This window comes from Anastrepha obliqua, chromosome 1 (genome assembly GCF_027943255.1).
Source record: "Anastrepha obliqua isolate idAnaObli1 chromosome 1, idAnaObli1_1.0, whole genome shotgun sequence".
NCBI classification, from domain to species: Eukaryota; Metazoa; Arthropoda; class Insecta; order Diptera; family Tephritidae; genus Anastrepha; species Anastrepha obliqua.
Genome location: NC_072892.1, coordinates 1,740,697 through 1,884,875, shown reverse-complemented (window position 1 = coordinate 1,884,875; position 144,179 = coordinate 1,740,697). Strand labels below are relative to the sequence as shown.

General features: G+C 37.1%; 3 protein-coding genes and 1 pseudogene across 4 annotated transcripts; all 4 read right to left on the bottom strand.

The window, feature by feature from the left end:
* Positions 1 to 5,709: 5,709 nt before the first annotated feature.
* On the bottom strand, positions 5,710 to 40,174 carry LOC129235472 (low-density lipoprotein receptor-related protein 2-like). Its single transcript, XM_054869341.1, has 14 exons — positions 39,987 to 40,174; positions 35,802 to 36,081; positions 34,208 to 34,692; positions 33,839 to 34,133; positions 30,468 to 30,569; positions 30,104 to 30,422; positions 21,810 to 21,903; positions 17,627 to 17,906; positions 16,033 to 16,517; positions 15,658 to 15,958; positions 9,081 to 9,700; positions 8,658 to 9,017; positions 6,130 to 6,280; positions 5,710 to 6,041 (listed from the first exon to the last, which is right to left on the bottom strand). Exons 1-14 carry the CDS (start codon positions 40,045 to 40,047, stop codon positions 5,756 to 5,758), a joined length of 4,119 nt encoding a protein of 1,372 aa, XP_054725316.1. The 5' UTR covers positions 40,048 to 40,174; the 3' UTR covers positions 5,710 to 5,755.
* A 15,370-nt stretch (positions 40,175 to 55,544) lies between these two features.
* On the bottom strand, positions 55,545 to 61,137 carry LOC129244298 (modular serine protease-like). 2 transcript variants are annotated; one of them, XM_054881917.1, is made up of 4 exons: positions 60,935 to 61,137; positions 59,350 to 59,834; positions 58,975 to 59,275; positions 55,545 to 55,612 (listed from the first exon to the last, which is right to left on the bottom strand). In XM_054881917.1, the coding sequence occupies exons 1-4, from the start codon at positions 60,988 to 60,990 to the stop codon at positions 55,609 to 55,611; spliced, it is 846 nt and encodes a 281-aa protein (XP_054737892.1). In that variant the 5' UTR covers positions 60,991 to 61,137; the 3' UTR covers positions 55,545 to 55,608. The 2 variants fall into 2 exon arrangements, with proteins under 2 accessions (XP_054737892.1, XP_054737898.1); XM_054881923.1 differs by lacking the exons at positions 55,545 to 55,612; positions 60,935 to 61,137 and adding an exon at positions 60,018 to 60,039 and having other exon boundaries at positions 58,388 to 59,275.
* A 14,239-nt stretch (positions 61,138 to 75,376) lies between these two features.
* LOC129235436 (modular serine protease-like) lies at positions 75,377 to 89,503 on the bottom strand (annotated as a pseudogene).
* An 8,261-nt stretch (positions 89,504 to 97,764) lies between these two features.
* On the bottom strand, positions 97,765 to 136,235 carry LOC129253036 (modular serine protease-like). Its single transcript, XM_054891263.1, has 7 exons — positions 136,004 to 136,235; positions 107,557 to 107,656; positions 107,009 to 107,493; positions 103,554 to 103,704; positions 101,255 to 101,448; positions 99,870 to 100,002; positions 97,765 to 98,775 (listed from the first exon to the last, which is right to left on the bottom strand). Exons 1-7 carry the CDS (start codon positions 136,071 to 136,073, stop codon positions 98,337 to 98,339), a joined length of 1,572 nt encoding a protein of 523 aa, XP_054747238.1. The 5' UTR covers positions 136,074 to 136,235; the 3' UTR covers positions 97,765 to 98,336.
* Positions 136,236 to 144,179: the final 7,944 nt, after the last annotated feature.

Below are 144,179 nucleotides of genomic sequence, written 5' to 3'. Positions count from 1 at the left end.
TACAATTCTTGTGGTGTTCAGCAGCCTCCGCAACATACTTTTCAATATCTCTTTCAGAAAATTTTTTTTGGTTTTCTCTTCCATTATTAAAATTTTACTTTTTCCTGTTATTACTCGACGTTTGTTGATTTTGTTTTGATTTACGCTTGCCTTTTGTTAATTTCAATGAATTTTCTTTAAATATTGTCCGTAATTCGCAAATTGAAAATGATTTACTTACAAATCAGGTAATTCGCTGTCACAATTTTGCAAGGCAAATTACATAGTTGGGTGGGTAAATAGAAAATGAATTACGCATGATAGAGCGAATTATGAATAAGAGAGCGAATTAAGGATAACAGGATATCATACTAATATCATGCGTATAAAAAATAAATTTTTTTTTAATTTAGTGTTTCGAAACTTAAGTTAATGAAATAATTTTGCAAGGCTATCCAAATTCAATGAAAAGCAATGGTTTTGGTTAAAAAAAGTGCAAATAACTGTATTTCTTGGCAAACTGTATATCTAAAATAACAACTTCACTCTCAGGTATATCCAAAGTAACTTAAGAGCATACGTCGTTCCATTATTTTCCCTATTAGACGGATCCCTGCAACTGCGACAAAAGTTCCCTTGATACACAAATATTTTATCGTATCTTAGCATAATAAATGTATCGATACTAATATTATATGATTTATCATAAGTAGGTAGGGTGAGATCGTGGAAGTATCAGTCCGACACTCCCCAACTAGCGCTAAAGCGATACCATTTTGATACAATTTTAAGACCCCCAACGGCCAGATATCTACAGGTATAGCGAGCCAAAGCTGTTGATGTAGTGGAGAAGATTGATAAGATTTAGGTTGACACACTGTCCTAGGCTGTCGAAGAAAGGAGCATCCAGGAACCTTAATCGTCTAGCTACCAAATCCGGACATTTACAGTGAAAGTGCGCAACAGTCTTCGAAAGGACCCCAGACCTTCTGGAGTGAGAGTTAAATGATAAACCTAGCTTTTCCGCGTCTGTGCCGATCGTCCAATGACCGGAAAACACCGCTACGACACAAATTTAATGACGTAGAGTGCCCACGATTTTCTGCGCCCTGCGTCTATCGTACTGGGGCCGAAGGGACACATGAAGAGTTGAAGCTCCATCTGTTTTTCACTTCTCTGAGGACGCAATTCCCTTTAAAAACAGTCAGGGGGATGCCGATGTCTGGGTAGGAGGCGAAACTTTAAAGTTCTTCAAGAAATTATTTTAATTGGAAAATCAAAAAGTGTACATCCAGCATATGAAATCTAAAGTTGCACATGCAAGTACTTAATGCAAAGGCAAAAAATTTAATTAATTAAAACAAGAAAAATTTTAAAATTAAATAAAAAAGGAAACAAAATTTAATATTGCACTATTTCTATTTCACATAAGTACTGAAGGTGTATAATTATGTATGTATGTATTTACTTGTATATTTGAAGACATGAAGACACGAATGAAAAAGCTACGGAAAACATTATTAGTTAATAATAAATAATGAACAAATATGAGATGAACAATATTTGAAAAAAAATATTTTAAAAAAATATTTCAAAAAAATTAAGAAAAACTTAGATACTAAAACAAGACGCTTCTTAAAGCAACAACTATTGCAACAATTGTAATTGTCAATAAGTGTTTATAAATTAATTTAAATGTAATTGTAATTGTACGTGTAATTATTGAAATAGAGTTACTTAAATGAATGTCCTAAATTAAAATATGAAAATTAAAGAAAATTGTAAAAAATTAAACACACAACTGATTTTACTAATTCTTATTTGCCTATTTTTTGTTGCTTTTTTACTATTTCCTTACATGAATTAATTTTTTTTTGCTGCAGCAAATACTCAATAACACATGGGCCGAAGAGTCCCAGGCCTAACACATAAATGGCATTGGGTTTATTGCATTCAACTCTTTTTCACTTAGTACTAACCTAAAAAGAGCTGATGTTAAAATGTCATGATATTCAATTCATTCTCCTTCTTCAGGTCCTTAATCCCTCGGGGACATAGGACATCAACCACACCTGCGCACCACCTCTTGCGATTTTTGGCAATGTACTTCAACTGATCCCAGCTCTTTCTAATGCTTCGGGCTTCCCTTTCAACTGTCCGCCTCCAATTTGTCCTTGGTCTGCCAGGCTTGCGACCAAGATTCGTGAGAGGGTTCCACTCCAATGCCTTTCGTGCAATAGATGCATCGTTTTTGCGTAGATGTGCCCAATCCATCTCCATTTTTGGCGTTTTATGAGCATTTCGACCGGCTTCATTTGCGCATTTTTCAGTAGATCTGAGTTCGAAATTTTTTGTATGCCAAAAAATGCGGAATGCGGAAAAATGCTCGAGCCGCGATTTATAAAAACCTGAAGGCTCGTAGAGATGGATTTGGTCACTTCCCGTGCATAGCAAGCATAAAGTATAACCGATACCACTTTGGATTTGAAAATTATAGTTTTTTGTGAACGCTGACGTTGATATTGCGCCACACAGAAGACTGCAAACCAAAAGGGCTCTAGCTTTACCAATTCGAGATTTGACATCTTCAATCGCACCACCAAAAGCTGCTACCTCGCTTCCAAGATATGCAAAGCACTTAACACATTCCACTGCTGCATCGGAAATATTTACATTTGCTGTTGCTTTGCTAGTCAAACTTAAAATGTTTGTCGTACGGCAATTAATTTTTAAGCCGACAGTTATAGCATTTTGCTCAGTGACTCAGCCATACCATTTTGTGCGCTAGGAAGCATACGTCGTCAGCATAATGGAGATGTAAAAGATAACTAAATATGTCCCATCTCAGTCCGCAGTTTCGATGGGGTAGCTGGGCAGCTTCCAAGACATCACCAATAACAAGCAACAAAAAACGCCAAAGGTGATAGGATACACCCTTGGCGAACACCGCTTTGCACGTATATCAATGGGGTCAGACAGTGTCCCTTTATGTAGCACGCGTCAGAAGCATTTTCGTATGTAGCCCGTATTTAAGATATACAGGCATGTTCTGAAAATCGCGCGATTTCAATTCGGATCCGAAATGGCAATTCGTACGATTTTGTTTTGGGTGTTCTGTAATTCGTCCGATTTCATTTAAATTCGAATTTAAGTTCGAAACAGCCGAAACAGCGAAAGGTAGTGAAGATAATAAATGTTTGTTGCGCACTACATAACATATGTAGGAGTAATCAAATAGATGACATTGAAACAGAAAGCGTATTAGAAAACAATCCAATTGATGAGGAAATTGCTGAAAATGAGGAAAACAGTAGTTTATATAGTGTTGGCAGAAATATAAGAGACTCTATTGCTAGAAATTTAATATTATGAAACATAAAATATATTTATATTAAAAGTAAATATATACATAACAGTTTAATAAGATTCTTTTATATTTATTTTTTAGTCCCTATCTCAAGCATTTTAATTTTAATTTTAACTGTTTCATGTTGCAACTGCTCCATTTTGAGGTAATGTCTTTGCTTTTGCTCTATATTTTGAGTCTTCAAGCGATTTTGCTCCGCCAGCAATTCATTTTGTTTCTCAACAGCACGACAAAGTCGTCGAATCTCTTCCCTTTCATCTTCCTGCGATTTTGCAATCTTGTGTTGGTTTTCGCAAATGTTATCTAAAGTGGTGGATATTTTCTCCATACAAGTAGATTGCGTTGCCATACACGCCTGAAGGCTGTCCTGCGTTGACACTCGTGGCCTTTTTGCAGCTCTCGGGGTAGCCACCGCTTCCCTACTTGTTTGGGAATCTTCCTCAGATTCGATAGCGCTATTATTTTCTTCTGTCCCAAAGCTTCTAGAATGGTTTATGCCCTCAACGGCTGCAAAAATTCCACAAGTTCTTGCAACACATTCTTCGTTGCTCGTCAGTACATGCTTATTAAAGGGTCCACCTCCTGTTGCCCTCGATTCTAGATTGTTGTGGGCAACTTTTTTCCGAATGCACCCCTTCCAGTCAGACCATATCTTGAAAAAAGGCAACTCAAAAATATTTATTTTAATATTTGACTAAGTATTTACTTTTTTCCATCCATTAACATCTTTTTGGGGCGGCACTTCTGCATTTAGCAGCGTCGTTAGCTCTTTCCACTTTTCCTCAACAGCAACTCTGTCGCCCTTCGAAAAATTCTTCGCCAAATCTGGATGGGATTCCATAAACTCGACTAAAATTAGCTCTTGCTTGGAGTTCTTGTGTTTTCCCCTAAAAGTTTTTGAATAAGTTTTAAATATTTTAAATAAACACTTTCATTTACATAAATATATGCAGTTATTTTGAGTAAATACTCACATTTTGATCAATTTATTTCAACAAACAGTTTACAAGAATGCCACAAACCGCTAACGTTAAAGTTGCCGAAAATTTAACTGGAAAATTTTAACGATTTCGATTTCCAGAACAGGGTGACAAATCGATTTGCTGATGTTCGCAAAAAAAACGAAAACGGAACGATTTACAGGACATGTCAAACGATTTGAAAACGGAAAATGCGAAAATATTGCCCAGAACATGCCTGATAATTTTATCGGGTACATTTCTTCGTGCTAAAGCCGCCCAAAATCAAGTCCCACTTAACGCTGTCAAAAGCTTTCTTTAAATCTATAAATAGCACATGCATGTCTGTATTATATTCCGCACTCTGGTCGATGATAATTCGTACCGTATCAATGTGATCAGTACACGAGGAACCCGGTCGAAAGCGCGCCTGTTCTGCACATACGGAATCGTATAAAGCCTTTTTACTCGTTCAAGAAGGATCACTCCTGGTATGATTTTTGCCACGCCAACTGTCGCAGATTTGCAGATGGCGTTTTTTTTTTGGAATCTTAACGATTGTGCCCTCCTCCTCCGGGAAGTGTTCATTATTCTAATCAGCTTGAATAAGAGGGCAAAAAAGTGAGGCAGATTATGCGGGCTGGCATTTAATTCATTAGTTCAATTCATTCGTTCGTGAGTTTTTGTGCTAAGAGTGACACTACTTTTGTCAAAACAATGGATCAAAAAGAATTTCGTATATTAATTTTCCACTACGTCTTGGTGGAAAAGTGAATGGATCCATGGAAGCAATGTTCAAGTCCTCTGTCAGCTCTCTGACGGTTATTTTGCAGTTATTTTTCATTTCACTTTATTGATGTTTTCAGTTTTCGTGGCCTGCAGCTACGTTCGTCATTTTCGATGCACTCATAAGCTCTCCTAAATCGTTCATGTTACTCGGTAACAGCTCTTTTCTTTAGAGTATCATTACCAAAACAGTTTCCCAACATTTCTAAGGTTTTCGCGCCATCGAATCCATTTTTAACGCAAAATTTAATACAAACTCGTTGCTGCAAATTCAAATCTATTAAAATTGTAAAAAATCGTAAAACACGTGCCCCGTGCAGGTTTATTCAATCCGCCGTAACTTTTAAATTTTCGTAGTAGTTTTAATCACAGATGTGGCAACCTAACAAAACTCAAATCAATTGAGTTATTTCCATGAAATTTGGTAGCAAATTAGTTTTTCTCGAAGGTAGTTTGGTATTAAAATGGGTGAAATGAATTAATAGCTACGCTCACCTGACATATATATTTAATAAAAAAAAAAACACACGATATCTCGTTTATAAATAAAGCTAAATTACTCAAATTTGGTGCTAAGTAATAAAATGATGAGATCCAGATTCATTTCGCTCCAATATCCATTTTATTAAAAAATGTGTATATGTACATCTGCACATTTTTTTAACTATAATAGATATTTATAACTTAGAATATGCATTTCGAGCCACTGCTTATATTTATCCATAAAGATCAGTTCGCTTTGGCCGACAACAGCGAAACAGCCGTTCGATGAGAAAGCGACTCCCTTCTTGTTAGCCAGTATTTCAGCAGAGTCTTCCATTCCATTTTCTCTATTCAAACAAGACCTCGAGAACTCCATACAAATCGGTGTAGCTATGTTTGGAGCAAAGTAATCGACAAGCACAACAATCGCTGGTGGATCTAAGTCGTCAGTAGTGAAGTCATCAGCTCTACGAAGGACAGAAAGTATCCCATTTTCCGTTTAAAAATCAAATATGGAAATCTATATATTTATGTATGCATATCAGAATCGCTTACATTATAATTTGAGAGATGTTATGGCTATAGGAGAGTTGCTCATATTGATTGAAACTGTCAATTTGTGTGGTCGCTGGTAGGATGCGATACATAATGGGATCGTTTGCTGCCGCTATATAGGATAAGTCAATGTAACTAAAGCACAGAGCAGCTAAAAGTAACAAAAACAAAACAATATTTACTTCCTTTGTGAGGCGATGTAAAATGAGCAGAAAATTGCGTCAAAGGACTTTATGTAGGGAAAAGCAGCTTTTTTATAACTAAATAAGCCCGAAAATAAAAATAAATTTGTAAAAAAAAATCAAAAACGTGAGTAACAAATATTCGTGATTATACAAAAAAAAAGGATTTAAGTCTATTCGCCTCAGAGTTTATCTAAAATGTTTTAAAAACTTTAACGCGTTGTCCCTATTGAAGTACAGCAACTCCGTGTAAGTAAATCAATTACATTTTTTGAGGATTCAAGAGTACATAAAATCGACATAAAATGCTCGTGACTACGCCTTTTCACATATATGAATACAAGGTCTTTCAAGTTCGAGCTTAGTTTTTAGCGGTGTTTGGTTAATTGCATTCACTTTTGACAACTCTTTAGTGACAAATCTTAATGTTTTCGAACATATTTTTCAATGTGGTTGCCACCTATCTAAAAAATTAAAAATATTTAAAAACGATACACAGTTGATAATTGTGTGTATATACAATATATATATTATATATTATATGTATATTATATAATATATTGTATATAACTGGCGCGTACACCCTTTTTGGGTCTTTGGCCGAGCTCCTCTTCCTATTTGTGGCGTGCGTCTTGATGTTGGGAATGGGGGGGCCTACAGTTTCAAGCCGACTCCGAACGCAGATATTTTTATATGAGGTGCTTTTCTATGGCAGAAATACCCTCGGAGGCTTGCCATTGCCTGACAAGGCGCTACCGCTATTAGAACATTTTTTTTCTTCATTTTGATGTTTCACCGAGATTCTAACCTACATACGTTCTCTCTGAATTCCGAATGGTAGTCTCGCACCAACCCATTCGGCCACGGCGGCCACCGGTAGCTACAAAAATATATACACAATTATTAACTGCGATATTTGTATCAAATGAAAGCTGTTTGAAAAAATTTTAATTCAGCCTTATTTTGGTACAGCGTTGCCACCAATATAAAAATAGTTAAAAAATTATGATATTGTATTATATTTTCAGGCGGAGATGAAATGAAACGAGCTTAGGAATATCTTAATTTGGCAAAGTTTTGTAATAGGGTTGCGACTTTTGAATAATGATTTCTTCTCTTCGTTAAAAAAAAAAACATTTGCAAAAATTGTTACCTTTCTCTAAAACAAATGTAGAAATTCATTTAAAAGTAAAATATAATTTTATGATGCGTACAAGATGTGTATATGCCTTTTCCTTGCCTGCGATTGACTGAGATGTCTCAACCTTCTCCGTTCTATAGCACCTTCAAGAAGAGGGGTTTGGTCGCAGACACGACAAGAATCAGAGGACCATATCACGATCATGTGCAGATGACTGCGCAGTCTGCAATTGCTGTGAGAATGCCCGTGAGCATTCTCAGTTTATCCTTAGGCGGAGTTGTGAGTTTTCTAAACGTCTTTTTGTTGTACTCCCCTCTGTAATTATATCGCCTGGCGTAGTCCCATAGTTTGGTGCCAGCTAACCTCCTTTAGCCTTAGCTCTTCAATCCTACAAGGAGAAGCTTGCGGGTGTGTTGTGCCATAGCAAGGAAGGACGCGGATGCTATTAATAACGAGACCGCCAGTTAAACCTCTGTCCTGGGATCCTAGTTATCTGGATGCGATTGTGCAATCCTAACAGACTCAGCTTCTCATTGCACTCAAGGACCTGTGAGTACTTAATGTCACAGGATGACGGAGTGCTGCCTAACAGTCGCTCGGAATGGAAATCGCTCGTTCCGTCAACTCCTGTCTAAGACAGATGGAATACAGCTCCGCTTGAAAGATGCTTGGCTCTAGGACCATATTTTCCAGCGGAAAGATATCACTGTACACGGTAGCAAAAGAGGAGCGAGAATCAATCAGATTTAAGATTCTGAGCATTTTTGGGCTATTACAACTGAAATCGCAACCGAAAGATAGCTTGAGCTTTTATCACAGCAACTTGATAATTGACACTGAAGTTTCCACAATATCCCAAAAATTTAGCAAATCTGTCAATTTTGCAGACTATAGCGACTAGGCAACTGCAAGGCGCATTCTTGAACATTGCTCTAGACCGATGCACAAATGCAAAAGAATATTAGTTGATGGCCATCTAATAATGGGCGGCATTATAAATTCCAAGGACTAACGTTTCATACCAAAGTTCTTAAAGTAGAGTTAAGAGATATTACTTAAATCTCGGAGGGAGACCTAAAGAAGTGAAGGTTACTGGGTTGTAACCCCAGCGTGTTATTAATAATAAGCCAGACTAAGGTACAGCAAGGCGTGACCGGTACAACTAGTAGGATAATCTCAAGTAGATATTAAAGTTTCTTACTTACACGTCAACACAAGTTTCGGCGAAATTATGGTGCCTTTGCATTCCAGTTTGAAAATTGGATTCAACGCTTCCTTCTCATTTTTACTTAATTTAAAAATATTTACCAACATCTCATTTTTCTCGTTAAATAGGTTGGACGCTGGTAACGTACATTTCGCCTGACACTTAAATCTCGGAGCATCCCATTCTCCCTCCACACCGCAATGAAGGTCCACTCGTTGCATGATTGCCTCATACCCTTGACCGCATTGTACAACTGCCTTAGTGCCTGGCTTGCTGTGCACTCCACAATCAGTCGCTTTGTCGTTATATGTGCATGTACTGGTAGTGGAAATTCCACTCCATTGCGGAGGACACCGTTCTATAAAGGATAGTAAATGAAATTATGACCAAGTGATATAATTTTTTCCTATTACCCACTCACTTTCGCATTTCGGTACAATTGAAGACCACTCACCGAGCGGCATGCATAAAAGTTCAGCTTCCCCCTCAACCAATTGCCAGGTTTCCTCGCAACTAAAAGTGACAATTTTGCCGATATCAACTTGGCTGCCTACTTTCAGAGTTGCATTCTGCTCTGCAAGAACGGCACGTAGGGCCACACGATCAACAGGTATTGTACACCGTCGGTATGCCACACCCATATGAATTGGTTGTGATGGCAGACTCTCGGCGATAATGTCTTTCATTGCCTTAATAAGTCGGTCTTCTTGGGTTGCTTCGATTTTATCAATGTTCGCTTCATAACTGTCATCGAAATTGATTTCCTCTTCATGCTTCGCCCTTTCGGCTTTAACGTACTCACACAATTCGCGCATTTCATCCGAACCATCGACACAGTCCACTTGCCCATCACAATGTGCGCTGCCGGGCACACAGGCGCCATAAGCGCAAGCGAACTCTGTGTTAAGACACTTGACGTGAGCGCACATTTTTACCGTCTCATCGGAGCGATCACTGCAATCTGGTACGCCATTGCATATAGATGACTGTGGGATGCATTCACCCGAAAGGCACGCGATGAATACTTCGTCTTCATCATCTCTATATAATTGGAGTCAGGAGAATCATATACGTAGAGACAAATATTAGAGCTATAGAGTAAAATATGTTGCAATAAGTAAAATTATGAAGTATTAATGGAAGCAAACGAAGAAGTATGAATTCAGATGACGAAGAGGTGGTAGACGGAAACACATAAGTAAAGGACTTAGAGGAGATGTGAGTAGGTAAAACATAAAAGGAGGTAAAAGATGAAAGTCGGGGATTGAAACCAAGAGTAGAGACGATATGGAATAGCGAAATTGCCTTAAACCAGGTTAACTAAGTGCCAAGAACTAACTTAGACTGCACAGGCAATTAAGTAAAGTGCATATGACTGAACGCTGGCATCACAGGGTACAGCGGACCCGGATAGTGCTAATATTTGACGGCAATGGAGCGATGATAATGATATATTTCAGCAGTTATGCAATCCTTATTTTATTCAAGAGGAGCTTGTTTAGGATTCCATTTGTGGAAAAAACATTAAGACGGACACCACAAATCGGAGGAGGAGCTCGGCCAAACACCAAATAAAAGGTGAAAGTGCAAATTCTATTATATAAGTTAAGGTATCCCTTCTGACCGATCAACCTTTTACTTGCTTTTGTATGCTGGGTTAAGTCAACGCATCAGATTGGATGTTGGGTTGGGCGGTAGAAGTTCCAATGCGCCTAGCAACACCAATAGTTGAATGCAAGTGCAATATCACAAATTGCCCATACCGTTGCCTATCGTTCATAGTGCCAGCAGTTATGAAGATCATCACACAATAATCGTGATACACACGCACGAAGCGTCCGATACCTTTGCAAGAATAGCATAGGTCAGTTGAAGGTGAGAATAACAAAAACCAGTTGTGGGTGCTGGCATTGTTGTTGGGACATGCACGCTAAAGATTGCAAAGGCAACAGCAATTGCGGGCAATGGGAGTTGGATGGTCAGCGATCAATTAGTACAAAAGTGGACGTATGAAAGGCGAGTCACATCATTGTAAATTTAACATTACAATTCACATATGTAACTTGAGTCGTGCTCGAATATTAAATAAAATATATTTAAATACCGAATTCGAGTTCAACTAATTTATATAAGTCCAGTAGTTTATTTATGCAGCAGATGGTGCTTGTTTTTGAACTTTGAGCTCGTAAGTCGAACAAATGGCAAATGGTAGATAGTAGTGGGTTAGTTCCTCAATATTACTTCATATAAAACCATTTGCCAATCGGAGGCCACATAAAACTTCACAGTCATGTGCATTAAGAGTGGACTCACATTAAGGTAAGACGACTAACGCCGGATATGCGTAGAAAATGAGACGTGGATAAAGAACGAAACTTAAGCCAAAAGCCAACACAATTATGTAAGAGTAAGTGATAGAAAATAAAAAAAAAATGAGACTAGTAATAAAGTTGAACTGAAAATATGGATAACAGCGGCTGTAGCATAGACTATAGCTGACCGGATAGATAGATAACCAGATGGGGTAGAATTTTTTTATTGAAATGTTACAGGAAATTTATAAATATTCCCGAAGATAGCTGACATTTGTTGGCCACCCGTTAAAATTTCTGGAACGACATCATGACATTTAAATCTCCAGCATTGCTCATCTGGGTTGGCAAGTCGTTGACCCTCAGGGTTGTTTTTCAAGCCTTTTGGTTTGAGCTGCACAACTTCAGATACCGGCGTAATCTTGAGCCCACGCTGTAAGACAGTTTTCTTAACACATCCCAAGGTGCGCTGACTGCGCTTTTTGAAATATGTTTTGAAACCGTTGAATTTTTCCAATATGTGTTTGTTTAGCACAGGCTTAAATACTTGGTTATAAAAGTTTGTTTTGAATAGAAGTAGGTAAACTTCTTCCAAAAGGACAATTACATTTTTTTTTAATTCAGCATATTTTATTTTAATGCGCTCTTTCCAGCAGCGTTTTGCATCAAGTGTCATTCCGAAATACTTGCAGTGGGGAATTCGCGGGCCTGATATGTTTATAAGATGATATTGAATTTTTTGTTGGTAAATTTTTCATGAATTTGTTTAGTTATATACGCTACTTCATAGTCCATTCAATGAATTTGTTAACGTCATGCTGGAGTTTACGAGTGGACTGAGTCTCATCATCACCGATTGCTAAAATGCACGTATCGTCCGCGATGGTAGCCGCTATTTTATTTTTAGAGACCAAAAATCAGATGTGAAAAGCACATGCGGTATAGTTCCAAGGGTACTTCTTTGTGGAACCGCGGCATTTATTGGCTTCAATCTTCAATAAATGCCATCGCACTTTATTTTGAAGTATCTATTGTTTAGAAATATCCGAAAATTCTTTTGGAAGCTTATGGAGTAGTCTGTCATGCCATTACCTTATCGAAGGCCTGAGCATCAATCGGGATATGGAAGAGCATACTTTCTGTTTTGGGTTGCTTCTTCTTTTACGCTTGTGATTCTATGCACTTGCTCAATCGTTGAATGTTTTGATCGAAATCCGAACTGGTTATTAGGAATACGCCGTTTGCTTTAAATAAAAGGCTGCAATCGTTGCAGAATGATGACACTTCGTAAGGACTTTTGCCAGGTTTTCCTATCATTATGACTTCTGAAGCTTTCTAGTATGCTAATTAAAGTTTCTTGCGGAATGTTTTTAAGGTTTCTGCAGTGATAAGACGAAGCCAGGAGTTTCTTCTGGATTTAAGGAGACTTATTTCATGCTTAATCTCTGACAGTGAAGCAAAAGGAAACTGATTTTCAACGGAATGTGTGGTAGTTAGCAATGGTTGATGATTTGATTCACAAGGCTTACAGGTTTTTTCCAAATGATCAGCAAAAACTTTCGCCTTTTCAATGTTATTTTTGGCCCAGAATTCCTTGGGTTTTTTAATATGAGGCCTGGTGTTGGCGTGATGGAGTATGGTTTGACCATGTCGATCATTTTTGGCACATGGACCGTGGCAAACACATATAAAGATCAGACTTGACTCTCGGCTTTGGTGTATCTCCTGGAGCCACCCACTCCTTTCTTTGCTTCATATTGAAGTACGAGTATAGGCACCACTTCTCATCTCCCGTGGCGATTCGAAACAAAAAGCGCTGTTTGTTTCGTTGAGCTCGTAAGGCACCCAGGCTCCCAAATTTTCAGAAAATCCCATTGAATGAAGATTGAAAATCGTTTTATGATCGCAGTTCATTTTGTCCTCTAATTCACGACTGGTTTGACGACCCTTCTGCTTCAAAAGTGGTTTAGACGTTCTTCATCGAATTCACAAGGTCTTCCGTTGCAGGACGTGTCAACGAGTCAAAGTCGCCATTTTTGAACTTCGAAAACCATTTCCGTACTGTGGACTCGCCTATCACGCCTTCTCCATACACGTCGCAAATGTCCAGGACTGCTTCAGCAGCCTTTTCACCTCGATGAAAAACAACGAAGAGCAGCTGTCAAAAATGTTGATTTTTGGCTGGATTTTGGATTCCCTTTCTAAGCCTCCAAACTAATAAGAAATTAAAAAACTCAAAAATACAATCAACACAATTTTGTAGAGCAGAAAGATTTCTATCGAAAGAATACTTACCCTTTGTCAGGCAGCAAACAAATCGTTGTAAAATAAAGGAAAATATGAAAACGCTATGAACTTTTGTAATAAATGAAATTAAGTACAAACAAAACAAATTAGATATTTTAGACAGATTCAAAACTAGTTTCGTACCAATTTAGAGCTGTAACTTTGGCTGTTTTATAAATCTGTTTTTTACACAATCTATGTGATTGCTTGAAAAATTTGCGTACAAAATAAAATAGTATAAAATTTTTAGCCCTCCGTTGGACACCCAGTTAGGCACCTGGGTCTGGCCGTTTTTCGTCCTGTTCGAGGATCCTTTTTAAAAGGTTATATCCATAAATCGATAGGAAATCAAATTTTAGGAAGCTGCCTGGATGCTCAAGTCGTTCGCTATAATAGAATATGTTAAATTCATGTCCAAAGTCGAAAAGCCAGCTAGACCCGGGTGCCTGACGGAGGATTAAAAAAGTTCGCGATAAGCAATAATTTTTCACCAAGTGAAGTCAACTATTTGCCGGAATTAGTGAAATAAAAAAAGAAAGTGTGTGGTAGTTCACGGAACCCGCACGATTGAAGTGAAACTTCTTTTATCAACAAATCAATAATTTAACTATTATTTCAATATAATGCATGCAGAAGTCATGGAAAGCATGGAATGGAATTTTATTAAACAGAATTATTTATTTATTTTAATATAAAAAGAAATGAATTTATTGTACTCAATTACATTTGGTTCTCGGCATTGTCATTATCATTATTGGATTCGTTTTCCAAAAATGAAACAAGGGCTTTATGGTAACTGAAATACGTAAAAAATGATCTACATTCTAATCTATCAAGGTATCGATGAAATACTGCATCAATGGTAGTTCCGCATCTTGTTGTTGGTACTTCACAATCATTAACCATATTTAAATTTAATTTTTCTTTGAGGAAACTTATTAGAGTCTTTGATCGCTCTTCTGCAAAATTGACATTAAAGTCGCCACTTAAAATCATCGGAATTTGATGATCATGTTGTCCTAGCAACTCAGACCCTGCCATAGTATAAGGTAACAATATTTTATGAATAAAATATATTATATCGTCTATTTTCTTATTTACATGAATATAAAGAGAGACAAGTAAAATTACTTGTCCATTTTCAAGTTGGCACTCTGCAGCACATAGTTCTCCAATCGTTCCCAAATTGACGGATACATTCTGTACAGAATGCATGTCGATATCCATATGAGGAGTTAATATCCTTGAAGTGTCAGTGGAGTTGTGATATATCGCGACACCTCCCCCTCGAGAGCCTGGATTTTTATATTTCACGATACAGTTGAAATTAGGAATGCTTTGTTCTTGTTCGTTATCTATCCAAGTTTCACTCAACATTAAAATGTGAGAATTTTTCGTTCTCGTTATTGCAGGCGCATTTGAACATTGTGCTATCGGAGAAACGAAATCTCTATGAGTCGATGTTGATGGCAGTGAATCGTTTGTATGAACTATAGCTTCACACACAACATAATTAGGTCCATGATACTGATGAAATGACCGCCCATCGACTGATCGATTTACGGAGAAATGTTCTTCATCGATATCCTGATGCACAGATGACAAATTATCACTTATCGTACAACCGGAGGATTCACTGTCACGGTGTTCAACAGTAGCTCTTAATTTTTTACGCTCCAAATACTCACGTTGCCGTTCAGCACCTGTTTTCGGTTTCCGTTTTTGATTTGATGCCATATTTAACAGAAATCAATCAACAAAACAAAATATGTTTGTAAGATTTGCTCAAAACTACACACACACTCTATGACGCGTCTCGCGTTACTAATGGCGACCGCATTACATTCACGACAACACGCCACGCCAGTCTTTTAACAGATGGCGCTGGCGTAGCGTCATATGTCGATGAAACGCTATGGTTTTACTCCTCACAGCGTTTCATCCTTCGAGGCAAAAGAAGTTTCACTTCAATAAATTTATGTTAGAATGCAAAACACAGACCGAATGCCGAATGTATTCAATACAATTTTTGCGCCCAAAACTGACGTTCCCACTACAGTCGGTTCTACGTTGGCAGACTGACAACACTCCCCTTGCATGTGTGAGTAATATTTATGCTACTAACACAACAACAACAGCAGACAGCAAACATCTGATTCTTAAGCTAAAACTACGTTTAAAATGGACGGAAAGGCTGTACTACGAGCTGACCTTAGCCTTAGTTGATCGAAAAACAAAGTACAACCGAGCAACGAGGTCCTAGAAGAATTATAGATACTTAGGTTGAAGAAATGTATAATATTAACGTCAGATTATTTGATGTGGGTGGTTGAAGTTGAGAAAGGCAGTTAATAACAAATGTTGTTGCATAACAACAATAAATTACTCTCTATTACTTACACACACCCGCCTTGCAATATGTTATAGAAATCATTTTCATCTTTGGTACAAAGCAGCAGCGTCTCATCCGAACCGTCCGCACAGTGTTGCTTTGTATCGCAAACTGCCCCTATTGAAATGCAAGCACCATATTTGCATTGAAATTCACTTGCGGTGCAATTGCGTCCATAACATTTCGTCGCTGTCTCATCTGAACCATCTGTACAATCCTTAACACCGTTGCAAAGTGCTGCTGTAGCAATACATTCACCGTTATCACAGGATGTGCGATTATGCAGACATTGTTCGGACCTATGCAACGCTGTGGAATCAGCATTCGAAATTTTTCATTTATTATTTTAAGTGCAAAATCAGCTTCCACAGCAAACAACTCACCTACGCATTTGGGCCACTGACGGTACCAATTATTGTCCATACACACCAAATGGTTCGCACCAACCAATTCAAAACCGGCCGAGCACTCGAACTCGACAGTCTCATTTTGCAATATTTTATCAAAATAAAACAAAAGTTTCTTTGTGCCACGAAGCCAGACTTGTAGATGCAAGTTCTCGTAGGGTATAGTGCAAGCAGTAGGCGTGGATGTTCGTTTTTCTTCTTGTGGTTCTTCCTGCGTATCCGTATCTACACTCATTGAGCATAATTCATCGGATCCATCCACACAATCCCAAATTTTATCACAAACTTGTTGGACACTTATGCATGCACCGTAGCCACAGCGGAAAGAGTAGTCGGAGCATATCATACTGGCACAAACGCTTACCGTCTCATCAGATCCATCACTGCAGTCTGGCATGCCATCGCATATGAGCGAGTCATCAATACATTCTTCCGAAGTACATTCAAATTCTTCATACGTGCTGTAGGTAAAATGAAATTAAAGTAAAATAATTTTTTTTCAGTATAAAGGGTGCTTCAAATACATCCTTACGTGTAAAAAGAAATAAAATAAAATGAAAAACGCATTGGCTATAATTATGTTCACAGAGTCACTAGATCACTTTTGTTCTAACGCAGGTAATCTTTTTTCAATATTTTTTTACCTGTATAACTCTTCCACCTACGTATAACTTAGCCCTCTGGTCACACTGGCTTTATCGACTTTGGGCGTGAATATTTCTATTTAGCTATAAGGAGTTGAGTTTCCCGGTAGCTTCCTAAAATTTCATTTTCCGTCGATTTGTGGATATAACTTTTTAACAAGGATCCCCCAACGAGACGGAAGATGGCAGAATGCAAAGAAGAGCCTGTGCAATAACGGTCGGTGCTATTAGACCATTACCAGGAGGCTCTTAATGCGCTGGCGCATGTTATTCCGATAGATCTGCATATGAAGAAGATGGTGTCCATGAGTGCATTTAGGTTAAATGAAGCGAGTCGCTGGATGGTAAAAACTTGTAGTCATGTCAGTCTATTATTGCGATGAACTCAGTTCACCTCGAGGAGAACTAATTCCATCGTCCCAACGGTGACATTCAATAGGAATTTTGCCACTCTCTTTCTTTCTTAAATGGTAAACCTAGCTTTTCTGCTTGTGGGCCGATCATCCAGTTTCACGCTCACAGCTTTGAGTTTGGCGATTGAATGGCGCGGAGTCTCCCTCTCCGTCCTCCATCTATTGTACTGGAGCCAAAGGGCTTTCGAAATAGCACACAAATAAAATGAAGCTGCATCTTTTCTGCGCTTTTCTGAGAAATAAAATGTGCAACTCCGCTTTAACAACAGCCAGGAGGTTGCCCATGGTCGGATAGGAGGTCTCTGAGACCAATATTCTCCGAAATTGTTCTGGCGTAATAAATTTGGAGCTGAAAAGCGCTTTTAGTACTAAATATCTAAACAGAACAAATAGCATACAAAACAAAACCTGGTATACGACTATTTTGTTTTACTCACCTTTAATAGTAATTTAAAGATATACAGTAATGAAGGTTTTGGTTTAAATAGCATTTAGTAATCCATTACAACTCACCAATTTCCTTGTAGCTTTGCCCATATTTCATTATCGGAGGCACACAAAAGTTCCATTTCATCAGACCGGTCGAAACAATCGATTTGATTATTACATTTCAATTCGGCTCGTATGCACGCCCCATAGGCGCAACGGAATTCATCATCCTTACAAGCATTGGACAGACATGCCTTTACAGATTCATCGCGTCCATTGCTGCAATCGGCATAGCCATCGCAGAGCTTGTTCCGTGGAATGATTTCCTTATTAGTGCAGGCCCAAGTAGTATTTGTTGCCAATGCTGTTGGAAATTGAAGGCCATAATATGAGAGATAATCTGATGTTATCGGGATGGGATGTGAATTGAATGACATGAATATAAATTAAAAATACTGGAAGCGTCGTGACGCTATCCACTTTAAATAAAAGTTTATATCCTGCTCGACCTTTTGCGTATTTTTTTGCAATTTTGTCTTTGGGGTTTGGACTGATGTCTCCACTTAGCAAAAAGCTACATTGTGATAATATGAGCATTATGTTTTGTATTGTTTTTTTGGTCGAATTTAAACTGAGATTTCTTATCGACAATTTTATTACATTATTTTTCAAGTGGTCCTGCAGGATATTCAAATATTGCCATGCATCCACTTGTATATGCATCACCGCACCATGACTGAAGTTTGTCAAATTTAACGCTCGGTATAATATTCCGCCTTTCCAGTGCTTTTAATGGCTGCCTTCATACTCTATTAGGTCCATCGACCTTGATTTTAGTCTCATCGTAGAATAGCACATCATCCCACTCACTGAGAGCTGGTTGAGCCAGATACATTGTAGCCAAATATAGCTGCTTTTCGTTATGCTGTGCATAGAGCAAAGGCTTCTTCCGAGCAACTCGTGAAGTAGATAAAATTGAGCATTTGCAAAATTTGGCGGACTGTTTCATGTGAAACTTCGACCCCACACTCAGTTCTAAGCTCACTAGCAAGATTTCTTGATAAATGTGGAGTTTGCGGCTATTTTTCTCAAGAAAACACTTTCGGTGCCCAGTTATTTTCTGTGGTCTTCCACTTGCAGATTTTTGCTGCAGCCTATTTGCAATCCATAATTTTCAAATTATGCCGTGTCCAACGCGATCAAATCTGTTTGATGCTGAAATGTTTTGATGGTTGAATGTATGCAAGAGGAAGTAAGTGACGATCTCGATCCTTCAATATCAGCGAACGCACATCATAATTTCTTTTCCGAAGAACGATACCACTAAATAAGTACATACCACTCGTATGACAAAACGTTCCAAGTATATTTTCCACTAAAAATAAAAACCTTTACGATGGCGATACCAGATTTGGCGTATTATCATGTCTCAAAAATTTACTAACAACCTTCGTACACTTTTTGTGTCCAATCATATATCCAACACATACCAAAGAGTTTTGGGTTTTTTGCTAAGCATTTGTCGAATGAGATGTCATTGTATTGTGACAGCTGTCAAGACAAAGTACTGCTTAAAAATGCAGACGTATTTGAAAGAAAATATTCTTTATATTTTTAAAGGAGCCAAATTCTTACATAGGAAAGTAAAGATTCATTTGTATAATTTCAATTTGTATTTGGAGAAAAATGGATGAAAGATAAAAAATTCTAGCATTTTTAAATATTTTTTTTGTTGTTTTGTTGTTGTAGGAATTCCTAAATATTCACAGGAAATCACGATCAGTGTCTTGTTTTTTATTGTGACAGCTGTCAAAATAAGGTACTACCTTAAAAGAGACACGTATTTTTAAGACCCTGTATAACTTAAAAATATTCTTAAAGGACCGAAATTCTTGTTTCGGAGTGGAAGATTATTTCATATGAAAAAACATCGACGAAAGGTAAAAAATCCTAGCATTTTAAAATTTTTAAATGTTTTTTTTTGTATTTGTTTTTTCTTTTGGTTTCGTTTTAGTTTTTTTATTTGTTTTTTTTTAATCATAGAAACTCTTATGTCTTCTTCTTAATTGGCGCGATAACCGCTTACGCGAATTTGGCCGAGTTTAACAAAGCGCGCCAGTCGTTTCTTTCTCGTGCTAAACGGCGCCAATTGGACACACCAAGTGGAGCTAAGTCCTACTCCACCTGATCTTTCCAACGCAGAGGAGGTCTTCCTCTGCTACCACCAGCTGGTACCGCATCGAATACTTTCAAATCCGGAGCGTTTTTATCCATTCGGACGACATGACCCAGCCAACGTATCCGCTGGATCTTTATTCGCTGCGCTATGTCTATGTCGTCGTAAGGCTCATACAGCTCATCGTTCCATCGTCTGCGATATTCGCCGTTGCCAACGTGCAAAGGTCCAAAAATCTTACGCAGAATCTTTCTCTCGAACACTCCAAGCGTCGCTTCATCGGATGTTGTCGTCGTCCAAGCTTCTGCGCCATACGTTAGGACGGGCATGATGAGAGTCTTGTAGAGTGTTAGTTTTGTTCGTCGAGAGATTCTACGTTGAATTTCAAGGCTGACATTGTTAAGTTCTGCGGCTCGTACGATGCTCTCCAACATCAGGTTAAAGAAGTCACGACAGCGAGTCACCTTATCTGAAACCTCGTTTGGTATCAAACGGCTCGGGAACGACCTTCCCAATTCTGACGGCGCTGCTGGTGTTGAGCAACATCATCTTGCAGAGCCATATTAGTTTTGTGGGGATACCAAATTCAGATATCGCGGCATACAGATAACTCCTCTTCGTACTGTCGAATGCAGCTTTGAAATCGACGAAAAGATGGTGTGTGTCGATTCTCCTTTCGTGGGTCTTTTCCAAGATTTGGCGTATGGTAGACTTTCCAAGTCTAAAGCCACACTGATAAGATCCAATAAGTTGGTTGACGGTGGACTTCAGCCTTTCACACAATACGCTCGCTAGAACCTTATAGGCGATATTTAGAAGACTAATCCCGCGGTAATTGGCACAGATTACAGGATCCCCCTTCTTATGGATTCGGCAGAGCACACTTAAATTCCAATCGGCAGGCATGCTTTCATCCGCTCATATTTTGCATAGGAGCTGATGCATGCACCGTACCAGCTCCTCGCCGCCATGTTTGAATAGCTCAGCCGGCAGTCCGTCGGCGCCCTTGTATTCACATGAAATCGTGAACAATGTTTCTCTTTAATATGTGAAAATACAAGGTGCGCAAAATTAATCACCCTAACGGAAGATTTATAATTTTTGCGTGTTCCAGTAAAATTTCAATTTAATACAAAAAAATACAGGTTATAGTTATAATATAAATTATACAGTGCTAATTTCGAAGTATTTTTCGTTAAAAACTATTATTCTTATTTTCTTATTCTTAGCCTTAAAATGTCGTACAGCTGGCAATCGCTATCCTTGTTAGACTAGTGATGTTACGCGCTAGCTTCCTCTCACTCAACCTTCAATTTTTCCCATCTTTAACTGCTAGCAACCCTAACTTGCGGCCAGATTTAATTAGGTTGCCGTATATCATAATAATGAGAAAAAAATTAGCTATATTTTGATCTATAACAGATCAATATACGTTATGGATGTATAAATATATCGAAATCATACCTGTTTATACCTGGCTGCGGAGAGGTGCGGCCAAGCGCGCAACGGCAACTACGATTTTTTTAAGTCTTTGCATCTATTGCAGTAAACCGAGCGATATTTTATCTCAAAACTTGGTTAATTAAATTTTTCCCGCAAAATCAATTAACAATAATTTAATTAAAAATACTTTCGGCCACATTTCTACTGGCACCGTGGTGAATTTTTATTCTCCTAATCATAAATGTGGGTAAAAATGTGGATTTCAGCATGTACTCGATGACTACACCAAATCTGCAGCCGGATCTTAGACTATTATATACATTTTACAATCTCGATAGATACGTGTGTGTGTGTGTACATATATACATGCAAGTATATACTTATACAGAGATATTTAAGAATTTGGCAATAGGCAATAGGTAGGGGAGCGCCCGTGAAGTGATAATTTACGGTTGACCCGCGGTAGGGGGAAAACGGAGCTGGGGTAGGTTTTTAGTGGGTGAGCCAAAAGGCAAGTCTCACACTTTGCGGCCTTCAAAACAACAAAAAAAAACATATATGCATGCATACAATTTGTTATTAATTTTAAGGACCTGACCGCATCTCAATATCACTTCGAAAATATGTTATCTTGTTCTATGTACTTACCAGCAGACACATGAAAAATTGCCAATAGCGCACATAGCAAATATTTAAAGTGTTCAATCATTGCAAATTCTAAGCAGTATATCGGCTCAAATGTCTACTTTCCCAATTTCAATTTCACTTCCAACTTTTTATAATATATAAACATATATCAATACTTCTCTCGGGCGAAAAATGAAGATGCACACCTAAGTCGCATTTGATAAAGACTGAACTGAGCATCTGCTTCAAACCGAACGAACGAATAGACGCACTGAGAAGAGAGCCAATGCTAATAATTGTGATCTTTTATAAAATATAGATATGTATGCATATGTATGTATATGTCATATGTATGTATGTGTGCCATCATAAATATATATATTATGGCCGCCAATCAATCAGTACGAAATTTTCGCAATTGCCAAGTGATTTTACCGGAGATTGATTGGCAAGCAAACACACAAGTGTTACCATATTTCTTGCGCCACTTTTGGATCTTAGTTATGTATGTATTTTTTTGGCTTATGAGTTTTAACCGCTATGGAATAGTTCGCGGAATTTGTTATCTTGAACAGTGATTAGACCTGATTTATTGAAAGGTTATCGCACATGAAGAATACTAAAAAATATGCTACAGATTGGTTGAAAAGTACTGAGAGCAGCACCTTTCAATTAGCTAGATAAGGTTAGGTAATATGGGTAGTCATGCAAAGGCCCACTTGAACGAAAAACACTAATTTCTCTTCTAATTATAATTCTAATCTGTTCTAATGAAATTCATCTAAACCTGCTTTATCCGCAAATGTAGCCAAAAGTCAGAGCCGAATCTCAGCCTGATGAGAGTGACACCAGCGATGCCTGCTATTTGCTTAAAATTATACTCCACACAAAGGGTGGTTAAATTTCAAGGGCCGATGTTGAATGTGAACCACACCTAAACGTCACACAGCTAACGAAACAATGGCTCTTTTGCGCGAAAGATTTGATGGCCGAGTAATCTAACGGCGCGGCGATGTCAATTGGCCGCCAAGATCTTGTGATTTGACACCGTTGGACTTCTTTCTTTGAGGTTATTTGAAAGAAAAGGTGTACGTCGATAAGCCAGCAACAATTCAAGAGCTAAAGGATGAGATAATTCGGCACATTAACGGCATAGAACCTCAATTATGCCTCAGCGTCATCGAAAACTTGGACCATCGGATGGAGGTGTGCCGCCGAGCCATTTGGCCAATATTTTGTTCCATAAGTAATTGAACCATACCAGTATTATCACAATGAAGAGAAGTGATAATAATTTCCTAGAAAAATTGTATTTATTCAAAATAAGCACCGGCCCTTGAAACTTAACCACCCTTTATGTGCTGATATTTCATTATCATCACCATCACCATCATCATTTTATTCATAATTTTATTAATTTTATTAAATTCCAATCAGAACTAAGTTAAAGCTAACACATAATTCTTAAGTTGAACTTTCCGGCACGTGCCTTAGCAGGTTCCTCACGTCCAGTGCATTTGGCAATATGATACCCAAAGTTGATGGACATAACCTTGGCAGAATGTCTGTTGAACGTATGGCCGTCGCTGTTAATACTCGTAGGATTAACTTTTAGTTTTTAGCTTTAGTGATTTTTATTTGAATCTGCGAGAGTTGTTTTTGAATACGTTTGTTTTTGAATACTTTTCTATTAAAAGAAATGATTTTGTGTGATGAGAATCTTTATTTTAGCATTTACGCCATAGCTTGTGTTGGTATACAGCACCCGTTAGTTCAGAAGTGTCAAATATATGCAAGTGAGTTACGACACCTTTTACAAAAGTTGTAAATCTTCTAAGAGGGCGATTAATTTTGCACCACCTTGCAATTGCATAAACACACATGTATATTAGACCGGAGTGAAATACGTAAATTTTTTCAAATCATATCGTAATAGCAGGGAAAAGTTGCTACATATCAATACAAATTCAGGAAAAAAAAGAAATTTCAAATCGGTTAATATCTTCCGTTCGCGCATTGCATTTAAAATTTACAAATTTTATAATAAATTGAACAAATATTCGAAAAATTGTAAGAGGTGGAAATGATGTTAGATAAAGTTCATTTTTTGTAGACTATTACAACATCAGGTATAGTTTGAAAAGAAAAACGTCTACCGCTCTATCAAAGCCCCTACAGCCCCTGAAAAGAAGTGGAAAATGTCATTTTTTGTATAATTTACGTAATTGCGGGTGGTTAGTTTCTCTATTTTAATTTTTGTATAAGTCTTCTTGAGTATATAAGTAGAATAAATTATTCCCCTCTTAGCGCGCCCACTGACCACACTATCTTAAAGAAGTTTTGTACAGCTCTTGGCCTGCCCTTTTTGGACGACTCAGAACTCACCGCGTGAAGGTTACTGTACGACGAGTTCCACCCACTCCCTTCCCAACCAACCACCCAAAGATGAAAAATTATTTATTCGGGAGTGGCAAAGTCTGCTTTAGTGTCAAATTGAGGCATAACTGTACGAGAAGTGAGTGCTGCTCTTATAAACCCATCACGTCTCTCGTTCCCATACACTTTTGAGGACGCTTGAGTTACTAGTTTTACGCAACTCTCCACAGCTTGCGTATGGCATGGAATATTTGTTAAATCTATGGTTAATTTAGGTTTTTCTTTATCAGAAATTAATTGCAAGATATCTTCAGAAGATGCCTCATAGGTAATTCATTAAAATGGAGGAGACAGATAGCCCATTGTACTGGTCTTTTTAAACGCGTTTCAATGAATTTTATTGCACCATTCTTCCACCCAGTATTTGTTGACGTACCATCACATCCAATCACTACAACATTAGATTTATTTATACCATTTTCTTCAAAATAATTTACAATGCTGTATGCTGTGTCCTTTCCACTTTTTGAAGTAGGTACTAAATGACAAAGGTACTTTGAGCCTGGTTCTGCTATTACTGAAATGTGCTCTTCTTTTTTTATAGATTGATAACGTTTGTTTCCTTTTTCAACTAAAACTAAAGTGTCATCCATCCTGCCATCAAAATACACACACATCGGATCGTTTAATTGCTCTATTGCATTCCCCGATTCGATAAGTTTTAGTCTACATTTTTCTTTTTCTCTTCTCATTTTGCTTCGATCAACAACAAAAGAAGTATCTTTGTCCGTTATAAGACCAACGTCTTTAAATGCACTAGACACAATAGCTGCTGCTGCTCTATCAGATACTCCAAAACGATCACTTGTTAAGGCCGTTGCTGGAAGTGATAAGCGCATCTGTGCATTTTTTGAACTTGCTGACTGAGAGGAAATAGAGCGTGGGGTCTGAAAATCGGGATCATTCTTATCATTGTCAACTTCAGGAGTTATCTCTGTTTCAGAATCAATACTACTACAAGAAGATCCAGGTAAGTTGGTCTGACTTAAGTGACGAGCTTTTCTCTGCAATTTTAATGTAAGCTTTTGAGTTTCTTTGGTATCTACTGTCCCAATCTTTCCTTGTCCGAGATATCTTTGAGCATATAGAAATTTGATTTCTAATGGCGGTATCTTTCTATCTTTAGGGCATGTGCAGTTGATAGTTACCGGCCTGGGACAAATACACTTGTCAAAGCTTCTTTGACAAAAGCAATTGAGTGTCATCTCGCACTTGCAGGACGAAATGTCAAATAATGTACTTGAAGATTGTTCAATAAAATCATTGTACTTCTTTTGTTTCTCAGGTGTGTCTTTGTCCCTTGAATAAGATTTACGAAGAGTGTAGTATCGATCATGTAGATGTTTAATCTTTTGTACAACTCTTGTGTGGGAAACTATTGGAATCGAAGCCTTGGAATAAAGGGACTCAGTCTGATGAGCTACAGTATCTGCTACAACTGTGAAGCTTAACTTCTGACCAGAACTGGCAGCAGATGATTCTACTGACATTTTGTACCTCACTTCTTGCCAACATTGTATAATGTCGGTATTAGTGGGAAGGACCGATGACAGCAGTGGTTTGGGTGCACCAAAAAATGGGCAGTGTATGTCCTTACGAGTAAGAGACATGAATAAAATGTTTCAAGAGATTTAATGTTAAGTAATTGTGTAAACTATGTAATTCAAAACAACATCGAATAGAATTTTTTTTGACCAAACAGCGCTGTTCGACAAGAGTGAAAGCAGAACTGGTAATGACCAGAGAGTACTAGCTCTTCCGTGCACTTCGTTTATCGGTATGCCAGAATCAAAAGCAAAATGAAAAGAAAGACGATGGAATACAAGTAACCAAGTGGAAGACGATCTAAAGCACAGACGTGCTGTAGTAGCCGTAAGCCGCTTTCACGCAAGCCTCATTTGGCTAGGCTTCCTTAGTAGATTTGGTGTAAAATTGGTAAAAGTTAATCGCTCAGAACCACAGAAATGGATAGATTAGTAAATTAAAAATCTACTACTCAATGCTGAAAGTGCTATGTATAAAAAGGGAGCTCGATCTTTAATCATTTACCACTTCTACAAGTTTTCGTAAATCAGCTAGATTTGGGATAAAATTTGTAAATTTTAAATGCAATGCGCGAACGGAAGATATTAACCGATTTGAAATTTCTTTTTTTTTCCTGAATTTGTATTGATATGTAGCAACTTTTCCCTGCTATTACGATATGATTTGAAAAAATTTACGTATTTCACTCCGGTCTAATGTATATGTACATTAGTAACATTTTCCAGTTACAATCTATAGTATAATAATTACTTAACATCATGATTTTCAATTACTCACATTAAAAATACTTATATTTTAAAAAGCATTAACAATAGAATTTTTTTTCCTTTTCGCTATCAATCACCCATTCAAACATTTTTTTTATCTTCGTGAAACTAACGGCAACCACAGATTCTCTTGTGCAGGTGAAAGAAAGATTGGGCTTAAAACTGATAACGCCAACTAAATAGGGTTTACCCCTGTATTTAGTAATTACTCAGGCACCACTGTCACCTTGACAAAGCTGCCCCCGCCTAAGGGTTTGGCGTACACAAAATAGGTCGTCTGTCAAACTGGCATTGCATTTGGAGACAATGCTTACCCTGGTTTCGCTAAATTTTATAACTCCAACATCTTCTCTTATTACTGGCCACTTATTCACAAAACCTCTACTATAAGCAAAATCCCACGGAACACATATTGGTCTGATGTTTTTACTCAAAGTAAATGGTTTGGCTAATTTAAGCAGGGCAACATCGCTAGATCTACATAAAGAGAGAGAGAGAGAGAGAGAGAGAAAGAGAGAGAGGGAGAAAAGGAGTGAGTTATAAAATATATTTATATGTTTATGTGTTTGTATATAAAAATTTAAATTTATTTAAGGGTGTTATAAGAAAAACTGTAGATCTCATCATTTTCTTAACCAGTTAGGAAAGCATCCTTGCCTTATAAAGTGTCGTTCAAAAGACGTGTCTAGATGTTATTATTTTAAAATAAAATATCAAACAATTTAGATTATTTCTATTTGGTATGCAAAATACGGCACTTAAGAATGAAATGTGAAAAATTATTAGGTTGAGGAATAAATTTGTAGCGTTTTTACCCAAGATTTTTATTTAAACAAAAAACAATAATTAAATCAACAAGTTACTCAATTATAGATTCGCCGTTGCTGTTCCGCTTTGTGCCGACTTGTGCAACATTGGGCCTGGCATTGCCATGAAGGAGTATGGTTTGACCATGATCAGGTATTTTCAGACCAATAGCCTCATTCACGTGGTGTAGCTGGACAATGTAGAGCTCCTTGTCTTCTTTTCGAACATTTCTCAGTGCACCATACCCTCCCAGTCGTACCGTACACATATCATTATGATTATCATTATGGATGAAGATCCGACTTGACTCTCGGCTTTGGCGTATTTCCTGGAGCCACCCACTCCTTTCTTTGCTTCATATTGAAGTACGAGTATAGGCACCATTTCTCATCTCACATGACGTTTCGGTACAAAAGCGCTGTTTATGACCGCGTGTTGTTCGAAGATGACACTTGCAAACATATGTATGTATATATATTTATATATATATATATGTATGTGTGTGGGTGTGTGTTCATGCATCCAGAGAACTTATAAAATTGTGTTTGTGAGTTGATTTGCCAAAGAAGCGATTGCTTGGCGAAGTAAAGTAGTATTTGAACAATTGTTAATTCTTATAAAATTTGATGTTTTGTAGGTCCAAATCTTTGCTTCTTTTGAGGTTATGAAGAATATTGAATACACATATTCTTCTTCCAACGCTTCTTAACATTTAAAATCTTTCTATAAATTTTAAAACGCCTTTGAATTTACAGAATACGAATTAAGGCCGTATAAGTGTATTCATAGTAAAAAAAATACCAGGTAATACTGAAGAAACCATAACCACCTTTTTGAGAAAGGCGTGCCATATCTTATTACATAACCTAAAATATAGCAAAAATATGGTCTTGGGCCAATAAAAATTTGGTATTTTCTACTCTTTAAATGGACATTTTAGTGTTTTTTGTATCCAAAACTAGGCAACACGGCACTTGCGAGAGGGAAATTTGACTGCTCGAAGGTGAAGAACAAACTTGGAAAAAATGTAAATAAAGCGAAGAAATGTGACACACAATAAACACCAACAACAATCGCAATCGCAATCGCCGAAATTGTGTCCAGATGATAAAGAAAGTAAAGCTAAGTTGACCTGAATAAATTATTGAACTAATTAAAAAAATATATATATTTTACATAATTATAAGCATCACATTTTAATTAAAAGAGACTAGAAACATGTTAGGAAGAAAGAACTAAAATTCTAGCACTCGGAGCAAAAGAACAAAAAACGCAATGCTAAATCAAGTTACAAAAATGGTAATCTGGTCACGCTGATCACCAATTGCACCAGTGTCGCGTAACGAAAATCAGCAGACATTGTCAAATTCGCTAAGGGCAAAGTAGCGGTGCCACGATCGGCGTCGCCTTATTGTCCTCTCCATAGTGGGTTGTCTGCAGCGGCGCTTATGAATATATTTTTTTCTAAGAACATGAGTAAACCGATTAATTATTATTTTTTATTTTTTTATTTTTTAATTATTATTTTTTCATGTGATTGGATTGATTCGAAATAAGCTGAATTTTAAAACTTCGCGTGCAACGTACTTTGGATTTTCGATTATTTATTTCTTTATTTGCCCCAAGATGGAACAAAAAATAATATATTTAGATTACGAAAATATCGCTGAAAACTCACACGAGAGCTGTCGTTCTCGCCGCTTTTGTCGCAATTGCTTTGTCTGCTGTAAAGCGGCACTGGAAATTTTTGCCAGAACTTCACACAGTTAATAAAGACTATTTAAGGGCGTTATGGGATGTTTACGTGAAACAATTCGCCATCAAAAAAACCGATTTGTGGGAATACAACTCATGGATTTTGCACCAGAAACGAAGCGAATACCATCCAACAGCCATCGAATTCTACTTATATGGCTCCCTGCGGTTATTTTCTCTTTAATCGAGGGAAACCTTTTAACAGCTGAAAGGAAGTAATAGAAAAATTGAACACGGCTCTGATGGCTATACCGAAGATAGACTTCCAGAAATATTTCGCGAGCGAGGTCCATGTCAAGACTAATTAGAGATGATTTCCACATGAAAGCCTTCCGTGGCTCAACTGGTGGTATTTTGTCAAAACGTTTAAAGAAAATTGGACTCGACAGATGCGTGCAGCTTCTTGGGTGACACGCATCAACGGCCATGAAATGAGAAAATTGTCACTGTTGAAGAAGTTTTTAATAATCAAAAGACTAAAAACGCAAAAACTTCTAAAGACTCAAAAAATGTTGTTCCAAGGGTTCAGCGTGGCCACCATCCAGCCTCCGTAATGGTGTGGTGCGGAGTGGCTTGTAAAGGCGTTGCATCTTGTAATTTCTACGAAAAACGGATTAAAATCGGGACAAAAGGGGGAGCACTAAATACCATGCTCCGTTCACACTGCTTGACAGCAACTGACGCTAGGGACAGACGGGAAAAAATTCACACATGTGCAGGAACGTTACAGGTCTGCTTATGCAAGCGCGTGTAATTCAAATTTGTCAGATGTTAGAATTAAAAAACAAAGTCGGATACTTTTGTAACAAACCTCGTATAGATACTTAAAATTTGATCAATCTATAAAATTCCAGTCAATGTTCATTAGCCTGAAAAAACTTTTGTTTTTCACCGCAAAACACGAATTTCTTCTAAATTTTGTTTTAACTTCAGTTGCATACTTATCTTTATAGAAATGTACTTGTACATTCTTTGCCGATACTCACTAAAACACTTCGGTATCACATCAATCCAACCCTGTTGATCGCAAATGCGCACCACTTTCGGTGTATTGGCTGCTATTGTGTAATTATTTTTGCATGTTAAAATGATTCGAGCTTCACTGTCAAAGTAACCGGGTTTTGAATAAACTTGTTCGTTTTCATTATATATTTCGAGATTTTGATCATCTAGAATGTTGCAAGGGCTGGTGGATTGTTTATACTCGACTTCTGATGATGAATTGTGGTGCGGGCATTTAGCGAAAAATTCATTCTCATCCGACCTATCAATGCAATCAATTTCTCCGTTACAAAATTTATTTGTATCAATGCACCCGCCATATCTGCAAGGGGATTGTGTGGGTTTGCATTTTTTCAATGAGCAATACGTTTCAGTTTCATCAGAGGCGTCGTCACAATCCGCTTTGCCAACACAAAATAATTCCTGTGCGATAAATTTACCACTTTCACAAGATAAGTCATTGGGATTTCTGCAAAATGAATTAATTAATTTATTATGTAAACCTCCGGCTAGTTGCACATTAAGTTTTCACCCGTTATTATTGCAATTCCACTTCCATTCATCCGAACTGTCGGCACAATCTTTTATTGTATTACACCATTTTAATGCCGGAATGCATGCACCATAATGGCATTTGGCATCTGAATCTGTGCACTCTGCATTTAAACATGGACTCTCTATGACATTATTTTCAATGAACTCATCCGAACCATCGCTACAATCTGATAATCGCGTACTACGTCGCCATTATTGCACGAGAAGTAACCCTCATCTTAAATTATTAGAGGAAAATAGTATTAATTATATTATAAATATAAAAATTATAAGAAAAAAATCCCCTAAAGACTAACTCTTAAAGTCTTTAATTAATGCAATGTTTAATGTACATTCTCTGTTTATGACGTTTTTGCACAAACAATATTTATTTAAATGTTGGAATTAAACCTCTATTCAGATATTAAACCTGCGATGACAAAATTTGTTCAAATATAGGTATGTACGATAATACGAGTATAAGCTCGTAGCAAATTTCTATTTTCTTTTATTTTACAACGATTTGTTTGCTGTTTGGCAAAGGGTAAGTATTCATTCGATGGAACTCTTTCTGCGGAGTAGAATTTTTTTATTCAAATGTTACAGGAAATGCATTAATATTCTGGAAGATAGATGACATTTGTTGGCCACCCGTTAAAATTTCTGGAACGACATCATGACATTTAAATCTCCAGCATTGCTCATCTGGGTTGGCAAGTCGCTGAGCCTCAGGGTTGTTTTTCAAGCCTTTTGGTTTGAGCTGCACAACTTCAGATACCGGCGTAATCTTGAGGACACGCTGTAAGACAGTTTTCTTAACACATCCCAAGGTGCGCTGACTGCGCTTTTTGAAATATGTTTTGAAACCGCTGAATTTTTCCAATATGTGTTTGTTTAGCACAGGCTTAAATACTTGGTTATAAAAGTTTGTTTTGAATAGAAGTAGGTAAACTTCTTCCAAAAGGACAATTACATTTTTTTTTAATTCAGCATATTTTATTTTAATGTTTAGAAATATCCGAAAATTCTTTTGGAAGCTTATGGAGTAGTCTGTCATGCCATTACTTTATCGAAGGCCTGAGCATCAATCGGGATATGGAAGAGCATACTTTCTGTTTTGGGTTGCTTCTTCTTTTACGCTTGTGATTCTATGCACTTGCTCAATCGTTGAATGTTTTGATCGAAATCCGAACTGGTTATTAGGAATACGCCGTTTGCTTTAAATAAAAGGCTGCAATCGTTGCAGAATGATGACACTTCGTAAGGACTTTTGCCAGGTTTTCCTATCATTATGACTTCTGAAGCTTTCTAGTATGCTAATTAAAGTTTCTTGCGGAATGTTTTTAAGGTTTCTGCAGTGATAAGACGAAGCCAGGAGTTTCTTCTGGATTTAAGGAGACTTATTTCATGCTTAATCTCTGACAGTGAAGCAAAAGGAAACTGATTTTCAACGGAATGTGTGGTAGTTAGCAATGGTTGATGATTTGATTCACAAGGCTTACAGGTTTTTTCCAAATGATCAGCAAAAACTTTCGCCTTTTCAATGTTATTTTTGGCCCGGAATTCCTTGGGTTTTTTAATATGAGGCCTGGTGTTGGCGTGATGGAGTATGGTTTGACCATGTCGATCATTTTTGGCACATTGACCGTGGCAAACACATATAAAGATCCGACTTGACTCTCGGCTTTGGTGTATTTCCTGGAGCCACCCACTCCTTTCTTTGCTTCATATTGAAGTACGAGTATAGGCACCACTTCTCATCTCCCGTGGCGATTCGAAACAAAAAGCGCTGTTTGTTTCGTTGAGCTCGTAAGGCACCCAGGCTCCCAAATTTTCAGAAAATCCCATTGAATGAAGATTGAGAATCGTTTTATGATCGCAGTTCATTTTGTCCTCTAATTCACGACTGGTTTAACGACCCTTCTGCTTCAAAAGTGGTTTAGACGTTCTTCATCGAATTCACAAGGTCTTCCGTTGCAGGACGTGTCAACGAGTCAAAGTCGCCATTTTTGAACTTCGAAAACCATTTCCGTACTGTGGACTCGCCTATCACGCCTTCTCCATACACGTCGCAAATGTCCAGGACTGCTTCAGCAGCCTTTTCACCTCGATGAAAAACAACGAAGAGCAGCTGTCAAAAATGTTGATTTTTGGCTGGATTTTGGATTCCCTTTCTAAGCCTCCAAACTAATAAGAAATTAAAAAACTCAAAAATACAATCAACACAATTTTGTAGAGCAGAAAGAGTTCTATCGAAAGAATACTTACCCTTTGCCAGGCAGCAAACAAATCGTTGTAAAATAAAGGAAAATATGAAAACGCTATGAACTTTTGTAATAAATGAAATTAAGTAAAAACAAAACAAATTAGATATTTTAGACAGATTCAAAACTAGTTTCATACCAATTTAGAGCTGTAACTTTGGCTGTTTTATAAATCTGTTTTTTACACAATCTATGTGATTGCTTGAAAAATTTGCGTACAAAATAAAATAGTATACAATTTTTAGCCCTCCGTTGGACACCCAGTTAGGCACATGGGTCTGGCCGTTTTTCGTCCTGTTCGAGGATCCTTTTTAAAAGGTTATATCCATAAATCGATAGGAAATCAAATTTTAGGAAGCTGCCTGGATGCTCAAGTCGTTCGCTATAATAGAATATGTTAAATTCATGTCCAAAGTCGAAAAGCCAGCTAGACCCGGGTGCCCGACGGAGGATTAAAAAAGTTCGCGATAAGCAATAATTTTTCACCAAGTGAAGTCAACTATTTGCCGGAATTAGTGAAATAAATAAATTTATGTTAGAATGCAAAACACAGACCGAATGCCGAATGTATTCAATACAATTTTTGCGCCCAAAACTGACGTTCCCACTACAGTCGGTTCTACGTTGGCAGACTGACAACACTCCCCTTGCATGTGTGAGTAATATTTATGCTACTAACACAACAACAACAGCAGACAGCAAACATCTGATTCTTAAGCTAAAACTACGTTTAAAATGGACTGACCTTAGCCTTAGTTGATCGAAAAACAAAGTACAACCGAGCAACGAGGTCCTAGAAGAATTATAGATACTTATTTTGAAGAAATGTATAATATTAACGTCAGATTATTTGATGTGGGTGGTTGAAGTTGAGAAAGGCAGTTAATAACAAATGTTGTTGCATAACAACAATAAATTACTCTCTATTACTTACACACACCCGCCTTGCAATATGTTATAGAAATCATTTTCATCTTTGGTACAAAGCAGCAGCGTCTCATCCGAACCGTCCGCACAGTGTTGCTTTGTATCGCAAACTGCCCCTATTGAAATGCAAGCACCATATTTGCATTGAAATTCACTTGCGGTGCAATTGCGTCCATAACATTTCGTCGCTGTCTCATCTGAACCATCTGTACAATCCTTAACACCGTTGCAAAGTGCTGCTGTAGCAATACATTCACCGTTATCACAGGATGTGCGATTATGCAGACATTGTTCGGACCTATGCAACGCTGTGGAATCAGCATTCGAAATTTTTCATTTATTATTTTAAGTGCAAAATCAGCTTCCACAGCAAACAACTCACCTACGCATTTGGGCCACTGGCGGTACCAATTATTGTCCATACACACCAAATGGTTCGCACCAACCAATTCAAAACCGGCCGAGCACTCGAACTCGACAGTCTCATTTTGCAATATTTTATCAAAATAAAACAAAAGTTTCTTTGTGCCACGAAGCCAGACTTGTAGATGCAAGTTCTCGTAGGGTATAGTGCAAGCAGTAGGCGTGGATGTTCGTTTTTCTTCTTGTGGTTCTTCCTGCGTATCCGTATCTACACTCATTGAGCATAATTCATCGGATCCATCCACACAATCCCAAATTTTATCACAAACTTGTTGGACACTTATGCATGCACCGTAGCCACAGCGGAAAGAGTAGTCGGAGCATATCATACTGGCACAAACGCTTACCGTCTCATCAGATCCATCACTGCAGTCTGGCATGCCATCGCATATGAGCGAGTCATCAATACATTCATCCGAAGTACATTCAAATTCTTCATACGTGCTGTAAGTAAAATGAAATTAAAGTAAAATAATTTTTTTTCAGTATAAAGGGTGCTTCAAATACATCCTTACGTGTAAAAAGAAATAAAATAAAATGAAAAACGCATTGGCTATAATTATGTTCACAGAGTCACTAGATCACTTTTGTTCTAACGCAGGTAATCTTTTTTTAATATTTTTTTACCTGTATAACTCTTCCACCTACGTATAACTTAGCCCTCTGGTCACACTGGCTTTATCGACTTTGGGCGTGAATATTTCTATTTAGCTATAAGGAGTTGAGTTTCCCGGTAGCTTCCTAAAATTTCATTTTCCGTCGATTTGTGGATATAACTTTTTAACAAGGATCCCCCAACGAGACGGAAGATGGCAGAATGCAAAGAAGAGCCTGTGCAATAACGGTCGGTGCTATTAGACCATTACCAGGAGGCTCTTAATGCGCTGGCGCATGTTATTCCGATAGATCTGCATATGAAGAAGATGGTGTCCATGAGTGCATTTAGGTTAAATGAAGCGAGTCGCTGGATGGTAAAAACTTGTAGTCATGTCAGTCTATTATTGCGACGAACTCAGTTCACCTCGAGGAGAACTAATTCCATCGTCCCAACGGTGACATTCAATAGGAATTTTGCCACTCTCTTTCTTTCTTAAATGGTAAACCTAGCTTTTCTGCTTGTGGGCCGATCATCCAGTTTCACGCTCACAGCTTTGAGTTTGGGGATTGAATGGCGCGGAGTCTCCCTCTCCGTCCTCGATCTATTGTACTGGAGCCAAAGGGCTTTCGAAATAGCACACAAATAAAATGAAGCTGCATCTTTTCTGCGCTTTTCTGAGAAATAAAATGTGCAACTCCGCTTTAACAACAGCCAGGAGGTTGCCCATGGTCGGATAGGAGGTCTTTGAGACCAATATTCTCCGAAATTGTTCTGGCGTAATAAATTTGGAGCTGAAAAGCGCTTTTAGTACTAAATATCTAAACAGAACAAATAGCATACAAAACAAAACCTGGTATACGACTATTTTGTTTTACTCACCTTTAATAGTAATTTAAAGATATACAGTAATGAAGGTTTTGGTTTAAATAGCATTTAGTAATCCATTACAACTCACCAATTTCCTTGTAGCTTTGCCCATATTTCATTATCGGAGGCACACAAAAGTTCCATTTCATCAGACCGGTCGAAACAATCGATTTGATTATTACATTTCAATTCGGCTCGTATGCACGCCCCATAGGCGCAACGGAATTCATCATCCTTACAAGCATTGGACAGACATGCCTTTACAGATTCATCGCGTCCATTGCTGCAATCGGCATAGCCATCGCAGAGCTTGTTCCGTGGAATGATTTCCTTATTAGTGCAGGCCCAAGTAGTATTTGTTGCCAATGCTGTTGGAAATTGAAGGCCATAATATGAGAGATAATCTGATGTTATCGGGATGGGATGTGAATTGAATGACATGAATATAAATTAAAAATACTGGAAGCGTCGTGACGCTATCCACTTTAAATAAAAGTTTATATCCTGCTCGACCTTTTGCGTATTTTTTTGCAATTTTGTCTTTGGGGTTTGGACTGATGTCTCCACTTAGCAAAAAGCTACATTGTGATAATATGAGCATTATGTTTTGTATTGTTTTTTTGGTCGAATTTAAACTGAGATTTCTTATCGACAATTTTATTACATTATTTTTCAAGTGGTCCTGCAGGATATTCAAATATTGCCATGCATCCACTTGTATATGCATCACCGCACCATGACTGAAGTTTGTCAAATTTAACGCTCGGTATAATATTCCGCCTTTCCAGTGCTTTTAATGGCTGCCTTCATACTCTATTAGGTCCATCGACCTTGATTTTAGTCTCATCGTAGAATAGCACATCATCCCACTCACTGAGAGCTGGTTGAGCCAGATACATTGTAGCCAAATATAGCTGCTTTTCGTTATGCTGTGCATAGAGCAAAGGCTTCTTCCGAGCAACTCGTGAAGTAGATAAAATTGAGCATTTGCAAAATTTGGCGGACTGTTTCATGTGAAACTTCGACCCCACACTCAGTTCTAAGCTCACTAGCAAGATTTCTTGATAAATGTGGAGTTTGCGGCTATTTTTCTCAAGAAAACACTTTCGGTGCCCAGTTATTTTCTGTGGTCTTCCACTTGCAGATTTTTGCTGCAGCCTATTTGCAATCCATAATTTTCAAATTATGCCGTGTCCAACGCGATCAAATCTGTTTGATGCTGAAATGTTTTGATGGTTGAATGTATGCAAGAGGAAGTAAGTGACGATCTCGATCCTTCAATATCAGCGAACGCACATCATAATTTCTTTTCCGAAGAACGATACCACTAAATAAGTACATACCACTCGTATGACAAAACGTTCCAAGTATATTTTCCACTAAAAATAAAAACCTTTACGATGGCGATACCAGATTTGGCGTATTATCATGTCTCAAAAATTTACTAACAACCTTCGTACACTTTTTGTGTCCAATCATATATCCAACACATACCAAAGAGTTTTGGGTTTTTTGCTAAGCATTTGTCGAATGAGATGTCATTGTATTGTGACAGCTGTCAAGACAAAGTACTGCTTAAAAATGCAGACGTATTTGAAAGAAAATATTCTTTATATTTTTAAAGGAGCCAAATTCTTACATAGGAAAGTAAAGATTCATTTGTATAATTTCAATTTGTATTTGGAGAAAAATGGATGAAAGATAAAAAATTCTAGCATTTTTAAATATTTTTTTTGTTGTTTTGTTGTTGTAGGAATTCCTAAATATTCACAGGAAATCACGATCAGTGTCTTGTTTTTTATTGTGACAGCTGTCAAAATAAGGTACTACCTTAAAAGAGACACGTATTTTTAAGACCCTGTATAACTTAAAAATATTCTTAAAGGACCGAAATTCTTGTTTCGGAGTGGAAGATTATTTCATATGAAAAAACATCGACGAAAGGTAAAAAATCCTAGCATTTTAAAATTTTTAAATGTTTTTTTTTGTATTTGTTTTTTCTTTTGGTTTCGTTTTAGTTTTTTTATTTGTTTTTTTTTAATCATAGAAACTCTTATGTCTTCTTCTTAATTGGCGCGATAACCGCTTACGCGAATTTGGCCGAGTTTAACAAAGCGCGCCAGTCGTTTCTTTCTCGTGCTAAACGGCGCCAATTGGACACACCAAGTGGAGCTAAGTCCTACTCCACCTGATCTTTCCAACGCAGAGGAGGTCTTCCTCTGCTACCACCAGCTGGTACCGCATCGAATACTTTCAAATCCGGAGCGTTTTTATCCATTCGGACGACATGACCCAGCCAACGTATCCGCTGGATCTTTATTCGCTGCGCTATGTCTATGTCGTCGTAAGGCTCATACAGCTCATCGTTCCATCATCTGCGATATTCGCCGTTGCCAACGTGCAAAGGTCCAAAAATCTTACGCAGAATCTTTCTCTCGAACACTCCAAGCGTCGCTTCATCGGATGTTGTCGTCGTCCAAGCTTCTGCGCCATACGTTAGGACGGGCATGATGAGAGTCTTGTAGAGTGTTAGTTTTGTTCGTCGAGAGATTCTACGTTGAATTTCAAGGCTGACATTGTTAAGTTCTGCGGCTCGTACGATGCTCTCCAACATCAGGTTAAAGAAGTCACGACAGCGAGTCACCTTATCTGAAACCTCGTTTGGTATCAAACGGCTCGGGAACGACCTTCCCAATTCTGACGGCGCTGCTGGTGTTGAGCAACATCATCTTGCAGAGCCATATTAGTTTTGTGGGGATACCAAATTCAGATATCGCGGCATACAGATAACTCCTCTTCGTACTGTCGAATGCAGCTTTGAAATCGACGAAAAGATGGTGTGTGTCGATTCTCCTTTCGTGGGTCTTTTCCAAGATTTGGCGTATGGTAGACTTTCCAAGTCTAAAGCCACACTGATAAGATCCAATAAGTTGGTTGACGGTGGACTTCAGCCTTTCACACAATACGCTCGCTAGAACCTTATAGGCGATATTTAGAAGACTAATCCCGCGGTAATTGGCACAGATTACAGGATCCCCCTTCTTATGGATTCGGCAGAGCACACTTAAATTCCAATCGGCAGGCATGCTTTCATCCGCTCATATTTTGCATAGGAGCTGATGCATGCACCGTACCAGCTCCTCGCCGCCATGTTTGAATAGCTCAGCCGGCAGTCCGTCGGCGCCCTTGTATTCACATGAAATCGTGAACAATGTTTCTCTTTAATATGTGAAAATACAAGGTGCGCAAAATTAATCACCCTAACGGAAGATTTATAATTTTTGCGTGTTCCAGTAAAATTTCAATTTAATACAAAAAAATACAGGTTATAGTTATAATATAAATTATACAGTGCTAATTTCGAAGTATTTTTCGTTAAAAACTATTATTCTTATTTTCTTATTCTTAGCCTTAAAATGTCGTACAGCTGGCAATCGCTATCCTTGTTAGACTAGTGATGTTACGCGCTAGCTTCCTCTCACTCAACCTTCAATTTTTCCCATCTTTAACTGCTAGCAACCCTAACTTGCGGCCAGATTTAATTAGGTTGCCGTATATCATAATAATGAGAAAAAAATTAGCTATATTTTGATCTATAACAGATCAATATACGTTATGGATGTATAAATATATCGAAATCATACCTGTTTATACCTGGCTGCGGAGAGGTGCGGCCAAGCGCGCAACGGCAACTACGATTTTTTTAAGTCTTTGCATCTATTGCAGTAAACCGAGCGATATTTTATCTCAAAACTTGGTTAATTAAATTTTTCCCGCAAAATCAATTAACAATAATTTAATTAAAAATACTTTCGGCCACATTTCTACTGGCACCGTGGTGAATTTTTATTCTCCTAATCATAAATGTGGGTAAAAATGTGGATTTCAGCATGTACTCGATGACTACACCAAATCTGCAGCCGGATCTTAGACTATTATATACATTTTACAATCTCGATAGATACGTGTGTGTGTGTGTACATATATACATGCAAGTATATACTTATACAGAGATATTTAAGAATTTGGCAATAGGCAATAGGCAGGGGAGCGCCCGTGAAGTGATAATTTACGGTTGACCCGCGGTAGGGGGAAAACGGAGCTGGGGTAGGTTTTTAGTGGGTGAGCCAAAAGGCAAGTCTCACACTTTACGGCCTTCAAAACAACAAAAAAAAAAACATATATGCATGCATACAATTTGTTATTAATTTTAAGGACCTGACCGCATCTCAATATCACTTCGAAAATATGTTATCTTGTTCTATGTACTTACCAGCAGACACATGAAAAATTGCCAATAGCGCACATAGCAAATATTTAAAGTGTTCAATCATTGCAAATTCTAAGCAGTATATCGGCTCAAATGTCTACTTTCCCAATTTCAATTTCACTTCAACTTTTTATAATATATAAACATATATCAATACTTCTCTCGGGCGAAAAATGAAGATGCACACCTAAGTCGCATTTGATAAAGACTGACCTGAGCATCTGCTTCAAACCTAACGAACGAATAGACGCACTGAGAAGAGAGCCAATGCTAATAATTGTGATCTTTTATGAAATATAGATATGTATGCAGATGTATGTATGTGTCATATGTATGTACAGGGTTGGCCATATTAAACTGACCCATGTGATTATTAAAAAAATATGGAAAAAGAAACATTTTTTTGTGTTTCATTGTGAAAAACATTTAATTTAGTTCAAGGAGATTCGTTTACATCACTTTTTGAATATGATATCGCGCAAGTGGTCGCCCTTAGCACGTATTTGGATATGTACGGGGTTGGCCATCTTAAACTGACCCATGTGATTATTAAAAAAATATGGAAAAAGAAACATTTTTTTGTGTTTCATTGTGAAAAACATTTAATTTAGTTCAAGGAGATTCGTTTACATCACTTTTTGAATATGATATCGCGCAAGTGGTCGCCCTTAGCTCGTATAGCGTAATGTGCCCGTTTTTCGGCGTTTTCCATAGTTTTGGCCAGCGTCTCGGCCGATATGGCAGCTATTTCCCGTCGGATATTGGCCTTAAGTGCGCCTAGTGTCTTTGGCTTGTTGACGTAAACCTTAGATTTCAAATTACAGTAAAAAGTTATAGGGTTACTCAATGGGTCAGTTTAATATGGCCAACCCTGTATGTGTGTGCCATCATAAATATATATATTATGGCCGCCAATCAATCAGTACGAAATTTTTGCAATTGCCAAGTGATTTTACCGGAGATTGATTGGCAAGCAAACACACAAGTGTTACCATATTTCTTGCGCCACTTTTGGATCTTAGTTATGTATGTATTTTTTTGGCTTATGAGTTTTAACCGCTACGGAATAGTTCGCGGAATTTGTTATCTTGAACAGTGATTAGACCTGATTTATTGAAAGGATATCGCATATGAAGAATACTAAAAACTATGTTACAGATTGGTTGAAAAGTTATGAGAGCAGCATCTTTTAATTAGCTAGATAAGGTTAGGTAATATGGGTAGTCATGCAAAGACCCACTTGAACGAAAAATACTAATTTCATTCTAATGAAATTCGAATTCTCTTCTAATTCTAATTCTAATCTGTTCTAATGAAATTCATCTAAACCTGCTTCATCCGCAAATGTAGCCAAATGTCCGAATCTCAGCTTGATGAGAGCGACACCAGCGATACCAGCTATTTGCTTAAAATTATACTCCACACAAAGGGTGGTTAAATTTCAAGGGCCGATGTTGAATGTGAACCACACCTAAACGTCACACAGCTAACGAAACAATGGCTCTTTTGCGCGAAAGATTTGATGGCCGAGTAATCTAACGGCGCGGCGATGTCAATTGGCCGCCAAGATCTTGTGATTTGACACCGTTGGACTTCTTTCTTTGAGGTTATTTGAAAGAAAAGGTGTACTTCGATAAGCCAGCAACAATTCAAGAGCTAACGGATGAGATAATTCGGCACATTAACGGCATAGAACCTCAATTATGCCTCAGCGTCATCGAAAACTTGGACCATCGGATGGAGGTGTGCCGCCGAGGCCGAGGCGGCCATTTGGCCAATATTTTGTTCCATAAGTAATTGAACCATACCAGTATTATCACAATGAAGAGAAGTGATAATAATTTCCTAGAAAAATTGTATTTATTCAAAATAAGCCCCGGCCCTTGAAACTTAACCACCCTTTATGTGCTGATATTTCATTATCATCACCATCACCATCATCATTTTATTCATAATTTTATTAATTTTATTAAATTCCAATCAGAACTAAGTTAAAGCTAACACATAATTCTTAAGTTGAACTTTCCGGCACGTGCCTTAGCAGGTTCCTCACGTCCAGTGCATTTGGCAATATGATACCCAAAGTTGATGGACATAACCTTGGCAGAATGTCTGTTGAACGTATGGCCGTCGCTGTTAATACTCGTAGGATTAACTTTTAGTTTTTAGCTTTAGTGATTTTTATTTGAATCTGCGAGAGTTGTTTTTGAATACGTTTGTTTTTGAATACTTTTCTATTAAAAGAAATGATTTTGTGTGATGAGAATCTTTATTTTAGCATTTACGCCATAGCTTGTGTGTTGGTATACAGCACCCGTTAGTTCAGAAGTGTCAAATATATGCAAGTGAGTTACGACACCTTTTACAAAAGTTGTAAATCTTCTAAGAGGGCGATTAATTTTGCACCACCTTGCAATTGCATAAACACACATGTATATGTACATTAGTAACATTTTCCAGTTACAATCTATAGTATAATAATTACTTAACATCATGATTTTCAATTACTCACATTAAAAATACTTATATTTTAAAAAGCATTAACAATAGAATTTTTTTTCCTTTTCGCTATCAATCACCCATTCAAACATTTTTTTTATCTTCGTGAAACTAACGGCAACCACAGATTCTCTTGTGCAGGTGAAAGAAAGATTGGGCTTAAAACTGATAACGCCAACTAAATAGTGTTTACCCCTGTATTTAGTAATTACTCCGGCACCACTGTCACCTTGACAAAGCTGCCCCGCCTAAGGGTTTGGCGTACACAAAATTGGTCGTCTGTCAAACTGGCATTGCATTGGGAGACAATGCTTACTCTGGTTTCGCTAAATTTTATAACACCAACATCTTCTCTTATTACTGGCCACTTATTCACAAAACCTCTACTATAAGCAAAATCCCACGGAACACATATTGGTCTGATGTTTTTACTCAAAGTAAATGGTTTGGCTAATTTAAGCAGGGCAACATCGCTAGATCTACATAAAGAGAGAGAGAGAAAGAGAGAGAGGGAGAAAAGGAGTGAGTTATAAAATATATTTATATGTTTATGTGTTTGTATATAAAAATTTAAATTTATTTAAGGGTGTTATAAGAAAAACTGTAGATCTCATCATTTTCTTAACCAGTTAGGAAAGCATCCTTGCCTTATAAAGTGTCGTTCAAAAGACGTGTCTATATGTTATTTTAAAATAAAATATCAAACAATTTAGATTATTTCTATTTGGTATGCAAAATACGGCACTTAAGAATGAAATGTGAAAAATTATTAGGTTGAGGAATAAATTTGTAGCGTTTTTACCCAAGATTTTTATTTAAACAAAAAACAATAATTAAATCAACAAGTTACTCAATTATAGATTCGCCGTTGCTGTTCCGCTTTGTGCCGACTTGTGCAACATTGGGCCTGGCATTGCCATGAAGGAGTATGGTTTGACCATGATCAGGTATTTTCAGACCAATAGCCTCATTCACGTGGTGTAGCTGGACAATGTAGAGCTCCTTGTCTTCTTTTCGAACATTTCTCAGTGCACCATACCCTCCCAGTCGTACCGTACACATATCATTATGATTATCATTATGGATGAAGATCCGACTTGACTCTCGGCTTTGGCGTATTTCCTGGAGCCACCCACTCCTTTCTTTGCTTCATATTGAAGTACGAGTATAGGCACCATTTCTCATCTCACATGACGTTTCGGTACAAAAGCGCTGTTTATGACCGCGTGTTGTTCGAAGATGACACTTGCAAACATATGTATGTATATATATTTATATATATTGTTGAGATGGCAACTCTTAAATAGTCAACGTGTATTCTAGTTATTATAAATTCTTTTTGTTAAGCTTTTCTTATTTACCTATATATGCACAATATTGAATAAACGTTACTTACTCCGCTTTTATATCTTGAAGAAGAAACATTTAAACAGGTTATGGGCCCAGGGCCTTTCGATTTTGCGCTTTTGAAGAAAAAAATTTTTGTGAGGTAAGGACTCAAGATGAGTGTACCTAGTCTTCAAATCGACAAATTAGATGACAGAAACTATGATTCCTGGGAAGTGCAGATGAGGAGTGTGCTCATCCATGGAGGCTACTGGAAGATGGTGTCTGGGAAGTTGACCCATGAGAATGCAGAGGACAAATTGAAGTTTGAAGCCGACGATGAAAAAGCGCTAGCAACAATTTTATTATGTGTTAAGTCGCCGCAATTGGCACATGTAAAGAAGTGCAAATCTTCTAGAGATGCGTGGGTGAAACTGCAGGAGGTGCATCATCCGAAAGGGCCGTTGCAAAAGGTTTCGCTTTACAAGAGACTGCTGAATTTGACCATGGAGCAAGATGGCAATGTGGTGCAACATATTAATGATTTCACAGAAATTTCAGAAAAGCTGGCTGAAACGGGTATAGAAATTCAGGAGGAGTTGCTTTCCATTATGCTTTTATCCAGTTTGCCCAAAGAATTCGAGAACTTCGTGGTGGCTATTGAAACAAGGGACTCCCTACCCAATTTCACCATTTTGAAGCAGAAAGTTCTGGAAGAAGGCAAAAGGAGAAATGAGAACAACGAGAGCGAAGTAGCAACAGGTGAGCATGCGTTTACAGCGAAAAGCGTGAAAAAGAAAAAGTTCGGCAACAACTTCAAAAAGGAGCGAAAAGAATTCAAAGGAAATTGCGTCGTTTGTGGTGAGAAGGGGCATTATGCAAATCAGTGTGAGAAGAAACAGAACAATAAGAACAAAGGACTAGCGATGCTGAGTGCTGCTGAAGTCAAAAGTTGGAAAGAGACAGCATGGTATATCGACAGTGGCGCGACATCACATATGTGTAACGACCGCCGCATGTTCACGCGTTTGGATAAACACGACGAGCAGATTGCACTTGCTGGAGACAACTATATAAAAGCAATAGGCAAAGGAGATATTGTGATTCGTCGTGGAATCGAAATGAAAGATGTGTTGTATTCACCAGAACTACAAGCAAATTTTATTTCTGTAAGCAAAGCTGTAGAGAAAGGGTATACAGTGATATTCGACTCGAGCAAAGCCACAATAAACGACAGATCAGGCGAAGTACTTTTACAAGCCGATAGAAGAGATAGCCTTTTTGTGTTAAGAAATAGCGCAGAAAAAGCATTTGCAGCATGCAATAGTGACATAGCATGGCATAACCGAATGGGACACCTAAACTTCAAAAGTTTGCGGGAGCTAAGCCGTCGAAATATAGTGCGCGATATGCAAGTAAACAGTCGTGGCGATACAGGAAATTGCAGAACTTGCATGCTAAGCAAAATTCATGTACTACCGTTTCCTGATGAGTCTAGTACAAAAACAAAGGATTTGCTACAACTTGTACACTCAGATGTATGTGGACCCTTCCGAACTAATTCAGTAGGTGGCTCAAAATATTTCGTTACCTTCATTGATGACTTATCACGACGTATTTTTGTGTACTTCATGAAAGCAAAGAATGAAGTTTTTAAATATTTCAAGATATTTAAAGCACAAGTGGAACTTCAAACGGGACATAAAATCAAGGCGATCAGGTCTGACAACGGTCGCGAGTACGTCAATGCAGAATTCGACGCATATCTTCAAACATACGGTATAACAAGGCAGTTGACAGTGGCATATACTCCGCAGCAAAATGGAGTGGCGGAACGCGCAAATCGCACACTGGTCGAGATGGCGCGATCGATGATGGTGCATGCTGGTGTTATTCAATGTTTGTGGGCTGAAGCTATAAATACGGCAGCATATATCAGGAATAGATGCACAACAAATAAGCTGGGAGTTGCATTAGACAAGTCACATAAGAAGTCCAAATTCGAGGCCAAAGGTAGGCAGTACATTATGGTTGGTTACTCAACAACAGCAAAAGCTTATCGCTTATATGATGAAAAGAGTCATAAAGTTATTGAGCACCGAGACGTTTTGTTTGACGAAACTGCTTTTAATAAATGTTTTGATGGCGACAACCCTGAAGAAGGGGTAGATTTAGTGCTACTGAATTGGGAGAAAGAGATAGACACTTTGCAGCAAAGTAAGCATGAAGATGCTTATGATACACCAAACAGTGACATCGATAGCGATTCAAGCGCGCATCAGATGAGCGAAGAGCAAGCAGAGAGAGAAGTGAAAATCGGACAAGGCAGACCCAAACTTCCGCGCACGTGCAAGGTAAGCAGACCGAAAGATCAATTCAATGAATTATACAGCATGGTAGGAGAAGGGGTACCGCAAACCATTGAAGAAGCGCTAACTTCTAAAAATAGTAGAAAATGGAAAAAAGCAATGGAAGACGAATATTTCGCGCTTAAGAAAAACAATACCTGGTCAGTGACAGATTTGCCAGCTGATGGCACAGCCATTCCATGTAAATGGGTGTTTGCATTAAAGAAAGACGAGCACGGCAAAATTGTGCGCTACAAAGCACGTCTTGTGGCGAAAGGTTGTAATCAGCGTTATGGAATTGATTACAAAGAAGTATTCTCCCCGGTTGCAAGATATTCTACTATTCGACTTATGTTGGCATTAGCAGTGCAGCATGAAATGCATCTTCATCAAATAGATGTGAATTCAGCATATTTAAACAGTGAGCTTCAAGACACGATCTACATGCAGCAACCGCAACATTTCGTCGAGGGCGAGTCGTCGCAGAAAGTTTTGAAACTCCATAAGGCCATATATGGGTTAAAGCAAAGTGGAAAAGAGTGGAATAGCAAGCTTGATGGTGTGTTAACGCGCATTGGTTTTACTGCATGCGAAAATGAGCCCTGCTTATACAAGGCAAATTTCAACGAGCAGCTTACGTTGGTGCTGGTGTATGTTGATGACCTGATCATAGGGTGCAGAGACAAGGCAGTGGTGATTAAAATAAAACTACAACTGGCAGAACTATTCGAGGTAAGCGATAAAGGTATGTTACAACACTTTTTGGGAATTGAGTTTAGTCGCGATGGAGAAACAGGCGAGATGACTATTTGTCAAGCACAGTACATACGTGAAATGTTGTCACAGTATGGTATGAAAAATTGCAAAGCTGTATCGGTTCCATTAGAGAAGGGATATCAAGTCGATTGTGCAGATGATTGCGAGAAGGCAAATCAAACGGATTATCAGTCCCTTATTGGTGCTCTTATGTATCTGGCCATTACAACGCGTCCTGATATACTGCATTCAGTGTCAAAAATGGCGCAGCGTAATTGTAACCCTCATGTAGAGCATTTTTGCAAACTGAAACATATTCTTAAGTATTTGGCTGGCACTGTAGAAATGAGAATGAAATTCCGTGCAGGCGAACAGTCCATAAAAGGGTTTGTGGATGCTGACTGGGGAGGTGACGTGTTGGACCGGAAGTCGTATACTGGATTCATGTTTTTCTACGGCGATTGTCCAATATCTTGGGAGTCGAGAAAGCAACATACGGTTGCACTCAGCAGCACAGAGGCAGAATATATGGCTGCATCAGATGCAACAAAAGAGGCTATATATATGAGGCGATTGTTGGTTGAACTTGGAATTGGTCAAAACGAGCCTGTAGAGCTGTATATCGATAACCAAGGCGCTATGAAATTGGCGCAAAATCCTGTTTATCATAAACGTAGCAAACATATTGACATCAAATTCCATCACATTCGCGAAGCCGTACAGAGGAAGGAAGTTGAGCTGAGGTATTGTCCTACAGACGAAATGCTCGCTGATATTTTAACGAAGAATTTAGCCAGGAACAAACATTATAATTTCATGAAATTAATGAATTTTGAATAATTTTTGTAAAACAGTATCCACGTTGAGGAGGAGTGTTGAGATGGCAACTCTTAAATAGTCAACGTGTATTCTAGTTATTATAAATTCTTTTTGTTAAGCTTTTCTTATTTACCTATATATGCACAATATTGAATAAACGTTACTTACTCCGCTTTTATATCTTGAAGAAGAAACATTTAAACATATATATATGTATGTGTGTGGGTGTGTGTTCATGCATCCAGAGAACTTATAAAATTGTGTTTGTGAGTTGATTTGCCAAAGAAGCGATTGCTTGGCGAAGTAAAGTAGTATTTGAACAATTGTTAATTCTTATAAAATTTGATGTTTTGTAGGTCCAAATCTTTGCTTCTTTTGAGGTTATGAAGAATATTGAATACACATATTCTTCTTCCAACGCTTCTTAACATTTAAAATCTTTCTATAAATTTTAAAAAGCCTTTGAATTTACAGAATACGAATTAAGGCCGTATAAGTGTATTCATAGTAAAAAAAATACCAGGTAATACTGAAGAAACCATAACCACCTTTTTGAGAAAGGCGTGCCATATCTTATTACATAACCTAAAATATAGCAAAAATATGGTCTTGGGCCAATAAAAATTTGGTATTTTCTACTCTTTAAATGGACATTTTAGTGTTTTTTGTATCCAAAACTAGGCAACACGGCACTTGCGAGAGGGAAATTTGACTGCTCGAAGGTGAAGAACAAACTTGGAAAAAATGTAAATAAAGCGAAGAAATGTGACACACAATAAACACCAACAACAATCGCAATCGCAATCGCCGAAATTGTGTCCAGATGATAAAGAAAGTAAAGCTAAGTTGACCTGAATAAATTATTGAACTAATTAAAAAAATATATATATTTTACATAATTATAAACATCACATTTTAATTAAAAGAGACTAGAAAAATGTTAGGAAGAAAGAACTCAAATTTTAGCACCCGGAGCAAAAGAACAAAAAACGCAATGCTAAATCAAGTTACAAAAATGGTAATCTGGTCACGCTGATCACCAATTGCACCAGTGTCGCGTAACGAAAATCAGCAGACATTGTCAAATTCGCTAAGGGCAAAGTAGCGGTGCCACGATCGGCGTCGCCTTATTGTCCTCTCCATAGTGGGTTGTCTGCAGCGGCGCTTATGAATATATTTTTTTCTAAGAACCTGAGTAAACCGATTAATTATTATTTTTTATTTTTTTATTTTTTAATTATTATTTTTTCATGTGATTGGATTGATTGAGATTGATAAGAGACAACAGTTACCGAGAGTGGACGTGTTGAACTTGTGCTCTAAATAAATTATCTATTTAAACAATTTTAAAGTGTCAATTAAACCAAAAGTTACCGTGACTAGGTACCAGCGATCGGATACCAGTCTTAGACACCAGCAAAACCATTTGGAACAAATTGATAAGTAAACAAATAGATAAGTAAGCAAAACAAAAAACAAAACAAAAAAAAAAAAAACTGAAACAATTGCGGCAGAGAGAGGAGAGCGGCCTCCAGCTGTACTTGTTTATCAAAATTAAATACTGTGCGGCGCGCCACCTATGCACTGCCATAGAAATCTTAACACCACCTGCATTATCGACGCCAGGGCTGCCATCTAAATAAAAATATAAAAAAAAATGAATTTGCAAAGAACACCTCCACCGGGCGGTGGAAATTCGTTGAAAAATCGAGCCACTATTAATACACCATCTATAGGAGGAAATCTATTAAAAAAACAAGAAAATATAGAGAAAGAAGAAATTAAAAATTTATCGAAACAACTACAAAATATGCAACAAATTTGTGCTGAACTAAAAAATGAGCTACAACAGCTAAAAACAGAAAACGCTAAACTAAAAGCTCAAACTGTAGTCACTAGTAAAACCAACAGTGCACAGCAAAATAAAACACCACCTCAATACGAAACCGATGAAGAAGAGCTAGATCGAGAGACGGACTGGATCTTAAAAAAGCGTCCATCTAAAAAAAGAAAAGCTGTCAATTCACCTGAACAAATAGGCTCAAATTCAAATTTGAGTACAGTAATAGCCAACAATAAAACACCACAAGATGATAAAAAAGCCCCACGTCCGCCACCAATTATGGTAACAGCTGAATGTGAGTACCAAAAACTGTTCAACATTGTAAAAAACGGGTCTAGCAATACGTTTTCTATTAAACTTCTGAACAATAAGATCTATAAAATAAATACATTTGATCCAGATGATTATAGAAAGACTACAAAGTCGCTCTCAACACAAAACATTTCTTGGTACACTTATGAAAATAAGCAAACAAGACCAATAAAAGTTATAGCAAAAAATCTTCATCATTCGTGCGATCCTACTGATATCATACAAGATCTTAAAAAACAAGGCCTAAAAATCACTAATGCAGTTAACAAGCTAAAATGGAAAACAAAGGAGCCACTAGATATGTTTCTACTTACATTCGAATCAATTGAAGATATTAAAAAAATATTTGAAATAAAAACAATCTTACATGCGGTTGTCAAAATTGAAGCGATTAAACAAACAACATTAATTCCTCAATGTAAGTCATGTCAGTCCTACGGACACACTCAAAATTATTGCGGCAAGCAGCCACGCTGTGTCAAATGTGCGCAGAAGCACAAAACAATCGACTGCACAAAATTAAAGGAGCAGCTGCCAAAATGCTGCAACTGTGGAGAAGCACACCCTGCTAGCTACAGAGGCTGCATAGTAGCCAAAGAACTACAAAAAATTCGCGACAAAAAAATCGGACAGCGGAAAAATAACACTGAGACTGAAAGCCAAACTAAAGGTCGAGAGAAAAATAAAGATGAAGCTAGTACAAAATCAATACCGCATAAACCAATACCAATTCGAGCTCCAAGCAATCTACCAACATATTCACAAGTGGCAAAAACTAACGAAAATGTCACTACACATGAAGAAAATATACTTTCAAAAATATTGCAAAAACTAACAGAACAACAAGAATTTAACAAATCACTGGAGCAAAGGTTGCAAATTTAAAATTTATCAGTCAATTACACATGCCTAACTTTTTAAAAATAATGTTATGGAACGCGAACGGTCTCCCAAAGCACCAGCATGAATTGGAAATGATTCTCAATTCAGAAAAAATCGACATTTGTTTAATTGCTGAGACGCATTTCACTAATCAAACTTTTTTCAAGATCAAAAACTTTGAAACTTACCACACTATTCACCCAAGCAACAGTGCACGAGGCGGAAGTGCCGTAATTATTAGAAGCAATATTAAACACTACGAACAAGAAAAAGTCAGCACCAATGAATTCCAAGCCACCACCATCACAATTAATGCTGGAGGTGATCTAGCATTGACAGCTGTTTATAGTCCTCCAAGGCACCAAATCAAATACGATCAATATGTCCATCTTATTGAGCGTCATAAAACAAAATTCATTATGGGTGGTGATTTTAATGCTAAACATATCCATTGGGGATCTAGGATAACAACCACTAAAGGAAGGGAGCTCTTCAAAGCGCTTCAACAAACAAACTGTAACACTGCATCTTCATGGATGCCAACGTATTGGCCATCTGATCCACAAAAAAATCCAGACCTTATCGATTTCTTCATCACCAGAAAAGTCTCCAGTGCATATCTTAATATTGAAAATGGGCTAGACATGAGTTCAGATCACTCGCCAATCTATCTAACTCTCAGCGAAACGGTAGTGTTACGTGATCCAGTTCTCAAATTAACTAGTCAATTTACCGACTGGGATTATTTCCGCAAAATGTTAGAAGAATCTGAAGACAATGCGTTTCCAATGGAATCAACAACAAAGATAGATGACGAAGTTTTAAAACTGACGAGAGAAATACAACACTCTGCTTGGTCGAGCACACCTCCTTTAATGAAAATTTCCGCTGGCCACAAATACACAAAAGATATAAAAGAAATGGTGCTAAAGAAGCGAAAAATGCGGCGTAGGTGGCATCAAACAAGATCACCTGTTGATAAAGCAGCTTTGAACAAAGCAGCGAAAGATCTCAGCCATAAAATTAAAGAATATAAAAATCAATCATTTACAAACTACGCACAGCAATTAAATAATAAAAGAGACACAAACTACTCACTATGGAAATGCACCAAAAAGCTTAAACAGCCAGCTAACCATAATCCACCAATCAAAAGAGACAATAATGGGTGGGCGAAAACCAACATAGAAAAAGCAAACATATTTTCAGATTATCTAGCAAAAATCTTTACACCCAATAGCGACACATCACCAATACTAAATAATGATGGCATAGCCAATGATGATTATGGCGATATAGTACCCATAACTGAAGATGAGATGTGCGCCGAGATACAAAAGTTGAAGTCGAAGAAATCTCCAGGGTTTGATTTAATAACTGCCGAAGTCCTCAAACAAGTTCCACGAAACATCATTACTAAGCTAACAAACATAATGAATGCTTGCTTTAAGCTGCAATACTTCCCAATCTATTGGAAAATAGCTGATGTCATCATGATTCTAAAACCAGGAAAGCCTCCAAACGATGTAGCATCATATCGACCAATTTCACTGTTGCCCATCTTATCAAAACTGTTGGAAAAATGTTTGATAAAGCGCCTGAGCAATATCATAGAAAATAAACAAATAATACCAACACACCAATTTGGATTTCGCGCGCGCCACTCAACTATTGACCAAATTCACAGAATTACGCGTATCATCGAGAACACATTTGAAGAAAAAAATGTGTGTTCGGCTGTATTTCTCGATGTCTCTAAAGCTTTCGATAAAGTATGTCATGCTGGCTTGCTGTGGAAAATAAAGAATGTATTGCCAAAAAAATGTTTTAATATCTTAAAAACCTACCTGTCTGAGCGCTATTTTCGCGTCAGATACGAAGATGAGTTCTCTGAACTGAAAGAGATTAAAGCTGGTGTGCCGCAAGGAAGTGTGCTTGGTCCCCTTCTCTATCTACTTTTTACTCACGACCTGCCAAACAGCAGAAATTGCTTTACAGCAACATTTGCTGATGACACTGCAATACTAACCGTCGGAAAGACAGAAATAGAGTCTACTGCACAACTGCAGCTTGCTATCAATAAAATATACAATTGGACAGATAAATGGCACTTTAAACTGAACGAAACTAAGTCTGTACACATCAACTTTACAAACAAAAAGACCAACTACCTGCCAATATACATAAACAGCATTAAAGTACCATACGCTAATACAGCAAAGTATCTAGGTATGACGCTCGATACGAAACTTAGGTGGAGTGCGCACGTGAAAAAGAAAAGGGAAGAACTGGACCTAAAATTCCAAAATATGCATTGGCTTATGGGAAAGCAATCAGCGTTATCCGCACACAATAAAATACTGCTTTACAAACAAGTTCTCAAACCTATCTGGACCTATGGGATTCAGCTATGGGGATGCACCAGCTATAGTAATACAGCGCATATACAAAGATTTCAGACTAAGGCACTCAAGCATGCAGTTTGCGCTCCATGGTATATTAGGACGCAAGACCTAGAACGTGACCTTAATATTGATTCGGTTACGGCAACCATAAAGAAATTTGCAAAGTCGCACGCAGAGCGACTAAGCAAGCATGTGAACAATGAAGCCTTGATTCTTAACGATAATGCAAAATGGAAACGAAGGCTCAAACGTAAAAAACCTCTAGATTTAAACTAATAAATAAATAAAAATCAGTTAAAGTATGAATTGTATTTTACTGAGGATTAACTCAAATTATTTGTTGTAACAAAACTCTACAAAAATTGCTCGTTAGTATATATACCTATGTAATGTTATACTAGTTGCAATGAAAATACTAATAATAAAAAAAAAAAAAAAAAATGTGATTGGATTGATTCGAAATAAGCTGAATTTTAAAACTTCGCGTGCAACGTACTTTGGATTTTCGATTATTTATTTCTTTATTTGCCCCAAGATGGAACAAAAAATAATATATTTAGATTACGAAAATATCGCTGAAAACTCACACGAGAGCTGTCGTTCTCGCCGCTTTTGTCGCAATTGCTTTGTCTGCTGTAAAGCGGCACTGGAAATTTTTGCCAGAACTTCACACAGTTAATAAAGACTATTTAAGGGCGTTATGGGACGTTTACGTGAAACAATTCGCCAACAAAAAAACCGATTTGTGGGAATACAACTCATGGATTTTGCACCAGAAACGAAGCGAATACCATCCAACAGCCATCGAATTCTACTTATATGGCTTCCTGCGGTTATTTTCTCTTTAATCGAGGGAAACCTTTTAACAGCTGAAAGGAAGTAATAGAAAAATTGAACACGGCTCTGATGGCTATACCGAAGATAGACTTCCAGAAATATTTCGCGAGCGAGGTCCATGTCAAGACTAATTAGAGATGATTTCCACATGAAAGCCTTCCGTGGCTCAACTGGTGGTATTTTGTCAAAACGTTTAAAGAAAATTGGACTCGACAGATGCGTGCAGCTTCTTGGGTGACACGCATCAACGGCCATGAAATGAGAAAATTGTCACTGTTGAAGAAGTTTTTAATAATCAAAAGACTAAAAACGCAAAAACTTCTAAAGACTCAAAAAATGTTGTTCCAAGGGTTCAGCGTGGCCACCATCCAGCCTCCGTAATGGTGTGGTGCGGAGTGGCTTGTAAAGGCGTTGCATCTTGTAATTTCTACGAAAAACGGATTAAAATCGGGGCAAAAGGGGGAGCACTAAATACCATGCTCCGTTCACACTGCTTGACAGCAACTGACGCTAGGGACAGACGGGAAAAAATTCACACATGTGCAGGAACGTTACAGGTCTGCTTATGCAAGCGCGTGTAATTCAAATTTGTCAGATGTTAGAATTAAAAAAACAAAGTCGGATACTTTTGTAACAAACCTCGTATAGATACTTAAAATTTGATCAATCTATAAAATTCCAGTCAATGTTCATTAGCCTGAAAAAACTTTTGTTTTTCACCGCAAAACACGAATTTCTTCTAAATTTTGTTTTAACTTCAGTTGCATACTTATCTTTATAGAAATGTACTTGTACATTCTTTGCCGATACTCACTAAAACACTTCGGTATCACATCATTCCAACCCTGTTGACCGCAAATGCGCACCACTTTCGGTGTATTGGCTGCTATTGTGTAATTATTTTTGCATGTTAAAATGATTCGAGCTTCACTGTCAAAGTAACCGGGTTTTGAATAAACTTGTTCGTTTTCATTATATATTTCGAGATTTTGATCATCTAGAATGTTGCAAGGGCTGGTGGATTGTTTATACTCGACTTCTGATGATGAATTGTGGTGCGGGCATTTAGCGAAAAATTCATTCTCATCCGACCTATCAATGCAATCAATTTCTCCGTTACAAAATTTATTTGTATCAATGCACCCGCCATATCTGCAAGGGGATTGTGTGGGTTTGCATTTTTTCAATGAGCAATACGTTTCAGTTTCATCAGAGTCGTCGTCACAATCCGCTTTGCCAACACAAAATAATTCCTTTGCGATAAATTTACCACTTTCACAAGATAAGTCATTGGGATTTCTGCAAAATGAATTAATTAATTTATTATGTAAACCTCCGGCTAGTTGCACATTAAGTTTTCACCCGTTATTATTGCAATTCCACTTCCATTCATCCGAACTGTCGGCACAATCTTTTATTGTATTACACCATTTTAATGCCGGAATGCATGCACCATAATGGCATTTGGCATCTGAATCTGTGCACTCTGCATTTAAACATGGACTCTCTATGACATTATTTTCAATGAACTCATCCGAACCATCGCTACAATCTGATAATCGCGTACTACGTCGCCATTATTGCACGAGAAGTAACCCTCATCTTAAATTATTAGAGGAAAATAGTATTAATTATATTATAAATATAAAAATTATAAGAAAAAAATCCCCTAAAGACTAACTCTTAAAGTCTTTAATTAATGCAATGTTTAATGTACATTCTCTGTTTATGACGTTTTTGCACAAACAATATTTATTTAAATGTTGGAATTAAACCTCTATTCAGATATTAAACCTGCGATGACAAAATTTGTTCAAATATAGGTATGTACGATAATACGAGTATAAGCTCGTAGCAAATTTCTATTTTCTTTTATTTTACAACGATTTGTTTGCTGTTTGGCAAAGGGTAAGTATTCATTCGATGGAACTCTTTCTGCGGAATAGAATTTTTTTATTGAAATGTTACAGGAAATGCATAATATTCTGGAACGACATCATGACATTTAAATCTCCAGCATTGCTCATCTGGGTTGCCAAGTCGCTGAGCCTCAGGGTTGTTTTTCAAGCCTTTTGGTTTGAGCTGCACAACTTCAGATACCGGTGTAATCTTGAGGACACGCTGTAAGACAGTTTTCTTAACACATGCCAAGGTGCGCTGACTGCGCTTTTTGAAATATGTTTTGAAACCGTTGAATTTTTCCAATATGTGTTTGTTTAGCACAGCCCGACAGATGTATACCATAAGCCCACACAGGCTTAAATACTTGGTTATAAAAGTTTGTTTTGAATAGAAGTAGGTAAACTTCTTCCAAAAGGACAATTAATTTTTTTTTTAATTCAGCATATTTTATTTTAATGCGCTCTTTCCAGCAGCGTTTTGCATCAAGTGTCATTCCGAAGTACTTGCAGTGGGGAATTCGCGGGCCTGATATGTTTATAAGATGATATTGAATTTTTTGTTGGTAAATTTTTCATGAATTTGTTTAGTTTTATAAGCTACTTCATAGTCCATTCAATGAATTTGTTAACGTCATGCTGGAGTTTACGAGTGGACTGAGTCTCATCATCACCGATTGCTAAAATGCACGTATCGTCCGCGATGGTAGCCGCTATTTTATTTTTAGAGACCAAAAATCAGATGTGAAAAGCACATACGGTATAGTTCCAAGGGTACTTCTTTGTGGAACCGCGGCATTTATTGGCTTCAATCTTCAATAAATGCCATCGCACTTTATTTTGAAGTATCTATTGTTTAGAAATATCCGAAAATTCTTTTGGAAGCTTATGGAGTAGTCTGTCATGCCATTACCTTATCGAAGGCCTGAGCATCAATCGGGATATGGAAGAGCATACTTTCTGTTTTGGGTTGCTTCTTCTTTTACGCTTGTGATTCTATGCACTTACTCAATCGTTGAATGTTTTGATCGAAATCCGAACTGGTTATTAGGAATACGCCGTTTGCTTTAAATAAAAGGCTGCAATCGTTGCAGAATGATGACACTTCGTAAGGACTTTTGCCAGGTTTTCCTATCATTATGACTTCTGAAGCTTTCTAGTATGCTAATTAAAGTTTCTTGCGGAATGTTTTTAAGGTTTCTGCAGTGATAAGACGAAGCCAGGAGTTTCTTCTGGATTTAAGAAGACTTATTTCATGCTTAATCTCTGACAGTGAAGCAAAAGGAAACTGATTTTCAACCGAATGTGTGGTAGTTAGCAATGGTTGATGATTTGATTCACAAGGCTTACAGGTTTTTTCCAAATGATCAGCAAAAACTTTCGCCTTTTCAATGTTATTTTTGGCCCAGAATTCCTTGGGTTTTTTAATATGAGGCCTGGTGTTGGCGTGATGGAGTATGGTTTGACCATGTCGATCATTTTTGGCACATGGACCGTGGCAAACACATATAAAGATCCGACTTGACTCTCGGCTTTGGTGTATTTCCTGGAGCCACCCACTCCTTTCTTTGCTTCATATTGAAGTACGAGTATAGGCACCACTTCTCATCTCCCGTGGCGATTCGAAACAAAAAGCGCTGTTTGTTTCGTTGAGCTCGTGAGGCACCCAGGCTCCCAAATTTTCAGAAAATCCCATTGAATGAAGATTGAGAATCGTTTTATGATCGCAGTTCATTTTGTCCTCTAATTCACGACTGGTTTAACGACCCTTCTGCTTCAAAAGTGGTTTAGACGTTCTTCATCGAATTCACAAGGTCTTCCGTTGCAGGACGTGTCAACGAGTCAAAGTCGCCATTTTTGAACTTCGAAAACCATTTCCGTACTGTGGACTCGCCTATCACGCCTTCTCCATACACGTCGCAAATGTCCAGGACTGCTTCAGCAGCCTTTTCACCTCGATGAAAAACAACGAAGAGCAGCTGTCAAAAATGTTGATTTTTGGCTGGATTTTGGATTCCCTTTCTAAGCCTCCAAACTAATAAGAAATTAAAAAACTCAAAAATACAATCAACACAATTTTGTAGAGCAGAAAGAGTTCTATCGAAAGAATACTTACCCTTTGCCAGGCAGCAAACAAATCGTTGTAAAATAAAGGAAAATATGAAAACGCTATGAACTTTTGTAATAAATGAAATTAAGTAAAAACAAAACAAATTAGATATTTTAGACAGATTCAAAACTAGTTTCATACCAATTTAGAGCTGTAACTTTGGCTGTTTTATAAATCTGTTTTTTACACAATCTATGTGATTGCTTGAAAAATTTGCGTACAAAATAAAATAGTATAAAATTTTTAGCCCTCCGTTGGACACCCAGTTAGGCACATGGGTCTGGCAGTTTTTCGTCCTGTTCGAGGATCCTTTTAAAAAGGTTATATCCATAAATCGATAGGAAATCAAATTTTAGGAAGCTGCCTGGATGCTCAAGTCGTTCGCTATAATAGAATATGTTAAATTCATGTCCAAAGTCGAAAAGCCAGCTAGACCCGGGTGCCCGACGGAGGATTAAAAAAGTTCGCGATAAGCAATAATTTTTCACCAAGTGAAGTCAACTATTTGCCGGAATTAGTGAAATAAATAAATTTATGTTAGAATGCAAAACACAGACCGAATGCCGAATGTATTCAATACAATTTTTGCGCCCAAAACTGACGTTCCCACTACAGTCGGTTCTACGTTGGCAGACTGACAACACTCCCCTTGCATGTGTGAGTAATATTTATGCTACTAACACAACAACAACAGCAGACAGCAAACATCTGATTCTTAAGCTAAAACTACGTTTAAAATGGACGGAAAGGCTGTACTACGAGCTGACCTTAGCCTTAGTTGATCGAAAAACAAAGTACAACCGAGCAACGAGGTCCTAGAAGAATTATAGATACTTATTTTGAAGAAATGTATAATATTAACGTCAGATTATTTGATGTGGGTGGTTGAAGTTGAGAAAGGCAGTTAATAACAAATGTTGTTGCATAACAACAATAAATTACTCTCTATTACTTACACACACCCGCCTTGCAATATGTTATAGAAATCATTTTCATCTTTGGTACAAAGCAGCAGCGTCTCATCCGAACCGTCCGCACAGTGTTGCTTTGTATCGCAAACTGCCCCTATTGAAATGCAAGCACCATATTTGCATTGAAATTCACTTGCGGTGCAATGGCGTCCATAACATTTCGTCGCTGTCTCACCTGAACCATCTGTACAATCCTTAACACCGTTGCAAAGTGCTGCTGTAGCAATACATTCACCGTTATCACAGGATGTGCGATTATGCAGACATTGTTCGGACCTATGCAACGCTGTGGAATCAGCATTCGAAATTTTTCATTTATTATTTTAAGTGCAAAATCAGCTTCCACAGCAAACAACTCACCTACGCATTTGGGCCACTGGCGGTACCAATTATTGTCCATACACACCAAATGGTTCGCACCAACCAATTCAAAACCGGCCGAGCACTCGAACTCGACAGTCTCATTTTGCAATATTTTATCAAAATAAAACAAAAGTTTCTTTGTGCCACGAAGCCAGACTTGTAGATGCAAGTTCTCGTAGGGTATAGTGCAAGCAGTAGGCGTGGATGTTCGTTTTTCTTCTTGTGGTTCTTCCTGCGTATCCGTATCTACACTCATTGAGCATAATTCATCGGATCCATCCACACAATCCCAAATTTTATCACAAACTTGTTGGACACTTATGCATGCACCGTAGCCACAGCGGAAAGAGTAGTCGGAGCATATCATACTGGCACAAACGCTTACCGTCTCATCAGATCCATCACTGCAGTCTGGCATGCCATCGCATATGAGCGAGTCATCAATACATTCATCCGAAGTACATTCAAATTCTTCATACGTGCTGTAAGTAAAATGAAATTAAAGTAAAATAATTTTTTTTCAGTATAAAGGGTGCTTCAAATACATCCTTACGTGTAAAAAGAAATAAAATAAAATGAAAAACGCATTGGCTATAATTATGTTCACAGAGTCACTAGATCACTTTTGTTCTAACGCAGGTAATCTTTTTTTAATATTTTTTTACCTGTATAACTCTTCCACCTACGTATAACTTAGCCCTCTGGTCACACTGGCTTTATCGACTTTGGGCGTGAATATTTCTATTTAGCTATAAGGAGTTGAGTTTCCCGGTAGCTTCCTAAAATTTCATTTTCCGTCGATTTGTGGATATAACTTTTTAACAAGGATCCCCCAACGAGACGGAAGATGGCAGAATGCAAAGAAGAGCCTGTGCAATAACGGTCGGTGCTATTAGACCATTACCAGGAGGCTCTTAATGCGCTGGCGCATGTTATTCCGATAGATCTGCATATGAAGAAGATGGTGTCCATGAGTGCATTTAGGTTAAATGAAGCGAGTCGCTGGATGGTAAAAACTTGTAGTCATGTCAGTCTATTATTGCGATGAACTCAGTTCACCTCGAGGAGAACTAATTCCATCGTCCCAACGGTGACATTCAATAGGAATTTTGCCACTCTCTTTCTTTCTTAAATGGTAAACCTGCTTGTGGGCCGATCATCCAGTTTCACGCTCACAGCTTTGAGTTTGGCGATTGAATGGCGCGGAGTCTCCCTCTCCGTCCTCGATCTATTGTACTGGAGCCAAAGGGCTTTCGAAATAGCACACAAATAAAATGAAGCTGCATCTTTTCTGCGCTTTTCTGAGAAATAAAATGTGCAACTCCGCTTTAACAACAGCCAGGAGGTTGCCCATGGTCGGATAGGAGGTCTTTGAGACCAATATTCTCCGAAATTGTTCTGGCGTAATAAATTTGGAGCTGAAAAGCGCTTTTAGTACTAAATATCTAAACAGAACAAATAGCATACAAAACAAAACCTGGTATACGACTATTTTGTTTTACTCACCTTTAATAGTAATTTAAAGATATACAGTAATGAAGGTTTTGGTTTAAATAGCATTTAGTAATCCATTACAACTCACCAATTTCCTTGTAGCTTTGCCCATATTTTATTATCGGAGGCACACAAAAGTTCCATTTCATCAGACCGGTCGAAACAATCGATTTGATTATTACATTTCAATTCGGCTCGTATGCACGCCCCATAGGCGCAACGGAATTCATCATCCTTACAAGCATTGGACAGACATGCCTTTACAGATTCATCGCGTCCATTGCTGCAATCGGCATAGTCATCGCAGAGCTTGTTCCGAGGAATGATTTCCTTAGACCCGATTTACACGAGGAGACATCTGGAAGGGAAACATTTTGTTCGGAGGCGAAGGACGGTCGGGGAAGAGAGAAGGGATTTTGTCTCCCGTACTCGGCGACACGCTTTGCTCTTCTTATTCGTATTTCCAATCTTTCCAATTTTTGACAGTTGCTTCATTCGTTTTCTTCTTTTGTAGGAGAAGGTTCTGAGTTATGTGTTGGTTTTCAAGCAAACGGAAGATAACAAAGATGACAAACATCCGAACACTGCTTGGGATTTTTGCGATTATTTTTGCTAGTAAAGTAGGTATAATTTAAAATATATTATGGGGCATGTTTATGTTGAATTCTAATTTTCCTCGCATTTCTAGTTACTCAAGTTAATTTTAAGTTAATTATTTACATATGAAGTATTTTTAATTTAATTTTTTTTATTCAAGTATAAGAATTTATAAATATATTTCAATAAAAAAACAACAAATTATTTATTATTTAACCAGTTTGCATTTTTCATTCATATATTTAAGAAACTGTTGTCGAACGCTCTCTGCTTTACATGTAAGCGCGTGCTAGAATACATCCGAACCAGACGATGCTAAAGTGTTAAATGTCAAAATGTCGCGGAAACATTTTTGCCCGTGTGAATGCGAATGAAACTTCAAAAGAGAATGTCCAGTGTCTCCCTTCCAGATGTCTCCTCGTGTAAATCGGGTCTTATTAGTGCAGGCACAAGTAGTATTTGTTGCCAATGCTGTTGGAAATTGAAGGCCATAATATGAGAGATAATCTGATGTTATCGGGATGGGATGTGAATTGAATGACATGAATATAAATTAAAAATACTGGAAGCGTCGTGACGCTATCCACTTTAAATAAAAGTTTATATCCTGCTCGACCTTTTGCGTATTTTTTTGCAATTTTGTCTTTGGGGTTTGGACTGATGTCTCCACTTAGCAAAAAGCTACATTGTGATAATATGAGCATTATGTTTTGTATCGTTTTTTTGGTCGAATTTAAACTGAGATTTCTTATCGACAATTTTATTACATTATTTTTCAAGTGGTACTGCAGGATATTCAAATATTGCCATGCATCCACTTGTATATGCATCACCGCACCATGACTGAAGTTTGTCAAATTTAACGCTCGGTATAATATTCCGCCTTTCCAGTGCTTTTAATGGCTGCCTTCATACTCTATTAGGTCCATCGACCTTGATTTTAGTCTCATCGTAGAATAGCACATCATCCCACTCACTGAGAGCTGGTTGAGCCAGATACATTGTAGCCAAATATAGCTGCTTTTCGTTATGCTGTGCAGAGAGCAAAGGCTTCTTCCGAGCAACTCGTGAAGTAGATAAAATTGAGCATTTGCAAAATTTGGCGGACTGTTTCATGTGAAACTTCGACCCCACACTCAGTTCTAAGCTCACTAGCAAGATTTCTTGATAAATGTGGAATTTGCGGCTATTTTTCTCAAGAAAACACTTTCGGTGCCCAGTTATTTTCTGTGGTCTTCCACTTGCAGATTTTTGCTGCAGCCTATTTGCAATCCATAATTTTCAAATTATGCCGTGTCCAACGCGATCAAATCTGTTTGATGCTGAAATGTTTTGATGGTTGAATGTATGCAAGTGGAAGTAAGTGACGATCTCGATCCTTCAATATCAGCGAACGCACATCATAATTTCTTTTCCGAAGAACGATACCACTAAATAAGTACATACCACTCGTATGACAAAACGTTCCAAGTATATTTTCCACTAAAAATAAAAACCTTTACGATGGCGATACCAGATTTGGCGTATTATCATGTCTCAAAAATTTACTAACAACCTTCGTACACTTTTTGTGTCCAATCATATATCCAACACATACCAAAGAGTTTTGGGTTTTTTGCTAAGCATTTGTCGAATGAGATGTCATTGTATTGTGACAGCTGTCAAGACAAAGTACTGCTTAAAAATGCAGACGTATTTGAAAGAAAATATTCTTTATATTTTTAAAGGAGCCAAATTCTTACATAGGAAAGTAAAGATTCATTTGTATAATTTCAATTTGTATTTGGAGAAAAATGGATGAAAGATAAAAAATTCTAGCATTTTTAAATATTTTTTTTGTTGTTTTGTTGTTGTAGGAATTCCTAAATATTCACAGGAAATCACGATCAGTGTCTTGTTTTTTATGTGTAAATACAAGGGGGCGCAAAATTAATGACCCTATCGGAAGATTTATAATTGTATTGTGACAGCTGTCAAAATAAGGTACTACCTTAAAAGAGACACGTATTTTTAAGACCCTGTATAACTTAAAAATATTCTTAAAGGACCGAAATTCTTGTTTCGGAGTGGAAGACTATTTCATATGAAGAAACATCGAAGGAAGGTAAAAACTCCTAGCATTTTTATATATGTTTTTTCTTTTGGTTTCGTTCTAGTTTTTTTATTTGTTTTTTTTTTTTAATCATAGAAACTCTTATGTCTTCTCCTTAATTGGCGCGATAACCGCTTACGCAATTTTGGCCGAGTTTAACAAAGCGCGCCAGTCGTTTCTTTCTCGTGCTCAACGGCGCCAATTGGACACACCAAGTGAAGCCAAGTCCTTCTCCACCTGATCTTTCCAACGCAGAGGAGGTCTTCCTCTTCCTCTGCTACCACCAGCTGGTACCGCATCGAATACTTTCAAAGCCGGAGCGTTTGTATTCATTCGGACGACATGACCCAGCCAACGTAGCCGCTGGATCTTTATTCGCTGCGCTATGTCTATGTCGTCGTAAAGCTCATACAGCTCATCGTTCCATCGTCTGCGATATTCGCCGTTGCCAACGTGCAAAGGTCCAAAAATCTTACGCAGAATCTTTCTCTCGAACACTCCAAGCGTCGCTTCATCGGATGTTGTCATCGTCCAAGCTTCTGCGCCATACGTTAAGACGGGCATGATGAGAGTCTTGTAGAGTGTTAGTTTTGTTCGTCGAGAGAGGACTTTACTGCTCAATTGCCTACTTAGTCCAAAGTAGCACTTGTTGGCAAGAGAGATTCTGCGTTGGATTTCAAGGCTGACATTGTTATCGGTGTTAATGCTGGTTCCTAAATACACGAAGTCTTTTACAACCTCAAAATTATAACTGTCAACAGTGACGTGGGTGCCGATACGCGAGTGCGCCGACTGTTTGTTTGAAGACAGGAGGTACTTCGTTTTGTCCTCGTTCACCACCAGACCCATTCGCTTTGCCTCTTTATCCAGTTTGGAGAAGGCAGAACTAACAGCGCGGTTGTTAAGGCCGATGATGTCAATATCATCGGCATACGCCAGCAATTGTACGCTCTTATAAAAAATTGTGCCTGAGCGATTAAGTTCTGCGGCTCGTACGATGCTCTCCAACATCAGGTTAAAGAAGTCACGACAGCGAGTCACCTTGTCTGAAACCTCGTTTGGTATCAAACGGCTCGGGAACGACCTTCCCAATTCTGACGGCGCTGCTGGTGTTGAGCAACGTCATCTTGCAGAGCCATATTAGTTTTGTGGGGATACCAAATTCAGATATCGCGGCATACAGATAACTCCTCTTCGTACTGTCGAATGCAGCTTTGAAATCGACGAAAAGACGGTGTGTGTCGATTCTCCTTTCGTGGGTCTTTTCCAAGATTTGGCGTATGGTAGACTTTCCAAGTCTAAAGCCACACTGATAAGATCCAATAAGTTGGTTGACGGTGGGCTTCAGCCTTTCACACAATACGCTCGCTAGAACCTTATAGGCGATATTTAGAAGACTAATCCCGCGGTAATTGGCACAAATTGCAGGATCCCCCTTCTTATGGATTGGGCAGAGCACACTTAAATTCCAATCGGCAGGCATGCTTTCATCCGCTCATATTTTGCATAGGAGCTGATGCATGCACCTTACCAGCTCTTCGCCGCCATGTTTGAATAGCTCAGCCGGCAGTCCGTCGGCGCCCTTGTATTCACATGAAATCATGAACAATGTTTCTCTTTAGTATGTGAAAATACAACTTTTTGCAAATCACTCAACATACTTTTTTATTTAGTTAAGTTTTTTTTTAGTTTAAAGAGCTATTCAAAAACAGAATTTATTGATGCTTAATTTTGCGCCACCTTGAAACTGAAAAAATAAAGTAAACAAGAAATTTCCAGACATTATACATTTTCTTATATACATTTTACAATCTCGATAGATACGTGTAAGTGTCTGTACATATATACATGCAAGTATATACTTCTACATAGGTATTTAAGAATTTGGCAATAGAGAGGGGAGCGCCCGTGAAGTGATCATTTACGGTTGACCCGCGGTAGGGGGAAAACGGAGCTGGGGTGGGTTTTTAGTGGGTGAGTCAAAAGGCAAGTCTCACACTTTGCGGCCTTCAAAACAACAAAAAAAAAACATATATGCATGCATACAATTTGTTATTAATTTTAAAGACCTGACCGCATCTCAATATCACTTCGAAAATATGTTATCTTGTTCTATGTAAAGCGTTTTTCAGTAAAAGCACTTCAACTTTTTTTTTGAATAAAACACAAACGGTTTGACTTTTTTAACTAATTTTTTTTTTATTATCGATATTTATACATTTAAGTATTGTATGAAATTCTATTTCTTTTGCATGACCACCGCGTGTAAATTAAAGTTCTAACGCGGGTGAGCGTTAAAAAAAATAAAATAAAACGCTTGCTTCCAAAGTCAAACTTGAAGTGAGTATTTTATTCTTACGTTAGTTCTTTTATATAAAATTTTTGCTTACTCTATCCTTAACAAATAATTGTTTATGTTTACAATAAATCTGTCACTACTGGATGAGCTTATTTCATCATCCTCTAATTGGTGCTTATGCTAGCTTTAAAAAGTACTTGACAAATAATTGTTTATGTTTACAGTAAATATTTCACTATTGGATGAGCTTATTTCATCATCCAATTAGTGCTTATGCTAGCTTTCAAAAGTATTGTTTGCTCTAAATTTTTGTATATATTTGCCGTTATGCGGCTTACCAGAGTAGGGTATTAATCAAATCAATATCACTCATTAACATTTCTTTTATGTTTTTACTTCTTAATGCTTTTTTGACATATATTTTCTTTATTAATTTATAAACTGTATAAAAAGACAATGACACTATCAATACTGTGGCAAGTGACCACCAACTGGGTTTTTCCTGAATTTCCTGTTTTATTTTATTTAATACATTTGAATTTTCAAATTTTAAGTATTCATTTGTAGATTCAACATACTCAGTCATTTCAAAGTTATTAATATAATTAATTTTTACATAATTCCAAATTTTGTCATCAATATTTTCATATGTAACATTATCAATTATAGTATAATTCTTAAAAATTATTAAATGAACTCCATCTAATGTGCGTTCATCAATTACATGCGTTCCAGAAACTAATATGGCCCCCTGTTTTATTTCGTCTATTTCTTTATTTTTCTCTTTTAATTTTTTGCATTTGGTTCTTGCTTTATTCAAAATTTTCGACAAACAAGATTTCACTTCTTCAATTTTACAGTATGTATTTTTTATTTCTTCTTTACATTCTTTTACATTTACATAATCATTTCCGCACTTCGCTATTTTATCCTCAATTATCAATTTACCATCTCTCTGCGCTATAGCCCGAACTTCATAAAATTTACAATCATACCATACCTTTGGATATTTTATATAATACATATTACAATTAATTCTTTATTTTGAATTACTTTAAACTGTGAATCATCTGTTAAATCTGTATTTTTTGCATTTGGTTCTTGCTTTATTCAAAATTTTCGACAAACAAGATTTCCCTTCTTCAATTTTACAGTATGTATTTTTTATTTCTTCTTTACATTCTTTTACATTTACATAATCATTTCCGCACTTCGCTATTTTATCCTCAATTATCAATTTACCATCTCTCTGCGCTATAGCCCGAACTTCATAAAATTTACAATCATACCATACCTTTGGATATTTTATATAATACATATTACAATTAATTCTTTATTTTGAATTACTTTAAACTGTGAATCATCTGTTAAATCTGTAATCGTTATTCGTCCGTGTTCATGTCGTGTTATATTTCTTATCTCATCAATGTGCAGAATAGCTGGATTCAAAATTCCTACCTTTGCCAAAGTTATAGTTTGTATTAAATTCTGTAATTCATTAATGATATAACTATTTCTACGCTTACTCATCATTCTGTAAATATTAAGATTTAATATTATCCTTGTGAATTATTCTGTCGCGTTTCTGAATTATTATTTTATGTCCCCTATCTTCTTTTACTTTTTGTCTCCTATATTTCGGTTTTAATTTATTCCTTTCACCTATAACTTTCTCATATACTGTCTGACATGGAGTATAATTTTTTTCTTTTCGTCTTTTATTATGTACCTTCAACATAACTTCCTGTGCCGATTTTAATTTATCTTTTATATTTTCATGTGGTTTTTTATTGTAAAGCACCTCATACGGTTTTTCTTTAATTGTCGAAGGAATAGTTTTATTGTATTGCTGAGCTGCTCTAATGATGGATTCTAAATCACTTATTAAATTCAATTCCTCCTTTAAACATCTTCCTATTTCAATGAGAGTAGAATGCACTCTTTCTACCTGACCATTAGTTACTGAATGTCTTGGATCGCAATAATATATTTCAATATTACATCTTTTAGCAAATCATCTAAATTGAGCCGATGCAAAACTTGGTTCATTGTCCACTTTAATTCTCTTTACTTCCGGAAATACCTGTAAAGCTTCCAAAATCTTTTCGATTAAATTTGTTTTATCTTCAATTAACTATCAAGAACTTAGAATAAGAGTCAATCAAAGTTAAAAATTTCAGTTTTTGAGCGTAAAAAATGTCAATATGAACTTGTTCACCTTCTTTCTCTGGAATTGGTGCCCTTCCAATTGGTACCTTTTTGGGTTGTCTATCGTATTTATACTTATTACATACCTGACAATTTCTAACATATTGCTTGAATTGCTTCACCATTTAGGGCCAATAGTATTGACCCCTGATCTGTGCCAAATTTTCCCTATAATTTCTATGTGCTCTACCATGTGTTTGCTCTATAATATTACCCTGGTCCTCTCTAGTCGTGACATCAATTGGAAAACACTTCACACGTAAAAATTTCGTTACCGGAAAAGTATCCATCAGTACGGTTTTTATTTCATATGCCACTTCCGGAGTACAAAATATTCCTGTAACCAATTTTGGATTTAATTGTTCAGAAAGAAGAGGTATTATATTTTCTGGTTTATCATATTCTATTAAAAACCTAGTGTTACCGAAGATTAAAACTCTTTCTTGGGTAGTAATTTTTGCACCTTGATTTATTAATATTTGCTGTTTAAAATGATTCAATGGCTTGTTAGTTTCCCTAATTGAAATTTCATCACTACTCTCGGCTGAATGCTGTGTATTCGCAAATGAATCATCCGATTCTGAAATTTCATTATTCGATTCTGTTAAATTATTTAACTCCTGTCTCGATAGTGCATCTGCTACAACATTTGTTGCTCCAGGTTTATAGATTATTCTTGGCGAAAATTCTTCAATAAATGCCCACCATCTTTTCATTTTAACATTAGGGTTTCTTTCAGATATCGCAAACGATAGCGATTGGTGGTCCGTATAAATTTCTAAATCTTTTACAGCATAAAAGTAATGTCGCAATGTTTTCAATGCCCAAACAATAGCATAAAGCTCCTTTTCGTTAGTTGCATAGTTCTGCTCGGTTGAATTCAAAGTCTTTGAAATAAATGTTATGGGTTTTCCTCGTTGTGATAATACAGCCCCCACAGCTACATTTGAAGCGTCGGTATTTAAAATTAATTTTTCATTAAAATCAGGTTGCGATAATTCAATGCATTGGCATAATACATCCTTTAACCTTTCACAAGCGGCTATACCTTCTTGGTCAAGATCAATCCTTGTCTTTTTTGATACATGCTGCGATACTCCTCCATTTTTTCCTTTTAAGTGCTTTGTCAGTGGCTTAGCTATTGTAGCGTAATCTTGAATAAATTTTCTGTAATATCCTCTTAATCCCAAAAAACCCCTTAATTGTCGTAAAGTTTTAGGTATGGGATAATTTTTTATCGCTTCCACTTTTTTTGGGTCTGTTTTAATAACCTTATGAGATACTACGTATCCCAGAAATTTAACTTCTGTTTCTATAAGCCTTGATTTTTCAAGAGATATTTTCATATGAGCTTCCCTTAATCTTTCAACTATTTATTTTAACTGCTGAATATTTTCTGTCAATGTCTTTGAAAATATTATATTATAATATCATCAATATACACTTGGCAAAATTTACCGATATATTCACGTAAAATATCATTCATTGCTCTCTGAAATATACTAGGGGCATTCCTTAGCCCAAATGGCATCCGTAAGTACTCATATTTCCCGTTATTAACTGAGAAAGCCGTTTTTTCAATATCACCTTCCTGCATTAAAATCTGATGAAATCCTGACTCTAAATCAATTGCTGAAAAATATTTGGATTCCCCCAAATTCGAAAGTATCACCTCAGGATTAGGCATGGGGTATCTATCTGATATTGTTTTTTCATTTAATTTTTTAAAATCTATGACCAACCTTAGTTTAGGACTTCCATCCTCGTTCATTCCCTTTTTCGGAACAACCCAAACAGGAGAATTATAAGGACTCTTGCTATTCCTTATTATACCCTTTCTTAGTAAATTTCCAATTTCCTCATTAACAAAATCATTTACAGACACAGGATACGGATACTGCTTCGACCATATGGGTTTGTCATCCTCAGTTCGCAATTTCCGCTTTTATGTCTGTCCTGAAAGGCAAATCCATGTCAATGTTCTTATGTGTTTCCTTTATAATTCTAATAATATCCTCTCTCAATAGAGGAATATTAAAACCTTCACTTTCCATTTCCAAATTTTCAACTTCAAAATTATTTAACATATTGCTGGAATGATCTTCAGCGGGCGCTTTAGAGGTTTCTTCCTCCAAAGTTAATTCTTTATTTGTTTTATGCTAGTATGACTCATCAGCTGGCGTCATAAGACAATTTTTTCCCATGATAACTTTTGTATTTCCAAAGCATTCCTTCTTTGAATTTTCATTTTTTTCTTTTATATTGCCGGTATTACCTTCAGCGGGCGCTTTAGGACTTCCGTGTCCCAAAGATTTTAATATCGTTCCCGATTTTCCTATACAACTATCCTCATTGTTACTTAAAAACCGTAATTTTTCTGAATATTCGTTCCCATAATTAATTAACTCCTTTTCCATAACAATCTTAGCTCTAATCTTCTTCAAGAAATTAACTCCTATCAAGAAATCACTTTCTAAATTATCTATTTCATAAAATCTTTCCATGCATCCCAATAGATGTACGTTATGAAACAAATCAATGACGGTCGAACCATGAATAGTCCTTACCCTCTTCTTAATTGCTAATTCCTGTCCATTGTCATACACTCCCTTTCTAATATAACAACTAGTAGCACCGGTATCTATTAGTATCCTCATTACTTTTCCGGTTTGCAGATCTGTCCGGAATATGTAGGGCAGGTGGAAGTTTGACCTAAAAAATGATTTTTACTAATATTATTGATTCTCTGAGCCTTTGCGTGTTTAGTGGTTGACCACTAAAGTTTGTATTATCATTTCTTTTTATCGGTGGATTAAACCTATTTCCAGAGAAAGCATTACCCTATTGTGATCTTGCAAACATCCCTCGTTGCACCACAGGAGCATTACAAGATGAAGTATCCATGGGTTCTGGCTTTAAGAAATTTACATTTGTATTCTGTCTTACTTGTGGATATCTCAAATTATTTTGGAACACCATTTTTTGATCACCTCTAAAATTATTTTGATAATTTCCATTAACATTAAAAGTGCAATGCAAATTCTGATCGCATTTGATTTGATTGAAGCTCCTGAGCCTTAGCCAAAGCGTTTGGTAAATCGACTGGAGCCAATGTGAAAAGTATCTGGTTAAGTGGAGGCCGTAAACCGGTAATAAATATCCTCAATGTACCATGCGTCATTATGGTCTTATTAATTAGTAAAGTTAATTTACGGTTTACTTTATTATAATAATCTATTAGGGATTTTGATCCTTGTCTTAAAATACTCATCTCTTGATCAATTACATGAATTGGTCGTCTGTCAGCATATGCAAAGTCCATCTAGCAAATATGGCCTCTAAATTCAATACAGCCCCATGATTAGTCAAAATATCATTCGCATCTTCTACAATTTTATTTCTTAATATAGTTAGTGCTACCTTCAATATACAAACTCATAGAATTTTTTGCAGCCTCTCTCCAACTCACATATGATTTACCTGAAAACACGGGCAAAGATCGAATTATATCCAAGCTTTCATTACACATTACTGCATCGTCAATAGTCTGAGTCCGATACTCAGTTACCTGAGAAGCTGTGGTCAGAGCCCTAATCTAGCTATCTTCCTATCTAGCTATATCTTCCGCAGATAAATTATTCACTGCCATTCTTGCAAATCTAACTATTATATCGTCCAGTGTAAAAAAAAAATTTCAAGGTCCTTTCCTCACCTTTTGCACTTATTCTCTTGATAAATCTTTCACTCAATTACACTTTTCCACTATCTTCTTATTTAAATGTGGGCACTTTGACTCTTTGTGATTATTGCCACAGTAACTGCAATAATACAGACGCACGTATTTAGGGGTACTTGAACTATTTCCCATTTACCTTATTTCTACGGGTTTTTTTATTATTATGATAAATTAACTTACATTAATATACTCCTGATTCTGATGTCGTCCTTTGGTAGCACTTAGATTCTTTGATTGTTGCTTTCTGTTTCTTTCACAGCTATTTCCCTGCCGTTTCCTTTCTTACTGCTTTGTGGTCCTGCGAGAATTTTCTACTGCTTTAACTTTGTTTTTAAAAAAAAATTTCTCGAAAATTTATTTTTTTCGTCCAATTCATGGGGTACTTTTTTTTTCAAAATATATTGTGTTATTTGTTTTTTCGCCCGATTCGTGGGGTACTTATTTTATTAGCACCGACCGTATGCCCTCTCGCACGAGGTATTTGCTTACGGTTGATGCTTCTGACAGGATCGCCAATTACAGTTCTAACGCGGGTGAGCGTTAAAAAAAATAAAATAAAACGCTTGCTTCCAAAGTCAAACTTGAAGTGAGTATTTTATTCTTACGTTAGTTCTTTTATACAAAATTTTTGCTTACTCTATCCTTAACAAATAATTGTTTATGTTTACAGTAAATATTTCACTACTGGATGAGCTTATTTCATCATCCTCTAATTTGTGCTTATGCTAGCTTTAAAAAGTATTGCTTATTGTAATTCTATCCTTAACAAATAATTGTTTATGTTTACAGTAAATATTTCACTATTGGATGAGCTTATTTCATCATCCAATTAGTGCTTATGCTAGCTTTTAAAAGTATTGTTTACTCTAACTTTTTGTATATATTTGCCGTTATGCCGCTTACCAGAGTAGGGTATTAACTTGCACGTTTTACGAAGTCCAATCGTTGAACCCAATTTCCGACCACTCTTTTGCATAAATCGGCCGAAATTCCAGCAGTTTCGCGTTCAATATTGGCTCTGAGCTCACAAATCGTCGCCGGCTTGTTACTGTAGACCAATGACATATAACCCCAAAAAAAATAGTCTAGAGGCGTCAAATCACACGAGCGCGGCGGCCATTCGACCGGTCCATTTCTGGAAATAATGCGCTCATCGAACTTACTCTTCAACAAATCAATTGTAGCGCATGCTGTGTGGCTTGTGGCCCCGTCCTGTTGAAACCACATGTCGTCTAAGTCCATACCATTCAATTGCGGCCAAAAATAATCGTTTGTCATGTCGCGGTATCGATTTCCATTTACAGTAACATGGCGATCGTTCTCGTCAACGAAAAAATATGGGCCAATTACGCCGCCGGCATGTAAACGGCACCAAACAGTGATTTTTTCGGGATGCAACGGTGCCTCATGAATCACGTGTGGATTGCTTTTTGCCCAGTAACGCATATTTTGCTTGTTGACAAAGCCATTGAGCCAAAAGTGAGCTTCATCACTGAAGATGATTTTTTGGAAAAACAGCAACAGCAACAGAACGATTATTTTCATAAAAAATTTGCACGATTTGCAATCGTTGCTCAAGTGTGTAGCGTTCCATGATGAAATGTATACTAATGAAGTTTACAAATGACAAGCGAAAAATAAAAAATATTGCGTCGTTCGCCCTCCCTATCGGAAAAAAGTTGAAGCGCACCTATTGAAAAACGCTTTACTTACCAGCAGACACATGAAGAATTGCCAATAGCGCACATAGCAAATATTTAAAGTGTTCAATCATTGCAAATTCTAAGCAGTATATCGGCTCAAATGTCTACTTTCCCAATTTCAATTTCACTTCAACTTTTTATAATATATAAACATATATCAATACTTCTCTCGGGCGAAAAATGAAGATGCACACCTAAGCCGCATTTGATAAAGACTGACCTGAGCATCTGCTTCAAACCTAACGAACGAATAGACGCACTGAGAAGAGAGCCAATGCTAATAATTGTGATCTTTTATAAAATATAGATATGTATGCATATGTATGTATGTGTCATATGTATGTATGTGTGCCATCATAAGTATATATATTATGGCCGCCAATCAATCAATACGAAATTTTCGCAATTGCCAAGTGATTTTACCGGAGATTGATTGGCAAGCAAACACACAAGTGTTACCATATTTCTTGCGCCACTTTTGGATCTTAGTTATGTATGTATTTTTTTGGCTTATGAGTTTTAACCGCTACGGAATAGTTCGCGGAATTTGTTATCTTGAACAGTGATTAGACCTGATTTATTGAAAGGTTATCGCACATGAAGAATACTAAAAAATATGTTACAGATTGGTTGAAAAGTACTGAGAGCAGCACCTTTCAATTAGCTAGATAAGGTTAGGTAATATGGGTAGTCATGCAAAGGCCCACTTGAACGAAAAACACTAATTTCATTCTAATGAAATTCGAATTCTCTTCTAATTCTAATTCTAATCTGTTCTAATGAAATTCATCTAAATCTGCTTCATCCGCAAATGTAGCCAAATGTCCGAATCTCAGCTTGATGAGAGCGACACCAGCGATACCAGCTATTTGCTTAAAATTATACTCCACACAAAGGGTGGTTAAATTTCAAGGGCCGATGTTGAATGTGAACCACACCTAAACGTCACACAGCTAACGAAACAATGGCTCTTTTCCGCGAAAGATTTGATGGCCGAGTAATCTAACGGCGCGGCGATGTCAATTGGCCGCCAAGATCTTGTGATTTGACACCGTTGGACTTCTTTCTTTGAGGTTATTTGAAAGAAAAGGTGTACGTCGATAAGCCAGCAACAATTCAAGAGCTAAAGGATGAGATAATTCGGCACATTAACGGCATAGAACCTCAATTATGCCTCAGCGTCATCGAAAACTTGGACCATCGGATGGAGGTGTGCCGCCGAGCCATTTGGCCAATATTTTGTTCCATAAGTAATTGAACTCACAATGAAGAGAAGTGATAATAATTTCCTAGAAAAATTGTATTTATTCAAAATCAGCACCGGCCCTTGAAACTTAACCACCCCTTATGTGCTGATATTTCATTATCATCACCATCACCATCATCATTTTATTCATAATTTTATTAATTTTATTAAATTCCAATCAGAACTAAGTTAAAGCTAACACATAATTCTTAAGTTGAACTTTCCGGCACGTGCCTTAGCAGGTTCCTCACGTCCAGTGCATTTGGCAATATGATACCCAAAGTTGATGGACATAACCTTGGCAGAATGTCTGTTGAACGTATGGCCGTCGCTGTTAATACTCGTAGGATTAACTTTTAGTTTTTAGCTTTAGTGATTTTTATTTGAATCTGCGAGAGTTGTTTTTGAATACGTTTGTTTTTGAATACTTTTCTATTAAAAGAAATGATTTTGTGTGATGAGAATCTTTATTTTAGCATTTACGCACCCCATAGCTTGTGTGTTGGTATACAGCACCCGTTAGTTCAGAAGTATCAAATATATGCAAGTGAGTTACGACACCTTTTACAAAAGTTGTAAATCTTCTAAGAGGGCGATTAATTTTGCACCACCTTGCAATTGCATAAACACACATGTATATGTACATTAGTAACATTTTCCAGTTACAATCTATAGTATAATAATTACTTAACATCATGATTTTCAATTACTCACATTAAAAATACTTATATTTTAAAAAGCATTAATAATATAATTTTTTTTCCTTTTCGCTATCAATCACCCATTCAAACATTTTTTTTATCTTCGTGAAACTAACGGCAACCACAGATTCTCTTGTGCAGGTGAAAGAAAGATTGGGCTTAAAACTGATAACGCCAACTAAATAGGGTTTACCCCTGTATTTAGTAATTACTCAGGCACCACTGTCACCTTGACAAAGCTGCCCCCGCCTAAGGGTTTGGCGTACACAAAATTGGTCGTCTGTCAAACTGGCATTGCATTGGGAGACAATGCTTACCCTGGTTTCGCTAAATTTTATAACACCAACATCTTCTCTTATTACTGGCCACTTATTCACAAAACCTCTACTATAAGCAAAATCCCACGGAACACATATTGGTCTGATGTTTTTACTCAAAGTAAATGGTTTGGCTAATTTAAGCAGGGCAACATCGCTAGATCTACATAAAGAGAGAGAGAGAGAGAGAGAGAGAAAGAGAGAGAGGGAGAAAAGGAGTGAGTTATAAAATATATTTATATGTTTATGTGTTTGTATATAAAAATTTAAATTTATTTAAGGGTGTTATAAGAAAAACTGTAGATCTCATCATCTTCTTAACCAGTTAGGAAAGCATACTTGCCTTATAAAGTGTCGTTCAAAAGACGTGTCTAGATGTTATTTTAAAATAAAATATCAAACAATTTAGATTATTTCTATTTGGTATGCCAAATACGACACTTAACATTGAAATGTGAAAAATTATTAATATAGGTTGAGGAATAAATTTGTAGCGTTTTTACCCAAGATTTTTATTTAAACAAAAGACAATAATTGAATCAATAAGTTGCTGTTAATAACCTCTTCCCACTTCCTTTCTTTGGTTCATAGTGAAGTACGAGTATAGGCACCATTTCTCATCTCCCATGACGTTTCGGTACAAAAGCGCTGTTTATGACCGCATGTTGTTCGATGGCGGGCGAGATGCTGAGAAACAATTTGTTTTTTCGTTGAGCTCGTGAGGCACCCAGGCTCCCAATTTTTAAGTAAGTCCCATTGAATGAAGGGGATTGAGAATCGTTTTACGATCGCAGTTCTTTTTTTCCGCCAATTTACGACTGGTTTGGCGACCGTTCTCCTCCAAATGTGATTTAGACGTTCTTCATCGCATTCAGAAAGCATTCCTCGGATATTCCAATTCCAGGCCTCAAAACTAGTAAAAAAATAAATAACTCAACAATACAATTAAAATAGTTTTGTAGAGCAGAAAGAGTTTTATTGCATGAATACTTTGCCAAACAGCAAACAAATCGTTGTAAGAAAATTAACGTATAAAAACGCTACAAACTTATTCCCCACCCCAATACTGAAATGTGGAAAACACAAGGAAACACAAAGAAAGAATAAATGAATAGTTAACGGTTTTGATTTCTAAATCTGCTGATTTGTTATTGCGTGGTTCACCTACACTTTTTTACTTTGGTTGTTAGTTTTATTATGAACTATTTTACAGGCTTGATACGAGAAGGTGTGATGCATTTGTAACAGCTGGATTTTTATAAATTTAATTCATACCTATTAGCATATATTCGATCCACCTTTATAGTAATTGTATGAATGCTGTTGTTTGTAAACTCTTTAGCGGCCATTACTTCAATAGAATAGCTTCAAGAGCTTCACTACCTTCATCAAGGAGGCAATGATATGCTGTAATAGGACCAAAAACAAATATTTCAATGTAGTTCATAATTCATAAATACATTTCATGTTTTTTCCCCCCCCCCCCCCCCCCCCCCCCCTTTTAAATTACAAACTATTAAATTTAAACAATAAGTAATTATTTTTAAAGTAGTATTGGAATTCTTTGTTCTCTAACCAATGCTAGATAAACATTCAATTTTGCTTCAGATTATGGTACATTATATTATTTTCTAAGTGTTATAATTATTATTAATTATTATCATTTTTTTCTCCTTTATTGTTTTTTTAAATTGTGAGTTCATGTTAAAATTTTTTATGTTTATTTAAAATATAGATACAAACACAGACTCTGCCATCCTGTGAGATAAAGTCCTCACTGATCCGTGAGTGTAATAAGAAACCGAATCTGTTTGGAACGCACATTCGCATCCGACTCCTTTGTGTCCTAGAACACAGGGGTATAGCTGGGAACAAAGTAGCGGACGCAAGAGCAAGAGAGGATGCAGCCTCGTCATTAATAGGGTCAACACCCTCCCAAGGAGAAGCTCAGGAGTGAATAGTTAAGGCTAAGAGCTGTTAACTGGCGCCAGTCCTATCCCCAGAAGGAGAGGGGGGACTGGTTTAGTGGTCACACCACTCAGAGCACACCACACGGTCGCATGTAAGTGCGAAGGCGCTTTGAACCCTTCCTAATGCACCAAAAATAAAAGAAAGGGCAGTGCCAGTCTCGTTATTTAATAGTCACGACTCGAGATTGTGTTGGTGATATACGAAAAAATCAACAACGAACTTGTATGTTACTTCGTTGCCGTCTGAGCAAAAGCTGATCGGATGAGCATAAAATACGCGCAAAATGAGCGGGCAGAATTCTGTTGCCGAATCGTCGTTGACGTGGCAGCGGAAGTGGCATTCACAATTTTTGTTCGGATCCCCAAACCCTGTAATCTATCTTCCCTGGTATGATCCGATATGTTATAAGTGAATGTATGTATGCTCGTATACCGTGTGATATGTAAGTATCACTATAAACAACTAACGGAAACAACAGAGAATTTTTACTTCGCCTTATTAGTATCGGCAGTTCATCTGCTTAGGAGCAGATTAAAAAATAAAACAGTTCACTTACCCGTTATCACAAGATTTGGTGAAATTATGGTGCCTCCACATACATCGTACGATTGAGCTTTGATACGAACAAACCATGGAGCATTGGAGGCTGTAGGCTCAATTTCACTTTCCCCACAAATAGGCTCACAATTGATCTTTGGCCTATCCCATGTAGAGTCGTCTGTACACCCCATATAATAGAAGCCATTTCGACTATGAATAAAAACAAAAGCATACACAAATACAGATAAAAGCACTTGCTCAATAAACATCTACATCTACGGGTTTTATCCAACAGAATATGAAGAAAAAACATGACAAGTAAAGGATATTTCACACGATGCGCCTAGGTGTTGTTTTAAAATAAAATATAAACAAATTTAGATTCTTTCAAGTTTTACTGCAATATTTTTATTCAGAAAGTGGCTCTTGAGATGTCGCAGGTAGTTGAACACTTTGCGCTACAGCAGCAATATTCTCTACAGAACACACAGTTTATGGTCTGTCAGTCCTGTTTCAATTATCGACAAAACCAGTTTCTTGAAATTTGTTCACCAACCTTTGAATTCTCGACTCATTCGGACGATTATTTGTAACGAAAACATCACAAATTTTGGGATGTGTTGTTCTGAGAGAAGTGTATGCGCCAATTATTATTATTATTATTTTTTTTTTTGTTTTGCACCTGTTTTTCTTCACACAACTTACAGATGAAAATTCGCATTGTTCTATCGTGCAAAATTCTATATCTGTGCGCTCGCTAAGTGTCGAAGATGACATACACAATAGGCAACGTATAGGAATTATTCACTACCGACATCTAAACGTCACTTTTGAAAGACCCTTTCCATACGTACATATGCTTTTACATAAGGCTCGCAACCTGCCATAATTTTGATTAAATAAAGAAGTAGCGCCAACTTACTTGCCGCAAATTTTGCCTCATTTCGAGGTTACAGTTTGTTTGAAAAGTATCGAAAGCGACACCTATTAATCGGTAGAGTAACCAAAATTAGACGCCATTTTAATACCTCATCTTGAATTTGAGAAAAAATATGATTCATGAAGAATTGAGTATCGAACAATTGTTTTCACATTCAATCGAACAAAATCAGGGGAGCAGTATTTTCGAAATCTTCCGCAAACTGATTACAGAGATGATGTAATATTATTGGAGAATGGTTGGAATAAATATATTATATTCAAGTTGAGGGAGATTATATTGAATAAAAACAATGCATTTCATTAAAATCCGCATTCTGTAATTTTTGTTTTAAATACTTTTCAGTCAACCTGTAATACCATGAATTGTTATCTGGTTCATTGAATATCTACTCTGTTCTCTGTATCCACCGATTTTTCTGTTCTGGGCGCTGCGTTTGCTCACTGTTGATGATTCTAAGCGAGTCAAAACAATGGCAAAACTACATAAATTGAACTTCGAATTGCTGCCACATCCAACGTATGCGCCAGATTTGGCTTCCAGCGACAACTGGCTGTTCGCAGATTTAACAAAAATGCTCACCGCAGCATCATTCTCTGCCCGTGTATGCAGCAACAATAACGTATATCTCAAATAGAAAATTTTAAAGTAGAATTGAAGTCGAGATTGCGAATACTTTGAAACGAGTAATAAAAAATAAATTTAGTCCAAGTAACCACGAATGCAAGCCGCAAGGAGTTGGCTCTGCAGAATACTAATTTCCTTCTTTTTTTACATGATTATAATTGCGCGATATTTTATTAAAGTGTCTACTCAATTTTCACCAAAAAAAAATCATAATAATAATAATTACAATAACATTTGCCCACTCCATACTCAGACATGTGTGAAGTTTTATTTCCAATCAGCTTGAATTTTGTAAGTAACTGTACATATGCTCGTGATTGCACCCAGCCATAGAGATATGTACATATACAGCAAAAGTGGCCGATTAATTTTCGAATTTCCTGAGGAAAGACGTTCGATCTCATTACTCGCCTTATTATCTCATTTAAAACTCGCTGCGGCATTTAAAAGTAGAATAATAACAAAAGTATCACCCGAACCTTAAGCTGTCAGGCATTTGGTAACTATCGGCACACGTGACTATCACTTCCGTACGAGGTTTTATATCCTTGCAATCTACCTTCATATTCCCATAAAGGCAATTGACAGTCGTTGAATTACTTCTATGTAGTAATTCTGCATTACAAAATTCTGAAAGAGAGAGTAAATTTAATGTTTCAGTACATGTACACATGTGTAATTAATTTACGGTTATGAAATGGCAATAACTTATCCTAGCCGTATTAATCAAAATATTTATTTAAATAGCAAAATAATTAGTTAAAGAGCAAATAAATAATAGACAGTGGAATAACACCACAGCGAAGAAAAGTAAAAACTGAAATGATCGTGTAACTTCTAATCTCCATTGCAAGGTGGTTCACAAAACACGAAGTAAGAAATCCGTTCGATTTTTGAAACGAAAACATTTCCTTCGCGTTCGACATTTTTGCAGCGGGTATAACCAGAGAATGTTAATGCAATTGCATTCCTAGTAATACGCCACCACAATCAGATGACGACTTCGCCGCAGTACTTCCAGAGAAAAGACAAGTAGGTAGACAAATCATTCGAAAAGATAGGGCCAAAGCATACCGAAAAATAAAAAAACAGGATAAAATTATAATAGAATGAAACAGAAAATTACATCTTTAAAGAAAAAACTAGTAAGAAGAGATGCAAAAATAAAAACTGTTCCAAGTCCCACCAGGAAAGTTGATGCTTTAATTAAAGATATTACTGTACCTCCTGAAGTACGCAAACATTATATTTAACGAAGTATTGACTAAACAGTTGCAAGAAAAGGCTGACGTCTTACGAAAGAATTCAAAAGAAAGAGAAGCCTTTCATAAATGTATCAGTGGAAGCATTTTGCGAAAATACAAAATGCTACATATGGCCAAAAAGATTTTACCAACTAGACCGAAGATAATAAACTATCACCAAGCACATGCCAATATTAACAACAATTTTGGAAAACAAACAAATTAACACAGTTAATATTTACTCTGACGGACCAACATCGCAATACCGGAACCGAACAAATGTAACTCTTTGGATACAAACATTTATTGATGATTTTCAACAAGTGACAAAATCAACTTGGACTTTTAGCGAGGCTGGTCATGGTAAAGGCCCAATGGATGGTGTAGGAGGATACCTAAAAAGAACAGCTGACAGACATGTTTTGATGGGTAATGATGTTAGAACAGCCTCAGAATTCGCCGATTTGTTCAAAAATGCTGCTATCGAAGTAAAAGTAATCCCAGAAGACAACGTGATTGAGGAGAAAAACCGCGTTCCAAAGTCTCTAGATGCTATTCCAGGTATAATGGACATCACAAAAGTGTACTGGCAAAAAGGACTAGACGTTTTAATACAATTATATCGATACGAACATTTTCATAAAGAGCTAAAACTATCGAAGCTTTCTAGCCTTTGTAATATGAGTGCAGTTGAACCTGAGGAAGTTTTTATACCTGCAATTGAATCTCCTGTTGACGAAGAGCCTATGATCACAGATAACGATTTCAGATTTAAAAATAGAGTAAGCATTTATAAATCTGTATACTGGTCATCTTCCTCGGACAATGAAGGTTTAGAGACAATAACTCGTCGTCAGCAGATTAAAGTTAAACAGATTGATAATGAAGCAAATGCGTCTTATGGCAAAGAAAATATACATCCAAATCTCGTATCCCCTGGGACATTCTTGCTTGTTAAAGTTCCTAGTGAGAAGCCAAATGTTTGCTTCAGATATGTTGCTACCTGCCACACATGTGTCGATGACGATGATGGAGAAATCTTAGTAACCTTTTTGAGATCTGTGCGTAACAATATTAGAAAATTTAAGCTGGAACCTAAGGATATATCATATATTGATTTCGAGCAAATAATCAGTATTATTCCAACACCAACGCTAAAAAAAGAAAAAAGTCAAGAATATTATTATTTTGATATTGATGTTTTCGAAAAATAATAAGTTTTGTAAAAAAATAAATAAATAAATAAATAACTTAGTTATTTAAACCTTTGTTTATAATTTAAATATTTCCTTATTTCTACCTAATTATATCAATATCATCATTTCGAGAACATTTTGGTCATTCCGGGAACAGTTGATCATTTTCGGGAACATTACAAAATTTCAATAAAATACGCATAAATGGAGGTATTCCATATTATATATATATTTATTACATTACATAATTTTTGTTCTGTACATATTACGTTAATTCGATTATAAGAGTTTTAATATTTTGAAATTTCTTAAATTGTATGCGCAATAATAGCAACTTCTTTAATTTTTTGATGTATTTTGCTTGTAGAAAATTTTGAATGTATTGATTTCATTATTGCTTATTCAATATAGATACATAATAGACGCATGTTTTTAAACAATGCTCATAATTTGAGCTTTGGTTGGTTTTTGCGGATTTTATGAAACTTAGGAAAACGTTCCCGAAATGATGGTTTTCTGCAAGATATTTACTACTAAGGCAATATTAATAAAAAAATAAAGAATTCTGTGCGCTGCCCTGTCAAGGTTTAAAAATATACAAATTAAGCTACAGTATAAACTAATAGTCATCATTATGGCTTGCAATTTTTTTTGTCATAAAACCGATTTTGAAATTCGCAACCTTGGTGATTTTGAGCCATATACAAAATATTACAAAAGTATTTCAAACTTTGAAAACAGCAGGACTTAAAATTCAAATTGATACATGTAGCTTCTTAAAGAAGGAAACCGAATTTTTAGGTCATATACTTACACCTAAAGGTGTTAAGCCAAATCCAGCTAAGGTCGAAGTAATTCAAAAATTAAAGCTTCCGACAACACAAAATCAGATTAAATCATTTTTAGGAATAATAGGTTTCTACCGAAAATTTATAAAAGACTATTCTAAAGTAGCTTACCCCATGATCGCATATTTAAAGAAAAATGCTAAAATCAACATAAGAGACCCAAATTATATTATAGCTTTTGAAAAACTAAAGGATATAATAACAAATCCGTCTATTTTAAAATATCCAAATTTTAATAAGCGCTTTAAGCTTATCACTGATGCCAGCAATTTTGCTATTGGTGCGGTTTTGACCCAAGATGGTCATCCTGTTTCATTCGCATCGCGAACACTAAATAATCACGAAAAAAATTATTCCACTATTGAAAAAGAGCTATTGGCAATAGTGTGGGGAGTCAAATACTATAGACCTTATCTTTTTGGAAGAGAATTTGATCTCCAAACCGATCATCAACCACTAAAGTGGTTGCAAGTCAAAAACTCGGGTAAAGATATAAGCCCGAGATTACAGAGATGGCTAGTTCAATTAGGGTAATACGGCGCAAAAATTGACTACATTGCTGGCAAAGAAAATAAATTAGCAGACTTTCTCAGCCGCATTAATTGCGAAAAGTGTGAAATAAACGCGTTAGATTCTGATGATTTAGGAATCACTCTTAACGAAACTTTTATAATAAAAAATATAAATGCTGAAGAAGCAGCAAATCAATCTAATATATCTCTAGAAGTTCATTCCAACCATTCCCTTGAAACCGTACATTCTCAGGCAGAGAATTGCAATTATCATATTTCTATTTTAGATATCATAGTAAATAAGTTCAAAAACCAACTCATTTTAGTAAATAACAAGGAAGTTGAGGTCATGGAAATTTTCAAAAACAAAAGAATCTTTATCGATAAACAAGATATTGACTCTGACAATGTAACTACAATAATATAGTCCGAAGAAATTTTGATAAAGGAAAAGTGGCGATATTTTCCCAAATTAATGACCATGAATACAACAAATTACAGCAAATTTTAATTAACAATTTCTTAAGTAGTGAACGGTTATCATTTGTAAGATGTAGCTTTTTAGCACAGGACATCCAGGATAAAAGCGAGTTAAGAAAGCAAATATCTCTGTTTCATAAGTACGAAACTGGGCATTCTGGAATATTAGTAACTTACGAGGGCATGAAGCACAAGGTTTATCATCATCAATTAAAAATAAAAATACATGAAATTATAAATAACTGTGACATATGCTCTGGAGGAAAATATGATAGAAATCCAATTAAAAATAAATTCCATTTAACCGAGACTCCTACTTCTACTAATAAAATTGTTCATGTCGATACTTATGTTAATAGTAAACACTCTTTTATAATTTTTCTTGACAAATTTTCAAAACATGCTGTGGCTTTTTACCTACCCGATAGGAATAATCAAACTATTATTGGCAAAATAAACGAATTTTTATCAATTAAGGGTTCCATTGAAAAGTTTGTGTTTGACAATGAGTTTAATTCATACATGAAATGCTGATATTGAGAGACTTAATAACACTCTAACAGAACGCATTCGAAAATTAAACCTAGAGGAAAAACTCCCAGTTATAACTCAAATGCAGAAGGTCATAAAATTTTATAACAATTCTTTCCATAGTACAATAAAAACTACTCCACAAGAAGTTCAAAATTACAAAGTTGATCACAAATTAATAAAAAATCGAATTGAAAGATCAAAGTTAACCACAATTTATAAACAAAACCAAAAACGGGAAAACTATTCAGAGAATCGACTGGAAGGATTTATAAAAAATTACAAAAGTTTGAGGCATAAAGAAGAACCCAAATTTACAAAAAGGAAATTGCAAAATATTCATACATCCAATATTAAAAGGCCAAACAAATTTTCAGGTGGCAACATTCGTACTGGTGACAGCGATAATGATAACAGGGACTCAAGGGACATTGCAAGTCAACAAAATATTGGAAGACACAGGTTACACTCAAATTAAATTAAGAGAAGTGGAAGTAATAAATGCAACAATTACCGTAATACATTTAATAGATTTAACCGAAATAAATATAATAATTTCACAAATAGAATCCAATATTAAAAATTTAGATATTCTCCATAAGGATTTATTACTCAAAGAAATAGAAATACTTAAAGACAAAGTTAAATCAATTACACCTTCTCCTGTGAATTTTAAACAAAAAAGAGGACTTTTAAATATTGTCGGGACAACACATAAATGGCTATTTGGCACAATGGACGACGATGACCGTTAAGAAATTTTACAGCATTTAAAAGTTACGGACGAAAATAATCACAACGTTATTGAAACAGTTAATAAACAAATCCAGATAAACCTACACTTTAATGACACTTTAAACCTACTAAAAAATAATATAGAAGAAGACAGAAAAAGAATCCAGGCAGCTTTTAACGAAATTAAAACCAGGAACAGCGAAATTGTAAGATATTTGCTATACTTAGACCAAATGCAAAAAATCAGATACTTGGAAAATAGGCTTAATCAAATTCAAGATAACATATCAGCGGCTAGGCATAAGATTTTACACCCTAGTATATTGACGGCCAATGAAATAGAACGTTGCAATATTGATTTTTATAAGCTAAAATTACTAAAATTAGGTATAATGAAATACGATAAATCTAAGTTAATTATTGCCATTAAAATACCAACAAATTTTATTAAAACCTATGTAAAAGCTATAGTGCCAATACCCAACAAAGAGTTCATGGAAATAAATACTGATATTGAACATGTTGTCGAAATAGCAAATAACGTATATTCTTATGAAGAAGAGACAGATTTGAAAAATTTGAAAAAAAACTCAAAACTGTGTATATTATCAAAACTGTATGTTAAAGTATAACAACAAATTCGAGATCCTAGCTATGGACGATGAAAATTTAATTGTTAAGAATGCAATAAATGAAACTGTTTTACAAAATTGTGCCGATCGAAAAATTAAAAAAAATTACTTAATATCTGTATACAACTGTAAAATAACAATAAAAGAGTACGTTCTTCAAAATAAGATAGAAATTGTAAAAGAGAAATATTACATTCCAGTAAACAACGAAAATAACACGTTTGAAAAAGAAATTAACTTCAAAAATATTGTATTGGAAAATTTTGAAAATATTAAAGAAATAAAAGAATTAAAATATCATAGAAATGTTTCTTATGCAATAAGCACTTTCTTTTTTGTAAGCATTGTTATAATTATTGTGATATTGTATTTAAGAAAAAATAATAATAAAATTAAGATTATCAATAAAATTGAAAAAAAAATCTGAGGATGTGGAACTGGAAGCCCTTAAAGAGAAATACGGCTTAAAAAAATAACAAACCATAAGATCCAGGAGAATCTTTTGACAAAGGGGGGAGGAGTTACGTACCACCCTATCTATTTATTTCTTATTTTTTGAGTTGTGACAGTATTGTCTTACATTTAATGAAATTGGAATCATACACCAAACTATTTAAATGCTAAGATACTAAGATTTCACAAATAAAGGTTCCCACCAAAAGATTTGCTTAGTATGCAATATTACACCGACACGTTTTTCGCTCAATGCAGTTATGCTCTCAATAAGCATAAAGTACTGCATAAAGTGAGCGCAAAACAGGTGTTATTAGAATTAAGGAAATTGTAAAAAGTCAGTCTGTAGATTCACAGCAACCAAGAAGGTTGAATTTGCTTAAAAATAAAAGTGTGAAAAAAAAATTAACTTTAGTGTTTTAATTTAAGTCTAAATACTTAAAACACATTAGTCGCGTAATTCAAATTTGTGTTAGAAATAAAAAACAAAGTCGGATACTTTTGTAACAGACCTCGTATAGATACTTAAAATTTGATCAATCTATAAAATTCCAGTCAATGTTCATTAGCCTGAAAAAACTTTTGTTTTTCACCGCAAAACACGAATTTCTTCTAAATTTTGTTTTAACTTCAGTTGCATACTTATCTTTATAGAAATGTACTTGTACATTCTTTGCCGATACTCACTAAAACACTTCGGTATCACATCATTCCAACCCTGTTGACCGCAAATGCGCACCACTTTCGGTGTATTGGCTGCTATTGTGTAATTATTTTTGCATGTTAAAATGATTCGAGCTTCACTGTCAAAGTAACCGGGTTTTGAATAAACTTGTTCGTTTTCATTATATATTTCGAGATTTTGATCATCTAGAATGTTGCAAGGGCTGGTGGATTGTTTATACTCGACTTCTGATGATGAATTGTGGTGCGGGCATTTAGCGAAAAATTCATTCTCATCCGACCTATCAATGCAATCAATTTCTCCGTTACAAAATTTATTTGTATCAATGCACCCGCCATATCTGCAAGGGGATTGTGTGGGTTTGCATTTTTTCAATGAGCAATACGTTTCAGTTTCATCAGAGGCGTCGTCACAATCCGCTTTGCCAACACAAAATAATTCCTTTGCGATAAATTTACCACTTTCACAAGATAAGTCATTGGGATTTCTGCAAAATGAATTAATTAATTTATTATGTAAACCTCCGGCTAGTTGCACATTAAGTTTTCACCCGTTATTATTGCAATTCCACTTCCATTCATCCGAACTGTCGGCACAATCTTTTATTGTATTACACCATTTTAATGCCGGAATGCATGCACCATAATGGCATTTGGCATCTGAATCTGTGCACTCTGCATTTAAACATGGACTCTCTATGACATTATTTCCAATGAACTCATCCGAACCATCGCTACAATCTGATAATCGCGTACTACGTCGCCATTATTGCACGAGAAGTAACCCTCATCTTAAATTATTAGAGGAAAATAGTATTAATTATATTATAAATAGAAAAATTATAAGAACAAAATCCCCTAAAGACTAACTCTTAAAGTCTTTAAATAATGCAATGTTTAATGTACATTCTCTGTTTATGACGTTTTTGCACAAACAATATTTATTTAAATTTTGGAATTAAACCTCTATTCAGATATTAAACCTGCGATGACAAAATTTGTGCAAATATATGTACGATAGTACGAGTATAAGCTCGTAGCAATTTTCTATTTTTTTACAATATTATTTTCTATTATTTCAGTTTTCTTAACACATCCCAAGGTGCGCTGACTGCGCCTTTTGAAATATGTTTTGAAACCGTTGAATTTTTCCAATATGTGTTTGTTTAGCACAGCCCGACAGATGTATACCATAAGCCCAAACAGGCTTGAATACTTGGTTATAAAAATTTGTTTTGAATAGAAGTAGGTAAACTTCTTCCAAAAGGACAATTAAATTGTTTTTAATTCAGCATATTTTATTTTAATGCGCTCTTTCCAGCAGCGTTTGCATCACTTGCAGTGGGGAGTTCGCGGGCCTGATATGTTTATAAGATGATATTGAATTTTTTGTTGGTAAATTTTTCATGAATTTGTTTAGTTTTATACGCTACTTCATAGTCCATTCAATGAATTTGTTAACGTCATGCTGGAGTTTACGAGTGGACTGAGTCTCATCATCACCGATTGCTAAAATGCACGTATCGTCCGCGATGGTAGCCGCTATTTTATTTTTAGAGACCAAAAATCAGATGTGAAAAGCACATACGGTATAGTTCCAAGGGTACTTCTTTGTGGAACCGCGGCATTTATTGGCTTCAATCTTCAATAAATGCCATCGCACTTTATTTTGAAGTATCTATTGTTTAGAAATATCCGAAAATTCTTTTGGAAGCTTATGGAGTAGTCTGTCATGCCATTACCTTATCGAAGGCCTGAGCATCAATCGAGATATGGAAGAGCATACTTTCTGTTTTGGGTTGCTTCTTCTATTACGCTTGTGATTCTATGCACTTGCTCAATCGTTGAATGTTTTGATCGAAATCCGAACTGGTTATTAGGAATACGCCGTTTGCTTTAAATAAAAGGCTGCAATCGTTGCAGAATGATGACACTTCGTAAGGACTTTTGCCAGGTTTTCCTATCATTATTACTTCTGAAGCTTTCTAGTATGCTAATTAAAGTTTCTTGCGGAATGTTTTTAAGGTTTCTGCAGTGATCAGACGAAGCCAGGAGTTTCTTCTGGATTTAAGGAGACTTCTTTCATGCTTAATCTCTGACAGTGAAGCAAAAGGAAACTGATTTTCAACAGAATGTGTGGTAGTTATCAATGGTTGATGGTTTGATTCACAAGACTTACAGGTTTTTTCCAAATGATCAGCAAACACTTTCGCCTTTTCAATGTTATTTTTGGCCCAGAATTCCTTGGGTTTTTTAAAATGAGGCCTGGCGTTGGCGTGATGGAGTATCGTTTGACCATGTCGATAAGGTATTTTCAGGCCAATAGCCTCACTCACACGGTGCGGCTGGGCAATGTAAAGCTCATTGTTGACCGTGGCATTTTTTGTCAAGCATTTCCCAGTGCACCATACCCTCCCAGTCCCACCAAACACATATAAAGATCCGACTTGACTCTCGGCTTTGGTGTATCTCCTGGAGCCACCCACTCCTTTCTTTGCTTCATATTGAAGTACGAGTATAGGCACCACTTCTCATCTCCCGTGGCGATTCGAAACAAAAAGCGCTGTTTGTTTCGTTGAGCTCGTGAGGCACCCAGGCTCCCAAATTTTCTGTAAATCCCATTGAATGAAGGTTGATGAAGATTGAGAATCGTTTTATGATCGCAGTTCATTTTGTCCGCCGATTCACGACTGGTTTGACGACCGTTCTGCTTCAAAAGTGGTTTAGACGTTCTTCATCGAATTCAGAAGGTCTTCCGTTGCAGGACGTGTCATCGAGTCAAAGTCGCCATTTTTGAACTTCGAAAACCATTTCCGTACTGTGGACTCGCCTATCACGCCTTCTCCATACACGTCGCAAATGTCCAGGACTGCTTCAGCAGCCTTTTCACCTCGATGAAAAACAACGAAGAGCAGGTGTCAAAAATGTTGATTTTTGGCTGGATTTCGGATTCCTTTTCCAAGCCTCCAAACTAATAAGAAATTAAAAAACTCAAAAATACAATCAACATAATTTTGTAGAGCAGAAAGAGTTCTATCGAAAGAATACTTACCCTTTGCCAGGCAGCAAACAAATCGTTGTAAAATAAAGGAAAATATGAAAACGCTATGAACTTTTGTAATAAATGAAATTAAGTAAAAACAAAACAAATTAGATATTTTAGACAGATTCAAAACTAGTTTCATACCAATTTAGAGCTGTAACTTTGGCTGTTTTATAAATCTGTTTTTTACAAAATCTATGTGATTGCTTGAAAAATTTGCGTACAAAATAAAATAGTATAAAATGTTTAACCCTCCGTTGGACACCCAGTTAGGCACCTGGGTCTGGCCGTTTTTCGTCCTGTTCAAGGATCATTTTTAAAAGGTTATATCCATAAATCGATAGGAAATCAAATTTTAGGAAGCTGCCTAGATTCTCAAGTCGTTATAGCTATAATTAAAATATGTTAAATTCATGTCCAAAGTCGAAAAGCCTAGCTAGACCCGGGTACCCGACGGAGGATTCAAAAAGTTCGCGATAAGCAATAATTTTTCACCAAGTGAAGTCAACTATTTGCCGGAATTAGTGAAATAAATAAATTTATGTTAGAATGCAAAACACAGACCGAATGCCGAATGTATTCAATAAAATTTTTGCGCCCAAAACTGACGTTCCCGCTACAGTCGGTTCTACGTTGTCAGAATGACCCAGATTTATATCCGGCCAAGGACTGTCACTACAGCAACACTCCCCTTGCATGTATGAGTACGGTGCCACTCTTTTTCTTTCTTAAATGGTAAACCTAGCTTTTCTGCTTGTGTGCCGATAGTCCAATTTCACGCTCACAGTTTGGGGATTAAATGGCGCAGAGTCTCCCTCTTCGTCCTGCATCTTTTGTACTGGAGCTAAAGGGCTTTCGAAATAGCACACAAATAAAATGAAGCCATGAATGAAGGTGTGTGAATTGAATGACATGAATATAAATTAAAAATACTGGAAGCGTCGTGACGCTATCCACTTTAAATAAAAGTTTATATCCTGCTCGACCCTTTGCGTATTTGTTTGCAATTTTGTCTTTTGGGTTTGGACTGATGTCTCCACTTAGCAAAAAGCTACATTTTGATAATATGAGCATTATGTTTTGTATCGTTTTTTTGGTCGAATTTAAACTGAGATTTCTTATCGACAATTTTATTACATTATTTTTCAAGTGATACTGCAGGATATTCAAATATTGCCATGCATCCACTTGTATATGCATCACCGCACCATAACTGAAGTTTGTCAAATTTAACGCTCGGTATAATATTCCGCCTTTCCAGTGCTTTTAATGGCTGCCTTCATACTCTATTAGGTCCATCGAGAGCAGAGAGCAAAGGCTTCTTCCGAGCAACTCGTGAAGTAGATAAAATTGAGCATTTGCAAAATTTGGCGGACTGTTTCATGTGAAACTTCGACCCCACATTCAGTTCTAAGCTCACTAGCAAGATTTCTTCACAAATGTGGAGTTTGCGGCTATTTTTCTCAAGAAAACACTTTCGGTGCCCAGTTATTTTCTGTGGTCTTCCACTTGCAGATTTTTGCTGCACCGCCTTTTTTGGCTAATTTTCAAATTATGCCGTGTCCAACGCGATCAAATCTGTTTGATGCTGAAATGTTTTGATGGTTGAATGTATGCAAGTGGAAGTAATTGCCCATAACTCTGTCCTATGAACCAAATATACTTTTTCGGAAAGGGGAGAAAAAATAAAAATACGTGTATCGGCGATTTTCATGTACATGTCAGAATTGTTTTTTGTTTTATGTATAAAATAATAGAGCTCGTAGTCCGCCTGTGTGAAAAACTTTGGATCAATTTTTAACCCTTTTTCCGTGATTCAATCGCGCTGAATTTCTGCAGGCAGACTCGTGGAAATGTTTTTATTATGTAAAATTAAAAAAAAAAAATTTTATCAATTCTTAGATTTTCTTGATTTTTTTTTTCTAAAAAAAAATTTTTTTTCTAAATTTTCGGCATAACTTGAAGGGACTCCAAATTTTTAAACAACTTATTAACCTTTAGTTTATTGTTTCATTCAACACACTCTGTGTCGTTTGTGTGTTTGTTACAGTTCCGGAAGTTCCGATCATCTGATAATTGCGCTACTAGGAGACGTATACTTTGACAATTGTTTTAAGTTCTGTTGCGCAAAAACGTCTTTCTGTATATTTCATCTTACGAAAAATGCAGTACCCGACTCGAAATAACTTTTGTTACGTTTGTGGCTTATTCGCACCAAGTAAACATTTTAAAAATATTACGAAAACAGTGGTTAATTCGTTTCAGAAAATATTCAAGACTGCTTATGTTCCTTACTTGTGGTATACTCCGGAAGTCGTGTACGACTATTGCTATAGAAATTTATGCAAGTTTACCGATGGAAGGTCAACAATACAGTACTCTGTACCAACAATTTGGCTACCACGTACGGAGCACTTCAGTGAACTGTGCTACTTTTGCGTAACTTTTACTCAAACTAAAGGGTACCAACACTTTCGCCGCAACAAAATTCGCTACGCTAATGTAGAATCGGTTATTCCAGCAGTTCTGTACTCACCAGAAGAACGTATATCGGCTTCAATGGAGATTTTTGATGATCTTCCCGAATTAAGGGATGGAGAATTAATTAAGGTTCCATCAGGACATTGCGGCTATTGAAAAGTGCTTTAAAGGACAAGACATTACGCATATGCTTGGCGAATACTGTTGGCCTACTTGTAGCGATACTGACACAAATGCTTACAAACGCAAAAGTAAAAGGCCTAAGTTTCCTTAAAAGCATTAAAATTTTTAATGTAACAATCATATATCCAATACATATCAAAGAGTTTTGGGTTTTTGGCTAAGCAGTTGTCGAATGAGATGTATTGTGACAGCTGTCAACACAAAGTACTGCTTAAAAATACAGACGTATTGTATTTGAAAGAAAATATTCTTTATATTTTTAAAGGACCCAAATATATAGGAAATATAGGAAAGTAAAGATTCATTTGTATAATTTCAATTTGTATTTGGAGAAAAATGGATGAAAGGTAAAAAATACTAGCTTTTGTTTTTTATGTGAAAATAGAAGGTGGCGCAAAATTAATCACCCTATCGGAAGATTTATAATTGTATTGTGACAACTGTCAAAATAAGGTACTACTTAAAAGGAGACACGTATTTTTAAGACCCTGTATAACTTAATAGTATTCTTAAAGGACCGAAATTCTTTTCTCGGAGTGCAAAGACTAATTTGTTTAAGAGGAAATTATTAAAATTTTTAAATTTTTAAATGTTTTTTTTTGTACTTGTTTTTTCTTTTGGTTTCGTTTTAGTATTTTTTATTTGTTTTTTTTTTTGTAATCATAGAAACTCTTATGTATTCACATGAAATCATGAACAATGTTTCGTTTTAGTATGTGAAAATACAAGGAGCGCAAAATTAATCACCTTAACGGAAGATTTATAATTTTTGCAAATGGTGCCGTATTCCATCACTCAAAATATATACTTTTTTATTTAGTTAAGTTTTTTTTTTTTTATTTAAAAAGCTATTCAAAAACAGAATTTATTGATGCTTAATTTTGCGCCACCTTGTAAATGCAAAAATAAAGTAAACAAGAAATTTCGAGGCATTATACATTTTCTTATTACAATCTCGATAGATACGTGTGTGTGTGTGTACATATATACATGCAAGTATATACTTATACATAGGTATTTAAGAATTTGGCAATAGGCAATAGGGAGGGGAGCGCCCGTGAAGTGATAATTTACGGTTGACCCGCGCTAGGGGGAAAACGGAGCTGTGGTGGGTTTTTAGTGGGTGAGCCAAAAGGCAAGTCTCACACTTTGCGGCCTTCAAAACAACAAAAAAAAACATATATGCATGCATACAATTTGTTATTAATTTTAAAGACCTGACCGCATCTCAATATCACTTCGAAAATATGTTATCTTGTGCTATGTACTTACCAGCAGACACATGAAAAATTGCCAACAGCGCACATAGCAAATATTTAAAGTGTTCAATCCCTGCAAATTCGAAGCAGTATATCGGCTCAAATGTCCACTTTCCCAATTTCAATTTCACTTCAACTTTTTATAATATATAAACACAAGCAAACCCGGCCCCCTTCGCTAGGTACACTAAAATAGAATAGATATGGTTTAGAACAGAAAATATATGGTTTTCATATTATTTATTTCTTTATTCTTTATTTATTCTTTATTCAAGCGCTTTGGCATAAACAATATTTTTTGTTTTTCTATTTGTTTTTGAGTAAATATAAAATATAAATTGAAAACCAGGTAAAAAGAAGATTGTTTTTAAATTTCAAATCACCGCATATGAATAAACAATCGTCTTTTTTCCTGATCATCCATGAATTTTTCGTTTCAATTTATATGTTTTATTAAGCATTGTAGCTTTTTTAACCATTATCCATTTATCTTTTTCAAAAAAAAAAACAAAAACGAAAAAAATTGTTTTTTTCCACGAAGACATAATTTCATTCGGATTTCACATTAAATTCTCAAATTTCGTAAGAAATTATTCACTGTTCCAAAATCCACTCCAAAAAAATTCACAAACAATTTTTACATGTTGCACTTACGTTTTTTTCTTATGGCATCCAAATCAGAAAGAAATATTGACACATTGTAACTCACACTGTCAATTTGACAGTTCAGTTCCGCCCTAAGCGTTAAAAAAGTAAGCGACATTATGGCTGGCTCAAAAGAACGCTGTACCCGTTGTCACTGCTCCGAATTACAACCAAACTTTACGAAACCCATTTTCAATACTTACTTAACAATGTGCGTAAGTTTGGTTTAATTCGGTGCAAAGACACGGCGGGTCCACGTTTTGGCATATATTTCGAGACCCTAGTCATCAATAAGTATGAAAATTACCCCGTATTAAAGCACTTATCAACAGCTTTCATTTGATACCCATATTGTACATACACAACCAAAGGTTATCCGGGTCCACGTTTTGACCTATATCCCGAGACCCCAGTCACGTACCGGCATGAAAAATACTCTGTACTAAGGCATTCACCAACAGCTTCAATTTGATATCCATATTGTACAAACACATTCAAGGCTCCACGTTTTGGTCTCTATCTCGAGACCCTAGTCACGGAGCGGCATGAAAAATACTCTGAACTAAAGCATTCACCAACAGCTTCCATTTGATACCTATATTGTACATACACGTCCGAAGGTTACCCGGGTCCACGTTTTGACCTATATCTCGAGACCCTATCTACCAATAGGTATTCAAACTATACAGAAATCATCTTCAATACCTACTTAGTAATGTGTGTAAGTTTGGTTTAATTCGGTTCAAAGACACGGCGGGTCCACGTTTTGGCATATATTTCGAGACCCTAGTCATCAATAGGTATGAAAATTACCCCGTATTAAAGCACTTATCAACAGCTTTCATTTGATACCCATATTGTACATACACAACCAAAGGTTACCCGGGTCCACGTTTTGACCTATATCTCGAGACCCCAGTCACGGAGCGGCATGAAAAATACTCTGTACTAAAGCATTCACCAACAGCTTCAATTTGATATCCATATTGTACAAACACATTCTAGGGTCCACGTTTTGGTCTCTATCTCGAGACCCTAGTCACGGAGCGGCATGAAAAATACTCTGAACTAAAGCATTCACCAACAGCTTCCATTTGATACCTATATTGTACATACACGTCCGAAGGTTACCCGGGTCCACGTTTTGACCTATATCTCGAAACCCTATCTACCAATAGGTATTCAAACTATACAGAAATCATCTTCAATACCTACTTAGTAATGTGTGTAAGTTTGGTTTAATTCGGTTCAAAGACACGGCGGGTCCACGTTTTGGCATATATTTCGAGACCCTAGTCATCAATAGGTATGAAAATTACCCCGTATTAAAGCACTTATCAACAGCTTTCATTTGATACCCATATTGTACATACACAACCAAAGGTTACCCGGGTCCACGTTTTGACCTATATCTCGAGCCCTATCCACCAATAGGTATCCAAACTATACGGAAACCATCTTCAATACCTTCTTAGCAATGTGTGTAAGTTTGGTTTAATTCGGTGCAGACACGGCCGGTTAGCGAACACACACAAAAAGTTGACTTTATTTTATATATAAGATATTTTTCAGTTTGTGTCCGAAAAATCCAAATATCTTACGGAACCCTATTTTTCCCAAAATAAAATGTAATCCATGTTACTCTTGGATAATGTAGTTTTCGAATGGTGAAAGAATTTTTAAAATCGGTCTAGTAGTTTTTGAGCCTATTCGTTACAAACAAACAAACAAACAAACAAAGTTTTCCTCTTTATAATATGAGTATAGATATATCAATACTTCTCACGGGCGAAAAAAAATAAAGACTGAACTGAGCATCTGCTTCAAACCTTACGAACGAATAAACGCACTGAGAAGAGAGCCAATGCTAATAATTGTGATCTTTTATAAAATATAGATATGTATGCATATGTATGTATGTGTCATATTTATGTATGTGTGTGTCATCATAAATATATATACATATTATGGCCGCCAATCAATCAGTACGAAATTTTTGCAATTGCCAAGTGATTTTACCGGAGATTGATTGGCAAGCAAACACAGAAGTGTTACCATATTTCTTGCGCCACTTTTGGATCTTAGTTATGTATGTATTTTTTTGGCTTATGAGTTTTAACCGCTACGGAATAGTTCGCGGAATTTGTTATCTTGAACAGTGATTAGACCTGATTTATTGAAAGGTTATCGCATATGAAGAATACTAAAAACTATGTTACAGATTGGTTGAAAAGTACTGAGAGCAGCACCTTTCAATTAGCTAGATAAGGTTAGGTAATATGGGTAGTCATGCAAAGGCCCACTTGAACGAAAAACACTAAGTTCATTCTAGTGAAATTCGAATTCTCTTCTAATTCTAATTCTAATCTGTTCTAATGAAATTCATCTAAACCTGCTTCATCCGCAAATGTAGCCAAATGTCCGAATCTCAGCTTGATGAGAGCGACACCAGCGATGCCAGCTATTTGCTTAAAATTATACTCCACACAAAGGGTGGTTAAATTTCAAGGGCCGATGTTGAATGTGAACCACACCTAAACGTCACACAGCTAACGAAACAATGGCTCTTTTGCGCGAAAGATTTGATGGCCGAGTAATCTAACGGCGCGGTGATGTCAATTGGGCGCCAAGATCTTGTGATTTGACACCGTTGGACTTCTTTCTTTGAGGTTATTTGAAAGAAAAGGTGTACTTCGATAAGCCAGCAACAATTCAAGAGCTAACGGATGAGATAATTCGGCACATTAACGGCATAGAACCTAAATTATGCCTCAGCGTCATCGAAAACTTGGACCATCGGATGGAGGTGTGCCGCCGAGGCCGAGGCGGCCATTTGGCCAATATTTTGTTCCATAAGTAATTGAACCATACCAGTATTATCACAATGAAGAGAAGTGATAATAATTTCCTAGAAAAATTGTATTTATTCAAAATCAGCACCGGCCCTTGAAACTTAACCACCCTTTATATGCAGATATTTCATTATCATCACCATCACCATCATCATTTTATTCATAATTTTATTAAATTCCAATTAGAACTAAGTTAAAGCTAACACATAATTCTTAACTTAAACTTTCCGGCACGTGCCTTAGCAGGTTTCTCACGTCCAGTGCATTTGGCAATATGATACCCAAAGTTGATGGACATAACCTTGGCAGAATGTCTGTTGAACGTATGGCCGTAGCTGTTAATACTCGTAGGATTAACTTTTAGTTTTTAGCTTTAGTGATTTTTATTTGAATCTGCGAGAGTTGTTTTTGAATACGTTTGTTTTTGAATACTTTTCTATTAAAAGAAATGATTTTGTGTGATGAGAATCTTTATTTTAGCATTTACGCACCCAATAGCTTGTGTGTTGGTATACAGCACCCGTTAGTTCAGAAGTGTCAAATATATGCAAGTGAGTTACGACACCTTTTACAAAAGTTATAAATGTTCTAAGAGGGCGATTACTTTGCACCACCTTGCAATTGCATGCAAATGTACATTAGTAACATTTTCCAGTTGCAATCTATAGTATAATTATTACTTAACATCATGATTTTCAATTACTCACATTAAAAATACTTATATTTTAAAAAGCATTAATAATATAATTTTTTTTCCTTTTCGCTATCAATCACCCATTCAAACATTTTTTTTATCTTCGTGAAACTAACGGCAACCACAGATTCTCTTGTGCAGGTGAAAGAAAGATTGGGCTTAAAACTGATAACGCCAACTAAATAGTGTTTACCCCTGTATTTAGTAATTACTCCGGCACCACTGTCACCTTGACAAAGCTGCCCCCGCCTAAAGGTTGGGCGTACACAAAATTGGTCGTCTGTCAAACTGGCATTGCATTGGGAGACAATGCTTACCCTGGTTTCGCTAAATTTTATAACACCAACATCTTCTCTTATTACTGGCCACTTATTCACAAAACCTCTACTATAAGCAAAATCCCACGGAACACATATTGGTCTGATGTTTTTACTCAAAGTAAATGGGTTGGCTAATTTAAGCAGGGCAACATCGCTAGATCTACATAAAGAGAGAGAGAAAGAGAGAGAGAGGTAGAAAAGGAGTGAGTTATAAAATATATTTATATGTTTATGTGTTTGTATATAAAAATTTAAATTTATTTAAAGGTGTTATAAGAAAAACTGTAGATCTCATCATCTTCTTAACCAGTTAGGAAAGCATACTTGCCTTATAAAGTGTCGTTCAAAAGACGTGTCTAGATGTTATTTTAAAATAAAATATCAAACAATTTAGATTATTTCTATTTGGTATGCCAAATACGACACTTAACATTGAAATGTGAAAAATTATTAGGTTGAGGAATAAATTTGTAGCGTTTTTACCCAAGATTTTTATTTAAACAAAAGACAATAATTGAATCAATAAGTTGCTGTTTATAACCTCTTCCCACTTCCTTTCTTTGGTTCATAGTGAAGTACGAGTATAGGCACCATTTCTCATCTCCCATGACGTTTCGGTACAAAAGCGCTGTTTATGACCGCGTGTTGTTCGATGGCGGGCGAGATGCTGAGAAACAATTTGTTTTTTCGTTGAGCTCGTGAGGCACCCAGGCTCCCAATTTTTAAGTAAGTCACATTGAATGAAGGGGATTGAGAATCGTTTTACGATCGCAGTTCTTTTTTCCGCCAATTTACGACTGGTTTGGCGACCGTTCTCCTCCAAATGTGATTTAGACGTTCTTCATCGCATTCAGAAAGCATTCCTCGGATATTCCAATTCCAGGCCTCAAAACTAGTAAAAAAATAAATAACTCAACAATACAATTAAAATAGTTTTGTAGAGCAGAAAGAGTTTTATTGCATGAATACTTTGCCAAACAGCAAACAAATCGTTGTAAGAAAATTAACGTATAAAAACGCTACAAACTTATTCCCCACCCCAATACTGAAATGTGGAAAACACAAGGAAACACAAAGAAAGAATAAATGAATAGTTAACGGTTTTGATTTCTAAATCTGCTGATTTGTTATTGCGTGGTTCACCTACACTTTTTTACTTTGTTTGTTAGTTTTATTATGAACTATTTTACAGGCTTGATACGAGAAGGTGTGATGCATTTGTAACAGCTGGATTTTTATAAATTTAATTCATACCTATTAGCATATATTCGATCCACCTTTATAGTAATTGTATGAATGCTGTTGTTTGTAAACTCTTTAGCGGCCATTACTTCAATAGAATTAGCTTCAAGAGCTTCACTACTTTCATCAAGGAGGCAATGATATGCTGTAATAGGACCAAAAACAAATATTTCAATGTAGTTCATAATTCATAAATACATTTCATGTTTTTTTTTTATTTCCCTTTTTAAATTACAAACTATTAAATTTAAACAATAAGTAATTATTTTTAAAGTAGTATTGGAATTCTTTGTTCTCTAACCAATGCTAGATAAACATTCAATTTTGCTTCAGATTATGGTACATTATATTATTTTCTAAGTGTTATAATTATTATTAATTATTATCATTTTTTTTCCTTTATTGTTTTGTTAAATTGTGAGTTCATGTTAAAAATTTTTATGTTTATTTAAAATATAGATACAAACACGAAATTTGGCTACAGAGGAAACAAGACTGACGGTTCGATACATTTTATTTTCATTTCACACATACATATTTTCTTAATTCATCACCTTCGAAATCCTTTTCCGGAATGATTGAATTGCCTTTCTGCGCGACAGTCAGGCGGCACTCAAGACTCTGCCATCCTGTGAGATAAAGTCCTCACTGATCCGTGAGTGTAATAAGAAACCGAATCTGTTTGGAACGCACATTCGCATCCGACTCCTTTGTGTCCTAGAACACAGGGGTATAGCTGGGAACAAAGTAGCGGACGCAAGAGCAAGAGAGGATGCAGCCTCGTTATTAATAGGGTCAACACCCTCCCAAGGAGAAGCTCAGGAGTGAATAGTTAAGGCTAAGAGCTGTTAACTGGCGCCAGTCCTATCCCCAGAAGGAGAGGGGGGACTGGTTTAGTGGTCACACCACTCAGAGCACACCACACGGTCGCATGTAAGTGCGAAGGCGCTTTGAACCCTTCCTAATGCACCAAAAATAAAAAAAGGGCAGTGCCAGTCTCGTTATTTAATAGTCACGACTCGAGATTGTGTTGGTGATATACGAAAAAATCAACAACGAACTTGTATGTTACTTCGTTGCCGTCTGAGCAAAAGCTGATCGGATGAGCATAAAATACGCGCAAAATGAGCGGGCAGAATTCTGTTGCCGAATCGTCGTTGACGTGGCAGCGGAAGTGGCATTCACAATTTTTGTTCGGATCCCCAAACCCTGTAATCTATCTTCACTGGTATGATCCGATATGTTATAAGTGAATGTATGTATGCTCGTATACCGTGTGATATGTAAGTATCACTATAAACAACTAACGGAAACAACAGAGAATTTTTACTTCGCCTTATTAGTATCGGCAGTTCATCTGCTTAGGAGCAGATTAAAAAATAAAACAGTTCACTTACCCGTTATCACAAGATTTGGTGAAATTATGGTGCCTCCACATACATCGTACGATTGAGCTTTGATACGAACAAACCATGGAGCATTGGAGGCTGTAGGCTCAATTTCACTTTCCCCACAAATAGGCTCACAATTGATCTTTGGCCTATCCCATGTAGAGTCGTCTGTACACCCCATATAATAGAAGCCATTTCGACTATGAATAAAAACAAAAGCATACACAAATACAGATAAAAGCACTTGCTCAATAAACATCTACATCTACGGGTTTTATCCAACAGAATATGAAGAAAAAACATGACAAGTAAAGGATATTTCACACGATGCGCCTAGGTGTTGTTTTAAAATAAAATATAAACAAATTTAGATTCTTTCAAGTTTTACTGCAATATTTTTATTCAGAAAGTGGCTCTTGAGATGTCGCAGGTAGTTGAACACTTTGCGCTACAGCAGCAATATTCTCTACAGAACACATAGTTTATGGTCTGTCAGTCCTGTTTCAATTATCGACAAAACCAGTTTCTTGAAATTTGTTCACCAACCTTTGAATTCTCGACTCATTCGGACGATTATTTGTAACGAAAACATCACAAATTTTGGGATGTGTTGTTCTGAGAGAAGTGTATGCGCCAATTATTATTATTATTTTTTTTTTTTTTTTTTTGCACCTGTTTTTCTTCACACAACTTACAGATGAAAATTCGCATTGTTCTATCGTGCAAAATTCTACATCTGTGCGCTCGCTAAGTGTCGAAGATGACATACACAATAGGCAACGTATAGGAATTATTCACTACCGACATCTAAACGTCACTTTTGAAAGACCCTTTCCATACGTACATATGCTTTTACATAAGGCTCGCAACCTGCCATAATTTTGATTAAATAAAGAAGTAGCGCCAACTTACTTGCCGCAAATTTTGCCTCATTTCGAGGTTACAGTTTGTTTGAAAAGTATCAAAAGCGACACCTATTAATCGGTAGAGTAACCAAAATTAGACGCCATTTTAATACCTCATCTTGAATTTGAGAAAAAATATGATTCATGAAGAATTGAGTATCGAACAATTGTTTTCACATTCAATCGAACAAAATCAGGGGAGCAGTATTTTCGAAATCTTCCGCAAACTGATTACAGAGATGATGTAATATTATAGGAGAATGGTTGGAATAAATCGTCCCCTTAGTATTAAAATAGCCTATAAATTTTTTGATGTTTTGAGAAAATGAATTTCAAACTTTTTGTCGAAAGTAGCTCTCACTCAAATCTCGTTATGTCTGTAAATATTTATTATTTTTTGACTGACGTTTTGACCCACTTTGTGGAACTAGAATTTGACAAAATTTTGACCACATATAAAATCGACGATGGAGAATCCAAAAATTCAATAAAAAAATAATAGCCTATGAGCACATAGGCTATTGTTATACTAAGGGGACGAAATATATTATATTCAAGTTGAGGGAAATTATATTGAATAAAAACAATGCATTTCATTAAAATCCACATTCTGTAATTTTTGTTTTAAATACTTTTCAGTCAACCTGTAATACCATGAATTGTTATCTGGTTCATTGAATATCTACTCTGTTCTCTGTATCCACCGATTTTTCTGTTCTGGGCGCTGCGTTTGCTCACTGTTGATGATTCTAAGCGAGTCAAAACAATGGCAAAACTACATAAATTGAACTTCGAATTGCTGCCACATCCAACGTATGCGCCAGATTTGGCTTCCAGCGACAACTGGCTGTTCGCAGATTTAACAAAAATGCTCACCGCAGCATCATTCTCTGCCCGTGTATGCAGCAACAATAACGTAGATCTCATATAGAAAATTTTAAAGTAGAATTGAAGTCGAGATGGCGAATACTTTGAAACGAGTAATAAAAAATAAATTTAGTCCAAGTAACCACGAATGCAAGCCGCAAGGAGTTGGCTCTGCAGAATACTAATTTCCTTCTTTTTTTGCATGATTATAATTGCGCGATATTTTATTAAAGTGTCTACTCAATTTTCACCAAAAAAAAATCATAATAATAATAATTACAATAACATTTGCCCACTCCATACTCAGACATGTGTGAAGTTTTATTTCCAATCAGCTTGAATTTTGTAAGTAACTGTACATATGCTCGTGATTGCACCCAGCCATAGAGATATGTACATATACAGCAAAAGTGGCCGATTAATTTTCGAATTTCCTGAGGAAAGACGTTCGATCTCATTACTCGCCTTGTTATCTCATTTAAAACTCGCTGCGGCATTTAAAAGTAGAATAATAACAAAAGTATCACCCGAACCTTAAGCTGTCAGGCATTTGGTAACTATCGGCACACGTGACTATCACTTCCGTACGAGGTTTTATATCCTTGCAATCTACCTTCATATTCCCATAAAGGCAATTGACAGTCGTTGAATTACTTCTATGTAGTAATTCTGCATTACAAAATTCTGAAAGAGAGAGTAAATTTAATGTTTCAGTACATGTACACATGTGTAATTAATTTACGGTTATGAAATGACAATAACTTATCCTAGCCGTATTAATCAAAATATTTATTTAAATAGCAAAATAATTAGTTAAAGAGCAAATAAATAATAGACAGTGGAATAACACCACAGCGAAGAAAAGTAAAAACTGAAATGATCGTGTAACTTCTAATCTCCATTGCAAGGTGGTTCACAAAACACGAAGTAAGAAATCCGTTCGATTTTAATGCATTAACATTCTCTGGTATAACCATATTTATATGTTCGTTAACAGCTTGCCGTCTTTATTAGCAGAGAATGTAGCTGTAACAGAATCTTCGCTGTTGGACAACAACGCACAGAACACACCGAACCGTCATTTGCAAACATATGTATGTATATATATTTATATATGTGTGCATCCAGAGAACTTATAAAATTGTATTTGTGAGTTGATTTGCCAAAGAAGCGATTGCTTGGCGAAGTAAAGTAGGATTTGAACAATTGTTAATTCTTATAAAATTTGATGTTTTATAGGTCCAAATCTTTGCTTCTTTTGAGGTTACGAAGAATATTGAATACACATATTCTTCTTCCAACGCTTCTTAACATTTAAAATCTTTCTATAAATTTTAAAAAGCCTTTGAATTTACAGAATACGAATTAAGGCCGTATAAGTGTATTCATAGTAAAAAAATACCAGGTAATACTGAAGAAATCATAACCACCTTTTTGAGAAAGGCGTGCCATATCTTATTACATAACCTAAAATATAGCAAAAATATGGTCTTGGGCCAATAAAAATTTGGTATTTTCTACTCTTTAAATGGACATTTTAGTGTTTTTTGTATCCAAAACTAGGCAACACGGCACTTGCGAGAGGGAAATTTGACTGCTCGAAGGTGAAGAACAAACTTGGAAAAAATGTAAATAAAGCGAAGAAATGTGACACACAATAAACACCAACAACAATCGCAATCGCAATCGCCGAAATTGTGTCCAGATGATAAAGAAAGTAAAGCTAAGTTGACCTGAATAAATTATTGAACTAATTAAAAAAATATATATATTTTACATAATTATAAACATCACATTTTAATTAAAAGAGACTAGAAAAATGTTAGGAAGAAAGAACTAAAATTTTAGCACCCGGAGCAAAAGAACAAAAAACGCAATGCTAAATCAAGTTACAAAAATGGTAATCTGGTCACGCTGATCACCAATTGCACCAGTGTCGCGTAACGAAAATCAGCAGACATTGTCAAATTCGCTAAGGGCAAAGTAGCGGTGCCACGATCGGCGTCGCCTTATTGTCCTCTCCATAGTGGGTTGTCTGCAGCGGCGCTTATGAATACATTTTTTTCTAAGAACATGAGTAAACCGATTAATTATTATTTTTATTTTTGTAATTATTATTTTTTCATGTGATTTGGTTTGGTTGCCACAAATATTTTCTTTTTATGGGCATTTGTATCGACTGTTTTTTAACTGCATGAGGTTTGGCAAGAAATTTACTTTGAAAACAGAAAAAATAAAAAATCTGTACGCGAAGTTCATAGAGCACTGGCAGCATTAACGCTCCTTATTTCGAAATGAGGAAGGAACAGCAGTTACAAATAATGGCGGGCGCTATTGAGCCATGCTGACTAAACTTACGTTTCCAAAAATTAATCAGCTAAACATCAACCATTGTGAGAGTTCCAACTTGCCATTCAGTGCGCTTAACAATCGATTTATTACAATATTCAAGGCACTATTGACGCCATACGGCGTACAGAAAAACCTTGTTAAGCAAAATGTTTAAGGGAATATCAACCGACCTTTAAATGTATCGGGCCGAGAGTTTAATAAGCGATTGAGAAAATAAAAATGCGCTTACGAATGCGATAAAGTGTCTTGCAAAGTTAGGGGTGAATTGAAAAAGCAGCCCTTAGACCGACAATAATTTGGCTTAAAATGGCAATTGAAAAAACACAACACACCAAAATATCAAAAATTTTGAAACAGTATAACATGATAGTCCTTCAATATTTCCTCTTTATGCATCCTTAGTAGAGCATCTTTACCAAATTTCAGCATTTGACACTAGACGTGTTTTGCCAGCAGGAGTATTCGAAATAAGCTGAATTTTAAAACTTCGCGTGCAACGTACTTTGGAATTTCGATTATTTATTTCTTTATTTGTGCCAAGATGGAACAAAAAATAATATATTTAGATTACGAAAATATCGCTGAAAACTCACACGAGAGCTGTCGCTCTCGCCGCTTTTGTCGCAATTGCTTTGTCTGCTGTAAAGCGGCACTGGAAATTTTTGCCAGAACTTCACACAGTTAATAAAGACTATTTAAGACGTTTACGTGAAACAATTCGCCAACAAAAAAAACGATTTGTGGGAATACAACTCATGGATTTTGCACCAGAAACGAAGCGAATACCATCCAACAGCCATCGAATTCTACTTATATGGCTCCCTGCGGTTATTTTCTCTTTAATCGAGGGAAACCTTTTAACAGCTGAAAGGAAGTAATAGAAAAATTGAACACGGCTCTGATGGCTATACCGAAGATAGACTTCCAGAAATATTTCGCGAGCGAGGTCCATGTCAAGACTAATTAGAGATGATTTCCACATGAAAGCCTTCCGTGGCTCAACTGGTGGTATTTTGTCAAAACATTTAAAGAAAATTGGACTCGACAGATGCGTGCAGCTTCTTGGGTGACACGCATCAACGGCCATGAAATGAGAAAATTGTCACTGTTGAAGAAGTTTTTAATAATCAAAAGACTAAAAACGCAAAAACTTCTAAAGACTCAAAAAATGTTGTTCCAAGGGTTCAGCGTGGCCACCATCCAGCCTCCGTAATGGTGTGGTGCGGAGTGGCTTGTAAAGGCGTTGCATCTTGTAATTTCTGCGAAAACCGGATTAAAATCGGGGCAAAAGGGGGAGCACTAAATACCATGCTCCGTTCACACTGCTTGACAGCAACTGACGCTAGGGACAGACGGGAAAAAATTCACACATGTGCAGGAACGTTACAGGTCTGCTTATGCAAGCGCGCGTAATTCAAATTTGTCAGATGTTAGAAATAAAAAACAAAGTCGGATACTTTTGTAACAGACCTCGTATAGATACTTAAAATTTGATCAATCTATAAAATTCCAGTCAATGTTCATTAGCCTGAAAAAACTTTTGTTTTTCACCGCGCAAAACACGAATTTCTTCTAAATTTTGTTTTAACTTCAGTTGCATACTTATCTTACTTGTACATTCTTTGCCGATACTCACTAAAACACTTCGGTATCACATCATTCCAACCCTGTTGACCGCAAATGCGCCCCACTTCCGGTGTATTGGCTGCTATTGTGTAATTATTTTTGCATGTTAAAATGATTCGAGTTTCACTGTCAAAGTAACCGGGTTTTGAATAAACTTGTTCGTTTTCATTATATATTTCGAGATTTGGATCATCTAGAATGTTGCAAGGGCTGGTGGGTGGTTCATCCGTGACTTCTGATGATGAATTGTGGTGCGGGCACTTAGCGAAAAATTCATTCTCATCCGACTTATCAATGCAATCAATTTTTCCGTTACAAAATTTATTTGTATCAATGCACGCGCCATATCTGCAAGGGGATTGTGTGGGTTTGCATTTTTTCAACGAGCAATACGCTTCAGTTTCATCAGAGTCGTCGGCACAATGCGCTTTGCCATCACAAAATAATTCCTGTGCGATAAATTCACCACTTTTACAAGATAATTCATTGGGATTTCTGCAAAATAAATCAATTAATTTATTATGTAAACCTCCGGCTAGTTGCAAATTAAGTTTTCACCTGTTAGTATTGCAATTCCGCTTCCATTCATCCGAACCATCGCTACAATCGCTACAATCGCGTACTACGTCGCCATTATTGCACGAGAAGTAACCCTCATCTTAAATTATTAGAGGAAAATAGTATTAATTATATTATAAATATAAAAATTATAAGAAAAAAATCCCCTAAAGACTAACTCTTAAAGTCTTTAATTAATGCAATGTTTAATGTAATATACATTCTCTGTTTATGACGTTTTTGCACAAACAATATTTATTTAAATTTTGGAATTAAACCTCTATTCAGATATTAAACCTGCGATGACAAAATTTGTGCAAATATAGGTATGTACGATAGTACGAGTATAAGCTCGTAGCAAATTTCTATTTTCTTTTATTTTACAACGATTTGTTTGCTGTTTGGCAAAGGGTAAGTATTCATTCGATGGAACTCTTTCTGCTCTACAAAACTATGTTAATTGTATTTTTGAGTTATTTATTTTTTTTTTGTTAGTTTTGAGGCTTAGAAATTGAATACCCAACAGGCAAAAATTAAGATTTTCGACATCTGCTTTTCGTTGCTTTTCATCGCTTTTCATCGAGGTCAAAAAGCTGTCGAAGCAGTCTGGGACATTGCGACGTGTATGGCGAAGGCGTGATAGACGAGTTCACAGTACGGAAATGGCAACTTTGACTCGTCCCGCAACGGAGGACCTTCTGAATTCAATGAAGAATGTATAAATCACTTTTGAAGGAGAACGGTCGTCAAACTAGTCAATTCTCAATCCCCTTCATTCAATGCGATTTACGGAAAAATTGAGAACCTGGGTTCCTCACGAGCTCAATGAAAAAACAAAGAAATTTTTTCTCAGCATCTCGCCCGCCATCGAACAACACGCAGTCATAAACAGCGCTTTTGTACCGAATCGTCAAGAAAGATAAGAAATGGTGCCTATACTCGTACTTCAACATGAAGCAAAGAAAGGAATGGGTGGCTCCAGGAAATACGCCAAAGTCGAGAGTCAAGTTGGATCTTCATCCAAAGAAGATCATGCTGTGTGTTTGGTGAGACTGGGAGGGTATGGTGCACTATGAAATGCTCGAAAAGAAAATCACGGTCAACAAGGAGCTCTACATTGCCCAGCTACACCGCGTGAATGAGGCTATTGGACTGAAAATACCTGATCGACATGGTCAAACCATACTCCTTCACGACAACGCCAAGTCCAAAGTTGCGACCCCAGCGGGTCAGGGGTTAGAATTTGCCCAAGGTAAGGTATGCTTGTCGTAAAAGGCGACTAAAATCCAGGGTGACCAGTCCCTGAGTAGGGGAGCTCAACTGGTAGTGTCCGCGGGTGCAAGGTCTGACCAAGACTTTATCTCAGTACCACGAGGAACAGAACCCCTCAGAGTCTGCTCCTACACTAAGCGTCAGAAACGGAGAGCGCGGCATAAGAGAACGCCTGTATAAAATGCTATCTCGATAAAGTCCCTGTGTTAAAAGAGATTCGACACCGCCCTCAATAAAAAAAAAGAAAAGAGGAAAGAAAAAAACAAAAAAAAAGTGTCCCTATCACCGCATGGTGAATAATAGAAAAATCCAGGAGCGACTGACCCACAGTGGGCGGCTACCTGGTCAGCGTCTGTTCTCCATGTTAGGAGCGGCTGTCCTTTTAATGATGTGGAGAGGCTTGCGAGTCATCAGGATTGACTCCAGTAAGATCCTGATTATGGCATACTGGAATTGAAGCAGATTGCGATTGGGCTGGGGTATTGAATCTCTGTGATCTTAGTAAGTGGAGTCGAATCCAACTGAAACGGCTCACAGAAGGGTTCGCTGCCTCTCCGACCTACTAAAACTTGGCAAGTCTCACGATACGTTCAATGCCTGTCGCCACCTTTAGTGGCCACGTAGGTTGGGTTGAGATGACTCCCCATTAGTTCCGGTCTGAAGTCTGGCTCTGAACACTGTACCCCATAAAGGGCAGTGTCAACCCTCGCATGGCCTCCCTGAACTCTTAGATAACCATAGGACTTACGGAAGCTACGTATACTAGCGGAGATAGCGGTCGTGAGTTGGGACCCTTACAGCATGGAAAAACATTTTAAACCTACAAATAAAAACGAAGAAATAAAAACAGAAGGTGGCATCGAAGCCTTTAGGAGGAGCTCGGTTATTCGGAGATCCTCGCAGGAGGCGCAATCGGTACGCAGCAATCCTCTAATAGTTACTGCTGAGGAAATGAAAGGGATGCCCCAAGTGCCAGAGAACTAATAAAGGCCGAAGACGTAACGCCCCAAAGCAGCGTGATAACGCCAACAACACGGCATATAAGAGGCTCAGACGGAGCAAAAAACAAAGAGATGGAAACACCAGTGGGTGGGTGCTGCATCGGAAAACTCACTGGAGAAGAAAAATGTGCAACTGAAAAGAAGAAGGCACTACAGGTAAAAATGATGAGTCTAGAAGAAGCTATTGACTCTCTCCTGGCGTACACAAAGGCCGTCACAATGTGCATCACGAAATAAAAAAGGCACACCGAAGCTATTATGGCGATGGAAGAGTGTGGGAAACAGCAGACAACTCCAAAAAAGAATACGTCAAAAACCTCAGACGTTAACAATATTAGAAAAGAATGTTCCGGTATAATTACACAATCGGTTAAAAGGACGAGAACAAGAAACAGTCCTAGCACGCAAGGAACTGGCAACCCGGTCGTGAACGCACTATCGCCTGCGGCAAAAAAAAAGGTGTGCAACGGCAGCGATTCATCAGACAAAAGCAGTACAGGCACCAATTAAAGGCCAAAATGCCGGTTGGATGGTTGTCAAACCAAGAAAAGAAAAGAAGCCGCCTAAATCGGTGAGGACAAGGCCTGATGCTATAATCATATCCAAGTCTGAAAATGCTACGTATGCTCACATTCTGCGTAAGGTAAAAACATCGGACTCTCTCAAGACTCTCGGAGAAGATGTAAAAGCAATCCGTAGAACAGCTAAACAGGAATTGATCATAGAGCTTAAAGGGGCACCGTACGGAAAAACATCAGAATATCAGACAGCGATTGAAGATGTTCTGAAACCCGCAGCAAAAGTGACGGTTAAAACTCACACTGTAACAGTACAGTGCAGAGATCTGGATGAGGTAACCACTGCAGAAGAATTGTGTGACGCGCTTCATGCCCAAGCAATATTAAACGTCCAGATACAGCGGCGGTAAGAAGCCTAAGAACGGTGTACAACGGTACACAGACGGCTTTCATTGTCCTCCCAGCCGGATATGCGAAGAAGGTGTTAGAGGTTCAACGTGTGCGAATTGGATGGGTGTCATGCCGGGTACGAAAGGTCGATTCTCCTAGCTAAAAAGGCGCGACGAGAAGCCATCCAATGAGGGTTTTAGAGCTCAATCTCATCCACTGTCAAACTGTCCAATAACTCTTGGAGCAGACCATGCAAGAGCACAAAATAGATATTGCACTTATATCCGAGCAATACAAAAACATCGATGGTTATTCCTGGACGTCGGATGGTTCAAACAAGTCGGCGATTTGGACAATGGGACATATTAAGCCGCAGAGCAAAATGATGACTGCTAAACACGGCTTTACATGGGTTAAGACGAAAGGCATCTATTTCTTCAGTTGTTATGCTCCACCGAGCCTTACCGCAAAAGAATATGAACGAATGCTGGCAGCCTTGGCATTTGAGGCACATGGCAAGCATCCAGTACTTATAGCCGGCGATTTCAATGCCTGGTCTACTACCTGGGGAAGTACGCGTACTAGCAGACGTGGCAGAGTACTTTTGGAAAGCCTGGCACCATTTGACTCGGAATTGCTTAATGTGCCTGGTAAATACACTTTTCAAACCGAAAGAGGATGCTCAATAGTGGATCTCGCCTATAGTGGATCTCGCCTTCGCCCATAGTACTATAGCGCGCAACGCAACATGGACTGTAAGCTCCATCTACACGTACAGCGATCATAAGTCAATAACCATCGATATACTAATGAGTGTAGAAAATAGCGATTTTCGCCCTCAAAGAACACAGCAAAGAGGATGGAAGAGACAATCTTTTGATCCAGAAGTTTTGAACATGAGCTGGAACGCTTGCCTAACTCTAGATAGCGCTGGAGAAATGAAAGCAGTAGACATGACGGCGGTCATAAGCCACTGTCTCAGCAAGGCCTGCGACGCGACCATGCCTAGGTTATCGGGAAGGCCACACAGAAAAGCAGTATATTGGTGGAATAGTCACATCGCAAAAATAAGTGGAGACTGCAATCGAGTGCGCAGAAAGCTGAAGCGAGCTCGTTGTATACCAGCCGTCGACGCATTATTAGCATAACATAAAACCTGTAAAGCTACACTTAAAAACACTATATAGGCTTGCAAAAATCGCTGTTTTAAAGAGCTTTGCGACAGCGTGAACGTCGACCCCTGGGGAATGGGATATAAGGTTGTAATGAGAACTATCAAGAATCCAAGAGGACCACAGCCAACGTGCCCAGCCCTATTGCGAGTAGTGGTTTCCACATTATTTCCATATCAGCTGGAGTCAAATCCACGACAGACACAATGGGTGATGGCGGCTAACATCCCAGAAGTCACCACACAAGAAGTGCTTTCCACAGTACAGCGCATTGCGGATAACAAAGCTCCGGGCTTAGATGGCTTGCCCAATGGAGCTGTGAAAGCAGCAATTAAATCAACACCCGAGGTTTTTGCTAAATTGTACAACACATGTCTCAACGAAGGCGTTTTCCCAAAAGTGTGGAAGAAACAGAGGGTGTTACTGCTACCCAAACCAGGAAAGCCGCCGGACCATCCATCGTCATACCGTCCACTCTGTATGCTAGATACACTCGGCAAAATACTAGAACGCATCATATGTAACAGAATGCAAGAGTTTCTAGAGAAGCAAACAGGGCTTTCCTCAAACCAATACAGCTTTAGAAAAGGCCGCTCAACCGTGGACGATACAAGCTGTATGAGTATTGCTCGTCAAGCCACTAGCGGCAGGAAATGGAAAGGTGGGACGAAGAAATACTGCGCTGTTGTTACCTTATATATAAAAAATGCGTTCAACTCCGCAAGCTAGCCCCCAAGCATCTGGACGTGTTGCAAGCGTTATGCAACGATGCAATTGTAAGAATTAGAAGATGGCTTAAAAATGTGAAGTTAGAACTTGCAGCTCAAAAAACTGAAGTCGTATTACTGAAAACACGACGGGTACGTGAAGAGTTAGTGATTACGGCAGCTGACCATGACATAAGACCATATATCAAATACCTGGGCGTACTCATTGACTCGAAAATGACCTTTAAGCATCATTTAGAGTCAGTCAGTGAAAATGTCGTAAGAATAAATAACGCGTTGACTAGACTAATGCGTAATATTGGCAGCCCTCGCGCAAGTATACGGAGACTCCTGTTAACAGTCACAAGCTCAGTGATTCTGTACGCAGCTCCAATCTGGGCAAACACAAAGCTATCGCACCTCCATCACATACGAGCCACATACAGACTTGGCGCCCTGCGAGTAGCCAGTGCCTATCGCACTGTCTCAGATGACGAAATCCATGTGCTAACGGGAATGGTGACTATCGACCTTCTCGCGGTTGAGATGTATAGGTTACATAATACCATTGGGCAGAAACCGTCGAACGTGGCTGCGAACAATTGAAGAATGGCAGATACGATGGGAGCAATCCGAGAAAGGTAGGTGGTCCTTTGAACTGATTCCAAACATTGCGAGGTGGATTGAGCAAAAACACGGGGAAATTGATTTTTGTATCACACAGTTGCTGACTGGACACGGTTGCTTTAAAGCATACCTTCACAGGTTCCATCTTGAGAACGACCCGTACTGCCAGCAGTGCCCCGAAGAACAAGAAACGGAGAGGTATATCTTGTTCCAATGCCCGCGGTTTATTAATGAGCGAAATATACTTGAGGGAGCGTTTGGCGAAAACATATGTAAATGAGACAAATCTTATCCCACACATGTGCGAAAACGAAGAAAACTGGAAAATTACATGTGTAGTGACCGCAAATATCATGAAGAACCTTCAATACGCGGAATATTCACGTAGGTCCCTAGAAAGAGCTCCTTAACACAATGTAGAGAACAGAATGACAATAACAGACGATTGAGTAATAATATACTCACAACAGCCTCCTGACGTACTACTTAACGTTGAAGTTCCAGGAGGACATACCGTAGGACATGAGGGGGGGTTTAGTTGGGTTAAAGTGCCACACCACGGCTTCGGCCAAAGGCTTTTGATGCTTCCCCTCCTCCACAAAAAAAAAAAACAAAACAAAAGGTCCAAAGTTGCACAAGTCGTCACAGCAGCACTAGCAGCACTCCAAGATCTCGAATGAGACGTCCTTCAGCATCCAACGTGATCTTCGGACCTTGCACCGACCGATTACCATCTTTTCCGCTCTCTGTCAAACCATCGGCATCCCCCTGACTGTTGTTAGAAATAATTCCACAAGGTATTTCTCAGGAAAGCACAGAAGAAATAGAGCTCCCTTTCGAAAACCCTTTGGCCCCTCTACAGTGAACATAGAACGCAGAAAGTTCTGAGAACTCCACGCCACTCAATTTCCTAACTCGTAGCTATGTTTACCGGTCATTGGTGATCGGCACATACGCAAAAAAGCTAGGTTTACCATTTAACACACATTGCCGAAGCTGTGGGGACCTTTCGGAGAAGGAGACTGTTGAGCACTCTATCTATAAATGTCCGGGTTTGCCAGCTAGACAATTAAGGTCACTGGCTGCTCCTTTCTTCGACAGCCTGAGACAGTGTGCCAACCTAAATCCCATCAATCTTCTCCATACATCAACATCTTTGGCTGGCTGTAGATATCTGTTGGAGTTCTCATAATGGTATCAAACCGACGATTGGGTGCTACGTCGCGAGTGCCAGAATGGAGCTATAACCATTTGCCCTACCTGCCTAGCCGATTTACATATAAAAAAGGGCATGTACCGTAGTACACATAACATAAGTGAAACTTTTAAGGCAGACAAAGAGAGAGGGAGAGACCCGAGAAAGAATGAGAGAGATAGAGAGAGAAATAATATATATCTAAACAAATTCACGACATATGCAGAGAATACAAATAGACAAAATTTACAAAAATAATTTTAGACGAGAATTCATAGAGCATACAAGTAAGAGTTGCTCAATATATAGATAAATGTGTATATTATGTTAGTTATGTTTGTATGCCAAAGTTCATTGCATGTGCATACGCACTGCAGCAACCATGACCTGCATTTTTTTCAAATTACATTTTACTACAGGGAATTATATATGTATGCATTTTCTAGGTAGTATAAAACTTTGAAATTCATGCAGCAACTAGGGAGTAAATATCCTAATGATCAAATTCCTGCCTAACAAATGCTAAAACAATTATCTTTTGCATATTTTTTTTTTTTTTTTTTTTTTTTTTTTTTGTTTTATGGAGGTGGCACAAAGCATTGAAAGCCGAAAAGTGTAGGACTTGCCTTTCGACTCACCCACTAAAAACCCACCCCAGCTCCGTTTCCCTCCCACCGCGGGACAACCGTTAGGCATGACTTCGCGGGAGGGGGAGCGGCCTATTGCCAATTCTTGAAAATTTGCGCTGTGTTGTTCAGCGACGTCAACCGTCAAGTATCACTTGACGGGAAGGGGAACGGCCTATTGCCTCTTCATGAAGATCTGCGCTGTTGTTCAGCGCGACGCAGTTTGGAGATTACTATTTTTGCCATATTACATACAGCGGACCAATGTTCTTCTGCCTCTAACATAATATCGACTAGGTTATCAGCCGAAATTGGCTTCCCCACCCTAGTGCTTAATTCCTCCCTTTCGAACACAAATCGCGGACAGACAAAGAAAACATGTTCTGCGTCTTCTACAGCTGGTGCACAATGAGAACAGTACGGGTCGTCTTCATGCTTAAACCTATATAGATAGGATTTAAAACACCCATGTCCCGTCAGTATTTGGGTCAGATGATAGTCTAACTGTCCATGCTTACGGCTAACCCATTTGGCTATTAAGGGAATCAGACGGTACGTCCAGAGTCCGTTCAGGGACGAACTCCAACTTCCCTGCCATGAACGCAAGCTACGCTCTCTTGCTTCCTTGCGTATTGTCTGTCGTTCTGAAGTAGTTTTGTTTTGGTAAACTTCAGCGTACTCTTTTGCCATTAAATTTATTGGGAGTAGTCCTGCAATAACCATAATGGTGTCTTCTGATACCGTTCGAAACGCGCAACACACTCTGAGGGCACTCAGTCGATACACTGATTTCATACAACTCACATATGAGCTGCAATTAGTTGCTTCCGCCCATGCTGGAGCTGCATACAGCAAAATCGATGAGGCCACAGTATTAAGTAGTCTCCTACGGTTTTGCCTAGGGCCTCTAGTGTTCATCATTATGCGCGTCAGTGCTGTTACTGCCTCTGCCGCTTTGCTGCTTGCGTATGATAGGTGATCTCTGAAGTTCAGCCTATGGTCGATTAATACGCCCAGGTATTTAATGAACGGTTTCGATCCTATGGTATTTTCGCCCACCATTATATTTGCCGACTCCACCTTCTTCCTGCTGCTAATGAGCACTGCTTCCGTCTTATGATCCGCAAGAGTTAGGCCATTCTTGCGCAGCCATTCTTTTACCACGCCGACAGCCTGGTTGCAGGTTGCTTCTGCTTGCTGTAGGACTTTAGCTACGACCACAACCGCGATATCGTCAGCAAACCCTATAATTTTGGACCCTGTGGGTAAACTGAGACGTAAGACTCCATCATACATAATATTCCACAGCAAGGGGCCTAGGGCTGAGCCTTGTGGAACTCCGCCAGTTATTTTATATTCCCTAACACCCGCATCGGTATTATAGCGGAGGGTTCTGTCAGTGAAATAGCTGAGTGTAATCTTTCGTATATACGTTGGAACCTGGAAGCAATCAAGCGCCATCAGAATCTGGTTTCAGTTCGCGGTATTGTAGGCATTCTTTACGTCTAGCGTTGCCATTAGGCAGTATTCCTTGCTACCGTATAACCACCGAGTTCCTTCGATTGCCTTCTGCGCAATGCTTTTAACCGCAACTACAGCATCTGTGGTTGAGCGAGCCTTGCGGAATCCGAATTGCGAGGATGATAGACCGCCTGCGTCATCAATGGCAGCCTCCAGACGATTAGCGATCAACCGTTCTAGAATTTTACCTGCGGTGTCGAGCATGCAAAGGGGGCGGTAGCCTGTAGGATCTTCCGCTGGTTTAGATCCTTTTGGAATCAGCACCAGTTTCTGTAACTTCCACTGAGTTGGAAATGTGCCTTCTTTTAGACATGTATTGTAGAGATCTACAAAAATGTCGGTATGGCTTCGAATTGCCACTTTTAGTGCCTCGTTGGGGACTCCGTCTGGGCCAGGAGCTTTATTGTTTTCGATCCGTTTAGTGATCGTCAGGAGCTCATCTTTGTCTGTCAACTGCATATTTTGGTCTCCCTCACAACATTTTTCCAAATCATAGGCTCGAGGAGCATCTTGTGCTGGGAACAATGTTTCAACTACATTACGCAGTGTGGCCGGGCACGTTGTTGGGAGTGGCTTGAAAACTTTTAGTTTTTTCATGACTAGCCTATACCCGAGTCCCCAAGGGTTACTATCGACTTCGTCACATAGCTGGAGGAAACATTGTCGTTTACTCCCTTTAATTGCCTTTTTCAGGGCCTTCCTTTTTTGCTTATACTGAAGCTGATTCCCTTGGAAACTGTGCGTGCCCCTAGAACGTTGATAAACTCGCCTTGCTCTGTTGCACTCGCTACGCAATTCCGCAATCTCCGCTGTCCACCAGTAAACGGGTTCACTATTATGTCTGTTAGGCCTTGTTTTAGACATGGCTGCGTCGCATGCTTTTGTTAGGTGCTTCATAGTTTGTGTAGCCTTCTCAGTTGCATCACCAGTGAGTGTTACATCTGCCAGCATGACTTCGATTACTTCAGCCTCCATTGAGTCGACCCTGCATCTCGCGTCGTATGTATATGGCACCTTTGATTCGTCATGTTTCTTTATTTCGCAGATTATCGCGAGATGGTCACTCCGGGTATAATGCTGGCTAACAAACCATTTCGTCGAGCGAGCAAGGTTGGGACTCATGAAGGTAAGGTCTATTATCGATCCCGATCCTGCCTTTTGGAATGTCTGCTGGTTCCCTGTGTTCATAAGGACTATGTCTAACATGGCGAAAGTTTCCAAGAGAGCTTGACCTCTTGGACTTGTTCGCGGGCATCCCCAGTTCACAGCCCAAGCGTTAAACTCACCAGCTACGACCACAGGTCTATGGTCTTTAATATCTTGGGCGAGATTCTCTAGGATGCTGGTAGCTTCAGTCAGAGTTAAGCTGGGTGGTAGGTAGCAGCTATAGACGTATGTTTCCCCAATACGCGCTCGTACAAATCCGCGAGCTGCCTTCACGCTCATAAGTCGGGAGCTATTTGTCCCACAGCTCCAGATTGACGACTTGCCAGTATTATCAGAGGCCCAGCCATTGCCTTCTAGGTGTTTATAGGGTTCACTGAGTTTGCATATGCATGTACATATTTGTATGTGCGTATGCACATTTGATGCCCTAGCCTATGTACGTATATACTTGTATTCTGAATTTCCAGCAAAACAATGCTTATTAATATACACATACGCATGTACATATAACCGCACACACAGGGCACTCACTTTATTCTTCTAAATGCGTATGTCGTCCAAAGCTAAAATTCTATACCTAACGAGTACAAGAACAAAATGCTTTAATAGGCGCAGCCGTAGCGGCCATCATTCTAGTGCTGAACAGTCTGAAATAGTCGCGGCGGCCCCGAACAGTTTGAACTATTGTACTGTATAACAAAAACTCATCATAAAATATATCTAAAGCATAGCTCTCTCTCTCCTTTTCCTCTACGTTATATCTTTTTTCTCTCTCGCGGAACGAAAATTCCTAAAACGTTGCATGGCCTTGAAATTTTACTCTCCATTCTCGCTCGCCCATCGACGCCTAAGAAGTTTCACTTCAAAAATTACACGCAGTACTTCTCCTATTGCAATAGTAAAAAATTACATACGATTTGCTTTGTGACGTCATTTTGCGATTATTTTAAATAAAAATAGATATAAAAAATTAGTTTTTTATTTGCAAACGAAAGAAATTCTCAGCATACTATGCAAAAAGAATTGAAGGAAATCAATAAACTCAGTGATTGATGTCGTAAAACTAAGAAATTAGTTCGGGAGCGGCATCCACTCAGAAGTGCTGCAGCTGCAGCTAAGTTTATTCGGGAATGAGGAGGAGATGGAGAGCGTTGAACCTCTTCTACCACTGTTTGTGCTCTTACCAGAATGCGTTATCGATGTCTAGCAGACTTGGGATCGGTATTTTAAGAGCCACTGTAATCAACACTAAAATGGCACACAACAAAACGTTCTGGTTGTGTTTATAGTTATACATATCAAACTCTTCAATAGGAACGTCAGACGGCGCCTGAAAACACTAGAAATGCCCAAGGTCGGATATATAAATAGCATGATGCAAAGAATAATGAGATGGCGCCCATCGTGGTCCCGTTACTTTGCGCTCAGCGAATTTGACAACTAGTTACGTGATTTTAGCTCCAGTATGGCCAGATTACCATTTTCGTAACTTGATTTAGCATTTTTTTTTTTTTGTTATTTTTATTATTTTGTGTCTCGGAGTTTTAGTTCTTTCTTCATGACATTTTTCTAGTTGTTCTAATTAAAATGTCATGTTTATAATTTTGTAAAATATACATTTTTTAATAATTATTTAAATAATTCACTCAGTTTTATTTAGCTTTACTTTTTTTTAACATCTGGTGACATTGCCCGCGAGTGCAGGTGTTGTTGGTGTTCTTCTGCTTTCGGCAGTCAAATCTCTCTCTCGCTACTGCAGTGTTGCCCAACTTTGGATATAAAAACGCATTGAAATGCCCATTCAAAGAAAATAACCCAACAAATTTTTATTGAATCACTTAAAGAACTTTGTATGCGTGACAAATTGTCTTTAAAATGTGCGTTTTTTTTAAATAAATGTGTCATGCTTATGTACAATTTAATTTATGAGGTTTTTTTAAGCGAGACTCTTTTGTTAAGGGAACGACCTGTTTGCTATATTTGAAGTTATGTAACTAGATAAGGTACTCTTTTTGTAAAAATGTCAGTATGATTTCTTTAGTATTTTCTGGTATTTTGTTGTTTATTTTTACAATGAATATAACTCTTAATGCCCTATGTCTCACTAAGGATTGATGACCGGAAGAAACGATTACACCTCTATGGTTTTAATTCGCATTCAGTAAATTCAAAAGCCTTTTAAAATGTGTAAAAATGTTTTCAATCTTAAGAAGAGTTAAGAGAGGGGCATTTAATATTCTTGCATAACCTTAAAAGGAGCAAAAAATTTAATTCACACTTTCAAAATATCACATTTTATAAGAACCAACTAATTTTCATTAGCACTAAAATCTTCTCAGAGTGGCCTTTTTTAACCTTCTTTTGTATAATAATACAGTTTTTTTTAACTTAAAGTTTCAGTAGCTTTAAATTAAACGCAAAAAGAAACAAACACGAAACTTCAAAATTTTCGCATTTTCGGTATAAAAAAGCACTAAATTTATTGCGAAGAGTAAATGGTTGGCAATACTGCACAACTCAGCAAACGTGACGTCACGTACGCTCTGATGGGCGCAATCTTGTTTCTATCATTCTTGTATAAATAGTAACCCTCATATAATTATCTGCCCTATCACACAAATTCAAATCTCAAAAAAGGCGCGAACTACACACTTAATGAATAAAACAATTGACAGTCACTGAATGGCCTCGTGGTGCACGCACGTACATAACTGTTGCTTTGGCCACTTGTTTATTCTGTAATTTTATTTTGTCCTACTAAGAAATATGAGAAAATTAAACAGATGACCTTAGTGTAGCAGAGGCAAAAAGAGGGTAAAAGATAATATTGGGCAACCCCAAGAAGCAAAATAACTTTCTTTTGGCGGCACAATAAAGTTGACTAACATTTCGACAGTTTCATAAAACATTTTTTGTAAAGTCCTTTATATTACAATATATTAATTTTATTTGTCGCAATGAAATTTAAATTGTTATTATTTTTAATTGCCAATGATTTCTCGTGAAGCTTAACAATGGCTTTTCAAGCTCAAGCGTTATCTGCAGCATTTCACGAGAAATGTGACTTACACAGAAATGCACATAGCAGTGATACCAGTCAAAGAATGTGCCTGATTATTTGCTAAAAATATTAAGAATGTTTCATTTTTCTTGTGAAAGGTTAAAAAACTTCGCGAAGTTATTTATTTACCCATGCAAATATTTCGTCTTGACCAGTAACATTAAGCACCCGAACTAGCTTTTATCCAGCTATTTCTTACAGAACACACAAGCAAAGAAAAACCTAAGTCCTCCACTGAAAGTCTGGGATTTTCTAGACGCGTTTTCCGGAGGCAATTTCAAAACTCATTGATTCTCATTGAGATTTGCCTGCTAACCTAATGCCTATGTCAATACAACAAATTGCCGAATTCTGAACTGAGTTTACAGAAGTGGTTCTTTAACGGCGCGTGCATTGATAAAGTTGCATTGTTTGTTATGAATTTCCGACTGGCAGCGTGATTGGACCGTTCATTTGCAGAGAATACAAATAGACAAAATTTACAAAAATAATTTTAGACGAGAATTCATAGAGCATACAAGTAAGTGTTGCTCAATATATAGATAAATATGTATATTATGTTAGTTATGTTTGTATGCCTATGGCAAACAACCAAGGTGTGTCAAATGCGCAGGGAAGCATAAAACGATTGAATGCACAAAGCTTGAACAACAACAACCAAAATGCTGCAATTGTGGTGAGTCCCATCCTGCGAACTACAGGGGATGTGTTGTTGCCAAAGAACTACAAAAGATACGCGATCAACGAACTGGCTCAAAAATAAAAAATAATATAAATAGTACTCAAGGCAAAATTTTAAATAAAAATATTATAGGTAGCTACCCAAATAACCTTACCAGCAAACCAATTCTGCAAAACAATACTACACCACTTAAACGACCCACATTCTCACAGGTAGTAAAAGGAAACAATCACTCGGAAAACGCTAATATACTACAACAAATATTGGAAAAAATAACGACACAAAACGAGTATATGACTGCTCTAGAAAAGAGATTGCAGAAGATCGAAAAAACACTACACCTAGTTGAATAAAAATGACTAAATTTTTAAAAATAATGCTATGGAATGCAAACGGCTTGTTTAAACATCAAAGCGAGCTGGAAATGATTTTAGAAACCGAAAAAATCGACATCTGCCTAATATCTGAGACGCACTTTACCAAGCAGTCATATATCAAATTCAAAAACTACAATACATACCATTCAATTCACCCAAACAACGCCGCACGAGGAGGCGCTGCTATTATTATAAGAAACAATATAAAGCATTACGAAGAAGGCAGCATCTCTATACCTGAATTTCAAGCAATAACCGTAACAGTGGAGAGTGATAGGAATTTATCAGTCACTGCAGTCTATAGTCCCCCAAAACATCAGATCAAATGCGACCAATACATAGAGCTAATTAATAGTCACGACAACCGATTTTTAATGGGCGGTGACTTCAATGCGAAGCACACACACTGGGGCTCGAGATTAACCACCACAAAAGGTAGAGAATTATGCAAAGCTCTTCAACAGACTGGATGTATAACATTTTCTACTGGGACTCCAACATACTGGCCAACGGATTCACAAAAAATACCCGACCTAATCGATTTTTTCATTGCCAAAAAAATATCAGCTAATTATATCAGCATAGAAAACGGGTTGGATATGAACTCGGATCATTCTCCAATTTTATTAACATTATATGAAAATGCGCTTATCAAGAAATTTCCATTTACGCTAACAAATAAATATACGGATTGGGAATATTTTAGGAACGTTTTAACCGCGGATAATCACAATGCAGAAATTACCAACACTTCCGATTTAGATGATGAAATATTAAGATTATCTAACCTTATACAACTGGCAGCCTGGAGTAGCACTTCGGAAAAAAAGTTTGTCACATCAGGTCATAAATATACCAAAGATATTAAAGATATGGTCGCAGAAAAACGCAAAATACGAAGACGATGGCAGCAAACAAGATCTCCCTCCGACAAAAAACGACTAAATAAAATTACGAAAGAAATTTCCAGGAAAATAAAAGATTTTAAAAACAGATCTCTGAGTACGTATCTAAAGAGCTTATCGAACGAACGCAGCACTGATTACTCGCTCTGGAAATGTACAAACAACTTTTCACAGCCAGTAACACAGTACCCACCAATCAAAAAAGAAGACAGTTCTTGGGCCAAAAGCAGTAAAGAAAAAGCTAATGTTTTTGCTGAGTACCTCGAGGGCATCTTTAAGCCATATGACACGTCGAGGATAGCCGGAATGCAGCCACTTACCTATGAAACTGATGCCGAAATTCCCCTTGTTACGGATTCCGAATTGCTTGGTGAAATAAATAAACTAAAATCAAAAAAAGCGCCTGGGTATGATCTTATAACTGCTGAAATTTTAAAACAACTTCCTCAATGCACGGTATCTAGGTTTACTGAAATAATGAACGCCACATTCAAATTGCACCATATCTCAATATATTGGAAAACTGCTGAAATAATTATGTTTAATAAACCAGGGAAGCCAGCGCATGATGTCACATCTTATCGGCCTATCTCGCTCCTACCAATTATATCAAAACTGATGGAAAAGCTTTTAGCCAAACGTCTCAACATAATTATTAAGCAAAGAAATATAATACCAGTGCATCAATTTGGTTTTCGCACAAAACATTCTACCATCGATCAAGTGCACAGAATTACTCGCATCATTGAAAACGCCTTTGAGGAAAAAAAGGTATGCTCTGCTGTCTTTCTCGACGTGTCTAAAGCCTTTGACAAAGTTTGCCACATTGGGCTCCTCAACAAAATAAATGCGCTTCTACCAATACAATATTTTAATGTTCTAAAATCGTACTTATCCGATCGTTTTTTCCGAATAAAATACGAAGACACATATTCCGAACTTAAGGAAATTAAAGCTGGCGTCCCACAGGGCAGCGTGCTGGGGCCCATTCTTTATATTCTTTTTACGTGTGATCTACCTATTGACATAAATTGCTCCACAGCAACTTTTGCTGACGACACAGCCATCTTATCGGTAGGAGAAACTCAGATTGACTCAATCAAAAACCTTCAAATTTATTTAAATAAAATCTCCGAGTGGACCATTAAATGGCGCATAAAACTAAACGAAACAAAATCGGTTCATTTAGACTTCACACAGAAGAAAATCAAATATCTGCCACTACATATAAACGGCGTACAAATCCCGCATCACAACACCGCCAAATACTTAGGTATGACACTAGATACCAAGCTTAGATGGAATGCTCACGTTAAAAAGAAAAGAGAAGAGTTAGATATCAGATTTAGAAATATGTACTGGCTTATGGGCAACCAATCAGCCTTATCCCTATACAATAAAATTCTTTTATATAAGCAGGTGCTTAAACCAATTTGGACATATGGGATCCAGTTATGGGGCTGCTCAAGCTCAACCAACATAAAATCCATACAAAGATTCCAAAATAAGGTACTACGATGCGCTGTTAATGCACCTTGGTACGTCCGTAACACCGATATCGAACGCGACCTTGGCATCGAATCAGTTGCCACTTCGATCAACATCAACGCTAAGTCTCATATGGAAAGACTACGCCACCATGTAAATAGCGAAGCCTCAGCCCTAATTGACCCCGTTAAATGGAAAGAAAGGCTGAAACGAAAAAAACCGCACCAACTCACGCAGTAGCCCATTTCCCTGCAGTCCTGATGCAGAGTATCTTTAAATTTAGTTGTATTGTACAAAATTAAATCCAAATTGTTCGTTAGTTTATAATTTATTAACTAGTTACAATGTAAATAATAATAAAAAAAAAAAAAAAAAAAAAAAAAAAAAAAAAAATGCTTGTATGCCAAAGTTCATTGCATGTGCATACGCACTGCAGCAACTATGACCTGCATTTTTTTCAAATTACATTTTACTACAGGGAATTATATATGTATGCATTTTCTAGGTAGTATAAAACTTTGAAATTCATGCAGCAACTAGGGAGTAAATATCCTAATGATCAAATTCCTGCCTAACAAATGCTAAAACAATTATCTTTTGCATATGCATGTACATATTTGTATGTGCGTATGCACATTTGATGCCCTAGCCTATGTACGTATATACTTGTATTCTGAATTTCGAGCAAAACAATGCTTATTAATATACACATACGCATGTACATATAACCGCACTCACAGGGCACTCACTCTATTCCTCTAAATGCGTATGTCGTCCAAAGCTAAAATTCTATACCTAACGAGTACAAGAACAAAATGCATTAATAGGCACAGCCGTAGCGGCCATCATTCTAGTGCTGAACAGTCTGAAATAGTCGCGGTGGCCCCGAACAGTTTGAACTATTGTACTGTATAACAAAAACTCATCATAAAATATATATAAGGCAAAGCTCTCTCTCTCCTTTTCCTCTACGTTATATCTTTTTTCTCTCTCGCGGAACGAAAATTCCTAAAACGTTGCATGGCCTTGAAATTTTACTCTCCATTCTCGCTCGCCCATCGACGCCTAAGAAGTTTCACTTCAAAAATTACACGCAGTACTTCTCCTATTGCAATAGTAAAAAATTACATACGATTTGCTTTGTGACGTCATTTTGCGATTATTTTAAATAAAAATAGATATAAAAAATTAGTTTTTTATTTGCAAACGAAAGAAATTCTCAGCATACTATGCAAAAAGAATTAAAGGAAATCAATAAACTCAGTGATTGATGTCGTAAAACTAAAAAATTAGTTCGGGAGCGGCATCCACTCAGAAGTGCTGCAGCTGCAGCTAAGTTTATTCAGGAATGAGGAGGAGATGAAGAGCGTTGAACCTCTTCTACCACTGTTGTGCTCTTACCAGAACGCGTTATCGATGTCTAGCAGACTTGGGATCGGTATTTTAAGAGCCACTGTAATCAACACTAAAATGGCACACAACAAAACGTTCTGGTTGTGTTTATAGTTACACATATCAAACTCTTCAATAGGAACGTCAGATGGCGCCTGAAAAAACTAGAAATGCCCAAGGTCGGATATATAAATAGTAACCCTCATATAATTATCTGCCCTATCACACAAACTCAAATCTCAAAAAAGGCGCGAACTACACACTTAATGAATAAAACAATTGACAGTCACTGAATGGCCTCGTGGTGCACGCACGTAACTGTTGCTTTGGCCACTTGTTTATTCTGTAATTTTATTTTGTCCTACTAAGAAATATGAGAAAATTAAACAGATGACCTTAGTGTAGCAGAGGCAAAAAGAGGGTAAAAGATAATATTGGGCAACCCCAAGAAGCAAAATAACTTTCTTTTGGCGGCACAATAAAGTTGACTAACATTTCGACAGTTTCATAAAACATTTTTTGTAAAGTCCTTTATATTACAATATATTAATTTTATTTGTCGCAATGAAATTTAAATTGTTATTATTTTTAATTGCCAATGATTTCTCGTGAAGCTTAACAATGGCTTTTCAAGCTCAAGCGTTATCTGCAGCATTTCACGAGAAATGTGACTTACACAGAAATGCACATAGCAGTGATACCAGTCAAAGAATGTGCCTGATTATTTGCTAAAAATATTAAGAATGTTTCATTTTTCTTGTGAAAGGTTAAAAAACTTCGCGAAGTTATTTATTTACCCATGCAAATATTTCGTCTTGACCAGTAACATTAAGCACCCGAACTAGCTTTTATCCAGCTATTTCTTACAGAACACACAAGCAAAGAAAAACCTAAGTCCTCCACTGAAAGTCTGGGATTTTCTAGACGCGTTTTCCGGAGGCAATTTCAAAACTCATTGATTCTCATTGAGATTTGCCTGCTAACCTAATGCCTATGTCAATACAACAAATTGCCGAATTCTGAACTGAGTTTACAGAAGTGGTTCTTTAACGGCGCGTGCATTGATAAAGTTGCATTGTTTGTTATGAATTTCCGACTGGCAGCGTGATTGGACCGTTCATTTGCAGAGAATACAAATAGACAAAATTTACAAAAATAATTTTAGACGAGAATTCATAGAGCATACAAGTAAGTGTTGCTCAATATATAGATAAATATGTATATTATGTTAGTTATGTTTGTATGCCTATGGCAAACAACCAAGGTGTGTCAAATGCGCAGGGAAGCATAAAACGATTGAATGCACAAAGCTTGAACAACAACAACCAAAATGCTGCAATTGTGGTGAGTCCCATCCTGCGAACTACAGGGGATGTGTTGTTGCCAAAGAACTACAAAAGATACGCGATCAACGAACTGGCTCAAAAATAAAAAATAATATAAATAGTACTCAAGGCAAAATTTTAAATAAAAATATTATAGGTAGCTACCCAAATAACCTTACCAGCAAACCAATTCTGCAAAACAATACTACACCACTTAAACGACCCACATTCTCACAGGTAGTAAAAGGAAACAATCACTCGGAAAACGCTAATATACTACAACAAATATTGGAAAAAATAACGACACAAAACGAGTATATGACTGCTCTAGAAAAGAGATTGCAGAAGATCGAAAAAACACTACACCTAGTTGAATAAAAATGACTAAATTTTTAAAAATAATGCTATGGAATGCAAACGGCTTGTTTAAACATCAAAGCGAGCTGGAAATGATTTTAGAAACCGAAAAAATCGACATCTGCCTAATATCTGAGACGCACTTTACCAAGCAGTCATATATCAAATTCAAAAACTACAATACATACCATTCAATTCACCCAAACAACGCCGCACGAGGAGGCGCTGCTATTATTATAAGAAACAATATAAAGCATTACGAAGAAGGCAGCATCTCTATACCTGAATTTCAAGCAATAACCGTAACAGTGGAGAGTGATAGGAATTTATCAGTCACTGCAGTCTATAGTCCCCCAAAACATCAGATCAAATGCGACCAATACATAGAGCTAATTAATAGTCACGACAACCGATTTTTAATGGGCGGTGACTTCAATGCGAAGCACACACACTGGGGCTCGAGATTAACCACCACAAAAGGTAGAGAATTATGCAAAGCTCTTCAACAGACTGGATGTATAACATTTTCTACTGGGACTCCAACATACTGGCCAACGGATTCACAAAAAATACCCGACCTAATCGATTTTTTCATTGCCAAAAAAATATCAGCTAATTATATCAGCATAGAAAACGGGTTGGATATGAACTCGGATCATTCTCCAATTTTATTAACATTATATGAAAATGCGCTTATCAAGAAATTTCCATTTACGCTAACAAATAAATATACGGATTGGGAATATTTTAGGAACGTTTTAACCGCGGATAATCACAATGCAGAAATTACCAACACTTCCGATTTAGATGATGAAATATTAAGATTATCTAACCTTATACAACTGGCAGCCTGGAGTAGCACTTCGGAAAAAAAGTTTGTCACATCAGGTCATAAATATACCAAAGATATTAAAGATATGGTCGCAGAAAAACGCAAAATACGAAGACGATGGCAGCAAACAAGATCTCCCTCCGACAAAAAACGACTAAATAAAATTACGAAAGAAATTTCCAGGAAAATAAAAGATTTTAAAAACAGATCTCTGAGTACGTATCTAAAGAGCTTATCGAACGAACGCAGCACTGATTACTCGCTCTGGAAATGTACAAACAACTTTTCACAGCCAGTAACACAGTACCCACCAATCAAAAAAGAAGACAGTTCTTGGGCCAAAAGCAGTAAAGAAAAAGCTAATGTTTTTGCTGAGTACCTCGAGGGCATCTTTAAGCCATATGACACGTCGAGGATAGCCGGAATGCAGCCACTTACCTATGAAACTGATGCCGAAATTCCCCTTGTTACGGATTCCGAATTGCTTGGTGAAATAAATAAACTAAAATCAAAAAAAGCGCCTGGGTATGATCTTATAACTGCTGAAATTTTAAAACAACTTCCTCAATGCACGGTATCTAGGTTTACTGAAATAATGAACGCCACATTCAAATTGCACCATATCTCAATATATTGGAAAACTGCTGAAATAATTATGTTTAATAAACCAGGGAAGCCAGCGCATGATGTCACATCTTATCGGCCTATCTCGCTCCTACCAATTATATCAAAACTGATGGAAAAGCTTTTAGCCAAACGTCTCAACATAATTATTAAGCAAAGAAATATAATACCAGTGCATCAATTTGGTTTTCGCACAAAACATTCTACCATCGATCAAGTGCACAGAATTACTCGCATCATTGAAAACGCCTTTGAGGAAAAAAAGGTATGCTCTGCTGTCTTTCTCGACGTGTCTAAAGCCTTTGACAAAGTTTGCCACATTGGGCTCCTCAACAAAATAAATGCGCTTCTACCAATACAATATTTTAATGTTCTAAAATCGTACTTATCCGATCGTTTTTTCCGAATAAAATACGAAGACACATATTCCGAACTTAAGGAAATTAAAGCTGGCGTCCCACAGGGCAGCGTGCTGGGGCCCATTCTTTATATTCTTTTTACGTGTGATCTACCTATTGACATAAATTGCTCCACAGCAACTTTTGCTGACGACACAGCCATCTTATCGGTAGGAGAAACTCAGATTGACTCAATCAAAAACCTTCAAATTTATTTAAATAAAATCTCCGAGTGGACCATTAAATGGCGCATAAAACTAAACGAAACAAAATCGGTTCATTTAGACTTCACACAGAAGAAAATCAAATATCTGCCACTACATATAAACGGCGTACAAATCCCGCATCACAACACCGCCAAATACTTAGGTATGACACTAGATACCAAGCTTAGATGGAATGCTCACGTTAAAAAGAAAAGAGAAGAGTTAGATATCAGATTTAGAAATATGTACTGGCTTATGGGCAACCAATCAGCCTTATCCCTATACAATAAAATTCTTTTATATAAGCAGGTGCTTAAACCAATTTGGACATATGGGATCCAGTTATGGGGCTGCTCAAGCTCAACCAACATAAAATCCATACAAAGATTCCAAAATAAGGTACTACGATGCGCTGTTAATGCACCTTGGTACGTCCGTAACACCGATATCGAACGCGACCTTGGCATCGAATCAGTTGCCACTTCGATCAACATCAACGCTAAGTCTCATATGGAAAGACTACGCCACCATGTAAATAGCGAAGCCTCAGCCCTAATTGACCCCGTTAAATGGAAAGAAAGGCTGAAACGAAAAAAACCGCACCAACTCACGCAGTAGCCCATTTCCCTGCAGTCCTGATGCAGAGTATCTTTAAATTTAGTTGTATTGTACAAAATTAAATCCAAATTGTTCGTTAGTTTATAATTTATTAACTAGTTACAATGTAAATAATAATAAAAAAAAAAAAAAAAAAAAAAAAAAAAAAAAAAAATGCTTGTATGCCAAAGTTCATTGCATGTGCATACGCACTGCAGCAACTATGACCTGCATTTTTTTCAAATTACATTTTACTACAGGGAATTATATATGTATGCATTTTCTAGGTAGTATAAAACTTTGAAATTCATGCAGCAACTAGGGAGTAAATATCCTAATGATCAAATTCCTGCCTAACAAATGCTAAAACAATTATCTTTTGCATATGCATGTACATATTTGTATGTGCGTATGCACATTTGATGCCCTAGCCTATGTACGTATATACTTGTATTCTGAATTTCGAGCAAAACAATGCTTATTAATATACACATACGCATGTACATATAACCGCACTCACAGGGCACTCACTCTATTCCTCTAAATGCGTATGTCGTCCAAAGCTAAAATTCTATACCTAACGAGTACAAGAACAAAATGCATTAATAGGCACAGCCGTAGCGGCCATCATTCTAGTGCTGAACAGTCTGAAATAGTCGCGGTGGCCCCGAACAGTTTGAACTATTGTACTGTATAACAAAAACTCATCATAAAATATATATAAGGCAAAGCTCTCTCTCTCCTTTTCCTCTACGTTATATCTTTTTTCTCTCTCGCGGAACGAAAATTCCTAAAACGTTGCATGGCCTTGAAATTTTACTCTCCATTCTCGCTCGCCCATCGACGCCTAAGAAGTTTCACTTCAAAAATTACACGCAGTACTTCTCCTATTGCAATAGTAAAAAATTACATACGATTTGCTTTGTGACGTCATTTTGCGATTATTTTAAATAAAAATAGATATAAAAAATTAGTTTTTTATTTGCAAACGAAAGAAATTCTCAGCATACTATGCAAAAAGAATTAAAGGAAATCAATAAACTCAGTGATTGATGTCGTAAAACTAAAAAATTAGTTCGGGAGCGGCATCCACTCAGAAGTGCTGCAGCTGCAGCTAAGTTTATTCAGGAATGAGGAGGAGATGAAGAGCGTTGAACCTCTTCTACCACTGTTGTGCTCTTACCAGAACGCGTTATCGATGTCTAGCAGACTTGGGATCGGTATTTTAAGAGCCACTGTAATCAACACTAAAATGGCACACAACAAAACGTTCTGGTTGTGTTTATAGTTACACATATCAAACTCTTCAATAGGAACGTCAGATGGCGCCTGAAAAAACTAGAAATGCCCAAGGTCGGATATATAAATAGTAACCCTCATATAATTATCTGCCCTATCACACAAACTCAAATCTCAAAAAAGGCGCGAACTACACACTTAATGAATAAAACAATTGACAGTCACTGAATGGCCTCGTGGTGCACGCACGTAACTGTTGCTTTGGCCACTTGTTTATTCTTTAATTTTATTTTGTCCTACTAAGAAATATGAGAAAATTAAACAGATGACCTAAGTGTAGCAGAGGCAAAAAGAGGGTAAAAGATAATATTGGGCAACCCCAAGAAGCAAAATAACTTTCTTTTGGCGGCACAACAAAGTTGACGCACATTTCGACAGTTTCATAAAACATTTTTTTAAAGTCCTTTATATTATATTAATTTTATTTGTCGCAATGAAATTTAAATTGTTATTAATTTTATTTGCCAATGATTTCTCGTGAAGCTTAACAATGGCTTTTCAAGCTCAAGCGTTATCTGCAGCATTTTACGAGAAATGTGACTTATACAGAAATGCGCATAGCAGTGATAACAGTCAAAGAATGTGCCTGATTATTTGCTAAAAATGTTAAGAATGTTTCATTTTTCTTGTGAAAGGTTAAAAAACTTCGCGAAGTTATTTATTTACCCATGCAAATATTTCGTCTTGACCAGTAACATTAAGCACCCGAACTAGCTTTTATCCAGCTATTTCTTACAGAACACACAAGCAAAGAAAAACCTAAGTCCTCCACTGAATGAGAAAATTAAACAGATGACCTAAGTGTAGCAGAGGCAAAAAGAGGGTAAAAGATAATATTGGGCAACCTCAAGAAGCAAAATAACTTTCTTTTGGCGGCACAACAAAGTTGACGCACATTTCGACAGTTTCATAAAACATTTTTTGTAAAGTCCTTTATATTATATTAATTTTATTTGTCGCAATGAAATTTAAATTGTTATTAATTTTATTTGCCAATGATTTCTCGTGAAGCTTAACAATGGCTTTTCAAGCTCAAGCGTTATTTGCAGCATTTTACGAGAAATGTGACTTATACAGAAATGCGCATAGCAGTGATAACAGTCAAAGAATGTGCCTGATTATTTGCTAAAAATGTTAAGAATGTTTCATTTTTCTTGTGAAAGGTTAAAAAACTTCGCGAAGTTATTTATTTACCCATGCAAATATTTCGTCTTGACCAGTAACATTAAACACCCGAACTAGCTTTTATCCAGCTATTTCTTACAGAACACACAAGCAAAGAAAAACCTAAGTCCTCCACTGAAAGTCTGGGATTTTCTAGACGCGTTTTCCGGAGGCAATTTCAAAACTCATTGATTCTCATTGAGATTTGCCTGCTAACCTAATGCCTATGTCAATACAACAAATTGCCGAATTCTGAACTGAGTTTACAGAAGTGGTTCTTTAACGGCGCGTGCATTGATCTAGTTACATTGTTCGTTATAAATTTCCAACTGGCAGCGTGATTGGACCGTTCATCTTCGAGAATATGACGTTCAGCTCATTAAGTTGATCATAAATACGTAGCCACATTAAGCAAAAACTTCCTGGAATATATTAGAAAAATTCAAGACACAAGTTTATTCCTAAAAAGTTATATTATCGCCTTCAAACTAGTCCTCATCAGCTACAACGCATTGAAGTTAGCTTGTTGGATGGTATTCGTTTCGTTTCTGGTCAAAAATCCACTGACTAAATTCATGATGATGGCACTCTGCGACGGTGCGTCATCGTGGTGCAAAATCCACAAGTTGTTTTCCCACCGATTCCTTTTTTGTTGGCAAATTGCTTCACGTTAATGTCTCATAATAGCCTTTGTTAACAGTCTGAGCTTCTGGCGAAAGTTGTAGTGTACAATGCCGTTGTAATCAATAAAATCCTTGAGCATCGCCTCCTTTTTTGACTGAAAACGACTTGATTGTTTTGGTCTTAGTTCATTCGGAGCTCTCCACCCACTCGCCTGATGTCTCGATTGCGTGTTGTACTCATAAACCCAAGGCTCGTATCCAGTAATGATGCGTTTAATGAATGTTGGGCCGGATTCAACCTTGAAAATCATGTCTTTGGCGTTAATAACGCGGGCCCTTTTTTGATATAAAATTCAAGTCCAAGTCCAGTCAAGTGAAATTGAGTGCTTTGGAACCAACTTTGCAGCAAAACGGCGCAAGCCCAAATCATTTACTAAAATATCTCAAATGGATTCATAAGCAAGATTCAATCCTCTACCATCTCTCTAATGGTTCATTTCGACATTTGTTTTCCTTTGAGTTTCTGCTTAACTTTTACTTAACATTTTTTCAATTGGATTGACATCGGACGACTGTAGAAGTGAATTCAATATTTTAATCCCATTTTCTTGTGCCCACTCGGGATCCATTTGGCTTCGATGCTTGGGATCGTTGTCCTCCTGTAAAATTCATGGTTGGCTAGTCTTCTAAATATCTTCACAGCTGACGGTAGTAACGCTTTTTGGAAAATTTTATTCATCAAAACTGCATTCAAATTGTACGTAGATTTTGTTAGTGGATTTTTTAGGTAAATAAAAAAAATAGAAATGTATTGTGACACCATTACTGGTGTGGTTGAGAAACTGCAAAATAAAAATCAGAAAAGAATTTCAAGAAATAAAATAAGAAATATATGGCATAATGTAAGTGACGATTTAAATAATTTATTTAAATATTCACCAGAGAAATTGCAGACATATATTGCCGTATTATTGCCACAATGGCAAAGTTAATTTGCCACCACTAACACACACAATTTTTTTAAAGAGCTTTTTGTGGTCTTTCCTCTTCAAATACCTCAATTAAAAACAGGTCGAAAAACTATTTTGAAAATATCTGGCCATATCATTCATATTTAGCCAAGGTGAGTTCAGAAGCTAAATTGGGCGAGGCAGTTTTAGGTGAAACCCACCATATCAAATTTCTGACGCCTCAATATCGACTGCGGATGGCCGATCGCCGCACTAAGCGCAACTTTACATTTTCGACGCTAACACAAAAAATGCGCGGAAAATCAAATGTTAGATGAGATGCTGATTTGATGAGCGACTTATTTTTTTAATAAGATTGCAGTAGTAAATTTGTTCGCTCATACTGAGTGCTGTGCAAGACAAAAATTAATATTTGGACAATTTTAATGTGCAGTGATTTGCTCCAAATTCTACCGGTAGTGGCTCGCGGTTCCCATGTCATCCTAATTAAAAATTGTACTAAGTCTTGTAGTGCATTTTTCGCATACCATCACTTGACTTTGCGAAACATGGGAGATCTCCTTTATGAACATGAATTTGAAGAACTGTTCAAATGGCTTGGGAATGTACGTATGATAATTTTCGTCAATTTGAAATATTAGGGGAAAATATTTTTTCTGATAAGTTTTTTAAATCTGCTCCAGATTTATTAGAAAAAGCAGTCAAAAATTGGGCTGATTAAATGGACCATATAACTGGTAGCCGCGGCGGCCATATGCCGGATATCATCTTCAAAAAATAAAGCCATGAAATTACCTACCTGATTATAATAAAAACATGCATTTCAACAATATTTATGTTTTGTATTGTCATTTGAAGTTCTCAAGCTCTTAAAAAACACCCTATATGTATATAATTGGTGCTTACATGCTGGATATTTGGCGGAGCTAATCCTCCAATTTGTGGTGTGCACAACACTTTTATACAACCTCCAAACGGCAGTTGAGTTTTTACGTGAAGTTTTTTCATGGCCCAAATACTTTCGGAGATTTGCCATTACCTGCCGAGGGGTACCGACCGCTATTAGAAACAATCCTTTCCATCATTTTGGTGTTTCGTGCAAGCATAATAATTAGTCTATCAAATTCTGAGCAAAGCAAAGATGAAAAATTCATGCTGCTATAGAAATCCGATATCTGCTGATTTTTTATTGTGTGGCTCAATACTATTTCCTAAATAGTCCCTTCAACAACGGTCAAGGACACCAATCTCTGAGATCGGGACAGCAGAAACCGGTTCTATCAGCGCCTTGCTGGCAAGCTCATCTGCAAATTTATTTCCCTCTATGCTACCATGCCTAGAACAAAAATAACAGAAATGTTTCCTTCACGTTTGAGACGTTACAACTTCACCTTACAGGAGTGGTCCAGTAGAGAGCTGCAACATGGCGACGACGGGCCCTTAATCGCAGCTTGACTATCGGAAAATATATTTATATCTCCCTCCCTAAAGGTTTGTCGGTGTAGTTAGGATTTGTACGTAAATTTAAGTGTTGTATGCAACTTTTCCTCACACTGGTATTACCTGCCTTGAAAATAGTTGAACAAAAAGTACATTCTTACTGTAGTCTTGCCATAGTTTTGAAGCCACCAAATTTTTATTTATCAAACCTGAGCTTTATTAACTCGATGAGAAAAAAGACATTAAGCATTAAAACACTCAATTAGTTAAGAATAAAATGAATGGCTTTTACATAAAACAGTATAGAATGCCGCACTACTGCAGTCTCCATCGTAATGTTTGTTAAGCAGCTGGAAAGTTGGGACATTCCCAAAAAGCAATGCAAGACTACGATACTGATTATCACCTTCTACTTAATTGGTTATGGCAAACTTTTTATGAGTTTAGTTAATATTTTATAGATAGTAGTTTTTACTTTGACCAAATTTTTATTAACAACATTTTTTTTACCCGAGTCTTGACATCGAATACCGTAGAACATCACACTTAGAATCATTATTGAAATAGTTTCTTTTAACATTTTTCTTAGTTTTAGTTGCTGCGTTGAAAAACTTAAAACTGGACACTTTTAGTTTTACAAACGTCTTCGTTTGTATTAAATTTGTATATGCACTTTTTGGATTACTTTCGGCCTGTATAAATAGCGTTCATCCGTTACCGAACAAAGCTTTGCCTTCTTTAAGCTCGCAGTATGCAACTGAAACTTCGATTGCTCGGCATGACGATGTTGTATTGCCGTTTAAGGGTAAATGTGTATGCATACATACTTGGACATTTGGCTGCCATGACCGCATAACGTTGTGCGTGACTAGCATTCGGTAGGGCTCCAGTTCGAATCCTCGCTCATTAAAAACCAACTGCCATTGGAGGCGGCGTAAATCTCTAGATCTCTATATTTGAGGAACAACATCAAGACGGCCACCACATATTGGAGGAAGAGCTCGGCCAAAAATAACCGACAAATGGTGCTCGTGCCAATAATATATGTCTATATGTATATGTATACAAATACACTCTCGACTTTCTTGATAACACTAAAAATTATTTTTAAGATTCTCTTACAAAATAAAATCGCATACATTTATTAGTACATATGTATGCATATGTCTCTTTGTACAGATTTTTTTCGAATTTTCAATTTAACCGGGAAGAAACATATATGTATGTATAAGTTTACAAATTTTATTGTTCAATGTTAGGCACAGTGTGATGTTTTTAGACGTTTCCCACCAAAATTGATAGGGAAATGATAAGAAGTAGGTTGTTCAATGAGTTTTGGGGTTCGATAAGAAAAACACAATGTTATGTATTGAAACGCACTATATTATTCAGTATAGTCCCCCCAGCATCAATACTTTTTTGTTTTTTAATTAAGTCCATTGTACTACACTTGAATTCCCTTTAAATTTCTTTAAATCTACCCGATCTCCGAAGAAATCTGAGTAGATCTTGTGGTGCCTAGGAGCCAAGGTGGTCGCTTCTTAACACATCCGTGCCAAAGACCTAAAACCTGATTCGAGCGAAGGCGGGGCAGACGCACAGGAAGAGGCCCGCTGTCTCATCCTCCTCTTCACAAGCTGGGCAGAGTACACTGTCTGAGATGCCCAACCTTTCCATGTGCTTCGCCCACAGAAAGCGGCCCGTCATCAGTTCAGCCAGCCGTCTGCACTCCCCTCTGCTTAATGGCAGAAGGGTTTACAACAGTCGATCGAACATGGCAGGTAACATCAGTTTAGTCCATCTGCAGCCTCTCTCAGCCTGCCAAGCTGGCTTGTGGGTAGTTACCCATTTGCTAACCGTGGCCGTGATGGCCGCAGAAGGGAGTGGCAAAACGGGCTCTGGGCCAAAGAAGTTCGGGTAAGAGCCCATCTTAGCTAAGGAGTCAGAGGTCTCGTTATCCGCGATACCCACGTGTCCCGGGACCCATGTTAGCATCAGGCTATTATGTCTACCGACATAGTTCAGCCTGGATTTACAGGACTTGACTACCCCTGATGTGGTTGGAGGGCTGTCTAAGGCCATAAGCATCAGTACACTTGCCCAACAGGATTTCAATTTATGAATTCTATCCCCGAAGAGAGCATCTGGAAGTGTGCAGAATATGATTCCACAGCTGTTATGACCTCATCATTTGATGATAAAAGGTGGAAGGCATGAAATTTCTTAGGCCTGGAAACAGATGGAAGTCGCTAGAATCCAAATCTAGTGAGACCGGTGGATGCTTCAATTGTCAAAATGCTCTTGTTATACGGTACATAGTCCTGATGAAACATTTTTTTTTCTTTCGCAAACTGACTATTTTTTCACAATTTTCTCCTTCAGTTTGTCTAAAAGGTTCAATAATATTCAGAATTTCTTATTTTACCAGTTTGCAAGTAAAGAAAATTCCTTTCTTTCGCATTCCAAAAAACTGATGTTAACACCTCTTGGCCGGATCATTTTCATGCATTTCAACGACCCAATCAGCAAAGACACGACATTGTTAACTGGACTTTATAAGCATTAAGACCCAAATCTTTATGCAAAATACGATGTAATGACGTTTGTAAAATGCCTAATTTCAAATAACGACGAGGAATGGACAAACCTGGACTACACTTTCGGCTACAGCAGCAAGATTTTCGGCTGTTCACTAACTTGTCCCAACAGCCCAAATTTGTTCACCGAGATCTGTATTGCGGTCCGACAAGGTGTTTCACGATGACCCAAAAACGTTCGAGTTGTACGAACCGTTCATAATAAGTTTTTTATTTCTCATTAGCTTTATTTACAATCTGTCGTAAGACAATAGGTAAATGGTAATAATACATATAAGTAAAGTTGGTCCATCATTTGCAATTTGTCCTTTAAAGAATTTGTCAAAAGAATTCTAAAAATAGGTATTACCATTGCTAAATTAGACGTAAGGTCTAAACGGCAAATCCAAGGGATGTCATCTTTGTAGTCGTCGTGTTTCTTCGCTGTTGTCTAGCAAGTTGATGGCGAGAGCGTTAGGATAACAGTGTAATCTATTTATATATCTTGTGCTTTATTTTTTTATTTCATCTATCATAACTGCTATATTTAAGTCTTTGTGTATGTGCTTCTTTTAATATACCAGGGAGCATTCGCTATGAGTCGTTGTGTTTTTGACTGATACCTTTGGAGCACAGCTACGCTCGATTTGAATACCGTACGACCAAACCGGTTTTAACATAATCTTGTAAAAAAGAATTTTATGCTCGAGCAGCCAGTACATTTTACGAGTTATTGTATATATACCTACTGTCATACTTTCAGATAGCCAAGCGGCTCTAAAAGCGCTTCTATCAACAACTATCACCTCTAAATTGGTAAATGATTGCCTAAACCTTCTAAATACGTTAGGAAACCTCAACACAGTAACACTATGTTGGATTCCGGGACATGAAGGACATGAGGGAAATGAAATGGCTGATGACCTTGCAAAACAAGGAGCAAATATGCAACTTACTGGTCCTGAGCCTTTCTGTGGACTAACAAAAGGCCACATTAATGAATTCCTTAGGAAATGGGAAGAAAGAAAACTTGCCGCACACTGGCTAAACTGTGCCGGTCAGCGTCAAGCTAAACTATTCCTAAGTCCCAACAAAGGAATATCTGACAAACTTTTCTCTCTAAACAGAGTAGATGTGCGTCTTTTAACCGGATACCTTACAGGTCACTAAATAATATTGGTCTATCCAAGACCAATGTCTGCCGCTTTTGCGAAATGGACATAGAAAGCTCAGAACATGTGCTTTGTGAATGTCCTGCGTTGGGCAGACAAAGACTTCACCACCTTGGTGGTATCGTAGTATCTCCATGCAATCTTTGGAACAACAAACCCAAAACTGTGCTAAAATTTCTAAAAAGCCTAAAACTCTAGGGTTACAAAATATTCCTTTCACAATAGATCAACTCTGGTCGCAGTGCGTAATGGCCTTCTAGGTTAGGTTAGGTTAGGTTGATATGGTTGCCCAGGGAATGGGCACACTTGGACGAAGAAGGATTCGTCCTTTGTGATGCCATTATGGAGGGGTGAGGCGGGATACAGGGAGAGGGCGGGGAGAGGTGGTGCTGGGATAGTTGGGAGCGTGAGGATTACGATTACGAACTCTGGTCGCGGTGCGTAATGGCCTTCTAATAATAAATAAATATATACCTCCTGTCACCTGCTGCCCAGCAAGATATCACCCTGATAGAGGTGCGCTCATCAGAGGTGAAAACCGATTGGTAGTAGGTGACTTCAATGCATATCACGATCTTTGGCATTCAAGCCTACCAAACGATCGTAGGGGACATCAATTGGCAGAGCAGATAGACGATTCGACACTCACAGCAGTAAACGACGGCGCCCCTACCAGGGTAGAGGGCATCAGCAGCTCGCCTGACATAACAAGTGCTAGCGCAGGTCTGATAAATAGCAGAACCTGGTGACCTATGTTATCGCTTACATCAGACCACTTGCCCATTATCATCTCGATCTCGATCAGCAGGCTAATCGGACCATATGAGGATAACTCATTATCAGACTAGTTTGGCTTGATGAATTATAAACTATTTCATGGACAGCGCTGCGAAAAATTTTGCTGCATACATTAACCCCATAACACACATTTCTATCATCTTGGCATTATAGTCCGGGGTGGACATTGCCGCCTCTACAATATGGTTCCATTCTTCTCAACAGCCCGCTTTAGCTCTATGTTGTGAAATTATCACCTTTCGTATATCGTCTTCTACGCCTTGCAACCATCGTCTCCTTGGCCGGCATCTTCTTCTTGCTCCTTCAGGATTTGCTTCAAATACTTTTTTGGTCGTTCTATCGCTGCTCATTATAAAAACGTGTCTCTACCGCCGTAATCTTTGGGACTTTATAAACTGAGTTACATTTCCTCCCGCGATTAAAACACTGAACTCGTGGCTATACCGCATATGGTATGTACTTCTTCTTCTTTATTTGCCAATTCAATTCCGAATATAGGCGATCATGCAATTTATATGGTACTAGCAACCCGCCCGGCTTCGCACGTGTATAATATATATATAAAATATATAAAATCGATCCAGTAGTTTTGGCTTATTCATTAGTGCCCGTGGCCCGCACGCGTTAAATTTGGAGTAAAACAATTCCCCTTTCTTTATAGCATGAAGATTTCCTGCTATCTGTGGAATATCTAAATTCACACCCTACACTTTAACATATTTACTTTTTGCATTTTTACATATGTATTTACTTTATTTTTACAACAATTAATATATTACAGAATGTGTTTATATACAACGTTCATAGCTTTCTTGTCATTAGACAATACAAACATGTTTTCTCTAGAGGTTACTCTTGAAAGAGCGACATACAGTTGGCCATGTGAAAAACAGTCAACGCTCAAATTTAAGCCTGCAACGTTGAAGGTTTGACCCTGAGATTTATTAATGGTCATTGCAAAAGACGTCTTTACCGGAAATTGTAAGCGTTTAAATTGGAGTGGTAGATCTGATGGTATCAGAGGGATTCGGGGAATCAATACATCTTCGCCGGTACCACATCCTGTGAGTATTGTGCACTCTATTATGAAAGTTTTCAGTGATTTTACCAGCAAACGCGTGCCATTGCAAAGTTTAGGAGGATTTAGGTTTCTTAATAAAATAACAGGACAACCTATTTTCAGCTCCATTTTGGGAGGAGGGAGTCCAGACGGGTTCAAAGAATTTAGAAATTCTGTAGGAAAATGAACAGCTCCTTCCAAATCGAGAACAGTATCGACCGAGTAGTATATTTTCGTCGGTGCATCAATCTTTGAAATAATCAAGTTATTTACTTTATCTACTTGTTCGTTAGTTGGTGACAGAATAGCTCTTTCTTTAAACCAAGAAATAGTCTTATAACTTAAGTTATCAATGTCAGGATAGACATTGTTGACTAACTCTTGGATGTTGTCTATCAAAACACAAAGGTTTTCTAGGTTAATTCTTCCCTCACTTTATGTTAATTCTCCGTTGCCAACTTTTAGCAGCATCTCTGGAAATAGCCTGTTCTCACGTGAAGACGACGAAACCCTCATATTAGTTTTAAGCTCTAATTTATTGGCATGCAACCAAAGGTGGGATCTTTTTAGCGAAGCATTTATTTCGTCAGCCCGTGTTCCTCGAGTCACAACTGGTAGGATTTGACGGAAATCTCCTGAGAACAGAATTGTACATCCACCCATAGGCAAATCGCGCATTGTCCTATCCAGTGCTTCCACAGACGTCTTGTTTGACATGGTAGCTTCGTCCCAGGCTATTAATGAGCAGTCACGCTTCAATTTTCCTGTATTGCTCTGTTTGGAAACACTACAGACGCTGTTATCATCACCGGTGGCGATTTTCAGCGGGAGCTTAATTGTAGAGTGTGCGGTTCGGCCTCCTTCCAAAAGAGTAGCGGCAATGCCGGATGACGCAACAGCTAACGCAATTTTTCCGGTAGATCTCAATTACTAATTACTGATTTAATATCTTGACAAATATTATTTTCAATTATATGCTGTAAAGAGCCATATACATACATAGATCTATATTAAAACAACAATGTATTTAAGGTATTTAATTGGATAAGGATTAATGCTGTATCTATTTGTTGAAATCGCTTCGAAAATAAGCTATTAATTGTCGTAAAAAGTAAATAACAAAAAATGTTATTGTATGGAATCGATAGCAAACTTAACGCGCTCCGAATCAATAAAAACTATTCAAAAACTATATTTTAATTATGTGCGATTTACTAATATAGAACGTGAAAGTAGCGGTTTATTTCACTGTAAAATTGTATGTACATATAATTACATGGAATTCAGTACATACATACATACATATGTATGTACATACGTCCGAAATGAAATAATGCGAGCGATTCGTAAATACATACATACATACGTCACCATACGATGTAATTCAACATTAATGAGGAGTGGTGAGATTATCGCTTAACGCCTGTTGCTTCATTCGGTTGACAGCGAACAAACACACAAACAGCTTTTTTTGGAAAAAGAGCTGCTTTTGTTTAACCCATTAAATCCTAACCTTATATAAAACAATTTTTTTTAAATGCGTTTATAAAACGTTTATTGAAATAGTGTAATTAAGCTCCTTAAAAAAAAAAACACGAACAAAAAATCAAAGAAATGCATTTTTTGGGCTGTACCCAATCGAGTACAATGGGATAATATGTATGTATATACATTGCCTGTATATGAAAATATGGAGTATTAAATAAAAATACCCTTTCAAAGACTTCCTTGGTTATTAGTGCGGTTAACAGTATGGAAGTTTTTGAAACATTCTCTCTCCACGCAAAGGGCTACATTGCATAACTCGCAAAAAAGTAGTTCTTTGTTCGTTTTCAGAGGACATTTTTTGGTTCGCCGTTCACGAACAGTCCCAGTAATCTTAAATTCTTGTTCTTTCAAAAGTCATATGACGTAAAGAAGTTGTCGAAAAATACGATGTGATCGGTCGGATGTGGAATGTTTGCCAAAAGATCAAGGACGACCCTTGAACCTAATGGGAGACTTTCTTTCTGACGTTCAACCGTTTTCGCACCGCAATATGTGTCGAACTCATATAAATAACCACAGCTACTCGTGATCATCCAATTTTTGAAGCCAAAACGAACTGGCTTACCTCTTATGAATTGTTTGCGGAATGGCTTCCAAAATACCTAACCATAGATTCGTCAACAGACAGCTTTTGGTGCATATAACCAAACTGACAAAATTTTTTACATAAAATTTGAGAGAGTGGTCTTATCTTTGCCATTTTATCGCTAAAATCTAAATTAGAGTTATCAGTAAGATGCAAAAACTGTTTAATTTCTTGAAAGCGATTTCGCGACATATTGTTGGCTATAAAAGGTGTTCTGGTATCTTCATCGAGTTGCCAGTACATGCGTTCTCTTGGCATTGAGTGATAGCCGCTATAGAGTAAAATTCCGATAAAAATTTTAAGATCCTCCTCATTGACACAAAAATCATGCTTGTTATACTGCAAGACATATATTTTCGTTTGATCGATTATTAATTTTACCACCTCATCGTCAAAAATAGTTTCAAAATGCATTTCTGGAATTTCCGCACTTGTTATTCTCCTTCTCCATTTTGGATTTAGATCTTTTGACAACTTTTGCCTTTTTTGTAAGCTTGCAAGTGGAATATCATCATCAATGTCACTGTCACTGCTCAAAAATAAGTCAACTTCGCCCGGAACATCCCTTGGAATATCATCACGCAATATATTATCCTCATCAATGTCCTCCTCATCTGTGTCACAGTGGGTATTTGGCGGTAAAATAGCGAAGTCGAAGTGACTACGGTCGCTTGATTCAATATAGTCGGTGGCCGCAGAAAGGTTGTGAAACCTCTTTCCGTAAATTTTTTTTACATCCATTACCAAATCTACATGAAATATGCACACAAAATATATATTAATGTTCCCACTGTACCCATGCGAGTACACCAGAATTTAAACCTACCGAAATGCACTTTTCCACCACTTTTTTCGTATTTTTGTTATAAAGTATACAAATTATATGCATTATGAATATTTCAACACTGAACTTTTTCCGTGATAACTTAGATTTTGTCAAACAGAG

Coding starts and splice junctions, on each gene's coding strand:
- LOC129235472 (XM_054869341.1), bottom strand. CDS start 40,047: ATGATTGAACACTTTAAATATTTGCTATGTGCGCTATTGGCAATTTTT. Junction 34,134..34,207: donor CCAGTGGCCCAAATGCGTAG/GTGAGTTGTTTG, acceptor CTGATTCCACAG/CGTTGCATAGGTCCGAACAA. Junction 21,904..30,103: donor ATCAACAGGGTTGGATTGAT/GTGATACCGAAG, acceptor TTGGGAAAGTAG/ACATTTGAGCCGATATACTG.
- LOC129253036 (XM_054891263.1), bottom strand. CDS start 136,073: ATGTTAAAAGAAACTATTTCAATAATGATTCTAAGTGTGATGTTCTAC. Junction 100,003..101,254: donor ACCAAATCTTGTGATAACGG/GTAAGTGAACTG, acceptor GTCCTATTACAG/CATATCATTGCCTCCTTGAT. Junction 98,776..99,869: donor GATCGAATATATGCTAATAG/GTATGAATTAAA, acceptor CTCTTTATGTAG/ATCTAGCGATGTTGCCCTGC.
- LOC129244298 (XM_054881917.1), bottom strand. CDS start 60,990: ATGGAACTTTTGTGTGCCTCCGATAATAAAATATGGGCAAAGCTACAA. Junction 59,835..60,934: donor GCAAAGCTACAAGGAAATTG/GTGAGTTGTAAT, acceptor TTTTACTTACAG/CACGTATGAAGAATTTGAAT. Junction 59,276..59,349: donor CCAGTGGCCCAAATGCGTAG/GTGAGTTGTTTG, acceptor CTGATTCCACAG/CGTTGCATAGGTCCGAACAA.